The sequence below is a fragment of the Hemitrygon akajei genome, chromosome 13 (assembly GCF_048418815.1).
Source record: "Hemitrygon akajei chromosome 13, sHemAka1.3, whole genome shotgun sequence".
NCBI lineage: Eukaryota > Metazoa > Chordata > Chondrichthyes > Myliobatiformes > Dasyatidae > Hemitrygon > Hemitrygon akajei.
The window spans coordinates 76637313-76781491 of NC_133136.1; the positions used below are offsets into that span (position 1 = coordinate 76637313).

Below are 144179 nucleotides of genomic sequence, written 5' to 3' on the forward strand. Positions count from 1 at the left end.
GGTTTCGTATTTCACTCGAACAGAGCTAAGGATCCTGCCCCACTCCAGAACCACTGCATTACATCTTCTGGAGTTAACATTAAATTGGATTATTAATAAATGAATACCTTGGCCTCTCAACTTGTAGAACTCTCAACTTAGATTCCAAAGACCCTAAATGGATGAGAAATCCACAGATTTACCAATCTTTTGCTGAAGACATTTGTCTTCATCACAGACTTTAATGACTTGGTCTGTGACTTCTGGTTCCAGACTTCCCCTGTAATGGGAACATTCTTCATGTACCTAGTCTGTCCAGCCCATATGATTTTTTATGTTGGTAGTTGGTTTATTATTGTCACATGTATCAGGCCATAACGAGAAGCTTTGATTGAAAGCCATCCAAACCGACCATTCCATATTTTAGTACATCAAAGTATACAAAAGCAAAATTAAAACAGAATGTGAATATAGTGTTGCAGTTACAGAGAAAATGCAGTGCAGATAGACAAATAGAGGATTCATCTTTATCATACAAGATATCTGTTCCAGTCCTATAAACTGTTAAGTCTGATATATTAATGAATATACATTCATTATGTATCATCATACGGAACATCCTGAGTCATGAAAGTGGTTAGAGCTCTTGCTTTCATCTGTGCTATTTTTGTGGCTTTCCATGTCTTTAGTCATGGAAAAGAATGAGGTGCTTCGTGATTCTTTCACCATTGCCCTACGAGGAAATTCCCGTATGTAATTCCAAAGTGTATTTCCTCAAGTACTATGATTACCACAGAACCAGTCGTACAAAAAAATAGCTCGCTTCATTCAGTCGCCATTGGGTTACGTAAATTGGAAAACAACAATAGGCAGTTATTTGGCACCTTCCAGGAGACGTCTTGAGTTATTTGCATGCATCTCTGATAAAAAGGTCATCGACCCCGAAAAGTTAACGCGAAACGTTCTCTGTCTGTACATGAAGCCTAACCAATATAGTGTTTACCTCATAAGTAACTTTGCTAACGTGAGGTAATATTAATGCAGACAGCACAGTTCAAAGCTTTTTTAAAAATCCTGCTATGACTCACTAAAGTTACGATGGGCAAAGTCAACCTGCGAGCAATTTGGCGACCTCCGACTGTGAGATCAAACTTGGCTCTGGGGCTAGTTCAAAGGTAAAGTGGAACTGCTACAAACGAGAAAACTAGAGAACATTTATTAAACAAAAAAAAACTACTGGTCGAGTGAAACGCTACCGCTGGTCGCCCTCTGACCGAGGAGCAGTGACTGGCACTCGGTACTGTGCCCAGAGTTGGCTGGGTGTCCTGGAAAAGGCTGAACATGGAGGCGGCCGGTCGGAAATGGGCTCTTCACTGACGAAGTTTTTTTTCCAACCATTGAGCTGAGTACGAAAACAAAAGGCCATCAGCCAACTGCTTGCACGACTCGTGCTACTCGGAGGGGCTGGGAAAACCAACTCCATTTCCCACCTCTCCCTCCTCCTCCTCTTGCACAGAGCCAGAACACCCCCACCCCCTGCGAGACGATACGACAAAGAGGCAAAGGAAAATCTGCACTGAGCGGGTGCGTTTCATTTGGGGGATTTACTCCTTTTTTAAAAAAACAAAATCAGTTCCCTCTCGCTCGCAAAGTTTCCAGCGGAGCAGAGCCCGAACTCGGCGGGCGAGGAGTGAAAGTTTCTTGGCCTCAGGTCCTGCAAGCGCCCCTGCAGGTGGGTCGTCGGGCCGGTGTGAGGTGCAAGCGAGGCCGTGGTGTGAATGATCGGGATTCCTTTGTGTGCCAGCGGGTTCGGCGCTGCTGCTGCTGCTGCTGCTGGTTCCGCGCACCATCGCCCGGCTCGGCCGGCCGGGGGCTCGCTGCTGGGTGGTGCTCGATCCCGCGGACACAAAGGGATGTGGACTGACTCGGGGTGGCCGTCGGCATTGAGGAAGGACTCGAGCCCACCGACGATGCTTTCAAGGGGCATTCCGGGCGCATGAGGAGGGCTGTGTAGCCGTGCTTTGTGTGCAGCCTCTAGCAGAGTGTTTCGGGGTTTTGGATGGAGAATCGCCGTGCACCGCAGGCCTTGGTGGCTGGCCTTTCTGCTCGCTTCCCCTGAACGATATCGAACACACGAACAAGCCCGACGAAAGTTTTGCTGCCTTCTGCTGAGATTTGCGACGTTTGGAAAACTATTTATTAAGACAGACATTGAAAGAAAATGAAATCTCGTACCGCAGACGTGGAGTTGTCAGGGGTAGTGTTACTGCTGGTGATCGGTGTTTGCAATGCCCTGCCGAGCGGTTGTAAACGTTTGAATGAGCGTCCGAAAATCGCGTCGAAACTCTCCTCAGCCGCATTCCCGGCGGCCTCTTCAATGGCTGGGACAGGCGACAAAGTTGTTTGTACCAATTTGGAACTGACAGAGGTTTTCCCACTAGACACCCTCCCCAATAAGACAGTTACTTTGTAAGTATGGCTTTTTCCCAAGTTACCAAATAACATAAATCAGCCACAACAATTTGTATTGAAAAAGCTTGAAATTGTGGCGAAATTGACATAACGTCGCCTTATGACGTGTTTCTGAGCATTTAATTCTAATATTTAGTAGGCCATTTAATTGTCAAAGCGTTATTGCTATTTAATGGAATCATAGTGACTTAGTTTCCCGCAAAAAAAATGTTAGGCAGAAGCTCGAGCCTTTATATAATGCATAAACATAGTCGAAAAACTGAATGATACTGGTGGTAATTAGTTAGGGGCGATGAGAAAGAATGCTTCTCATCGTCTAATCCTAATAAGGGCAGTCTGTAATAGAAGGCTGTGGTTTAATGTACCACTTGAGGAGACGGAGGCCAGACATCAAAGGTGACATTTAAATGAGGAAGTATTGATGTGACTTTCAACTGAAGTTCTTCCCAGATCACTGTGAAAGATCTCACACCCATGATGGGCCATGCGAATGTTTATGGGTGTAGGATCTTTCTCTGTTATCTTACTCAGAATTTATTTCTCAGCTCGCACTTTGCACAGATGACGAGCTCCTGTCGACGGTGCAAGTTTCTTGAACCCAAATTGTCTGCCGTTTTCGACATTTCGAATGTACTTGAGTGGGTAATGATGTTAGGAGGAGGTGCTATGTGCATAATCTTTCAGTTTTAAAAGACTGCTCAACACTCTACTGAACAAAATCTGGAGGAAAATCCATCAAAATGATGAAACACTTGAATGGTAGAGTTTGCACTTTTTAATATAGTGTTCTTCAGCAGCACTTTTATAAACCTACTCAAAAGGTACTCGGTCATTTCCTGTAAGGGGGGGGGGGGGGATGGATGTCTAATCAACCAATGCATTATAATGGAATTAGTTAGGCTTTACAGAAAATAATTTGCTGTGTTATGGGAGAATAGAATTGATGAGGTTGCATTACTAAAAGCTGGCTGGCGTAGATCCAGTAGAGTAAATGACAGTCCTACATAGATTACCAGTTTCATGAATTCCTATGACCACCTGATAAATGAAAGCCCCTTCACCATCATTTAATCATTTATAATATGTGCCAGATAAGCTTTGAGGGATTGTGATTTATTGTTTGGTAGAATGTCTGTAAAAATGAAGATTGGTTCTGTAATCTAGGAAAGCACAAACCTTTGTACTAAAATATTCACTTTTAAATGCTGCTGCTCAACTAAGCACCTGCACCTACTTTTTGGTTTAAAGGGACTGCACAATCCAAAAGATGTGCCTAAATGGTAAGGAGCAACCCTGTACCATTCAGCTCCTAGTGTTATTTCTACTCCGTTTCTGGTTTATCTGCACAGTGAACTTTATTTTTCAGATTTATTTCTGAATGAACTTTGTTCTCCACATGAATGACTTGCTAATTGCTCATGGCTGTAGGCTTTACAACATAATCTAGAGTAGTAGCTACACTTGGACTGAAATTTTGACTTTGCTGTATACATTTGTGAAATCTGAAGCTGACACATCAATTTAATATCTGTGATCTGTTTGCCCATGATGTCCTTTTTCTGCTGCACATTATTTATCATTGGCATGAAGCTGGAATTACTTTGCAATCATGTTGTATATTTAGCATGAATGCAGCCTAGAGTATTAACTGAAATGTATAATGTGGGGTATGAAGACTTTTCATGATAAATGAAATTTCTCTCTTGATTTTAATTGGTAAAATTCTACTTGACCAAGTCAGACAGTACTTTAACCATTCCAGATTTCATTAACACCAATGTGGTAATTTTAGTATAAAAAGATGGGTGAATTTTAATATAAAATATCTTACACATATCTTACAAATGTAAGTAGCTTTATTGCAGGCTATGTGAGGAGATCAAAACTCATTCCCTCCAGCAGCATAATTTGCGGCATCCAAGCATGACGATCTGATAAGCAAAGATTAGCCAATAACTGGAAATCTTTCATCACAAAGTATTTGATAAAATGCTTTTTATTAAATTGTAATTTTTTAACCTCATTCTGAAAATGCTGTTTTGGCCTTCATTTGGAGAATCACGGTGCTTCTGTGGCCTTGATGATTAGTCCTTGATGATTGGACTTTCTGCACATTTCTGAAAGGAAAGAAAATTTACTCACCTGAAGCTAGAGGATAACTGAACAGTGACACTTGCAGAGGTTTACAGTTATTCTGACTACCAGAAATAGAAGATATAATTACAATTTTACATTGGTTGTCATTCAATGTTATCATGGCTGATCATCCACAATCAGTACCCCATTCCTGCCTTCTCCCCATATCCCTTGACTCCGCTATCTTTAAGAGCTCTGTCTAACTCTTTCTTGAAAGCATCCAGAGAATTGGCCTCCACTGCCTTCTGAGGCAGAGCATTCCATAGAAGGATTAGATGTTTCTGGTGAGGCATTTGGTTTTGATACTGGTCCACTGGTACAAAATGAACAAATTTAGTAGGTGAAATGTCAGAATTTTGTGACTATTTATTTGGAGGGTCTTCATAGTGGAGACGTAATTCCCTCTTCGCATTGCTAATCGTCAAGGAGAAGGTACAGGAGCCTGAAGAGACACACTAAAGATTTCAGACAACTTCTCCTTCCCCCATCAGATTTCTGAATGCGCAATGAGCCCATGAACACTCCCTCAATATTTTTTCCTCTCTTTTTACACTATGTAGCTAGGGTGCCTTAGACTTTTGCACACTACTGTAAATTTGTCAATGTGGAGCAGAGAGCAAGTTTCTAAATCTGATGGATGTTGAGACTGGTCAGGGTGGAGTCATGCGGGAGTGTTGAGGGACAGGTGGCAGAGGGAGAGTGCCAGGGGTGGGGGGGGGGGGGGGGGTTGGATCGTGCGGGTGCAGACGCACCCAGCCCTCAGGCAAAGTCATTTGATTCCAAACAGTTGGTTAACTGATCATCACAGAATGCCTCTAGTGCTTCCTGCTCCCTCCCCCCTTTCACTCTCAGTCCACAATAGACCCACATCAGAATCAGGTTTATCATCACTTATGTCATGAAATTTGTTGTTTTTTGTGGTAGCAGTACAGTGAAATATGTAAAACAATTTGTAGCTTTACTGCTGCTGTAAAACAAATTTCACAGAATATGCCAGTGATATTCAACCTGATTCTGATTCAAGTCATTTTAGCAGCATTAGACTGTAACTAGTTCTCTAGTAAAATGACAACATTGCAGATATCTCATTGTTGGGCCTTTTACTGCAAAAGGCCACATTGTGTAATTTTCCCTATGCACCATTCGCATTCCTGGGCTCCCTGGGGTTGCTTGCCACCGTTATGGCTACTCCTGGAAGAGCAGGCGTTACTTTGGAAATCCCTGCATTTATTGGAAGTAATCATTCCTTTTCCAGTTTTGTCCTTCGTCTGAAATCTTAAGTGCATCCGACAATTTAGGTAGTGCCATAAGTGAATTCTGAAATCAGAACAAATGAAGTTGTTTGTGTTATTTGACCTTCTAGATGGAAGGAATTGCCATCAGCTTCAGGCCAAGTGAGAAATAATTATGTAAATTCAGAACAAAATAGTCACTTGGGTAATGTCCTTTCAGTAAATAGATCTATTTTACACTTGGGAAATTTTTGTGCCTTGGCTCGTTTAAGGTCAAAATATACTTTCTCTAGTCTGATCCCAGTACAATATTTTAGCCCTGTTACTTTATATATTCACATACAGGGATCTTGTTTCTGAGTGTGTAACTTTCCACTATTATTGTCTGCTTCAGTTTAGTTGAATAAGAACAATATGATCCATATAAAATTAGTTTGTAGTGTGCACAATTTAATCTGAATCGGATTCAAATCTTAATCTTAGATCTTGTCAAGTTACTTATTTCCATAATGTAAAACATTTTGTGTTGCCGTCCAATTATAGAAGAATGCCAAACCTAAACTGCTCAGTTTAACAAAACCGCTTTCTTGTTCATTCGTGTTTAATGTCTGTGCTGTGTGGTGAACTCATTAATCTGAAGAGCTGATTCTAATGCAAGACACAGTAAAGGCGGAATTTGGAACAAAAGCTTGCATGAAAATGTTTTCATATCTGTTATTGTGTGAAAACTACTCCTGAAGCTTGTTCATTTTCATAAGCCATAGACATTGCCTTTCATGTTGGACTAAAACTAAGGAAGGGGTTGCCAGGCAATAGTAAAGTGTTATTAGTCAATGGGAGCTGCTCCAGTTCAGTGGTGGCAAATGGAATCCCACATTACTGTGGTTGCTGCTCTGTGTTATTAATGACTGTTCTTAGGATATTGTTAACAGATGATAACCGACTGTGGGAAAGTGAGATCTACAGATAAAGATAGTATGCAAAGGCATTTAGATTTGAACAAATGTGTTGGATCAGGATAAAGACAAAGTTGTATATATTTGTTTGAAGTTGTATTGAAGGGATAATGTGGTATGATGTTGTCAAGTTAACTTGTAGGTTGGAGTGTGTGTACATGCTTTCAAATTGTACACAGTAGAAGGTAATCACTTATTTTACAAAGCTTTACTGAGCATATTTAGAAGAGTTTTCCTTTTAAGCTAACTTGTTTATAAAAATATACAAGGTTATTTGAAATGTAACTAAATATTTGAAGGTACTCAGAATTCATAATTTCTGAAATGGAATATTGGAAATTAAGAATGATCGAAGGGCGACAAAAGATACAGATATAGGTGTGCAGCTGAAATGGCAAATTACAATATACTCATTTGGCTAAAGGAGTACGCTTGTAGAATTTTTCATGATGCATTTATTTTGAAATACCTGCTTTATAACTTTATTACCCAATATCCTCAATTAAGTTAGTGAAATTTATATTTGGTTTCAGGGATTGGGACTTTTTATAGCTACACTAATCTTTTATCAATATTTAAAAGATCATCCTGGTTTATTGTCCAAGTAACCTGAGGCTGCAAAGGCTCCATATAAGTAGAATTCAACCTATGTCCTTTCCCGTCTCTTTCGAAAATTTTCTTTCTTTCTTTCTTTGTTCACTCATTCCCCTTCCTTCCCCTCTTTCTCATTATTGCTAGCAAGCTGTTGTCAATATAACCATAAACTGTATTTTCTCTTAAGTGCAATTTTTAGAGTGCTGTGCCTACCCACATGTAAGGGACGGGAACAAAGCATACAGACAGGAGAGACATTATTCTCTGTCATGTCTGTGCCTGCTTGTTGTTCGACCAAACTAGAATGATATCCACTGTCCTGATCTTCCCTCAGACCCACCTGGCTTCCTTTGTTTACTTTTCAATTAAAAGGAAAAATGAGATCATGTCTGCCTCCATTCATTATGGTATAATTTTTATTTTTTTTCCCTTGACTTCCCTTCCTGAATTTATCATTGGTCTCTCATCGTTTTTTATTTAGGGATACAGTGCAGAACAGGCCCTTCTGGCCCAATCCACCTGTTTAACACTAGCCTAATCAGAGGACAATTTACAATGACCAATGGTATGTCTATGGGAGGAAATTGGAACACCTGGAGGAAAACCGTGCAGTAACGTACAAACTCCTTGCAGATAGTGCCAGAATTGAACCCCGATTGCCCCAAGTTGTAATAGGGTTGTGCTAACTGTTAGGCTGTCATTATCTCTTCAGTGACAAGAAAAATCAGTTAAAAGCTCTTGTTGCTCTATGCCTTTGTTTAGACTTATTTATTTATTGAGTAGAATAGGCCCTTCTGGCCCCATGAGCGACACCGTCCAGCAAACCCCTAATTTACAATGAGCAGACAACCTATCAACTGGTAGGTCTTTGGACTGTGGGAAGAAACCAGAGCACCTGGAGGTAACTCACGGACAGAACATACAAACTCCTTACAGGCGCAGTGGGAATTGAACCCTGGCCGCCTGTACTGTAAACCATTGTGCTAACCACTACGCTACAGTGCCACTTATTTCCCTATATGTGTGTGTGTGTGTATAATATATAGACAGAAATATTGTTCATGAATATTTTAGTGTTTCTTTGCTTTAAGTGCTACCTAGCTTTCGTTAAAGTAAAAATTCAATAGTACCATGTTTTCCTGCTGCTCTTTGTCAGTTTCATGGAAAAATTTGTATCACTTGCATTGGGTTATCTATCGTGGGGTTAGTCCTTGCACAAGAACAGAAAATTCATTTGTTTGATTGAAAAAAAGTCCTGTGAGAAATCAGATTAGGTAATCAGTATGCTTTTAGTATTTGTGTTTAGTTAAGTGAGTTAGTTTGTAGATTTTTTTGGGCTTTTTTTAGTTTCAGCACCATTCAGATACTATTACCACTTTCTCAGGTCTGACACCCTGCTAAACTGGGAACGTGGCTTAGCAATATATCAAAGTATTCTTTTAGCCATTTCACTGAAGCTTCCGTGTGAGGTGTTGTTGCAGTTTTGACCAACTAGTTGATGATAGAAGAAAGATAAGTGCACACTTAGGCTACGTCCACACTAGACCGGATAATTTTGAAAACACTGGTTTCACGTAAAAACGATAGGTGTCCACACTATGTATTTTTATATCTCTGTCCAAATTAAAATGGATATTTCAGTGAATCTCCTCCTACTGGGCATGTGCAGGACACATCTACCGAAAACAAGCGACATGTTTGGTGTCTAATCTTGCTGTGAAAGTGCGCATTTGTGCAGTTACAGACTATAAAAACTTAAACGATGGACAGCTGTTGGCTGTCGCACAGGAGGACTTAAGAGTAAAAAAACCCCCAAATACTGGAGTGTATGGAGCCAACCAACAGGGAGTTCACGGACAGTATGACCCGGCTGACGACGAACATTGAAAAACTGACGTCACAATCTGTTCTGGCAATTCATGACAGTGTTTTTAGATTTCTGCGGTAACCCCATCCACACTGCTCCGGCCAAGCGGCATTTTCAAAATTACACACCCTGGAGAGCGTTTCTGAAAATCAGCGGTTTCGGGGGATGAAAACGCCGTTTTAGTGTGGATGGAGGGTAAAAACGAAGAGAAAAAGCTTTGGTTACGGATTTATCTGGTGTAGTGTGGACGTAGCCTCACTGTTTGGATTAGTAACGAGCCCCTTGACCTGTTTTCTGTCTACAATGAGGTGCAAAATAAGTATGGCTTGGAAATAGCCTTGTAATTCACTGTGTCCTTTGCACTGCATTTCAAACTACAGTTGACCCTCCTTATCTGTGGGGGATTGGTTCTGAGACCCTCCCCCCCCCCCCCCGCGGATACCAAAAAACGCGGATGCTCAAGTCCTTTATTTAACCTGTCTCAATGCGGTGGTCTTTAGAACCCAGCGGAACCCAGGACTTTATTTAACATGTCTCAGTGCGGTGGACATTAGGACCCGGCGGTGCAGCTCTGAATCCGCAGTGTTTCTGTTCACAAAGATAATCATGATCGCAATTGAAAATAAACTGGAAGTAATAAAGCGATCGGAAAGAGGTGAAACGCTTCGGTCATTGGAAAAGCGTTAGGCTACAGTTGGTCAACGATCGGAACAACTTTAATGGAGCATGTGAAGGCCCTGCCCCGATGAAAGCTACAATTATTACTAAGCAATGCAGTGGTTTAATTATTGAAATACATATTGTTTCTTAAGTGTTTTATAGGCATAGAAAGGTAAAATATGTACTATATACTAAGAAAAACATTTGACTAACTGACGCTAAGTAATTCCAGATGTACCTGTTCCGACTTAAAGATTGACTCAGGAACAGAACTCGTTCATAACTCGGGGTCTGCCTGTACTTTTATGTCATTTCTAGATTACTTATACAGTCGGCCCTCCTTATCCGTGGGGGTTGGTTCTGGGACCCCTCGCAGATACCAAAATTTGCGGATGCTCAAGTCCCTTATTCAACCTCTCAATCCGGTGAACCTTAGGACCCAGCAGAACCCCAGACCTTATTTAACCTGTCTCAGTGCGGTGGACATTAGGACCCGGTGCCAGAGCTCTGAATGCGCAGTGTTTCTGTTCACGAAAATAATCACAATCACGATTGAAAATAAAGTGGAAATAATAAAGCGATTGGAAAGAGGTGAAACGCCATTGGTCATTGGAAAAGCGTTAGGCTACGTCGGTCAATGATCGGAACAATTTTAAAGGATAAAGTGAGAAAGGCTCTGCCCTGATGAAAGCTACAATTATTACTAAGCAACGCAGTGGTTTAATTATTGGGTTTTGGGGTTTTGAGTTTTTGATCCTCCACATCAATCCGGCACAGTGGAGAGTGCGCTCGGGAGCGATCTGTCCCAAGTCCCGAGAACTTCAGTTCCTGAGCCCGGCGCTGAAACATATGTTCTTAAGCATTTTATATGCATAGAAAGGTAAAATATGTACTATATACTAAGACAAACGTTTGACTAACTGACGCTAAATAATACCGGATGTACCTGTTCTGACTTACTTAGTAAGAGAACTTCCAATTTATTTCGATCCCGATGCACGATAACCCACGCACATCCTCCCGTATACTTTAAATCATCTCTAGATATAACACCTAATACAATGTAAATGTCATGTAAAATGGTTGTTATACTGCATTGTTTAGGGAATAATTACACGAAAAAAAAGTTTGTATGTGCTCTGGAACAACTGCTGGAAGAGCACTTCCGGGTTTTTGCGATTCGCGGTTGGTTGAATCCGCGCACGTGGAATCCGTGGATAAGGAGGGCCGACTGTACTCTATTAAACACAAAACTGTTATTGACGTTGTGTTGCATCAGCTGGAATTCTTCATTTGTCCTCAACATGACTGACATTTGCAAGGCTGCATCCGTTCCTTATCTGTTGTTTTTGTATGTGGGTAGTGATTGTGCACCTACTTGTACCGCTACTCCAAATTTGTTATTGGATAAATAATTTTGGCTTTTATTGCCAATTTAAAAAAAAATGCAATGAAGGATTTCTGAATTGGATTGTTGTCTGGCTTGAACTGTGAATCTAATGACATCTTTATTCCAGTCAGGTTCAGTTATAGAGATCTCTTTTGAGGGTGATGATTTCGAACCTTGTATAGTTCAAGAGGACAAACTTTTGAATACAGTATGTCCTTATTTACAATTTCTGGCATATGCATTTCTCATTATTGTTAATATACACTCAATGGCCACTTTATTAGGTGCAGGAGTGGAAGCCGGTGTGGCCTTCTACTGCTGCAGCCATCCACTTCACGGTTCGACACGTACATTCACATGTTCCTCTGCACACCGTTGTTGTAAGGCGTTATTATTTGAGTTACTGTCACTTAAACGGAATGGCCATTCTCCTCGGATCTCATTAGCGAGCTGTTTTTGCCCACAGAATTGCTGCTGACTGGATTTTTTTTTTTGTTTATTGCACCATTCTCTGCAAACTTGAGAGAAAGTTGAGTGTGACAATCGCAGGAAATCAGCAGTTTCTAATTTACTTAAACAACCCCATGTAGCACCGAGAGTCATTCCACCTTCAAAGTCACATTTCTTCCCCATTCTGATGTTCGGTCTGAACAACAATTGAACCTCTTGACCATGTCTGCATTGATTTGCTGCCGCATGATTGGCTGATTAGATATTTGCATTGATGAGTAGGTGTACCTAATTAAGTGGCCACTGAGTGTGCATTTGCTATGTTTTCTTTTTGCAGATTACCCAAGTGTTTTTTTAAATGGTTGTGGTATGCTTCCCTAAATGGCATTTAAAATCCAATTAAAACATTTTCTTCTATCTTCAAATGTAGAATGTTCAGCCTGTTCCTTTTGGTAAATCAAAGTGGTATTTATGATTGACCCATCCATTTTGAAGTGTTCGCTAATTTTCCCTGATAATTCAGAAGAAATGCCTTAAATAAATGCTTAGATAACTTGGCTATGGTCACTATTTCTTCCTGATAAAGGTTATAGCTATACTGCTGCTCAATCCTGTGGCAAAGATGTAAAAACAACATTACAATCTGACAAGAAGACCCCTCTCTATCTCCTATATTTTTACAGCTTTGTCTTTATCTCATGCAGGCACAATGGGTCAGATTGTCCCGTTGCCTGTGGATATTCTCACCCTTGCACTGATCTGATAGCCACACTTAAAATTTGTAACTGCATGGTTCCAATTGAGTCCAGACAAATGGACAAACCACAAGGTAACTCGGTCTTCGGCAGTGGGGATGCATCACTGGCCTCCCAGTGCACACAACACCTTCACCCCTACTACCTCCTTGGAATGCCCTGATGGTATTTTTTTTTTTGCAACTCATGACTTTCAAAGCATTTGTACCATTTTTGCATGTTTGTGATAAAAGAAATTCAAGAGTAATTGAAATAGGTTTTAGCAATAACTTCACTCACCTCAACACTGAACTGATCCCTCAACTTCTGGACTCGTTTTCAAGGACTCTACAATTCATTCTCAGTATTATTTATTTATTTTTGTTATTTTTATCATATTTGCACAGTTTGTTGGTCTTTACATGCAGTTTTTCATTGATTCTATTGTGTTTCTTTGTTCTACTGGGAATGCCTGCAAGCAAATGAATCCCATGGTAACACATAAGTACTTTTTCAAAGTAATTTTTTATTTAAAATGTCTAGCCATGAGTGAGGTGCAGGTGGACTGGGCGATATGGAATTTAATGCAGACAAGTGAGTTTGCACTTTGGCAGGGCAAACCAGGGTAGGACCTACACAGTGAATGGTAGGGCATTGAGGTAAGCAGTAGAATAAAGGGATCTAGGAATAGAGAGCCATGACTCTGTGAAAGTGATGTTACAAGTTCATAGTCATAAGGAGAGCATTTAGCATATTGACCTTCATATATCAGAGCATTGAATACAGGAGCTGGGATATTGAAGTTGTACAAGATGTTGGTGAGGTCTAATTTGGAGTATTGTGTGCAGTTCTAGTTAGGTACGTACTGGAAAGATATCAATAAACTTGAAAGAATGCAGAGAAAATTTGCAAGGTTGTTGCTTGGACTTGAGGACCTGATTGACATGGAAAGGTAAGGGTTACGACTTTTATTCCTTTGAGTGTAAGAGAATGGGGGGAGATCTTATTGAGCTATACAAAATTATGAGAGGTATAGATAGGGCAAATGCAAGCAGGCTTTTTCCACTGAGGTTGGGTGAGACTAGAACTAGCAATCAGAATCAGTTTTATTATCACCAGCATACGTCATGAAATTTGTTAACTTAGCGGTAGCAGAACAGACATGATGCCTGAAAGATGTGCACCAGTCTAATTGTGGCCATTCGACTAGTCCTGATTTATTTACTCCCATCACTGGCAACTTTGCCCTTGGGTGGCAAAGACATTTCTCTAAAAAGTTGTTCTCTTGGTATCTCATTCTAGCTAAAATTCTTTCCAATCTTTGATTCTTAAAACTTAATTCATTGACCAAGCTTGCGACTGGTCATTCATTTTTTGGGCTATGGGCATTGTTGGTAATGCCAGCATTTATTGGCCTTTCTTTGAGAAGATGATGGCAAGTCATCTTGAAATATTTTGGGTGAAGGTATTTCTACTGTGCTGTTGAGTGACTTTGAAGGAATGGCACTATACTTTCAAATTGGAATGATATGTAATTTGAAAGGAAAAACAATGGAATCACTAATGTAATGTGTTTTATGATACAGTAGCCTAGGATTTTTTGCCCCTTGCATCTAGGATATTATACACTGAACTTGGCTTGCTCCATGACCCCACCCCTTTGTAACAATATTGTGAAGGCTCAGTATTTTATGCAGATACGTAATGTTTTCAACATTTATGTTTTAATCCTGATTTCCACCATATGCAGTTATTTCTGAATTTCCACTTCTATTTGTTTGTAGAAATGATCCCTATCTTGACTTGAAAAGTCAAGCTCTTGACTCCAACCAAGTGTTGTTAGGCTCCTGACAATTAGGAATGGTTTCTCCCTGTCTATCCTTTGAGATTCCCTAATATCTCAAACTTCAAATGATACTGCTATAAGGTTTACCATGTAATCCAGCATAAATTACACATTTGCATTAGACAGAAGGCAGTTAGAGCTGTTATTCATATAGATTCTGCAGATGCAGGAAATCCAGAGTAGCACAAAATTCTAGAAGAATTTAGCAGGCCAGGCACCATCTATGGAAAGGAATGAAGTATCCTGATGAGAGGTCTCATCCGAAAAGTCAGTTCTTTATTCCTTTCCATAGATGCTTCCTGACCTGCTGAGTTCCTCCAACATTTTGTTTGTTAACTCGCACATTTTTTTTAAATAGCTTGTTCAATTATGTATCCCTGTACTGAAAATCATCTTTGCTATATTTTGATTTAAATATATATATTAGAAATATGTAGAACTAAGAAAATTAGTGTAGAATTTCTGACAATCAGTGAAGTTAGATAACGAGAGGAATCCCTTTTGCATTTTATGGCAATTTTTATTCTCTAAATCTTATTGAACATTGTGAATTAACTATAATAGATGATTATTGACCATGGGGTCACATGGCAAGTTGTGTAAACTCTATAATTTTTTAATGTGTATCTATTGTTCGAATGGAGTATTTGAGTAGGACCACTCCATGAGGAAAAAAAAATTGAGGTTTATAATTCTTCACTTTTATTAAATCTGGGTACATTGATAAGCAGTTAAATGAATGAAGAGATGATTATTTTGGATTAAATCTTGCTGGTGACTGATGGTAATTCCATGCTGTAACCTGCATAACTGAAGGTAAGTTCTGAGATCTGCAAGCGTATCTACCATGAGATTCCCCACAATTGCAGGAGAATTTGCTCACAGATAGCTATATATTATCTGATATAACAGAAATTTCATTGGAGAGTTTGCAGTTGCAAGAGAGAAAAGGAAGAATAAGGCAACTGCATTTTCTTTCATCGTATTTGCAACAAGATTTTAAAAATTTATTTTAAATCAAATGGTTAACATTTTTCTGTTTTGTATATAAAGTGGATGCTGGTTAATTGGGTCATTTGTTAATCAGGCAGCAGCTTCTTTGGGGCAACTCTTAAATAATCAGGAAAATAGCTGGGATTTATTTGGATCACTATGCCGCACAATTGGGACAGGAGACTGGCTGAAATGTTTCTAACTAGTGTCAGCCATGTGCTTTAGGCACTACGTCGTGCTTAAAGTGAACAGTTTTTATATAGCGTCAGTTGCATGTGTTCGTGTTTTAATTAAAAAGTGATTTTTGTCACTGATAGTTGATGAGAAATTAGCAGTAAGACAGTTCAGATCTATACTGCTCTCTGTGGTTTCAAGCATTCAGACTTGGAGATGTCAGAAACAGCTGGGAATGAAAATGAAATGATTTTGCTACTTCAGCCAGTTAGGAATTACGAAGAATTTGAAAATATTGACAATCATTTTGAATATTACAACAAAAATGAAGATTTGGAGGGATGCAATGTCAGAAGCATTATTTCAGGCAGTTCATTGTCTGCACCAGGTGAATACTCTGATTTTGTGCATTTGCAGTCAGTCAAAAGAACATGGAAATGTACACTGGATTAATTCCATGAAACTTTTCGTCTAAATGGGGCAGCCGCTTAAGTTGGCCAAAATGTACTGTCCCAGTTAATGACAATCTACTCTTACTTTAATACCTTACAATGTCAAGGAGACAGCTAAGACATAAAACACTGAATATTTCTCCCCTGTCCTATTTATTTACAAGTTTAGGTCTCTGTTTTGTTTCTATTTATATCAGCTATTTCCATGCCACTTTTGTTTTGATTAAACATTTAGTGCCATGTTGTACAATTTTGGAAATAGGACCCACAGTTATTGATTAAGAATATATTTTAATATGTGCCCTTTATTTCTAAAAAGACTATACACGTTTAAATTTTAATGTGGTTGCTGAAAATGTTGATCTTTGTGGCAGTTTAATGTTCTAAAACACACTATTACTTGAAAGATTATCTTGATTTGAATCATTGTAGCACTCCTGAAAAAGAAGCTCCAATTAAAAGATGATAATTTTTTCTTTTTTCAGTGCCTTACTGTCTGTAGCCAGAAAAAGTATACCTAGTAAGTTACAGTTTCGGGTAACAAGCCTACTTCATCACCCTCTTGCTGCTAAAATTGTGAATCAGTGTGTGGGAAAGCATTATCCTGTTTTGATCATCCAAATAACCTCTATTGGCAGTGTTCCGGAAGCTACTCTGTCAGCATTTGTGTTTTATTGTTTACATTTATTTTCTTTGTGCACTTGGCTGACATGAAATCAATCGTGAAATTTTCAACCATCTTTAATATAAATTCTGAATGTGAATAATTGGTAGGCTGCAAAATGTTTTGGATTACAAGACAAAAAATAATGATCACCCTTAGTTTGATTTTATGTCTTGAACAGTTTTTAAAATTAATTAGCAAGGTTAGACACTATCTCTTTCATTATAAACTTGACATATGGCCAGACTAAACTGTTGAACATGTAAAATCTTTAGTGCAATTAAATCCATTAAAATGGTTTTGAAAATAAAAGGCCATGATTATACTGTTGCAATAAATAGCATGCTTTTTTTGTTGAACGTGAGCTTATTAAACCATGGAAATGCAAGAGGCTGCAGATGTTGGAATTTGGAGCAGCAAACAAGATACTAAAGGAACTCAGTGGGCTGAACAGTACCTGTGGAGGAAAATGGACAGTCTGCATTTCAGGTTGAGATGCTTTATATTGACTGTTCCATAGTTAGTCGTATATCACCGAAACGGCTGGCTCCAGAGTCTGCATCAACTGTTGAGCATCCATTTACATCAATCCTATACTAATCACGTTTTAATCTGCCTCCATTCTTGTCATTTGCCCCCACCCCTATGGATTCTATCACTCAGAGGCTATTTACAATAGCCGGTTAATCCATCAACCTTTGACATGTCAATGATGATTAGGCTGCTTTGTCTTTAGTTTGATGGGAGGAGCATCCATTCAGGAAGTGGGGAATATTTATTTGATCATACTCTGGATTTGTGTCTTGTAGTTGATAGGTATTGGGCTGTCAGGAGGTGAGTCAGTTGTTGCTGGGTACCCAACTTGACCTAGTTTTGGCGCAACAACATGTGTATAGCTGGTTATGCCATTGAACAGCAGCTAGACTGTCTTTTTCTGGATGGCTATTGTCTGGCTCTTTAAAATGTCATTAGACACCTGACACTGCCTGTACTTGAATGTTATCTGGTCGTGCTATATCCAGGCACGTACTGCTGAATCTGTTTAGGAGTACCATGTAGGAATGGAACACAATCCAACTTTTGGTGTACTTCTTCACTTTTGACTTTATGATGGTAGATCATCTGAAGATGATTGGGGCTAGGACGTTGCCCTGAAGAGCTCCAACCAGGAAGTTCTGGGTCGGGGGTAATTGACCTCTGTTGTCAGGTATGCATCTGAATGTTTGATTATTTTTTTCCCTTGATGGCCATTGGCTAATTTTACCAGTAAACCTGCTCAAATGCAGGCTTAATGTTGTAAGTAGTTTGCTTCGTAACACCTCTGGAATTCAGCACTTTGGTCCATTTTAGATTATTAATTATTTAGCATCCACAAAGAATCTGCGGTTTTCATGACTGAGCCATTGCCTTATTCTTTGTAGTCCTGGTGTTAATTACTTTAATGAAGTTCATTCCAGAAGGGAGGTGGCATTCATTCTGAGCATTAGATTGATCTAGTGTTGGTAGGACGCATGGACGTCGGGCAGTTTGCTGTCCTGAAAGGGAAGTTTGTATTCAACCAGCTTCTAGGAAGAGGTCTAACGTGTTGCTTGCTTACTGATTTGCTCACTTGCAGACCTTGACAGGTGACTTACAATCTGAGTCCAAGTCTGATACTGCCTCATGCACCTTCTGCCTGCTGTACGGTTAATTCTGAATCTACGCAGACAAGTGTCCCTGGATCCCTTGCCTTTTGACTTGAATCAGTTTACCATAGGGAAACTTGTGAAACATCATATTAAAACCCATACAGATCACACCACTTCTCTACCTTTTGTCAATTTGTTTTCCTTCCTGGCCACCTTCTAGCTCTCGAGAAGCTAAGAATCATTGCTTCCTAATCCTTAAAACCTTCCTGAACCTCCATGGGGCAATTGATCTACAACCACATGTGAGTATTTCTAAGCAACCTTCATATTTCTGTGATACATCTGTTTCCAATTTATGCCTAGTATCATCATAATTTGCCTTCCTCCAGTTAACTATTTTTTCATACAGTCTGCTCCTGTCCTTGCCCCAGGCCATGGTAAATGTCATGGAGTTGTGGTCACTGTCCCCAAGTGCTCAACCCTCACTGCACCCCCCCCCCCAAAAAAAATCTGTCACGTGACCGGGAAGTCATTTACGTTTGAGTTTTGTTCCTGAGTCCGTCTTTAAGTCGGATTTGTGCATAAGTCGGAACAAGTACATCCGGTATTATTTAGCATCAGTTAGTCAAACGTTTGTCTTAGTATATAGTATATATTTTACCTTTCTATGCATATAAAACACTTAAGAAATGTATGTATTCCAATAATTAAACCACTGTGTTGCTTAGTAATAATTGTAGCTTTCATTGGGGCAGGGCCTTTCACATGCTCCTTTATTCTCACTTTATCCGTTATCCTTTAAAATTGTTTTGATCGTTGACCGACTGTAGCCTAACACATTTCCAATGATCGACTGCATTTCACCTCTTTCCAAACGCTTTATTATTTCCACTTTATTTTCAATTGCGATCGCTTCCCGTCAATGGAACAGAAACACTATGGGCGGTGGGTCCCGAGCTGTGCCGGCTCCCGAGGTCCGCTGGGTCCTAAGGACCACAGCACTGAATTCCCCGGGTCCTAAACTGCACTGCACTGAGACAGGTTAAATGGGACAAATTGGGGGTTGTGCTGGGTTTGGGTATTTGATCCTCCATAATATTCCGAGTGGGAATTTAAACTGGAGGTGGCAGTGTTTTTTTACGAGGTCGAGTTGCGAGCTCGACATCAACCCGGCACGGATGGTACGGGAGTCACTGGATCAACATCAACCCGGCACAGGAGCGGTCTGTCACTAAATCGAACTCGGGAACCTCCGTACTCTAGCCCGGTGCTGATCTGACTGCGCCACCAGCCGACCAGAACGGGGGGGTGGGGCGGGGTCAGGGTGAATCTTAATAAGAAAAATTTAAGCCAAATACAAAGTTAAACACTCAACGCAGTGTCAATGGCAACGACTTAAAATGGCGGACAGCATCGCGATCTGACTTAAAATGGCGGTCAGCATTCTCCTTCCTTGGTTTGTAAGAACGAGTTGTCCGTAAGTACGAGTTGTCCGTAAGTCGGACGTTTTGTAACTCGGGGACTACCTGTACTAGATCCAGAGACAGGGAGGGAGGTACAGGAGGTGGGGGTGACATTGCTAATTGGGGTAGTATCACAGCTGCAGAAAGTGACGACATCCGAAGGGACTGTCTACTGAGTCAGTGTGGGTAGAAGTCAGAAACACGAAGGTATCAATCACCATATTGGGAGTATTCTATAGACCTCCCAATAACAACAGAAGCACTGGGAGGCAGATTTTGGAAAGGTGCAAAAATAAGTTATTATCTGATGTGACTCAAACTTCCCTGATATAAATTGGTACCTCTTGAGTGCAAAAGGTTTGGATGTGGCAAAATTTGTCGTGTGTCCAGAAAGATACCTAACACTGTATGTAGACAGGCTGACGGGAGGAGATGCCTTACTGAATCTTATACTATTAATTATTCATATTCCCGATACTTCTCACATTAGAGACATTTCAACCATGCAATTGTCTGCCTGTCCTTTCTCAGTCTCTCTGCATGTTGCATCTACCTTTATAACAAATGCCCAAGGGTTTCTTGATACACTGGATGAACTGGACTGCTGATTGGGAGAATGCAAAAAGTGGGGACTGGATTTTGTGATAAACTATTCGTGGTGCTTGGACATAATGGTCTTGTTGTACTCTTGTTTCCCCTGTCCTGGAACATCTAACGATTACATGTCGACTGTTCTACTTACCAAGAGAGTTCTCTTCTGTGATCCTGACCGCCATTTGCATTCTGCCAAAGGACGATGTTAAGCAAGTGCTTGAGGTACTAGTGCAGCAAACAGTGAACAAGAAACAGCATAACCTGACACCTTTCAAATCATTGCCTGGGACTTCAGCCAGGCTTGCTTGAAGAAATCTCTACCTAATTATCATCAACATGTTGGAGTTGATTGTTAAGGATGTGCCTTCAAGTACCTTGAAACCACATGATTAAAATAGGCTGTAGTCAGCATGTCCTCCTTGAGGGAAAATCTTGCCTGACAAATCTGTTGGAATTCTTTGAAGGATTAACAAGCAGGATAGATAAAGGAGAATTGGTTGACGTTATGTATTTGGATTTTCAGAAGGCCTTTGACAAGGTGCCACACATGAGGCTGCTTAACAAGCTCTGAGCCCTCAGTATTACAGGGAAGATATTAGCATGGATAAAGCAGTGGCTGATTGGCGGGAGGCAAAGAGTGGGGATAAAGGGAGCCTTTTCTGATCGGTTGCTGGTGACTAGTGGTGTTCCACAGGCGTCTGTGTTGGGACCTAATGTTTTCACGTTATATGTTAATGATTTGGATGATGGAATTGATGGCTTTGTTGCAAAATTTACAGATGATATGAAAAGGGATGGAGGGGCAGGTAGTTTGAGTAGGTAGAGAGGACCTAGACAAATTAGGAAAATTGGCAAAGAAATGGCAGAGGAATACAGTGTCGGGAAGTGTATGGTCATGCACTTTGGTAGAAGAAATGGTTGGCTATTTTCTAAGTGGAGAGAAAATACAAAAAAGTGATGCACAAAGGGACTTGGGAATGCTTGTGCAGGATTCTCTAAAGGTTAATTTACAGGTTGAGTCTGATGTGAGGAAGACAAACAATGTTAGCATTCATTTCAAGAGGGCTAGAATATAAAAGCAAGGATGTAGTGTTGAGGCTTTATAAAGCAATGGTGAGTCCTCACTTGGAGTATTGCAAGCACTGTTGGGCCCCTTACCTTAGAAAGGATGTGCTGAAAACTGGAGAGCATTCAAAGGAGGTTCATGAAAATGTTTCTAGGTGTGAACGGCTTGTCGTATGAAGAATGTTTGATGCCTCTGGGCCTATATTCACTGGAATTTAGAAGAATGAGGGGTGGCCTCATTGAAACCTATCAAATGGTGAAAGGCTTTGGCAGAGTGGATGTGGAGAAGTTGTTTCCTATGATGGGAGAGTCTAAGACTGGAGGACACAGCCTCAGAACAGAGGGGCATCCTTTTAGAATGGAGATGAGCAATTTCTTTAGCCAGAGTGTGATGAATCTGTGGAATTCTTTGCTACAGGCACCTGTGGAGGGCAAATCTTTATGTATATCTGAGGCAAAGATTGCTGGATTCTTGATTGGTCAGGGCTTGAAAGGATATAGGGAAAAGGCAGGAGATTGGAGTTGAGAGGAAAAATAGATTAGCCATGTTGAAATGCCGGATCAGACTTGATGGGCCAAATGGCCTAATTCTGCTTCCATGTCTTATGGTCTTATGTCAAATGCAGCAGCAGGCATCCCAACACTCTTACTAATCCCAAGACCTTATTTCAGGAAGTCTGACCATATGGCTGTTGTCTTCCCTGCATACAGGCAGAGGCTAAAGAGCAAGACTCCTGAGATGAGGACACTCGAGAGGTGGTCGGGGTGAGGCAAAGAAGCGGCTATAGGATTGCTATGAGCTGATTGACTGGCCATGTTCAAGGACTCATCAGATTTTCTGAACGACTACGTATCAGTTGTCAGGACTTCATGAAAACAGTCCTGGACGAGTGTATTCCCAAAAAAAAATCATTCGGTCTTCCCCGACCAGAAGCCCGGGATGAACCATGAAATCAGCAATCTGCTAAGGGCCAGATCAGAGGCATTCAGGTCTGGTGATCCAAGTAAAATACAAGATGTCTAGTTAGTTTCCTGAAACCCATCTCAAGTGCAAAGTGGCAATTCCGGACCAAACTTGAATCACTGAAAGATCCTCAACAGCTGTGGCAGGGCTTGAGTGGTATTATTTCCTACCAAGGGAAACCAAGTGAATAGGTGATGACAAGGTTTTCTTCCCAGATGACTTCAATGCCTTTTATGCTTGCTTTGACCATCAAAACATGGAGACACCTTCATGAGCAGCCACAGTTCCCCCCACCCCCCCATGACCCTGTGATCTCGCCCTCTGAGAGTAATATGAAAGCATCCTTCAGGAGCATGAACACATGGAATGTATTGATTTGAATTGACTTTATATCTTACATCTTTCACAGACATGGGTAAAAATCTTTGTTATGTCTCTGTCTAAATGTGCAAATTATAGTAATTTGTAATGCTATATACAGTAAGATGTACAACAGAATGGTCAATATAGCGGCCCAGATGGGTACCTGACAGATACTAAAGACCTGTTGTGAATCACTGGTCGAAGGGTTCACTTAAGTCTTTAAACTCTTGCTTCGGCAGTCTGAGGTGCCCACCTACTTCAAGCAGGCTTCAATTATACCGGTGCCTAAGAAAAATGTGGTTGCCTGTCTCAGTGACTATCGTCCAGTAGCACTTAGATACACTATGGTGAGGTGCTTTGAAGTGCTTTCCTGCCTGAGAAGCGACTTGGATTCACACCAGTTTACATACCATCACAATAGGTCAACAGCAGATGCCATTTCATTGGCTCTTTGCTCAACCATGGAACATCTGGACAGTGAAGATCCGTACATCAGGATGCTCTTCATTGACTGCAGCTCAACATTCAATACTATCACCCCCACAAAACTATTCAATAAGCTCCAAGTCCGAGGCCTTCTACCTTTGTATAATTTGATCTTGTTTCCTCACTGACCGACATTAGTCAGTTCATATTGGCAACAGCATCTCTCCTCAATCACCATCAGCACAGGTGCACCACAAGGCTGTGTGTTTAATCTCCTGTTCTACTTGCTGTATACCTATGACTGAGGCTAAGCACAGTTTCAATGTCATATACAAGTTTGCTGACAATACCACTACTTCTTCTTGCTCCCTTGACTCCTGGTGAAGTTGTCGGGGTGCCTTCATGATAAGCTTTGCACCAGTCTGTTCCATCTGTCATGTGTGCCAGGGTTTGGGTCACTGCAAATGTTTTCCATGTCAATTCTTTAAAGTTTTCTGTCCATCTTTTCCTCTGTCTGCCTCTCCTTTTCCTCTCCACAGTTCCTCGTAGAATGGTCTTTGCAAGGCCACTGGATCTTGTTACGTGGCCATACCATTTCGGCTTTCTTTTCACAATTGTGAGAGGTTCTTCATGGGGGCCAGTGTGGTGCTGGATGGTCTTGCGGACCTGCTCGTTTGTGAAGTGGTCCAAGTATGAGATGCCCAAGATGTTGCGATAGCATCTCATTTCCAATGCCTGTATCTTCCTCTGTAGCTCTGCTGTGAGAGTCCATGTCTCGCATGTGTACAGGAAGATAGACAATACCAATGCATGCGGGAGTCTGATCTTGTACTTCATGGTGATGTTGCTGTCCCTCCATATTGTCTTGAGTTTGGATCGTGCAGTCATTGTCTGTGTGGTTCTTGCCAGGACTTCAGGTCTTGATCCTTCATCACTGATGATTGCCCCCAGGTATTTGAACTGCTGCACTGTCTCAAGTTTCTGATCATGGACTGAGATGTCTGTTGTGATGGCACCGTTGGCATTTGCCTTGAGCTTGGTTTTCCCGGCACTTATTTCCATTCCAAACTTTGCAGGCTCTGTCAAGATGGCTGATCAGGTTGGCCAGTTCGTCCTCTTTTCCTGCAAGACCATCAATGTCGTCAGCAAATCTTAGGTTTGTGATGTTCCTCTCTCCGATGCTGACTGTGCCCACATGATCTTCAAGGGCAACACTCATGATCCATTCCAGGAAGACGTTGAAGAGAGTAGGGGAGAGGAGGAAGCCGTGATGGACTCCTACAGAGGTATGGAACCACTCCCCGATGGTGCCCTGAGCAAATACTGCACTGGCTGCCTTGGTGTAAAGCTGGTGGATTGTATGAATCAGCTTCTGCCCCATGTTGAATTTCTTCATGGTGGCCAGACTCTGGCAAACGCCTTCTTGAAGTCTATGAAGACGTGGTAGAACTCTCTCTGGTGCTGAAGGTGTTTCTCACAGAGGGTGCGGAGGTTGAAAATCTGCTCAGTGGTGATTCTGCCCTTCCAGAAGCCTGCTTGCTCCTCAGCAATGATGTCTTCAGCCTGAGGTCTCAGTCTGTTCAAGATGATTCTGAGCATGACCTTGCTTACATGGCTGATCGAACTGATGGTACGGTAATTCTGGCAACGTTGGAGATTGCCATTCATGGGAAGCACAATGATCAGCGACTGAGTCCAAGGTGTCGGCCATTCACCAATCAGCCAGATCTTATTGCAGATGGTGGTAAGCATGTCACAATACCACTGTCATTAGCCAAATCAAGTGTGACAAATCAGCTTAGAGGAGGGAGATTGAAAATCTGGCTGAGTGGTGCCACAACAGCAGCCCTCTCACTCAATGTCTATTGGACCAAGAAGCTGATTATTGACTACAGGAGGAGGGAACTGGAGGTTTCCTCATGGGGGATCAGAGGTGGAAAAGGTCAGCAATTATAACTTTGGTGTTATCATCTTGGATCTGTCCACCACTTAAGTGCCATTTCAAAGAAAACATGCCTTCACTTTCTTAGAAGTTTGTGTAGATTCGGCACGTTGTATAAAGCTTTGACAGACTCCTATAGATGTGTGGCCAAGAATGTATTGACTGGTTACATTATGGGCTAGTAGGGAAACATAAGTCTTTGATTGGAAAAGCCCACAAAAAAATAGTGGATACAGCCCAGTGGAGCTTAGGGAAAGCCCTCCCCACCATTGAACACATCTACATGGAAATCGGCATCCATCATCAAGGACCCCCTCACCCCCGGGCTATGCTCTCTTTTCACTGCTGCCATCAGGAACTAGGTACAGGAGCCTAAGGACCCACACCATCAAGTTCAGGAACAGTTAATATCCCTTAGCCATCAAGCTCTTGAACAAGAAGGGATAACATCACTCACCCCATCACTGAACTGTTCCCACAACTTATGGACTCACTTTCAAGGATTCTTCATCTCATGTCCTCTATTCATTGTTTGTTTGTTTGTTTATTTATTTACTTTTTGTGTTTGCAGTTGTTGTCTTTGCACATTGATTATCTATCCTTTGATTCTGTTGTGTTTTACTCTGAATGCCCACAAGCAAAAGAATCTCAGGGACGTATATGATGACATTTTTGTACTGTACTTGGTAATTTACTTTGAAATGTGCCATCACTCTGCTTTCCAAACCCCAGCCAACCTAGTTTAAACTTTGTATTAAATCTTCTAATTTCAAGTCACTCGCAACCCCTGTATTTCTTACCCACTTTCACCTGCTCACACACGTTCTCTCTTCTTCTATTCTTCTTTTCCATCTCTCTCCCTTTGCTATCTAGGCTCTTTCTCCCCTGCTTGGGTTGTCTTCTTTCTTCTCCCTTGACTCACCATTCCTAACCCCTTCCTTGCTTTGTTCCATCCCTCATCATTCCCTTATCTGGTTCTACCTACCACTTATGAGCCTCTGTCTCTACATTCTCCTGTGTCTCTTCCCCACCTGGCTCCCTGTGTCCATCATTTCATTCCCACCCCTGATCTGGTTCCACTTACCCAGCCTTCCTTTCTCAGTTTCTGGCTAATTTACCTCGTGCGGCAACAAGTTTTCTTTTGTTCCAGGTTCTAGCATCTTCAGTCTTGGCTTCAGCAAAAACAAATTACTTGGAGAATGTCAACCCCTGCCCACCATTCCCAACCCTTTAAATACCTGAAGTACTCAAATCTCTGGTTATTTTTAGATTGGTTAATCTCACGTTCCACTGTATGTGAACCAAATATAGCTTTCTGTTGAAAAGGATATGACCCTGGGATTTGTTTCCTTTAGAGACAGGACCGATGACAAGTTATTATGTACATGTGATTTGGAGTTGATAGGTAATAAAATGTTAGGAACAATTGGAAGGAAGCTTCTGTGCCCAACTATTAGGAGAACTGTGGTGCTGATACTGAAGAGACAATTTTTGCATTTCTGAGATATAGAGAGGAACTTAATTACAGTGATACGTATTGAACAGAAAATTTACATGCATATAGAGCATGTGCACACATAGGCATATTGAATGTCTGATTTTATTTTTAAGTTGTCTGGTATTTCAATGATAACTTGGTATTCAAAACACAATTTTTTTAGACAAACTAGTAAATCTGCATGGAAATTGTTACTTAATTGAACTGTAATATACTCATTAAAATTGATGGAGCATCTCAAATCTTGAATTGAAGGTGAAAGACTGTAGGTTAAGTTTCTAAATCAGAATCAAGTTTAATATCACCGGCATATATCATGACATTTGTCGTCTTTGCAGCAGAAGTACATGCAATAAATAATAACAGAGAAAAATCAGTATGGTTTAATGCTCACCAAACATTGTTAAATGTACCTTTATGTGAAATATTTGTTAATTTTCATTGTTTAAAGGTTTTTATGCTTGGTTTTATGCCACAGCAGTTTTTTTTTCTGTTGAATAATATGACTTTTCTCTCAGATTTGGATATTTGCTACAGAAATGTAGGTTTTCAGGCAAGTACGTACTTGCATTATAGATCAGAAAAATATTTTAAGAGTGCATTGAACTAACGCGGTTGTGTTCCACTCCCGGGAAAAAATAACAATTGTAAGGTGAGGCAGTTTGTTTAGTTTTTAAAAATTACTGAATATTCTAATTACTCACACCGTACCTCCAGGGTAACAATTGATAGCTTCCTGTGTAATTATGTGCTACTGAAATTTGTACACCATAATTAACTGGTGGAAAGCCTCTAGCTGTGAGTGTGTAAATCCTAGTAATGTGCACCTGCAGGGGATATCTGCAGCTGTGAGCCTGGGGATTGAACTCGGTGTAATGACCTGCAAACTGCACAATTAAAATTACTTTTTCTTTGATTTAGAAATGCTGCAGGGTGGTCCTGATTGCTCTTTTATAGATCCCCTTTTAGCAGAACTCAGTCACAATTTCGTATTGAATTCAATGAAAGGAAGTAACATGTATCACTGTGTCTGCCTTCTCTTTCCTAGGACAGTAATTATGATTAACTGCCTATAATATGAGTCTATCTCAAGCTTTGGCAAGATATTTCTCACCTAATCAATGTCCCAGATGTTGGTGCCATATTAGATTATAATATTGCTGTTGTTTAGTTCTAATTCTGCAACATTAACAGTGCTTCATTTCATCAGCAGAAACTTTCATCAATACTTGTTGTTACATTGGAATTGTCAAATCTGGTTGTATTTTTCCTCCAGACACTTGAGGTAATTCAAAACACTGCCTCAAGTCCATTCCCCCATGATTTACTGCTTTGTCTAATTCCCAATTTAAGTAAATCACATTTCACCAAGGCTTGGTTTTAAATGCAAAGTTTAAAAAAAAATCATTATGCTTGAATGTATTGAATTTTGTTGTTCATATCTCTCCCAAGATCTCAAAGCCATAGATTGGAAAACTGACGGCAAATAGTAGTGTTTCTCCCCACCTTCAAGCTGTGTTTCAGGATTAGAAGCACAGCATCATCTTTGAGAAGATTGGCCCCGAGGCACTTAGATTCTCAGCCTTGTAATAGGACCCAAATATAGCTGAATGCCTAAGTGGTTCTTGATGACTACCTATTAACATAGCTGAATAAGTTAATAATATAACTATATCTAATTGTAGGCATATTCTCAATTGCTCTTTTAGCTGAAGATGACAAAACTCTGAATGTGATTTTTTTTTCATTTCTCCAAGTTATTTACCTTCACACTTATGGTATTTTGGTTTTAATCGGCTATTGATCTGACTTTTTAGACACTTTTTACTTTGTTTACATTATGACCTCTCTGAACATGATGGACTTTCCAAACTGAATTGGAACTGTCCACATTACAGTTAAACATAAATGATTCAATGGACTTATTGCCATTATTTAGTTGTCTTATTCAAATAAGAGTTAAGATTTTGTGGGGAAATGTGTAATTGAAAGGCTGAATGTCACGTGTTAGACAGCTACAGTCCCTGCTCTTAACAAGTGGCATCAGAGGAAGTAATCGTGATTATTAAAAATACTATCCGGAGAGGCATGGATGGCCAAACAAAACAAGGTAGATGAGATGTATTCCAAAGGCAATATTGACTTACAACAAACAAAGTGGAACTGCCTGGCAAAAGTCCAAACAACATTTCTATGTCAAAGCAATTAAAATATTATGCAACAGTTTTTTAAAAATAATTTTTCTAATTTAATATTTTGCAATATTTCTGACCACCAGAGTCTTTGACTTTTAATTCACTTTTGGACATCTGTTTCCTGAATGGGCCTTTCTCAGTCTGTTTTCTTATTATTTTTCATGTAGAATCTGAACTAGCAAATGATTTGTAATAGATGAAGTATCTTGTCAAATTATTCTTTTATGATGAATATTAATTAAGTGGAATACTTTTTATTTAAAAAAAAATTCTTGATCACCTTCCTCAGGCAGGAAATGAAATATGTTATACATCCACAACTAGAGAGGTTTCTCTGAAATGGCATGTTGGTCTAAAGAACATCTCTCAAATTGCTTGTTTACAGTTGGTTCACAAGCAAAATGTGTGAGTGAACTGTTGAGTGACATTTTCAAATCCTTAGGAGGGTGGAAGATCAGAATTTTTGAGAAAACTAGGTTGCATTGTACAATGAGGCAGAGACAGTTTAGCAATCTATTTTTAATTCTGCACATTTTGCAACGATGCTGAACAAGTATATATCAGATTACCAGATATGTGAAATCTCACTGCAGAATCATGTTCCAGCAAAATGTATAAATAATATCATCATTCACTTGCACCACTGATGGAATGATGTTTGAATGCACCAATGCATATGCATATTTTAAGGTGTCAAGAGATGCAGATTGATGGTGTTATTTTCTATCTGTTCTTGATTACCTGTTTAATGTTTTCCCACTTCTAGTACTTTTTTCCCCTTCCATTAGTTCCTTGTGTTTTCAAGTTCACCAGATTTTCCCCTCCCTCTTCCCTGTATTAGAGAGAAAGATTAATGAATTATGAGTGCTTAAAATAGGATTATAATTGGGCCTCTGATCATACATTTGAGATTATAGCAGGTGTTTAGCTCAAAGTTTAAGTGGGACTACACTGACAAATCCCAGGGATTGGTAATCTACATCCCAGAGTATGAAAGAAATTGGTCTTAGAAATAATGGATATCTTTCAAAATGTTTATATTCTGGTGCCCTTACTACAGATTATATGGCAGCAAATGTAACCTCTCCATTTATAAACAGAAGAAAAGGAAAAGAAAATGACAAAGCGTAGACCAGTATTTTAACATCAGTAATGGGAGAAAAATCAAATGCATTATAAGAGATGCATGGGTTTATGAAGAGGAGATGTGTGTGTATGAAGTTTGTGGGAGTGTATGCTGTTTAGAACTGCTAAGGCGTACGTTCTGATTGAGTAAAGATGGATTGGCTATCAGTTTAGGCTGTAAACAAGGTTGCCTCATTAATGAGTGAATGGGAGCAGTCAGAAGGTGAGAATACAGATAAAAGAATGTAGGAGTTTTGAAGTGCAGAGCAGGAGGACAAGCCCAGCAGGTCCAGGTTGGACGTGTCCCCCATTCCCAGAATTTTTTAAATTGAAAACAAACTGAGCTAATATTGTATAACTCACACAGATTGAGGAATCAGTGGTTGAATTCATTATTGAGTCCAAAGGGTGCAACCTGTCCAGAAGGAAGATGAGCTGTTTCTCAAGTTTGCATTGGGCCTGGTATGAGAATATAGGAGGATACAGACCGATAGGTCATTGGGATTAGGATGAGGAACTCGAGTGACAGACAACAGGAATATCAGGGTCACCCTGTGGTCTGAATGTATATTTTCTTTAAAGTGATCATCCAACCTGCAATTGGTTTCCCCATGGTCACACCCTTGTGTTGATGTATTTAATTTTCTCATTCAGTTTTAGTTCCCATATTACAATGGGACAGATTCAGCTTGAAATTCTGTCTAACATCTTGTGTGAGTACAAACAAATTAATTGTTTTCACTTAGCGACAGCCATTTTGGTCTGAAAACTTATTATTGTGAATGTTTATTTATTGAGATGCATTATGGAACAGGCCTTTCCATCCGTTCGAGCTGAGCACTCAGCAATCTCTCCCGATTTAATGCTAGCCTTATCATGGTGCAATTTGCCATGACCAATTAACCTGCCAACTGGTACGTGTGAATGTACGCATGAATCTTTCATTGGTTTGCTTTTTAATGTTTATTTTAAATCTGTCTGAACAAAATTTTCTGCCTTTGTTTGTTTTTATGTATTATTATAGATGTCAATCTGTTGCCATCAGGTTCTGGAAAACATTTTCAAAGGAACATTTTAAGTTATTCCTGTGATAAAGATTTATCTCTAGACATTTCATCCTGTATCAAAATGGTATTTTGTCTTGGCCCTTATGCAATTGGAAGCAAAGCAACTGAAAATACATTTGAAATACAATCAGTTGTTACTAGAGTGGCTAGGCAACCTAAAATACAAACCTTTGACAGGTACAGAATTGAACAATACCCACGAACCTTATCAACAGTGCAGAATTTCATGAATAAACATGGCTATGTCATAATGTGATTTTCTTTTGTTAAAATAATTAAATCTGGAATAATAGTTGATACATTTAATAGCAAAACATTTATTAAATTTGACCTTTATCTCTCAGAATTAGGAAGAAATCTCTTTGAACAAACATCTTATATTAATAGAAAGAATAATAGGAATAGCAGAGATGTGTTTCAACTGTAAAGGTCTAGTAGAATTGATTTATTACTGATTTGAGCACGGAATTCCCCAGGAAGATAGTGATTGAGTGCAAGAGGTATACATTTTCCTGTTTATCTGTTGTCTTTTTTGTGTATTACCGTAGATTCCGGACTACAGAGCGCACCTGATTAAAAGCCGCTGGCTCTAATTTTAGAAATAAAATCAATTTTTTAATTGTACAGGCCGCATCGGATTTTAGGCCGCACCGAATTTCCGGCGGACCGGATTTTCGGCGCACTGGATTTCCGGCGGACCGGATTTTCGGCGCACTGGATTTCCGGCGGACCGGATTTTCGGCGCACCGGATTTTCGGCCGCTTGTAATATGAGATATTTACACAGAAAGATATTACACGTGTTGGGCTTCAAATTCTGCCCTGTGTTCGTTTTGGAAGAGAGACAACCAACACCGGATTACAGTGCAGCGTGGCTTTATTGCAGAACGCGTTTTGCCTTCCCCTTACATTCTGCTCTTATTTATACTCCTTTTTCCCCCAAACCAAACCCTCACTACACATATTTGGTAAGGCTAAACTTTGTTATACCTACCGGTATTTGGTAACATCGGACACTTGTGTCCTTATTGGCCCGATACCATTCACACACGAGTTTTACTGTTTTTTTGTTTACTGAATCGCTAGCAGTTTCGGTGCAGCGGAATCCTCAGTTTCGCTCCCTCCCTCCCTTGTACTGCTGTCTAATATCACGTGAGCCATTCCTGACCTGAAGCGGCAGTCCCAAATTAAATCTCCACCGTCTCACCATCGATTCATGTATGCCAAGATTACGCGCAGCAGCTCGATTTCCTTGTTCAACCGCCAGATTGATTGCCTTTAACTTAAAAGCTGCATCATATGCTTTTCTTCGAGTGTTTTCCATGTTGATGAGGGTGAGTACAAATGGCTGATTTACAATAATTTGTGAAGTGCGCTTGATTTATCGTACAATTTCATTGGACCTCTGTGAACTACTCATCAATTTTATTGGTCTACTGTTACGAGGCAAAATGTTTTGGCGGCATGGGAAAAAACCTTCTATTAGCCGCACCTTATTATAAGCCGCTATGTTCAATGCTGTTCAAAGCATGGGAAAAAAGTAGCGGCTTATAATCCGACATCTACGGTATTTTCTGTCACTTCATTTCAAAAGTAACTTATTTTTCACAGCTCAGCTCTTTGCCTTGTACCTAATTTGGCAAGTGATGACTGTTGTGCTAGAACTTTTAGAGATAGAGCTCCCTCCACAATTTCCCCTATAAATTTTTTTTAGGGGAAATTGGATCTGAAGTTTCACCAAGGACATTCAGAGTACACATTTGGGTTGATGAAATGTACTGAGATTAGTTTGGGGGCTTTTTGTCTTGATACAAAGCTGGAAGGCTGCCACTAACAACTGCTGAGTTCTTTTGCCAGGCTTTATCAGATGAATGACTGCAACCTAACCTCATCTTTATATAGATGGCACCAATATCATGGAATAGGTATTCTAATTTACTGCTCTTTCTTTCCCTCTTCAACTCTGCTGAGTTCCAGAGCATTATGTGTAATGTATATTTGATGCTCTTGGGATGTTCCATTGGGGAACTCTTCTGTCTAACACTAAGATTGCTGATGGTGGGTTGAAATTGCATAAAAATTTCTATATCTGGGTGAATTTTCCAGCCGTCACCAAGCAAGGTATAAAAGCAAACTAAATGAAACATTATTTTAAAGTGGACTGTGATTTATGAAGTAAAGATAGTTGGAAATACTGAGCAGGTCAGATAGGATGGCGGGGGGGGGGGGGGAGTAAAACCAATTATTGTTTTGGGTTGATTGTCTTTCAGCAGAATAACAAAAAAATTGAAGTCGCAGAGGAAGGGAATGTCCATGATGGGGTGGAGATCGAGAGACTGTTGAGATGTCTGGTGGTGGTGCCAGCTCAGAGAGGGTGGAGGATTGTTAACCACAGCTGCTCTGTCTGGAAGAGATGAAGACAGAGGGGAAAGAAGGCAAAGGAAGGAAATATTGGATCTGAAAACAGTGCAGTTGCTGGAAATCTGTAATGCAAAGGAATGCTGCAAATTCACAGTAGGTAGGACATAGCTAGAGAAGGGGAGAGAGTTAACATTACAGGTTGCCGTAGATTCCGGATTATAAGCCGCTACTTTTTTCCCACATTTTGAACAGCTTTGAACTCTGCGGCCTTTAATCCAGAGCGGCTAATACATGGTGTTTTTTCATGCCGCCTCGTAAACATTTTGCCTCGTAACAGTAGACCAATAAAATTGATGAGTAGTTCACAGAGGTCCAATGAAATTGTACGATAAATCAAGCGCACTTTCACAATTAAATTATTGTAAATCAGTCATTTGTACTCACCCTCATCAACATGGAAAACACTCGAAGAAAAGCATTGTGCTGCCTTTATGGCAGTTACTTAGTTTATAATATTTTCGCTTAGTAATTCATTTGTTAGTTAAAGTTAGAAGTGTTTTAACTATATTTGTTTTCTGTACTACATCCCGGGATGCTATGACGTCACACCCGGTTTCGCCGCGTCTTGTGGGAAACGGGAAGGTGGGGGCATTACGCGAGCTCATCAGACCCGAGCACATCAGACCCGATCGCGTTACGCGAGCTCATCAGACCCGAGCACATCAGACCCGAGCACATCAGACCCGATCGCGTTACGCGAGCTCATCAGACCCGAGCTCATCAGACCCGAGCACATCAGACCCGATCGCGTTACGCGAGCTCATCAGACCCGAGCACATCAGACCCGAGCGAAAACGCTGCTTTTAAGTTAAAGGTGATCAATAACTTTTCCTGGTAGGCTGCAGTATATATATTTTTACCAGTCGCTAGGAGATATTGGAATGTTGTTCGTGCTGTTCAGTAAAAAAGTATATGCAACGTAATTTGTGTTACCGATACGTATGTATATTTAAAAGTAGCCGTATTACAGGCACGGTTCGAAAAAAAGCATTTGCAATATATATTTGTTTGTTACCATATGGATTTAATTAAAAGTTAAAAAATCCTCACGTGTAATATCTTTCTGTGTAAATATCTCATATTACAACGTGAGACACCTGCGGCCGAAAATCCGGTGCGGCCTAAAATCCGGTGCGGCCTGTACAAGTAAAAAATTGATTTTATTTCTAAAATTAGAGCCAGCGGCTTTTAATCAGGTGCGCTCTGTAGTCCGGAATCTATGGTAATTGCTTTTCACCAGAACAGGCCATTTCTAGGATAGGCTGTCTCTCTTCAGTGCTTCAAGTCCAGATACACCATAGTCGTTTTGCAAGAACATTGTTTGATCAGTTGAAGAATCCCCTGACCGGCTATGTAGAGGAGCGCATTGAGGACATCACTTTTATTAAACATATCACTTTGAGAGCAAATCAGAAGCCAGGCCTGATGGCAGGCATGCTTGGGAGATCAGGGGATAAGACAGCTCTCGGGTCAGCAAGAAGTGCAGCAAAGCGCACCAACAGGAAGGCAGAAAGGGCTTATTCACAGAGAATGTACAGCCATTTCTGTGACATCAGATGTGAGGCACATATGGCAGGGTATTCAGATCATAACAGACTGCAAGTCCACCCTATGCACATCGTTCCCTCTAAGGTGCGCACGTGTGCACACGCACACACCTTTTGCCACTAGTGCACAAAGGTATTTAAACTGCACAAAAGGTTGTCGCCCTCTGCTTCGTTAGCATGTTAAGTATATTTCACAATCGTACGCAATCGCCCTTTTCCAGTTTCTGATGGAGACGTGTTGACAACATGGAGTTAGCGATGATTCATCACAGATTTTGGAACTGGCTTATTTATACTGTTTTTACTGATTCACTATGTCGAATTCCAAAGAAGCAAAGGGTGTGAAGTGCAAAGAATTGCTGGTTCATTTAAAGCAGAACGGCTTACTGAAACAGTAAAAACTGCTACACTGAAAGCTCAAGGATCGTGCAGCCATGAGAAATATTTATGTACATTAAAGAAACTGGTATTATCTGCATGTATTGTCACGATACAAAAGTTGCTGGTCAATTTGCAAGTGAGAAGAAGTGGAGTGATATTTGGAAACGGTATTATAAAGTGTCATTTAGCAAGCAAGTCACATGGACAGTGTGCAAAAGCTTCAGTGAGAAATCCTTCATTACCTGTTACAGGCCTGCTACACGTGTTTTGCCAGAGTACAGATAAGCAAGAGCAAAAATGATCAAACCCAAAAGAGATCAAAGTTCTTATTGACAGTGTTTTGCTAGCTGTTAAAATGAATATGAATAGATTTTTGCACGCATTGGCCATTACAAATTAGAGGGAACATTGCCAGCCCATAAACACCAGCAATGCTTCTCTTCCTGATAGATAATGTCTTTTTCGCTTAGTTTGATGCACAGAACGATGTCCTAGCGCGGAAGGCCCTCCTTAGAATACCTGCTCCTCAGGGAGAATAGCTGGTTGTGGCTAACGTGAGGAAGTCAGGGCCGACCCACGTAAAGCTGCGGAGACTGATAATGTACCTGGTTGGGTGCTGAGGTACAGTGTAGCCTATTTAACAGAGGTTCTAACAGACAGCTTCAACATCTTTCTGGAACAGTCCATTGTCCCCTCAGGCTTTAAGGTGGCACTATCACCCTAGTGCCCAAAGGGATGACAGTAATCTGCCTCAATGACTACCATCCAGTGGCACTGACTTCGACAATAATGAAGTGTTTTGAGCTGCTGGTTATGGATCGCATTAAATTCTATCTTCCTACTCCAGTTTGCGCATTGTTCAAATTGGTCCACTGACGATGCCATAGCCCCTGCCCTCCACTCCGTCCTGTCCCACCTGGAGAATTGAGCCTGTATGGCAGGATGCTGTTTATCAACTTCAGCGTTTAACACGAACATCCCCTCAGAAGCTGGTGGCTAAACTGTCCTCGTTGGATCCTGGACTACTTGACGGAAAGGCCACAGTCAGTCCATGTTGCCAGAAACACCTCTAGCCCCATCACATGGAGCACTGGTGGCAACCCCCTCCCCCCGTGTGCTCAGCCCAGTGCTGTTCATGTACTGCTAGATCTAATTCAATTGAATCATTAAGTTTGCTGATAACACAACAACAGTTGGCCTCATTGAGAACAATGACAAGGGGGCACACAGAGAGGAGATAGAGCAGCCAATAGAACAGTGCGAGCACGACAACTTGAGTCTCAATATGGACAAGACCAAAGAGATGATAATGGACTTTTGGAGGGTGCAGGCTGGCGACTCCTCACTGCAGTACATGGCTCCTCTGTGGTGAGAGTTAGGAGCACCAAATTTCTGTGAGTGCACCTAATGGACTATCTCACCTGGTCAACACCACCTCTTTCAGCAGCATCCCCACTTGATGAAGAGATTGAGGCGAGTGAGGCTCCCCCTCCCCGCATTCCAACCAGCTTTTACAGGAGCGCCACCAAGAGTGTCCTAACCAGCTGCGTCACCACCTGGTATGGCAATTGAAGGCATCTGTCTATAAGTCCCTCCAAAGGATCATCGGGGTCTCTCTTCTATTCATCAGCAGCGCTGTGTATGCAAGGCCTTTAGTGTTGTCAAGGATCCCTCCCTTCCTCTGTACGGTAGGAGCAGGCACCCCTGATCAATCACATCATAGGTGCCACCTCTCTCCATGAGCAGCTCGTCCAAGGCCACCATCTGCATAGCCATCATCTCTACTGACACTGGTCCATGCATCTTGTATGCTTGATAGGTGTGGCCATTTTGTTGGCCAGCATCTCGGAAATGGGCCATGCTTGTCATTTCCTGGGAGAGCCTGGCTGTATCAGACATGGGAAAGGCTGTCATCTAGAACCTTTTTTGCTTCACGATGAGCCTCTTACTGTGCTGACCATTGTGGGCAGGGTGATTGTCCGGGCTATTAAGGCAGTGTAAGTATGGTACCACACATATCGGATAGAAGCAGCTATACCATCCCACAGAAACCAAAGGTGGGCCTGGGTGTGACATATCCAGTACGTACTGTTTAGTGTCCAGGGAGTTCCCATCTACACCATACCATTTGGTGTTAACACAGTCATCTCAGGATACTGCTCCCACTCACTCTTGCTGTGCCCCACTGACAGGTTAGGCCTGTGATCATTGTACTGCCTGCACCAACACTCCTTTCTCTTCCCTGTTGGCAGAGGGAGTATTTCTGGGACCTGGCAGGGGTTCCCAACCTAGGATCCATGGACCTCTTGCTTTAATGGTTTTGGTCCATGGCATTTTAAAAAAAAAATCTTGGGAGCCCCTAAGTTAGACCGATACTTAGGGAGGTACCAACCCTTAAAGCACTTGCTCCACTGGGGGTTACTGAGACTCAAGTTCTTTAAGGCCTTTCCCATATGATGGGGGTGAGGTTTGCTGAATGGATTACATCCCCCTATCTTCCTCCAAAACAGAATGGCAAAGTCAGAGAGGCTGAGCAAGTTCCTCTAAGAGTCCCGTTCTTCTTCGTTAAAGGCGATTTGTTATCAGTGGCACTCCTTCTGCAGTGCAGGATGGTGCCCTCATGCAGATCCAACAGTGCGAGGTGTTGGTGTGGTTTGCATACTCGTACGCCATCCATAGGATGTCATAGGATAGGATGGTTGTAGGATTTCACACCGAACACTGCTGCCGCATCCACCACTTTGCCATCCTGTGATGCAGGGAAAGACAAACTCCTTCCCTCCTGGTAGTTAGATGGTTGCCTGTTCCCCTGGTAATGCTACCCATCATGTCGTACCACCATCTCTCTACTTGCTGTGTGTTTTTGCTCCCAAACCTCCTCCAATTCCTCCTCCAGCTCCACCTCTTCCACCTTTTGGAGGAGATCGAGGACTCTCCCAGGCCTGCTGGCCGGGAGTTCAGATAGTTCACTGCTTGCTGCAGCGTACTCAGTCACCCCTGAAAGGTGAGGGCCAGTAACTTGATCTGCTGTTTCAACAGCCTGTTCATGTGCTCAATCAGCCCTGCCGTCTGTGAGTAGGAGATGTGGAACAGGTAGCCTAGCGGTTAGGACAATGCTGTTACAACTCGGGGCATCTGTGTTTGGAGTTCAATTCTAACATTGTCTGAACAGTACGTCCTCCCCGTGGAATGCATCGGTTTTCCCTGGGTCCTCCAGTTTCAAAGGCATGGCGGTTAGTGGGTTAATTGGTCATTGTAAATTGTCCCAAGATTAGGCTGGGTTAAGTTAGGAGTAAGTTGGGGGGTTGTTTCTCAGAGTGGCTTGTGTTCCATGCAGTAACTCTACATAAGTAATACCTGAGTCCACAGCCCACCCCTGTGCTTTGGGAGCCATTGCACGAGTACGGCAGGTGGGCCCACTTGTTCCCTCTGGAGGTCTGCCTGTGCCTTTTGCCAAGCCGTCAGCAAGGGTTGTACGGAATTCCTTCGTGGAGTCCTGCAGAGGGCAGAAGGAGCCCTCATCGGGCAAGAGCTTGGAGCATGACCCTTCTCCCTTAATGGCCTCATTGCCTCTCTTCTGCTGGCAGAGCGCTTACACATGGCACAGAGAATGGTAGTGGGAACCCACTTATCAGCTCACTTCGGACCCCCGCTCTGAGTAGCGCCATAAGCATTGCCTTGTGGCTCATGAGGGGCCCTTCACCACCACACTGCCTGGTTAACTTGAGCACCCGACCACAGGGACCATCCTTCACCTACTCAAAGCCCTCCAATACTCTGATGGTGATGTCTATCACTGATCCCAATAAGGACAGCACCACTCCATTTAAATGGGGGTCTGCTACTTTAACTATATACCCCACTGTGGTCGAGGTTAACCTATCACCCTCCAGTTGGTTGTCGCTCTTGTGATAGATTGCAGTGATCAAAGCCCACTGGCGAAGAGCTCTGGCTCCTCCCTGTACTGTGCTTCATTCCTCCCACTTGGAGAGAGGGATACCTGACCTTAAACGCTGCTATTACTCTGCCTCAGAGCGATTCATGTCCCCTGTGGGAATTGTTAATCGTGTGATGGGACAACAGCTGCCCTAGAGCATCCATCTCCTGCTTGGATAAACTCACTCCAGCACCCCTTGCATCCCTGATCCTCAGCAACTACATGGTCTCTCCTTGCTCTTGGGAAACTCTACTGAGAGCCCTGGTTCCCTCCCTTACTTTTCATTTTTGAGATATTCATCTTCTGTTCAATTACCAAACTCTGCTTTCTGCAACTATTGTGTGAAATCCGATACGCGGGTTCAGTGAGTGGGAGAAAAGATTCATTACTGGAAAGTAGGATAACCACTTACTTGCAGGACAAGACAGACAGTAAATATTCAGTAAACTTCTTATGTTGCATTTGGTTACATATATTTGAGCGCCCAAAGTGTCAGGACCGAACAGACACTAAATGTACACAGAGCGGCAAATAGTTAGCCGAAGTGTGCACCCAGGCTCTCTTTGCTGCAGCACACCTCCACTGTTTACTGTTTCCATGGCACCCTGATCTGTCTGTGTTGGTCCAGAGAGTGAAAAGAGAGCGTGTTATGCACATTGTCCATTATTTCATTTTGTTTCCCAATGTTGATGGGTGGGGGGGGGGGGGGGGAAGACAGGTTGGTGAAGATGGGGTGCTATTGTGCAGATGATCGCTCTGATACTACTTGTTTCAATCTCAAGCTGAAAATGGAAATTTTCCTTGGAACATTTGCAACTTTCTGTTCAGTTAACCTGCCACTATATGATGATAATGAGTTAGAAAACAGGAAGTTAGTAATAAAAAAAAAACAACTTTTAAAACCTTGTACAGTGGATTCCAGTTAATTGGGGCAGCCACTTATTTGGAACAACTCTTAAAGAACAAAGACTTACTGAGAAAATAGCCAAGATTTCCTTTGTTTATTTGGGACACTATGGCCCTTAATTAGGACAGGACACTGTTGCCGAACAGTTTCTGACTCTTGCTAGTTGTGTGTACTTGTGTGGTTCACTGTGCTTTGAGTGAACAGTTTTTAAGTAGCATCAGTTCCATGTATTTGAGTTCAAAAAGCAGTGGTTTTTGTTCTAAATTGAAAATTTACTGTATTCTCAAAATATTTATACACTATACAACTTTGAGATTAGTCATCTTGCAGGCAGCATCAAACAAAGAAACACCATAGAACCCTTTTAAAGAAAACCCCACAGAACAAGGACATTAAATGCCTGAAGAGAGGAACAAATTGCACAAACACAAAAACACACACAAAACGTGAAACCATAGAGTCCACAGCCACGAGCTGCCAAGGCGAGTGAAACCGGTCCATGAGCTAATGGCTGTGGTGGCAGCCACCGAGTCGGTCAGCTTTAATCACTGGCTGTTGGCAAGAAATGAGTAAGACAAATCAGAACTGATTTGCTCACTCTGGTTTCAAGCAATCAGGGTTAGAGATGTGAGAAACGGCTGGGAGTGAAAATTAAACTATTTCACTACTTTGGTGAAGAATTTGATGGTATTGAGTGTTGGAGTGAAGATGACGATCTGGAGGATGCAATCGCCAAAAGCATTGTCTGACGGCAGCCGATTATCTGTACCAAGAGTCGGTGCTGATTTTGTTCATTTGCAGTCAATCAAAAGTGTACACTGGATGAATTATTTCATTGGTAGCTATTGAGAACTAGTTTTTATTGTACTGTGGTGACAATGGTGGTGCTCTAATTTGTTCTGTGTTTCATTGAAATACCTCATTTGTTACTCAGAATTAATTTTTTGTACATCTTTTTAATCTATGAAACATTGGCTAATTGGGGCAGCTGCTTAAAATGTACTGGTCCTGATGTGTCCCAATTAACAGGAATCCACTGTATTTATAATCACTCGACATTGATTGGCCTTAACATTTTTTTCTGCTCTCCTACTATTTTGCACATTTTTGATTTTTCCCCCTCTTATGCTTCTGGATTCCCCCCTAAAATATTATCGTCATGTCTCCGACCTCATTGTTTTCAAAATAGAGATTGCTTTCTGCCGTTTGGTACTTGAATCCATTCCATCTATTCCCCTTTTCATTGGCATCTGCTTTCATCTGTGTGGTTAGACCACTGTAAAAATGAAAATTTTAAATGATTGTATAGTTTCCTTCTGGAACAGAAAGAGTAACAGTTTTGGAGTAACAAACTTGCATTTAGATACCCCTCCATGGATGCTGCCTACCCTGCTGAGTTTCTCCCAGCATTTTATATGTGTTGCTTTGGATCACAAACGTTATATTTTCAACATTATCAAAGTTAAATTTAGAAAAAAGAAATCCCAGAATAATCTTCCATTTTCAAGAAAGCGCTTGAATTTGGATATAGAAGCTGAATTGCTGCAAACAATATTGTGAAAGTCTTATGTATCATATTTCTCAAGTTTCCTTTTATTTCAGTAAAAGACTTGAATATAAATGTTCTCATTAGAGGGCATTCTATTTTATCTGGTGTAAAATGATCCTCTTAAAGATGAGATACTTCTCCATCACAGCTGTCACTGCCTGACAGTCATGGGACAGGGCAAGGGTAAGCTTCCTTTTTAGGTCCTCCTGCGTTAGTTAGTATCAGAGCTGAAATATGAGTATCAAAGCCAGGAACCAGGTCAAATTCTAGTCACAATTTCATTTCTGGTTTGGAGAGCTAAATGATCTTACAGCTGCCTTTTATAAGTGATTAACCAAGTCTATTTACAAGCAAAGTGGAGACAGCATTTTATCCTACTGATTCTTGGGTTTCACAGACACAGGCTCTCGACTAATAATCAGTTCCAAAGATACAAGCTAGAAATTTGTTTCCTACATTTTACTGGCTGCAGAGCGACTTGGTATGTCACCCTAACACTGCTTTTAAAAATAAAAGCAGAAAATGCTGGGAAAGTTCAGCACAGAGGGTGCTGGCCCTTTTTATGTTCACATTTCAGTGGAACTGTTGCTCTGTGAGTAAACAATATCTCTTGTGTTTCAGATGAGAGAGTTTGATAATGGTGCCTGATATGCATATTGGATACTGCAACTGCTGCAGACATTATTTGAATGGAGTTGCTTTCACTGGAACAATTTTCTAGTGCTGTGGAAAATCCTACATAAAATTTATGTTTCCACTTTGTGGCTGGGAATTTTAAAATAAACCTGACAATCCAGAATGCTCAAGATGTGGTGGTGTGAGACAGGCAGATAGATAATCTGAAATGTTGGATATTATTCCTATTAATATCCAAACTTTTTTTTTGGATTTTTCAACTGACCCCAATAAATTAAGAAGAAGAATGGGAACAGGGGCCCCAGTGAGCTGAAGGGAAGCATGGCAAACTGCACCTGGTGAGCCAGATGCCAAACCATCGAGATTTTTGAATAGTTGAATAGCACAATAAAACTCAGAAAAGAGTACTGTTTTGCTTTACTTGACTGTGCCGATCTTAAGTTCCCAGTACTTTTTTGTTTTCATTGTTGAGAGCTGTTGTTTAGACCATTATCACTTTTGCAATCTTTCATATCGTTTACTGGATTAGGTACTCAGTCTGAATTTAAAATATTAATTCAGATAGTGAAAATTGTACGAATGCCTTAGTTAACATTATGTCGAATTTTTCCTTCTCTGCCTCCATAAACCCTCTGAAATCATTGAGGGCTTCATCATTTTTTGCATCAAAAATCTCCAATGTTGCTCTGTCTTGTCCCGTTGATGGGTAACATATTTATATTTGAAAAGGACAGCAGATTCACCAATCAATTTTCTTGCCATGCAACACACACAAAATGTCAGAGGAACTCAGCAGACCAGCAGCGTCTAGGAGAAGAGTACAGTTGATGTTTTGGGCTGAAATCCTGAGGCAGGCCTGAGTCAATTTTCTCGTCATTTCTAGATTTTCCTCCTTTTCTAGCCCAAGAACAAGAAATGGCTTTCTACAATTTTCTCCTCGCTCTTTAGATACTTGATACAGAAGGAATATCAGAGAGAAGAAGTATTGGTACTGTTTTGTCATGTTATTAATCCAAATGTTGTAAATGCTATTTGACTACTGTTTGCTATCAGAGAGTTTCTCTAATAATTCACTCCACCATAGCCATTATATTGAATGATTCTTTTGCCCCCCCAAAAAAAGATATCTTCTTGGATCACATGGAACGTGAATGAAAGCTTGCCATTTAACTTTGGTTGCAGCACAAGTACTTGATACTTGAAACACACAATCATTGGCAGCATTGAGAGTAGAATTATAATTGGGAGAGCTGTTTTACAGGCTAATGAATCAAACATGTTCAGAATTGTACTATCAGAATCATGCTATTCAGTCAATGCCCTAGATTTCTGTATCATCATCCTTAGCTATGTCCTGTTCCATTGACTGGACGGGCCTGCCATAGGTGGAAGTGCATTGGAAAATGGCCAGAAGGGGATGAGTCTGCAATTAATTGCAAATCCCATGAAGTAGGATTGATGGAAAATAGATGCAGTAGTTCAATACAGGGCATAAGGTGCCCTGATTCACTAGCACCACTAATTTGTCTACCAACGTGGTCTGTAATCTCAAGGTAATCCATATCCTTCAATCATAGTGTTCAGTGTAGCATGAGCAACAATATTTAAGCTTCCAGACTGGTGAGATTACTTGATGGATGCTAAAGTGTAAAAGGAGCGTGGAAAGCATAGGTCAAAAGTAGCAATGTTCCACAATACTTGTGTTCCAATCCTATTTCTTCAAAGAATTAACAGTCTGGTTCAAATTACAGAAATATTCAATGTTGAGGCTTGACTTTAAGTAGCAGATACAATTATCTAGCCGTTCTGTGGCATGAATGACTCTTTCTATCTAGAGAATCAATTTAGCTCCCTTTGAAGTTCAGCACCACTGTTATAGATGAGTACCGACCTTGGGTATCAGCTGCCTAACTGAACCGACCTTCTAAATAGTGTGGCGATGAGAGCAGTCTGCGATATTCTGCGATGAATAATTCCATTCCTGTCTCCCAAAATTCTTTCCAAAAATCTATAAGAGATATTTCAGCAGTGTGATGAGATATTCTCCACTTGCTTGGCTGAATTCAACTTCAGAAACCCTCAAGAATGGAGATACAGCCATGACCATTTGAAATATTTACTTACCTCATCAGCAATGCATGTTTTCTTGAGATGCGCTTCAGCAGCTAGCCGATAGTACTTGACTGGCACCTCCCACAGCACAATGTCTACCAAGAAGAGAAATGACAAGTAATGCTTAGAGCACCATCTTGAATCAGAAACATAGTGGTGCATCTTCAAAGTCAGTGTATCCAAATCCTGAATACCTTGCATTTACCACATGGATTAATATTGATGGAAAATAACCAGAAATGGAGAGTGATTCAAGCAAAGGTGGTGCTGGCTTTTCTTGAGACAATAGTGGATGTAAATTGGGCAGGGCTGTAGTATAATGGGTCATGTAGGATAAGGAATCCATGTGGATTGAGTTTCTGGGAATCTGAGTAGGATATAGATATGAATGCAGAGATTCTACTTTGGTTCTTCTAGGAATGTAGTTATGGTAGTAATAGAAGCAATACCAGGGCTATAATTTACCTAATGACAAGGCAGAATATATATTGCTAACACTGTGCCAGGAGAATGAATGGACATCTGGGATAAGTGAACAAATGATGGCATTTGAAAATGGGCAAAATCAGATCAGAGAACAGGATAGAAACATTTTTGTAGTACTAATGTATATCTTTTAATTGCAGCACATTTAATCTAATTGTAGTATACTTTGGAGAAAATGTATTGATGGGGAAAAAATTGGATACCGCAACTGTATTGCCTTCTTGTCTGAATACAAATAAGGTTGAAAATTGCAGTGGGCTCTGTCTGATTGCATTGCAGCATGATAGCATCAGAAAATTGGAACAATGCCATTGCTGTCAGGAAGCCAGCAATTAATGGTGTGGTATTACCGCTATAGAGCATGTTTTCTATTATACATTACTACCAAGTGTGAGTGAATAAAATGTAGCACAGGAAATAAGGTTAAGTTGGACAGACAATGCATCACATGTAGCAAGATTCTTAACATTGGGTTATCACTGAAATCCACAATAATATGTAAAAACCAATAGTGGTTGTTCTTGCAGAGTATTTTAATTTTGGTTTTGTTTTTGACAGGATCCTCAGCAACAACAAATTAACTGAGCTGAAGAATAACTCATTTGCTGGACAAAGATATCTGGAGAGATTGTAAGTAGTAATCTTTAAAACATGTATTCAAAGTTCAAAGTACATTTGTTATCAAAGCATTATGCAACCTTTAGATTTGTTACAGGCAGTCACAAAACAAAGAAACCCAAAGGAACCTGTTTTTTTTAAAAAAAAGAGTGTGCAAGACACCCAAGGTGCCGGGGGGGGGGGGGGGGGGGGGGGGGGGAACCAAAAATGTGCATATTCTCAGACAGGCATGTGAATCGTCATTTCACAATAGTTTCTGAAACTAAATTTGCTTTCTTAAAAAAATACTCCAGCCTCTGCTGTCTTCCTTGATTTTTTTTTGAGAACTCCAAGCTACAAAGAAAAATTTGAATGCAGTTATTTAGTACTTGGCATGAAATGAATTTGCATCTAAAAATGCTTGAATGATTTAGTTGAGAGTAACTTTTGAAATTGCTGGTGCAGCACCAACTACAACAGATCGCAAAATATCAAGTGGTATACAGCATTGTGGATTAGCATTGCAGCCACCTGGAATTAGCAAAGTAGGATCACTACAATCAATTGAATTTATTACAAACTTTTCTCAGGTACAGGTACTGAATTTAACTAACGTTTCAATGGCAAACTCATCAGGGAGAAGAGTTTATTCATAATCGCTGGGAAAGCACTAGATCCTTTTTCATTAGACTTTATTTGGTACAATGCTTCTGTGTTGGGAATATCAGTTGTCAATTTAAAACAAACAAAAGCAGGTGTGAGAAATTATTCAAGAAGGTTTGTTTTCTTTTAAGTAAAAGACTTGACAGCTGGTAAATGTGAGCAAGGCCTTCCAGCTGTGACTTCATTTATAGACAACAGAACATCACCTGTGCCTTGAAATGTGTCTTTTGGTTGTCAGCATCCTCATCCTCAACAATCATACTTTTCCACCTCCTTCCACCAAGTTGTCTATTCACGCCATCAAATTTGTTTCCAACTCAGCTGTACTTGTTAAGTTTTTTTTGATGTCTCATCCTTTAAAGTTTTCTTTTCAAGTCTTCTGCTCTTCAAAGAACTCCAGATTTCATTGCCATGTTTGGTCTCCTTTTTCACCTTTTGGTTCAGTCGTGAGTAGGCGATGAAATGATGAGAACCATTTGTATAATATCATTCACTGTTTTGAGGTGTAGTGACAGGTTCACGAAACACGTGTTGTCAAAACTGAGAAAAATCGACATTTCCACAGTATTATTATAACCACACCAAATTTTTATTTTGCCTGCCATTCAGATTCCGTTTAAAAATTCTTATTTTTAACTGTATTTTAAATTAATATATGCAAGAAGTGGAAAGTGATCCTTGGGAAGTTATGAGCCTTAAGTGACGGTGATGAGAGAGCTTTCAAGTCAACCTAAATGTGGCATATAGAAACATAGAAAACCTACAGCACAATACAGGCCCTTTGGCCCACAATGCTGTGCCGAACGTGTACGTACCTTAGAAATTACCTAGGGTTACCCATAGCCCTCTATTTTTCTAAGCTTCATGTACCTATCCAGGAGTAACAATAGACCCTATCGATCTGCCTCCACCACCATTGGTAGCCCATTCCACGCACTCACTACTCTCTGTGTTTAAAAAAAACACAACACACACACACACACACACACACACACACACACACACACACACACACACACACACACACACACACACACACACACACACACACACACACACACACACACACACACACACACACACACACACACACACACACACACACACACACACACACACACACACCAATTACAACTTACCCCTGACATCTCCTCCGTACCTACTTCCAAGCACCTTAAAACTATGCCCTCTCGTGTTAACCATTTCAGCCTTGGGGAAAAAGCCTCTGACTATCCACACAATCAGTGCCTCTCATCATCTTGTACACCTATATCAGGCCACCTCTCATCCTCTGTCGCTCCCAAGGAGAAAAGGCCAAGTTCACGCAACCTATTCTCATAAGATATGTTCCCCAATCCAGGCAACATCCATGTAAATCTGCTCTGCACTCTTTCTATGGTTTCCACATCCTTCCTGTAGTGAGGTGACCAGAACTGAGCACAGTGCTCCCAAGTGGGGCCTGACCAGGGTCCTATATAGCTGTAACAATACCTTTCGGCTCTTTAACTCAATCCCATAGTTGATGAAGGCCTTTGCACCATATGTCTTCTTAACCGCAGAGTCAACCTGCGCAGCAGCTTTGAGTGTCCTATGGACTCAGACCCAATGATCCCTCTGATCCTCCACACTGCCAAGAGTCTTACCATTAATACTATATTCTGGCATCATATTTGACCTTCCAAAATGAACCACCTCACACTTATCTGAGTTGAACTCCATCTGTCACTTCTCAGCCCAGTTTTACATCCTTTCGATGTCCTGCTGTAACCTCTGACAGCCCTCCACACTATCCACAACACCCCAACCTTTGTGTCATCAGCAAACTTACTAACCCATCCCTCCACTTCCTCATTCAGGTCATTTATAAAAATTGCGAGGAGAAGGGGTCCCAGAACTGATCCCTGAGACACATTACTGGTCACCGACCTCCATGCAGAATATGACCCATGTACAACTAGTCTTTGCCTTCTGTGGGCAAGCCAATTCTGGATCCACAAAGCAATGTCCCCTTGGATCCCATGCCTCCTTACTTTCTCAATAAGCCAGGCAAGGGGTACCTAATCAAATGCATTGCTGAAATCCATATACATTATAGCTACTGCTCTACCTTATGCCTCTCCAAATGTTTATAAATACTGCCTTTCAATATCTTTTCCATCAATTTACCAACCATTGAAATAAGATTCAGTGGTCTATAATTTCCTGGGCAATCTCTACTCCCTTCCTTGAAGAAGGGAACAACATCTGCAACCCTCCAATCCTCCAGATCATCTCCTGTCCCCATTGATGATGCAAAGATCATTGCCAGAGTCTCAGCAATCTCCTCTCTCGCCTCCCACGGTTGCCTGGGGTACATCTCGGAGACTTATCCAACTTGATGCTTTCCAAAAGCTCCAGCACATCCTCTTCCTTAATGTCTATATGCTCCAGCTTTTCAGTCCGCGCTAAGTCATCCCTACGATCGCCGAGATCCTTTACAGTAGTGAATACTGAAGCATATAATTTGTCTTAATCCCCAATAATCTACGATTAGTGCAGATGGATTTTTTTATGTAGGTTGTAGTGAAGAAGTAAATCCAAACCACATTTGTTTGGTCAAAGTGAGTGCTCAGTTTCTCAATGACATTGACTCAATCTAGAAAAATTGCAGAAACATCATAATATTAAGCTTGGTTGGTTAAGTAGTGCACTGTTAGTGCATAGATTTAATGAATGCAGTTTATTCTAGACATGGTGGAAATGGATATGCAAGCTAATTAAATACTACAGTCGGCAAATTGACAAACTATTAGCAATCTCTAAACGTCTCAGCTGAGTGATCTGCAACAAATTGCTATATCTGCCGCTCACTGATCTGTCATGTGTTGGCTGTAACTTTGAGTATTTTGTTTCACCAGAATACACTGTGAATTGACTGGGGAAAAATACTTTGCTTTTTTTGTTTTATGAGAAACATTATGAAAGGACAAAAGGTCAGGCAGTTGAAGCAAGCATGGTAGAGTTGGTCCCTAGGAAAGGGATTGTCAGCTGTAGATTTGGTGGGCGACCAGCATTAACTTCAGATCTTTGTTTTATTCTCAGAAGGAAATGACAAAGTCAGAGAATCTCCACTGAAGTTCACCTCCTTGAGTTCTTGCACTTTTTCAATTACTAAGTGTGAAATGTTGGAAATTATTGATAAATTTCATGGTAGTTACTGCTGTAAGACTGGCTTTGGTTACATGAAGAGTGAGAAGTAGTACTGTAAACTGAGGAAATGTTTATGGAGATAGATAAAGAGCTTATTGATCTAAAATGTTAAATCTTTTAATCTCTAGTGCTACTGTCTACCCTCAGCATTTTTGTTTTCATTTTGGAAATACTGTTGCAATTCTAAAATTTCAAAATAAATGAATTAAAAATAAATTCAGAAATTTAATGATGTGGACTCTTAAGACATAAAAAATTCTTCCTATTAGAATGGTTGGAATGCTGTATTACATCACAAAGATTGAAAAAAGTAATGTAATAGAATATTGCAATTTTCTTTTTGCAGTCATTCTCCACATTACCAATAGCAGGAACTCCACATGTCTGAAAGATGAAGAACCTCTCCAAATTGAGTACCTGATTTTTTAAAATGTAATTGTATTGCCTACTTTAATGCATTTAAAGTCATAAAGCATTACAGCATGAAAACGAGCCCTTTGGGCCTCTAGTCTGTGCCAAATTATTCTATTATTCAGACTAATCCTATCAACCTGCACCTGGACCACAGCCCTCCATATCCCTCACATCCATGTACTTCTCCATTTTTTTCCTTAAATGTTGAAATTGAACCCGCATTCACCATTTACACTGGCAGCTCATTCCAGACTCTCACCACCCTCTCAATAAAGAAGCTTCCCCTGATGTTCCCCTTAATCATCTCACCTTTAACCCATAACCTCTACTTCTAATCTCACCCAATCTCAGAGAAAAAAGCCTGCTTGCATTTGCCCTCTCCATTCTCTTCATAATTTGCATACTTCTGCCAAATCTCCCCTCATTCTCCTACACTTCAAGAAATAAAGTCATCCCATTCATTGCATCCAGATTGAAGGGGAACCAGTATCCTGGCCGGGAGGTTCGCCAGTGCTATTTGGAAGGGTTTAAGGTAGTTTGCCAGGAAGATTGGAACCAGAACACCTGGTCAGAAAGTGTGGGGATGGAGAGTAAGATAGATTCAGGACTAGTGAAAATAGGAGGAGGAAAGTAATAGATATCATGGGACGAATAGTTTGAAGTGTATGCATTTTAATGCTGGGAGTATTATAAAGTTGATGAACTTCAAGCATGGATCAGTACATGAAACTATGATGATGTGGTCATTACAGAGACTTGGTTGAGAGAGGGGCAGGAATAGATGCTTTATGTCCCAGGGTTTTGATGTTTTAGAAAAGATAGGGAGAGGTGGGGGAGTTGCACTACTAAACAGGGACAATATCATAGCCTCACTCAGAGGGCACGTAATAGAGGGCTTGTCCACTGAGTTCATACGAGTAGAACTCAAAAATAGGAAGGGTGCAATTACTCTAATCCAATTATGCTACGGATCCCCCAGTTGCCACCAGGACTTTGAGGAACAGGTATGCAGGCAGATTAAAGAAAGGTATGAAAACAATAGTGTTGTTGTCATGGGGCACATCAACTTCCCTAATAAAAACTGGGACTTTGAGTGCAAAAGGTTTAAATGAGGCAGAATTTGTTAGGTGCATCCAGGGGTGTTTCTGAAATCAAAATGTAGATAGTCCAACAAGTTGAGGGGCTGTGCTGGACCTGGTGTTGGATAATAAGCCTGGCCAGGCGATCAGCTTTTCAGTTGGGGAGCAGATCAGGAACAGTGACTGAGCTCCTTAACGTTTAGGATTGCTGTTCGTCAGGATAAGTATTGACGTTGCGGGAGAGTATTAAATTGGAACAGGACAAATTAGGGGAGCATTAAGCAGGAACTAGAGAAGGTTAATTGGGAACAGTTATTTCTGGCCGTCCACATCTGACAATAAAGATCAACTGCAGGACAGGTATGTTCCAGTGAGGAGGAAAGGCAAGGATGGCGAGGTAAGAGACCCTTGGATGTCGAGAGAGGTGGTGAATTTAGTCAAGGCGGAAAAGGAAAAGTGTGTGAAGCTTTGAAAGCTGGAATCAAACAAAGACACTGAGGATTATAAAGAAGCCAGAAAAGAACTCAAAAGGGAATTAAAAAAGCCAGGAGGGGCTGTGAAAATCCTTGCCAAGTAGGATTAAAGAGAATCCCAAGGCATTCTATACAGACAGCGAGCAAGAGGATAATGAGGGAGAGGATAGGACCACTCAGATAAAGAGGGGAACATTTTTTGGATGTGGAGGAAATGGGTGAGGTCCTTAATAAGTAACTTACATCAGTATTTACCAAGGAAAAGAATGTGGATAGGGGATTAGTGCTGAGCGTATTGATAAAGCTGGAGTTTTTTGAGGTAGAGAAAGAGGTAGTGTTGAGCCTTTTAAAGAGCCTTAAGGTGGATCAGTCCCCAGGATCTGATGGGATATACTCCAGGTAATTGTGAATAGTAAGAGAACAGCTTGCTGGGGCCTTGATTAATATCTTTGTGTCCTCTCTGGCCACGGGTGAGGTTACAGAGGATTGGTTATTAGCTGATGTTGTTCCATCATTCAAGATGAGAACTAGGTATAATGCTGGAATCTATCGTACGGTGAGTCTCATGTCAGTGGTAGAGACTCTTAAGAGACATTAGAGAGGCACACGAATGTGAAGACAATGGAAAGATAGGCAGAAGAGATTAGTTTAATTGGCCATTTGATTACTAAGGGCTGTACTGTTTTATGTTCTATGTTAATCTTTCACTCTTGCTCAGATCCTGAAGTCCCAGCATTGTCCTTGTAAATTTTCTCTTCATTCTTTCAATGCTATGCACTCTACACCTTGTATTCCAAATTAGACCTAATCAACATCTCATACAACTTCAAAATAACATCCCAACTCTTGTACTCGTACTTCGATTTATGAAGGCCAATGTGACAAAGGCTCTCTTTACCACCCTTTCTACCTGTGTTATCATTTTCAAGGAATTACGGATCTGTATTCCCAGATACCTCTACCACTCTCCTCAGTGCCCTACCATTCACCATGTAAGTTCTACCCAGGTTTGCCCTCCTAATGTGCAACACCTTACACTTGCCTGCATTTATTGCATGTGTTTATATTTAAGCAGGCAGGGACTGGACAAGGGAAGGAAATACTTCCTTCCAAGATGGATTACTATCCAAGATGGTGGCGCGACGCAGCTTGCAGCGGCCACTCCAGAGCTGATTATCTGTTATTTGTGAAGGATAATAGGATGAAAAACGGACGTGGGAGCACGGAGGAACATCTGAAAATCTCCAGGAAGACCTTCTTTGTTGCTGCTGCTGCTGGGAGGTCCAGGTCTGTGCTGGGAAGAGCAGGCCCCCAGTCCTCGGGGTCGCGTTGCCGATGGCCGTTGGTGAGGCCGTCTTAATACGCTCGGCAGAGGATGGTGCTCGGAGAAGCTGTGCCAGAGGGTATGGTCGGAGGCTCGGAGGTTCAACGGACTCGGAGTCTGCTGCGGTCAGGTCGCTTTCAGTGTGCGCTGTGTCTGCGAGTCTGAGTCAGGCGGTGCCATGGAAGTCCATAGCGGAGGTATTCCCTTCTGCCGCCGGCACGGGATGACGAGTCAATCGGGGACCCTGAGGACTTGTGGAAACTGTGTGTTGGTTTCTTTCAAACTTGTAGTCTTTTAAAACCTTTGGACTATTTTTACAGCCCATGGTCTATTTTTTATCAATTATGCTATTGTTTGCACTGTTGTAACTATATGTTGTAAATTTGTGGTTTTGTGCAGGTCTTGTAGCTTTAGTTTTTGGTCTTGTTTTGTCTGGTGGATTTGGAGCTCCTTTCCGGGGAACGCGCTAAGATGGTAGCGCGATATTAATACGCAGCAGCCTCTCCGGACTCTGGATTGGGGATTGCCAAATGTTATGTGGATTTTCTGGTGTTGTCTGTTTTGTCATGTGTTTTTGTGATATCATTCTGGAGAAACGTTGTCTAATTTTTTAACTGCATTGCATTTGTGGTTTTTAAATGACAATAGTCTGAATCTGAAGTACTTGTAGGATCAGGATTAGACTTGAATTCTGTGAGGCAAGAGTGAGCCAAATGCGTTTGTGAGGATGATCCTCATTATGAATCTTGGAGGTAGAAATGGGCTGTGCAGGATTGAGGCTGGAGGATGTGGAGGGAAGATTTCCTAAGGAAATGAGGTTTGTGATGGTCTGGAAGACAATAACTTGATTGATTCTGAGAGTTGACATTCAGTGTCTGGGAGTTCAAAGTCAATGTTCTGTGAGTGATTCTGTCCACAAACATAGCTGTACCTTCCTGTTACAGCTAGTTTGAGGTTTCATTTCGGTCTCTAACTGCTGTTTTTTTTAAAGTAATTACGTTGGCAGGTTTAGTCTTTACTCAAGTGATCTGTCCTCTCCACAATCCCACTCTCCCCACCCCTCTCCACCGCAACTTAATCATACTTGTCATCTTTTCTAGTTCTGATTTTAAAAAGTCTGTGACTTAAAATGCTGACTCCTTCTCTCTCCTAGTTAACGCTGCTTGTCTGCTCAACGCTTCCAGGATTTTCTGTTATTGTCTAGGAAGGTATTGAATATTTTTTAAGGTGATCCCAGCCTGGCGCTGGGGTCACCTTAACAACCACAGTTCCTTTCTTTTGCAGGACAATTTGTTGGATTGTTTTCCCCTTGATCCATTTTACCTAGGTTCTTTAATCCTTGGTCAAACACTTTCTTGATGTCAGTGGAGCCCTTGTCAGCTCACCTCAGGAATTCTTGGTCCATGTTTGGTCTAAGGCCGGAATGGAGTGGTGCTGATGAAAATCAAGCTTGGGTTTGGTGAGCAGATTATTGGTGATTAAATGCTGCTCAATGGCATTGACAATGACAACTTTATTTTGCTGTTGTTTATTGGATTGAATTTATCTTGCTTTTTGTAAAGAGGACAAACTTCCACAGGGCTGGGTAGATGCCAGTGTTATAACGATGATACTGACTATGGAATTTGGAAGTGGTTTGTGTAGTAGATCATGAACACTTAAGTCCATACAAAATTATTAACTTTATTCCATTCTGGGTTGGTCAATGAGCTGGAATAAAAATACAGACAACCTGTATTAGATCAATTAAAACCTGAGGAGAAAGTACATATAAAAAGTATTCACTCCCTTTGAAAGTTTTCATGCTTTATTTTTTACAATGTTGAATCACTGTGGATTTAATTTGGATTTTTGACACAGATCAAATAAAAAGACTTGTGTCAAAGTGAAAGCAGATCTCTACAAAGTGATCTAAATTAATTACAAACATAAAACACAAAATAATTGATTGTGTAAGTATTCATCCCCTTTAATATGACACGCCAAGTCCTTACTGGTGCAGCCAAATGGTTTTATAAGTCAGATAATTAGTTAAATGGAGATCATCTGTGTGCAGCCACAGTGTTTTAATTGATTGTAGTAAAAATGCACCTGTAGCTGGAAGGTCCAACTGCTGGCGAGTCAGTATCCTGAGAAAAACTATACCAGGAAGACAAAAGAATGCTAGCAACTTTGCGAAAAGGTCGTTGAAAAGCACAAATCAGGAGATGGATACAAGAAAGTTTCCAAATTGATGAATATCCCTTAGAGTACTGTTAAGTCAATTATCAAGAAATGGAAAGAATATGGCTCAGCTGTAACTCTGCCTAGAGCAGGCCGTCCTCAAAAACTGGGTGACCGTGCAGGAAGTACGCCACCAGGAGATCTATTGTGTAACTCTGGGGGAGTTGAGAGCTTCAGTGGCTGAGATGGGAGAGACTGCGCAAACAACAATCGGGTGCTTCACCAGTCCATGGGAGAATGCAAAGAGAAAGCCACTGTTGCAAAATACTCACATGAAATCTCAGCTAGAGTTTGCCAGAAGGTATATGGGAGACTGCTGGAAGAAGGTTCTATGGTCTGATGAAACCAAAATTTAGCTTTCTGGCCATCAGAATAAACACTATGTTTGGTGTAAACCAGACATCACACGTCATCAGAAACACACCATCCCTACCGTGAAGCATGGTGGTGGCTGCATCATGCTGTGGGGATGCTTCACTGCAGCAGGCCCTGGAAGGCTTGTGAAGGTAGAGGGTAAAATGAATGTAGCAAAAGTCAGGGAAATCCTAGAGGAAAAAGTGATGCAGTCCGCAAGAAAGTTGGGAGAAGATTTATTTTCCGGCAAAACACTGACTCCAAGCAGAAAGCAGAAGCTACACAGGAATGGCTTAAAAAACAACAAAGTTAATGTCCTGGAGTGGCCAAGTCAGAGTCCAGAAATCAATACAATTGAGAATTTGTGGCTGGACTTGAAAAGGGCTGTTTAATTGCAATCTGTCAGAGTTTGAGCAGTTTTGTAAAGGAGAATGGGGAAAAATTGCAGTGTCCAGATGTGTAAAGCTGATAGAGACCTATCCACACAGAATCAAGGCTGTAATTGCTGCCAAAGGTGCATCTACTAAAAACTGACTCGAAGGTGGTGAATAATTATGCAATTATTTTGTGTGTTATATCTGTAGTTAATTTAAATCACTTTGTAGAGATCTGTTTTCACTTTGACACCGAAGTATTTTTCAGTTTATCAGTGTCGGATAAAAAGCCAAATTAAATCCACTGTGATTCAATGCTGTAAAACAATGAAACATGAAAACCTCTGGGAAGGGGGGGGGGGGGGATGCATTTTATAGGCGCTGTAGATTAATTAACATCTTGAGCATATGTCAGTTAAGAAGAAATAAGAGTTGGAAAGAAACTGAAATTAAAACTTCTGAGGAAAAGCCAGAGAATTACAGTATTGTGCAACTGGCAAGTTCAGAGCAACTCTGAACAAAGCAAGTGAATTGAATTGGTCTAGTAAAGGCAAATACATTAGGGACATGTAAGAGATCCTTAGATATGCATCTGAATGAATGACAAATGTGAAATTATGTGGGTGGGAAGGGTTAGATTTATTTTGGATTAGGTTAAAAAAGGTCAGTACCACGTTGTGGTGTGAGGGCTGGTACTGTACTGTACTGTTCCATTTTTGTCACGTGTACCAAGATACAGTAGAAAGCTTGTCTTGCATACTGTTCATGCAGATCAGATCAGTTCACAGTTTATTGAAGTGGAACAAGGGAAATAATGACAGAATTCAAAATAAAGCGCAGTGCAAGTAAACAATAATGTGCGCGGTCATCATGAGAAGATGGTGAGATTGTGTCCAGTTTATCGTAGCTGGGAACTACTCAATAGTCTGCCAGCAGTGGGCTAGAAGCTGTCCTTGAGCGTGGTGGTATGTGCCTTCAGGCTTTAGTATCTCCTGACCAGTGGAAGAGGAAAAGAAGAGGGAATGCCCAGGATGGGTGGGGTCTTTGTCTAAACTTCTCACTTGCACAGTAAAGCAGAGTCCATGGGGGGAAGACTGGTTTCCATAATATGCTGAGCTGTGTCCTGGAATTTCTTGCTGTCATGTGCTGAGCAGTTATATACTGTCGTCACTGAATATAAATTAACCAAAATACTCGGAAATCTGCAGATGCTGCAAATTTAAACAACACACACAAAATGCTGGTAGAACACAGAAGGCCAGGCAGCATCTATAAGGAGAAGCACTGTCGACGTTTTGGGCCAAGACCCTTCGTTAGTCCTGACAGTGCTTCTCCTCATAGATGCCGCCTGGCCTGCTGTGTTCTACTAGCATTTTGTGTGTGTTGTTAACCAAAATACTCACTACAGATGCTTCACTCATCTGGCTTGAGCACACACAGCCACAGTCACGCCCCCCCAAACGTAACACGTCTGTAGCAAGCAGAGATGTCTCACTTCAAAGGAGTTACTTGACTACAGCTGCCCCAATCTATCCTTGCCTGGACATTGTCTTTAACCCTTGCCTTGCCGCAACTTTCAGAATACCAAGCTATTATGCATCCAGGTGGGCTGTGCTGTGCTGCTTTTATTAAAACTGGTATGGGCCGACTGGGTCATGCCAAATTTCTTCAGCCTCCTGAGTAAGTAGAGGTGTTGTGAGCTTTCTCGGCGTGACAGCAAGGTAGTCTGATTAGGGCAGCTTCGGTGATGATTACTCCTAGAAACTTTGAGTGAATCTGCAGATGCTGGAAATAAATAAAAACACAAAATGCTGGCAGAACTCAGCAGGTCAGACAGCATCTATGGGAGGAGGTAGTGACGACGTTTCGGGCCAAAACCCTTCATCAAGTTTTGGCCCGAAACGTCGTCACTACCTCCTCCCATAAATGCTGTCTGGCCTGCTGAGTTCTGCCAGCATTTTGTGTTTTTATTCCTAGAAACTTGAAGCTTTCAACCTTAACAATGTTTGTTTAGACTAGAACATGCGCTCTGCCTCCCTTCCTGAAGTCACTGATAAGCTCTGTTGTTTTTCTGACATTGAGAGAAAGCTTTTTATTGCAACACCATGTTACTAAGCTCTCTGATTCCTTCCTGTACTCAGTCTCATTGTTACCTGAGATACAGTCCCACTATGCTGTTCTCATCTGCAAACTTGTAGGTGGAGTCGGAGCAGAATGTGTCCATGTAGTCCTGGGGGTACAGGGAATAGACTAGCACCAGTGTTTAAGATAAATCATGGCACACGTGTTGCTCTGTCCTTACTCATTGTGCTCTTTTGGTTAGGAAGTCGAGGATTCAGTTTGGGGGCGGGGGCGGGGTGTTGACTCTCATTGTCCAGAGTTTGGGATGGGCTTTCTTTGGAATTACAGTACTGTATTGAATGCAGAGCTGTAGTCAGTAAACAGTTGTTTGAGTGTAGGTGTGTTTTCTGAAAGAGATAGCATCCATCATAGACCTGTTTCATTGGTAGGCACATTGCAGTGGATCGAGGTTGTCTGGCAGGCTGGAGTTGCTGCATGCAATGACCTGTCTCTTGAAGCAGTTCATGACGGTAGATGTGAGCACTGTGTGGTAGTTGTTAAGGCAAATTTCTTTGATTTTTTTTTAGTTACCAGGATGCTAGTGGTCTTAAAGCAGAGAGAAGGTTAACTATATCTGCAAAGAACCCCATCAGCTGATCTGCACAGGATCCAAGGACCGTTTTCAGAAACTGGTTGCAAAATTGACATTGGTTAGGATCTCCCTTCATTAATATACATTTGTTTTAAATGACAAAACGCACTCTTTCAGGAATGGTTAGTATTCCACAGAGTGGCAATACTAATTTTTAATCTGAATCATAAATCATTTATAGTATTTCAAAAAACCAGTTTATGTGCATCAAACAACATCTTAAGAAAAATCTTCATACTTATTTCATATATTCTCAGTACGCATTTGCAGAGTGAGTCAAAAACTTACTTGCTCAGATGTAATCTAACTTCTCTTTTTTCCCCCTTCAAAATTTCAATGACAAATATAATTAATGTTTACATGGTAACATTAATTTTTAGAACTGGCTAAAATGGGAATTCTGCTCGTTGGGTTTCCTGTTAAATGAACCTGCGTTGTATTAAAGTTAATACTGTCTTTCAACACAAGATGAAGACCTTTGAAATTCTACTGTATGTGGTTAAAAAGCTAACATTTATCCAATACAAAATAGATATTCAGGACCAAAGAAGTATGAGAATATAAATAATAGTGCTTCAAACTGATAAATTTGTGATGTGAAATATTCATCAAAAAATTATTGGTCATTTTTAGTTTTTAAAAATTTATAGCATAATTTTTCAATGAGTAATAATCAAATCAGAGGGATCTATGGCTAAAGAGCCAAACACGATTGTTGTTTTTTTTTATTGAAGGTAGAATGAAATTACATTCCTCCAGCATTTTAATTTCCCATAGATAGATTGTGTAGTAGACTGTGTGAAACTGAAATAGCAGGCATCAATTTAAACATGGTTTCAATTTCAGTAATTTTGATTTTGAGTTTATATCATTGCTTGGAAGGAAACATTTTCATCTGTTAAATTTATTTATTCGTTGAGATATGAAATAGGCTCTTCTGGCCCTTTGAGTCGTGCAGCCCAACAATCCCCTGATTTAATGCTAGTCTCATCACTGGACAATTTACAATGACCAATTATTCTGCCAACCGGTACTACTGTGGGAGGAAACCGGAACACCCAGAGGAAACCCATGCGATCACAGCGGAAATGCCTTGCCAGTAGTGTATGTGTACTTTCTGCAAGTTAAGACTGCATTTAGCCGACTGGCAATATTTTGACTTGCTCAGTTGTAGTCTTTCACCTTCCTCATATTTCCATTTTTTATATACAGAATAAGTAAATTGTAAATTATGTTTCCAGGTTCTAGCTTCTATGAGGAACAAAGCTCTGCAGCTTCACCCTTGTCAAGCACAATGGAACCTTGCATCATTTGATTTGATCATCTTTCATTTTTCTAAACTATCGAACAAGCCTTCATAATCTTTCCTATAAAATAGATCCTTCAATCCAGGAATCAATCTTATGAACCAATGCAGAGTAGCCTCCAAAATAAAAAGCATTTTGAAAAGCACTTTATCTTGAATTACCAAATGGACTTGTTTCTCATTTTCTTGTAATTTTGATCATTAACTCAACTGAAAATATCCTTATGTTAGCAAACTTACCAGATCTCTTCATAAACTTAAAACTCTATTAAGCGATGTCTTGCCTGTTGAAATTTTTCTTTTAAGTAAATCTTTCTTTTCAAAAGGAAGTTATTAACCTTTCTCAAAGCCCAAACCAACAGTCTTTCCTGAACCTGGACATTCAACAAAAGTGTGCGCACACAAAGTTAAATTAGAATCATGGCAAAGAATAATGTTTTTGGGCCTTTTGAGTCCATGTCCTTTCTTTGAACAGAAGCCTAACCAAGCCACTCTCTCTTTCTTACCCCATAGTCATGTAATTAGATTCTCTCAAATACCCATCAGTTCTCTTCAGAAAAACTGGATTTTTTTCCTTTTATTCTTGTAGATTGGGCATTCTCAATTGAAATCCTCGCTAAGTTTTCTTCACATGCCCTTGTATCTCGCGGTTTCTGTCCTTTGGTATTTAACAAATTATTCACTGGGTACAGTTTATCTCTATTGTACCATGATGATCATGTACAGGTTTATGCTATTTACTACTGTCTATCTTTGTTTTGGGGAAAATGACCTCTGATTTTCAAGTCTAAACGTAGGAGAAATCCATACTCTCTCGAACTGTTCGGTTAATCTTTAGAAAGAATGTGAGACTCGTGTACTGGTATAAACTGTTACTGGTTATTTTCCAAATGAGTTATTATTATAAAAAGAGAACAATCACACAAACTACACTATATTAATTTCTTGCTTATTTTAATTCTTACTTTTTATTTAAAATTATGCTTTCTGAAGTTTTGCTATAGATTAGCTGGTCTTTATATTCATATCAGATTAGAAATCAACTGATTTACGAACATCTTCGATAATTCTAAAATGTATTCCTTGTGGCTTGTAAAGTTGTTCAATAATGAATAGTAGAGAACTGGGTTTAAGGGAAACAATTTAAACATGACTGCAGTTGTTTCTAATCGGCAATGACATATTACTGCTGATGCTCTGATGTTATTTCAGACGTGCTTTCCTTGAAAAAATAATGAAAACGAGCAGAAATATTACAATGTGTGACATGCTGATACTTATTCCACAGTTATTTATAAGGAACTCTATTTGTGAAAGCAGTGCTGTTCAAGACAAGCAAGAGATTTTCATTTCTGACTTTGCATCTTGATGTATTGTGCATCCCTGTTGTGCAAAATAAAAGCTATTCTCATCAAAGAATTTTACCTTGGTATTCAAGAGAAATGAGCAGTGCTTCAGCAGATGATTTGCTTTTAACTAAATTTATTGTTTGCCCATCTCCTAATGTGGGTGGTGTCTTGGCAATTGCAACTGTTCAGTTATTAAATAGTGTGACTTTCTGCGGTTTATAGCACCAAATCTGGTTTTGAGCAGAACCAGCTTGCCTTCTGCTAACAATAGTTTTTCAGTGTCATTTGCAAATTAATGGGATTATTTTTGTGTTGTTGCCTTTTTGAGGATCAAGTTGAATCAGTGTTCTTTTCCTGATATTTTGAAGGAAATAATTAGTGTGAAAGAGCCTTGAACCACAGATTTTGCCATTTTATTATTCACTCAATCTAATTGTGAGAAAAGCTAGAAATAGAAATGGATCAAAGCATTTGCATGTTGATGACGGTGGCCTAAACTCAAAGTCTTAACTGTGAATGAGCAATGAATAAATGACAAAAAGGGTGTGTGGCGGTTTGATGTTTATTTTTAGAAGCTTTCTGTATGATGCATGGCTCTGGGGTTGTACCCCCAATGGGTTTCTTTTTTTTCTCACCTTTCTTGCTTAGTAGGGTTTTTTTAATTCAGAAAGATTTTCAATCTTTAAGATAATTTTTTCGAGGCATTATAAGTGTTGTTACTTCGATGTACCTGTGTTATTTTTGAATAATAATAATAAAAAGATTTGAAAAGACAAAAAGGGTGTGTGATATGCTGATATTTCAAGATTGATATCTAGTTGAATGATTTGAAAAGATGTGTTGCAATAAATCTGAGCTCCAGAGTTTTTCATTATTTGACTAGTCTCTTGTGCTACACGCAGCGCTAAAATAACGACACGGAGTCGGTAAACTGCAATCAAAGAATATTTTATTCGAACTTCACAGCCTTGCTTTAAAGCCTCCCTCATCCCGCCGTCCCCGGGCGCGGATGGTCCAAGAGACACGTACTCACAAACCCCCGCAGGCTTTTTCCCTTTGTTGCGGACCTGGCCTTTGTGCCTGCGCGCTGGCTATTTGTGAGCCGGTTCGAGTGCGCTAGGAAGTGGGTCGTCACACTCTGTCCATATGATGATGTGATAGAATGTGGTTTCATATTGTATCTCATTCATAAGAAATAGAAGCAGGAGTAGGCTAATGAGCTCTTCATATTTTCACCTTCATTCAGTGAGATTCTGCCTGAGGTTTTATCTCTGTACTGATTTTCTGTGCTATCCATGAACTTCAATTCTCTGAATATCCAGAAATCTGTCTCAACTATACTCAACCAGTTGGCCTCCATAACATTTTTAAGTGAAGAATTGTAGCGATTCACAGATTTCTGAATGAAGAATTTTTTTTGGTAACTTTCATGAATTGCCGACTCTATTTTGTGAATCTCCAGCTGCAGCTAACATTGTTCTTGCATCTTCCTTGTCAAGTGATGTAAGAATTGCATGTGTCACAGGTCTAAAAAGAACATGATAAATTGAGTTTAAGCTCTACTCAAGAACCTGAACGGCTTATTTATTCCGATACTCTTGTTCAATGTCTGAGCCTCAAACAGAATTTCTGCAACCTTAGACTTACATTTTGTTCTTGAAATATTTCACCATAGGGAAGTTGTTGTGCAGATACTTTATTGTTGAGAGAGGTTCAATCTTACAGCGGAGATGTTCAAAGAAAACATCTTTCTGTTAAGTTAGATGTACAAGATTTCATTGCCACGAATCAAGGAAGGCAGGTATTTATTAGTGAGCGGCCAACAGTTTGTAAAAGTATTCAATTGCTGCTTGATTCACTTCACTTGGCTGGCTGGCATCCTGTGACATAATAATAGTAATTGCACTTCAAAATACCCGTGTATTACATATGATAACCTGAAACAGAGTTGAACATGTGCTGTTTAATTCTTTCATCTTTCCGCCATTTAAAGATAAATGGGGCAGGTTTTCAGATGACTGGATGCTTTATAATATTAGTTTATACATCCTTTAAGTTGGTCTTGTGGCCTCAGAGCAGCAATGCAGCTGCTTTTAGATTCAGTGTCTTAAGCTCGTACTTGTACCAGATAATTAGAGATTTAGCTATTTTAATTAAATTCAAATTTTAATGCTTTTAATTTATTTTTGATATCTGGCTAAGATCAGGCATGTTTATATTAATTGAGATTGTGTTTTTATGGAATAATATTTTAGACGCAAGAAAACAACATTTGACAATACAACAGATTAAAAAAAAAACATTGCTGTGACCTGTCCAACTAAACACAGGATGAAGCAGATTTTAATTACTATGCTTCACATATCTGGAATAACCTTCCAGATGATCTGAAGTCTGCCCCAACTTTAAACTCTCTTAAATCGAGGCTTAAAACTTTTCACTGTAACTTTTAATGAGAATCTCCTGCACTGTAACTTTTATTTTCTTTATTTTTGTGATTTTATTCTCTTTATACTGTCGGAAATTTGTTGATTTTTATATTTTGTTTTCTGTAAAGCACTTTGAACTGCCTTGTGTTTGAAAAGTGCTGTACAAATAAGCTTGCCATAACTTGCCTTGTAAAAATGGGAAGTCATGTTGTTCTTCTGTTGGATCTTATCAATCTTTGTTGATCTATTGGGATAGTCCTGTTTTGGAGAAACATGTATCATTCATACAAAGCAAATACTCATTTGAGATTTTGCTGTTGGATTGTATGAGGAGTGTGTATTTAGCTAACTTTGACAAACAAAAGGAGTAATGCGACAGCTAATAACAATATGGGTTTGTTTTAATAATCTGCCTTGAGAATAACTTCTGAATTTGATATTTCAGTTGTTTTGCAGCAAAATTTGGTGCGTGGAAGATGGAGAGAAAGTAAAAGTGAGGGAAGGGAAAGAGCAAAGCAATTGGAGGCAGGGAAATGAAAGAGGGAGTAGAGTCGTAGGGCACTATAGCACAGAGACCAACCCTCGGTCTGTCCAGTCGGTGCCAAGCTGTTAATTCTGTCTAGACCCATCGACTCACACTTGGTCCCCTTAGACCCTTCCATCCATGTACTTATCCAGAATAATTTTAAACTAAATTGCTTTGATAACAAAACCTTCTCATTTTTTTTGTATTACAAAATAGTACAGCTGGTAAATAGTACAATTTGGCTTGTCCTCTGTAATTTCTAGGCAAGATTTGAGAGTGAAAGGCCGGTAAGTTGTGTCTTGAGTCTCTTGTCTCCACATTCCAATACTTTTATCTGGGCTCTGGTATTTTCAGGCACTATCCTGTTTGAAGGTGTATACGATTTGCATGTCTCAACAAGCCAGAATGGAACACTTCTTTCATAAAGGAGTTTGTCTTTCTGTAATGCACTGCAACAAGACTATCAAAGATTGCTTTTCAGTGATATGTTCACGCTTGCATTGTAGTCCCCTACATAACGTACCTTTGAAGAATTTATCAGCGGAAGGACTGGCAGCTGTAAAAGGGTAGCAGAAATTCTTTGTGTGAGAGAGCATCAAATATGTTACGAGTTCATTTTTTGTTTAAATATGTACAAGATGAAGGCATTTATTTTACTTCTAACAAGTTCACGTAGGAGATAGTAGAAGATAATCAGTTTTGGAACTGTACTAATTGTTTACTATTTTGTGATCATTATTTCCTTTTTTTCCAATTATGAAGTCAAAACAAATTTTATCTGCGTTTTACTTGCACTTTTTAAAAAAAGTATGCACTTTTCCCCCTTATTCCTGCTGATTTGTGCTTTAAAATGTTACTAATACATCTTTAAGAAAAAATGGCCCAGGAAAGAATTTAAGTTGTTCATTACATTGCTATTTGCCAGCAGTAATGATAATTTAGTTGCACATCTAAGTCTAACTGAATACTCAAAATCTTATTAATTAGTACTTTTGAGTCCGTTGCTTGGTGTTGGCAAAGAAGCCATTATGAGAGATGTTTGCTCGTTGGTGACTTGTAAAAAATATCTAATTTTTGGAACCATAGGATAGAAAGAGTGAGAACTGCATTACGACTAATGAAGTATTTCAAATATTGTTTTTTTCTGTTGCAGAGATATGAGAAACAACCTTATCAGTAACATAGAATTAGCTGCCTTCTGGGGACTTTCAGCACTAAAAAGACTGTGAGTATTGATAAACGTGCATACAGGTATGAGGCATCCACTATGTGTATGGTATCATAGATTCAAAGATAAAAGTTCAAATCCCACTGTGGAATTGCAGCAATTTAGGAGCAAAATACAAATCCAGTTGCAGTCACAGTAACTATGAACTCACTGGATTTTCATGATCCTTCAAGTTCAAGGGAAGAAAATCTGCCTTCCCATCCTGATTGGCCTTTATGACTCCAGTTTTGTCAATTTTATTTCCTTAATTGCTCCCCAGTCTGCGGAAACCTGGGATGTTGGCCATAAATCCCAGCATTATCAACCAGGAACGTAAACCATGAGCACATTAGGAAAACTTGTGATTTCATGCTTGGGATTGGAATGGAAAAACATTTTTTGGAGCAATTTTCAGGTGCTGGAAAATCATTATCAATGGGAGGAACAAACTAGGCAATATCAGAAAGCTGATTCATTTATAAACCAACCCAAATTTTTTTTTTTAACTTTGTGGATTGGCAAATGGGTGTGATTGATAATTGAAGACTTGTCCCAAGTTCCCATATTACCTCCGATACTCTCCCAAGAAATTAAAGATGGAAATTCTACCCAAAATACTACTTCTCTTGTAATAATTGTGCATTTCATCTTTTATAGTGCCATTGAATATTAATGTTTTACATGTCTAGTATAGATTTTCCCAATAAAAACACAAAATGCTGGCAGAACTCAGCAGGCCAGACAGCATCTATGGGAGGAGGTAGTGACGACGTTTTGGGCCGAAACCCTTCGTCAGGAGATTTTCCCAAATAGTGATTCTTTGGATTGGTGAAGCTGAAACTCTCCATTTCCAAATTTGAAGGCTGAAATGACAAAAAAAAAAACCAGATCTGCAAGCCCCAGTAGTTTGTTTCTGGTCTTCAGTTGACAGAAAGTATCTTTAGATACTTCACAGTATAGACCTAAAGAAGTGATTTAAGTATTCAAATTAATTGTGATTCTGCAATCAGATTTGTTCATTTGATATGTATGACGTTGCCAATATATTAATTTTAAAACAGCTTTCTTTTATTTGCCACAAGTCTATTCATACCCTGTTTCAACGTTTATTTGGAAAAAATCACTGGTGGTGCAGGTTAAGACATTTTTTTAAATATAACTTTTCTGGCTGCCTTTCACAAGGCCTGCTCTGCCACTCTGTTTATTTGTTGCCTGCAGCCTGGCGCTGTTTCCTTTTCATGTACACTTGTTGAAACTGGTGGATTGCAAGACGGCGAGTACTGCTTACTTTTAAAATTTCTTGGCATTGTAAACTTCCTGGGATCTATCAACCAACAGATGTCTGAGCCAGTTTGTACAAAGATTTAAGAGCCAGTCTCCCTTTTATGCTGGGGGGGGGGGGAGGGTGGAAGAGTTTAAAGAAGTTGGGGAGTTCACCCTGCAGTAGTGATAAGAACATCCAAGTATCATTTGAAGAATGGTGTTTAAGCTCTTGTAAATGAATAAGGAGCTTTGAGTTTGTGCAGAGGAAGAAAATTCTGACACAAGTCCACAAGTTTCGCTCCCCACTCCCCCATTCCCCGTGCTCAACCAGCTAATTTTAGGTGAATTCAGAAGGTAGACCTTAGATGGCCCCAGTGACACGAACCTGAGAAGTTGTCAGGCAAAAATGGCACGATGCGCACGGATCAGACCATGTTTCTCCATGAGCTTCTCTGGTACCATTTGGTGGCTGGCATTTGAAATAAGAATGTAAAACTAGTGTTAAAATCTAGCATGACCTAAGCTCCTCATTTTAGTTGGGGGAAGATTTAGTTTGCTTCCGGTTTATTTTGTGAAACAATGTAGTCTGCGAGTTAGAGGGGATTTGGTTGCAGAACCTACAGAAGCAAATTGCTGTGCAACATGAAGTATGAATTACTTACAGAATGAGATGTCAGCTTTTTGGTTTCTATTTATAAGATAGAAGTATCAAAGTGGGGGGGGAATGAGGAGAAAAAGATGAATTGAGGAAGAGCTAAGATACACTCAATGGTCACTTTATTAGGTACACCTTCTCGCTAATGCAGTTATCTAATTAGCCAAACATGTCTAGCAACTCTATGCATAATAGCCTGCGCACATGGGTAAGAGGTTCAGTTGTTGTTCAGACCAAACATCATAATGGGGGAGAAATTTGATCCAAGTGACTGACTGTGGAATGATTGTTGGTGCTAGAAGGGGTGGTCTGATTATCTCAGAAACTGCTGATCACCTGGGATTTTCACGCATGACATGCCCAAGAATTTGCAGAGAACGGTGTGATAAAGGAATCAAAACATCCAGTGTGTGGCAGTTCTGTGGCTGAAAGCACCTTGTTAATGAGAGAGGTTAGAGCGGAATGGCCAGGCTGGTTCAAACTGACAGGAAGGCAACAGTAACTCAAATAATCACATGGTACAACAGTGGTGAGCAGAAGAGCATCTCTGAAAGCAGAACTTATCAAACCTTGATGTAGATGGGCCAGGACCAGAGGACCACACTGGGTTCCACTCCTCTACCTAATAAGTGGCACTGAGAGTATGTGAGATTATGTGGATATAGAAATAGGTTAATATGAAGTTACCGCCTGTCCTAAACCAATCATACTCACAGCTGTTGCAATGAAAAAGCCTGAACTTAGCTTTTGTAAATCACAATACGTTAACTTGCTGATAAGCTCAGCATCCGATCCAGGGGCTCGCAAAAATGCCTTTTAAGATAATGTTCAACCAAGATGTAGCTGAAAAGAATTACTGGAACACTGAAAAGAGACACATATCTACCTGTGAAAGCTCCCTAAAATTTGGGAGCATTATAAAGAATTAAAGCAAAAGTATTAAATTAATAATTTTATTCACTCATTTTTTAAATGTTAAGTAATGTTAAAGAAAATGAACATATTAAGTAAAAATAAATGTAAGTTGCCTCTTCATAATCATTCCCTACTACTCAGATGAAGAGAGCCACTGTTACTGCTTCACATTCAACCCCTTAGATCAACATATTGATCTCCACTATAGTGTCGGAGAATTCAGCCATTTTGAGTTCTGCCCTTGTTCTTGGCATGAATACTTTGCTTATTGACAAGGGCATAACCAGCAGGAGTTTTGTTGTAGAATAGCTCTCATTTCTCAAAGCTGCAGCTGAAGGTGAAACATTAAAACTGGGAGACAATAAACTTGCGGCCATCTGGCTAGCAGCCTGCCCACTCCGTGTTTGAAGATGCTTTGACATCTCTTAGATAAAACTAGATAAACCCAAATTAAAAACCAGGATAGTAAATTGCAGAATTTCTATTTTAAATATGGTGGGAGATCCAGTACCTAAAAGAGGTGGGCTGATGCAGTTACGACCCAGAAGGTCAGTACGCAAACAGACTTCATTGATGCGATGTCAGGATCAATGGCACCAGGCAATTGATCTTCACGAGAGCTTGGTTCAGAGATGCCAGAGCAGTGTTCGATAACGTTGTAGAGGTGACAGTTCAGCTGCTGTGGGGCTAGCTGGGCTTTATTTTTTTTTTTAAGAACTGGGTTTATACGGAATTCTGCATTACATTTGAAATAAATGGTCTACATTGTACTCCATTATGGTTGGTTCAAAATTATCAGGAGGACAGAAGAAACTGTTCAAGATGTTCTGAAAGCTGCTTTAACATGTTGTAGAATCTGCACAGACCTGCTAGAATTTCTAGTTCACGATTATTCACAATGGTGAAAGGGTATCTGTGATATCTCTGGGAACCTCTAATCTTTTCATTAAAAGCAATAGTAAGTTCAGTAAAAATAACAGGAATGGACCACCACTACTTACTTGTCTACTAACCCATCTCGTTAAGCAGCATTGTCCTGAGTTGAACAGAATCTGCAGATTCAGCTGCTCAGATCTAGAATAGAAACAAGAGATTTTTTTAATATCTACCTAATCAGTCAGACTTCTGTGTAACATGTCAGCCTAGATCTCCATCTTGTCAGTGTGTTTTGATATGGACATATCTGTTCATCTATATAGTGATTCTGCTGGGTACTTTTGGCATCTGGACAGTCATGAAACCTATGGCACAGGAGAGGAAAGATCTCTTGAAAAATAAAAGATAATCTTTGGTATCTGCCTTCATAAGATGAAACGTTGTTTAATAGGATGTAATAAAGGTTCTGCTATTGTATAAGTTAGTTGATTTGACCTGGGGGATTATATTTTTATTTTTCTTGCAGGGATTTATCTAACAACAGGATAAGCTGTCTCAATGGGGAAATGTTCAAAGGCTTGTCCAGTCTTATCCGATTGTAAGTTATTTTAAAAGTTATTTGTAAATTGCTCTTGTTTTGATGCTGCATTCAATATATTTTATGTCCTTAAAATCTTGCTTCCACTAAACTACCCCAGTACTGTTAGTCTCAGCTGCATATTATTTGAACTCTGCATTTTCAACACTCTCTCAAGTAAAGAAAGTTCTTTTGATATTCTTTGTGCCTTTCTTGGTGACTGTCATATTGATGTCTCTTAGTTTTTCCTTTCCACACAAGTATACCTAGCAAAGGATTCCCATTCATAAAAACTAATTTTGTTAGGGTGCCTCCTCGATATATCTAAAATAGAGCTGCTCAGTGCTTTTCCTCAGAAAGCAGACTTTGCAGAGTGCCGACTTAGGGAAGTTTCATTGAGATTGGGGTACCTCAGCACTTTCCTATGCTATTAAAATTCTCAGTTTCCAGTTATTACTGGTGGTCTTTCTTTAGAAATTGTAATAAGCCAAGTGATTAACGAGATGTTACTAGTGGACATTGGTGATGGGATGCGGGCAGCCTACAGAACTTACTACTATACTTCTTCTGAACTACTCTCACTGTCGTCTGCAGCCTATAATTTCATTTTAAGCAACATACTTTTGAACCATCTTAACAAACTAGCGATTTGGCAATCTTCTGAAGGAGCTGGTGGACTTGACTTTCAAATATGCTGGCATGACACCTTTAAGTGGACAAAGGTACATTGCCGTGGCATTAGAGGGGCAGGGGTTGGGGAGAATGAAATGCGGGGCAATGAAACTTCCTCCACTCAGCATCTTGTTAGCAAATGTTATGCTGCTGGAGAGTCAAGGTTGAGGACCCAAGAGCAAGATTGCTGTATCAGAGGGAAATGAGAAATTGCTGCATTCTGTGTTTCATGAAGATGAGGCTCACTGTGGATATGTCGGTAAGGCCCAAGGGATTTTTGATGCAAAGGATGGACCAGACTGCTGATGTGGAGAATGCAAAAGGTGGGGGTCTTGTTTCATGAAAAACTCTGAGATGTTTGGAGGCAGTGGACTTGTCACACTCTTGTTCCCTCAAGTTGGAACATCTAACAATCAAGTGCCAGCCATTCCACTTACCAAGTGAGTTCTCCTCAGTGATCCTGACCGCAGTTTGCTACCATCAAAGGCCACTTAGTCATATTCTTGAGATATTAAATACTGCCATCAGCAAACAAGAAATGAAACTAAGTGACATAGGTGGCAACAAGGCTTCACTCCCAGATGAGATCTATGCTCGCTTTGACTGTCAAAATACAGAGGAACCATCACAAACTCCCACAGCCCCCTTTGAACCTGTGATTTTAGTTTCAGAGGCCAGTGTAAGAGCATCCTTCAGGAGGATGAACCCACAGAAAGCTTCTGGCCCAGATGGGCTACCTGGCCAAGTACTAAAGACCTGTGATGTTCACTCATATCTTTAACCTCTCACTTCAGCAGTCTGAGGTACCCACTTCAAGCAGACTTCAGATATACTGGTGCTTAAGAAGAACACCTGGACAGTGAAGGTACATACATCAGGATGCTCTTCATTGACTACAGCACTGCATTCAGTGCCATCATTCCTCCAAGACCTTGGCCTCAATACTGGATCTTCACTTGTAGACGCCACTCAGTTCAGATTGGTAAAAACGTCTCCATGGTCTCCATCAGCACAGGTGCACCCAGGTTGTGTGCTTAGCCCCCTGCTCTACTTGCTTTATACTTGTGTCTGTGAGGCTAAGCAGAGCTTCAACACCACATTTAAATTTCCATACGCCACCACTGTTGTTGATTGAATCAAAGGTGGTGATGAATATGTGAGGGAGATTGAAGATCTGGCTGAGTGGTTCCACAACAACAACGACCAAGGAACTGATTATTGAGTTCAGGAAGGGGAAACCGAAGATCCATGAACTACTCTTCATGGGGGGGATCAGAGACTGAGAAGGTCAGCAACTTTAAATTCTGCGGTGTTACCATTTCAGAAGATCTGTTCTGATCCAGCCTGTACTGCCGTTTCGAATAAAGTATGGCAGTACCTGTAGACTTCCTTAGAAGTTTGCGATGATTCAGCATGACATCTAAAACTTTGATAAACTTCTATAGATTTGTGGTGGAGACTGTTAGCTGGTTGCATCGCAGCCTGGTATGGAAACACCAATCCCCTTGTATGAAAAATCCTACAAAAAGTATCGGATACAGCCCAGTCCATCATGGGCAAAGCCCTCCTCGCCATTGAACACATCTACACGGAGTGCTGCTGCAGGAAAGCAGCATCCATCGTCAAGGACCTCCACCACCCAAGTCATGTTCTCTTCTCACTGCTGCCATGAGGAAGGAGGTACAGGAGGCTCAGGACCCTCACCACCAGTTCAGGAACATTTGCTACCTCTCAACCATCAGGCTGTTGAACCAGAGGGGATGACTTCACTCACCCCAACACTGAACTGTTCCCACAACCTATGAGCTCACTTTAAAGGATTCTTCATCTCATGTTCTTGATATTACTGCTCATTTATTTATTGTTATTATTATATTTATTTTGTATTTGCACAGTTGTCTTTTGTACACTAACTGTTTGTCACTCCTGTTGGGTGTGGTCTTTCACTGATTCAATTTTGGTTCTTGGATTTACATGTCCGCAAGAAATTGAACCTCAAGGTTGTATATGGTGACATATGCGTACTTTGATAATAAATTTACTTTGAATTTTGGTTTTGGAATTCATTTGTTCTGCATATATTATTCAAGTTTATAAATGTATTGTTTTAATTTGTTGCTGTTTTATATGGTGTTGACCATTCCTCACAATTTTAGTCATTTAAAAATTATTATAAGTGGTGATATTAAGGTTACTGACTTCATTTTTCAGAAATATTTCAGGAAATCTGTTTTCTACACTGTCAGACGGGATATTTAAGAATCTGCAGTTGCTGAAATACGTGTAAGTTGGCTGCATAAGATGATTTGTTTCTTGGCAGTTCTTTACAAAGTTGTGTCCTGTTAACATTCTACTTATTACTATATGAAAACATTAAATTCTGATGTAACAAGAAACACATGGTTTCAACTTTGGTTGATTGCATTAAACAAAATGTTTTTCTCCAGGATAATTCATTGAAGACCCATGTATGTATTTTGGATTGCAGATTTTAAAAAAAGTTCTCACAACTGAGAACTTTGACTATATAGTTTGACTATAACTAGTCAAAACTAGTGTTTTTGACTAGTTATAACTAAAATTGTTTAATTCTGTACGATTGATATACCAAATTACTAATTAATTGCCTCTTTGCTTTACAACCAACCTCAAATCAACTGTACATTTGTTTTTTAAGTGTTATATTTATCTCCTAATAGTAAACACAGAACATAGATCAGTACTGTATAGGCCCTTCAGCCCACAATGTTGTGCTGATCCTTTAATGTACTCCAAGAATAATCTAACCCATCCTTCCCACGTAGCCCCTCATGTTTCTTTCATCCATGTGCCTATGTAAGAGTCTCGTAAATGTCTCTTAAACACCCCTGGCTGCGGTTCCTCAGACCTACCACTCTGTGTTTCTGCTGTTCCTAGCTTTTTAAGGCTTTTTCTTTCTCCGTTAATGACATCGAGCTCTGTGCCACACAATAACTATGATGCAGTAGGGAGGCGAGTAAACTATTCCCATGCTACTCTATCTTCACTATCAACTGCCTAGTTGTATGAAGCATCCTCCTTAATTAAATAAAGCATCAAGATTCTGAGAATATGCTTACTTTAGAAGCAAAACACTAGTCAATAGTTCATGGAAAGAGGCCACCATTGAGTACTGCAATATGAATCATTGTACACGGCTCTTGCAATTGTTTGTATCAAAAAATCTAAACATGGATTTGCTGCCAGATCGCCCACGTAGGTAGTGTGGACTATAAGTTTCATGATTTCATTAAAATCACTGGTATGTAAAATATTCCTACATGATTTTTATATTGTTTGAACATCTTGTATTGTCACAACTTCCATGTTAGTATATAGTGATTTAAATATTTTTCAATTACTCTACGCATAACGCAGTGGAATTTTAGTGTCCTTATATCATTCTTACAGAACTGTATAAAATCATTATGTTCAGACTATGAAATTGTGAACTTTTAATTTTACCATAAGGAAATTTGATAAAAGTTGACCAAAACTCCAATACTGTGGATCAATCCTTCATAGATTTTGTGTGTTAAAGGATAACATTGATCTTGGATAACTTAAAAAAAGTTAACTGGGTGAATTGAGGGTGAGGCACTTGTAAGCTAATATCTATTTGAAATCTTTGCATTTAATTTTCAATTTTATCATTGTCAGAGAATTTCAGACTGACTATCTTTTGTGTGATTGCAACTTGTTATGGATGATTCAATGGATAAAGACCAAAAATATAACTGTAAGAGAAACTAAATGTGCCTTCCCAAAGTCTCTGCAAAGGCAGCTTGTCATGAGTGTTAAGAAAGAACTTTTGACTTGTGGTAAGTGTCCCTATTTTCTCTTTATATTTACACTGTTAACAAATTAACAAATTTTACGACAGGTGCTGGCGGTATTGACTTTAATTCTGTAATACTAATATATTTGCCTTGACTTTATAACAATGGAGAAGAAATTTTGCTGTACAGAACTAGAAGCAATTGCTCATTAAATTATTACCAATAATATTTCTTTCTGTTGGTTGTGTGTCCATTGATTAAATGTTTATCTCTGAAACTTGGACACCTTTGAGATGATTATGGAATTTGTTATTAAGGAGATAATAACAGAATATTTAGAAAATCATCCATATTGACTCTGACACCAGATAATGAAAAGGTATTAGAGTTCTTTATACTGTAATGATATGGATGGATAAAGTGGAACCTGTTGATGTCATGTATTGGGATTTCCCTAAGCATTTAATAAAGGGCCACATAATGCCATTGTACAAGTTAAGAGCTCATGATGTTGGAGGATGAATATTAGCAGAAATAGGGGACTGGCTAGCTAAATGCAATATAAACAGGATCAATTGTTCATTTTTAAGTTGGCAAGGTTTACTTATCATGGTTCCCTTTGGTTCCATTCTGATGCATCAATATTCACAATCAGTTTTGCTGTCTTAGAGGGAGAGACTGGTGTATTGAAGTTGCATGCCATCTTGTACAATGTCTCCCATCCACTCCATAATGTACTGGTTAAGCACAGGAGTACATTCAGCCAGAGACTCATTCCACCGAGATGCAACACTGAGCATCATAGAAAGTCATTCCTGCCTGTGGCCATCAAATTTTATAACTCCTTCCTTGGAGTGTCAGACACCTTGGGCCAATAGGCTGGTCCTGGACTTATTTCCACTTGGAATAATTTACTTATTTAATTATTTATGGTTTTATATTGCTATATTTCTACACTATTCTTGGTTGGTGCGACTGTAATGAAACCCAGTTTCCCTCGGGATCAATAAAGTATGTCTGTCTGTCTGTCTGTCTGTCTGAAGCCAAAATCAAAAACAAATAAAAACTGATGCTAGAAATCTGACAAAAAAATACCTGGTAGGTTAGTGTTAGCATTTCAAGTCAGTACGCTGGAACGGAACCTCAAATATTAAGCAAAACGCACAAAATGCTGGAGGAACTCAGCAGGCCAGACAGCATCTATGGAAAGAAGTACAGTTGGTGTTTCGGGCCGAGGCCCTTCGGCAGGGTTTGAATGCTATCACCTCCTCCAAAGTGAAGCCATGTGTCTTGGCTCAAACACTTGACTGTAGTTTTTTTTTTCATAGGTGCTGCTTGGCCTACTGAGTTCCTCCAGTGTTTTGTGTGTGTTACTTGGATTTCCAGTGTCTGCAGATTTTCTGTTGTTTGTGGTTCCCAAATATTAACTCTTGTTTCTCCCACTACAGTTGCCTCCTAATCTGATAAGTATTTGTAGCATTTTCTGTGTGTGCCTGATTTACTAATAGCACATAAGTAGTAGTCTTCAAAAGGATACAGACAGATTAAGTAAATAAATTTAAAAAAAATTGGCAGATGGTGCAAGGAAATGTGAAGTTATTCCCTTCGGTAGGAGTAATAAAGCAGAATATTATTTAAGTATGGATGAAGAAGAATGCACATAAGGTACATACATTTAGTATGCAGCAGCAGCAAGTGTTAAGAAAGGCAAATAAGATACGGATTTTCATTGCGAAGAGAGTAGAGCAAAAAAAAATCTTGCTACAACTGCCACATTGTTAAGTGAGGCTGCCCATCAGATGCTAACTACAGTACTTGAGGATATATTTGCATGATAAAAGTTGAGAGAAAGCCCACTAGGTTGACTTCTGTACAGAAGGCCTTGCATTCTGAGAGAAAAATAAAATATTCGGTATGTGCTCATTAGACTTTTGAAGCATGAAAAGTGGTCTTATTAAAGCCTATGGAATTCTGAGGGATCTTGACAGTGTAGCTACCAAGAGGATATCTCCAGAAGTAACGTTAATGGTTTTGGGATATAAAGGGATGCCTGTTTCATAAGGAGCTGAGGAGGGATTTCTTCTGTACAAGAATAGTGAATGTTTGAGATTCTGTGTTTCGATGAGCTGAGAAGGCTGAAACACAGATGGTATTTAATACTAAAATAATTTTTGAGCTACATGGTGGCCGAGACGACAAGTGACTGACCAAGATTAGATCAGACATGATCTTGCTGAATGTTATCGCAAGCTTGAGGTCCCATAAAGCATATGTTCTTATTTTTTGAGCAGTATTAGGAAAATTAAATTTACTGGACATGTTCATAGTTAAATATTTTTGAGAAATATATCCTATTTTAAATGATAGGTAAATAAAGCAGCCTTTTAATATAGACAAACTATAATATTCTCTGTTCATTTAAATGTCAGTATTGCTAGTTGTCGGGTTGCATTTTGTTTGGAAGGGAAGGATGTCCTGTCTGCCACAGGACTGCAAAAAATATGAAGGACAAGTGATTCACATTTCTAGAATGAGTTAGCAAATGATCTGTTGTCGTGGGAGTATTTGTGAGGAAAATTCCTCAGCACTGAGTTGTGGAATATGATATCTAACCACCCAACAATTTAAACAAGGCATCTTCAAAGGATTTTGACAGTGATGTCAGCAATGGGTGCTGATACATTAGATGCCAATGATTCATGATACTAGAAATATTTAAAACTACCCTGTTTTTCTAAAAAAAAAAGTAATTCTACATTCTAATGGTCTAGCCTGGCATCTGGCCTTGCCTATTACTAAACTGCCTATTTTGTGTCCTTACCTTTATGGTCTCTGCTCTCCGTATACATTAACAGAATGTCCTAACTCTGAAAGATGAATACAGGATGCTTCATAACTCTTCTCGATTCACCAGGAGAAAGCCTAAGTTAACTCATTTTGTGTCCTAGATGCTCAAAAAGTTGAATAAAGTAACCATATAACAATTACAGCACAGAAACAGGCCATCTCGGCCCTTCTAGTCCATGCTGAACACTTACTTTCACCTAATCCCACTGACCTGCACTCAGCCCATAACCCTCCAATCCTTTCCTGTCCATATACTTATCCAATTTTGCTTTAAATGACAATACCAAACCTGCGCTCTACCACTTCTACTGGAAGCTCATTCCACACAGCTACCACTCTCTGAGTAAAGAAATACCCCCTCATGTTACCCTTAAACTTTTGCCCCCTGTCTCAACTCATGTCCTCTTGTTTGAATCTCCCCTACTCTCAATGGAAAAAGCCAATCCATGTCAACTCTATCTATCCCCCTCATAATTTTAAATACCTCTATCAAGTCCCCCCTCAACCTTCTATGCTCCAAAGAATAAAGACCTAACTTGTTCAGCCTTTCCCTGTAACTTAGGTGCTGAAACCCAGGTAACATTCTAGTAAATATTCTCTGTAACAATGGAAGTTGTACATTTAAAGGGAAAAGTAAGTAAAGTTTTGGGCTTAGCAGAGATTCATGGGTTCTGCCTTGGCTTTCTGAACTGGCGGGAAGGCAACAGCCGTTTATTAATCTTTATGGTATATTTCTTATACCATATATACTGGCTGGTGGTGCAGTGACATCGGTGCCGGACTCCGGAGCGAAGGTTCCCGAGTTTGAATCCAGTCGGGCTGCTCCCGGTCATGCTTTCCATCTGTGCCGGGTTGAGTGTCCAGCTGGCAAAAAAAAACCACTGCGCTGTGAGAGGGACGTTGGGGGACCACTCACAGAATCTTTCATCCAAGACAGCCACTTGAAAAAAGAAGTGGTCACCGAGGCTTTTGGCAGAGTATGGCACACACAAAAAAAATTTCTTAGTGGACGAAGACAAAATTTAAGCACTTCTAGTAAGAAGTACACGTTATATAATCTCTGACAGATTGTAAGTTATATTGAACAAAAGAATATTCTTGAAGGTAAATTTTAAAACATTTCTCAGGAGAAGCACGGCTTCAGAGTAAATTCAGTCGAAATGTTAAGACACACTGTACTCTGCATCACATAGAAAGCAGCAGTTCATGTTTTTGTTCAAGAGAAGTCCTCTGCTTGGAGGGAAATACAGAAAGTAGCTTAACAGCTGAGACTGTTTGACATTAATGTATCGCTCACTTCTCACTTTTGCTCTCCCATCCCTGTGCACACAAAAGTTGAAAATTGAATTGGTGACTGATTCCAATCAACACTTCTAACTTTTGTTTAACAAAAATACAGAAAAGAGCATGTAAAAGAGTGGCATATTGTGTAATTTAGGGTGGCAAACGGTACAGCTGCTGCCCCACAGCTCAATCCAGTCTGCGTGGAGTTCCCTGTGACCATGTGAGTTTCCTGCCACATGCCAGTGACACTGATAATTAGTCACTGTAAATTGAATAGTGGTGAGTGATCGGAGTGGTGAAAGCTGAGTCATTAATCTTTCTGTATTTGTGTGAATAACACTAATTTGCCAGAATCAAGAATTCTTAGGGATATGTTTCTGCAGCTATCAATGAAATGAGTTTGTTTCTTTTAAGCTAGAGGTAATATATAATCTTTTCAAATTGGTGATGTTGCAGCATGCAGGATGCAGTGTTTTAACTCGGTATTTTCAAATTTCAATGCTTCTAACTTGAATGATAGATCGGACAGATATGTTGTTGGAGCATTTCATATATTTTAGAAATGTGTTTTTACAGTAAAAATCCAATAATCTGAGAGACTCAGGAGCTTGGTGCTGGTCTAACAGAATTTCCAGACTATTGGATTCTACACTGTTTATACCTCATCACACCTTTAATTCATTTTCTTTGGGTGTTGCATGTTATTATAAAAAGTTGTCTAATGAACCCAGTGAGGTGAAAGGTGAGACGAGCAGTACCATGTGAGCTAGATACCAAATTATTGACATTTCTGATTGATAGATTATTTGAGTTCTACTGTAATTTGATGCTGTAACCTGAGTGTGTAGTTGTGGAATCATTTTACCTTTGTGTTGCAGATGCCCCTCTTGAGTTGCCATCCTTTCAGCTGAGTCCTTCCCATCGTCAGGTGGTGTTTGAGGGAGACAGTCTTCCTTTCCAGTGTATTGCTTCTTACATTGACCAAGACATGCAAGTGCTCTGGTATCAGAATGGAAAAATAGTGGAAACTAACGAGTCCCAAGGAATTTATGTTGAAAAAAATATGGTTCATAATTGTTCCTTTATTGCAAGGTAGTACAGCAACTTGCAGATTTTATTTATTGGAATTAAAAGTAAGAATGTGTCCTGTTGCATAGTTTTCATAACGTCTTCCTGTAATCTAAATAAAACGGTTTTGTAAAGTACTCAGTTTCTGTATTAAACATAGATATTTTGATTTTGTGCAGACCAGTTGGCATATTTGAAATGTCTTATCTTTCTAAAAATATTTCAGAGTAACTATCTCAAAAAAATGTACTAAACCTATGATAGAAATTTGGGAATTTTAAATTTAATTAGATTAATCAAGAATAAAAATTCACTTAAATCCAAGCCAATTGAGGACAATTTGGGCAATAAATAGAGGCTTTGCTGGTGGTGCCACATTCCGCAAAGGAATTTTTAAAAACATTTTCTTAGAAAACGTAGTCAAAACAAACTAACTTCATAATTGCGGGAGATACATTCTTAAGAGAAAACCTGCAAATACTATTTCATATCTCCATATATTTTTAATGAAGGTGGCAATTTTATGCTTGAATGGCAGAATTTAAGTGCATAACACCTGATTATCAGAAACGTGTATATTTTGGTTTAGAATCTAAACATTTTGACCTGCCAAGTTTATGTTTTACAATTATATTTGCCAGTTTAAAGTATGTGAAAGCATGTGACAGCTTTGAAAGCATAAAAACATTGCAAAGATGTGGCTTTTCATTGAATATTATATGCTTGCAATTAATATATATATGTATACTGTTTCTGAATGCAGTACACTAACTATTTCAAATACCCAAATGGATTCCTCTGGCAACTGGGAATGTCATGTCCAAACTAAACGTGGAAACAGCAGTAAACAAGTTGATGTAGTTGTCTTGGAAAGCTCGGCTAAGTATTGCCCTCCAGAGATGGTGATGAATAATAAAGGAGATTTCAGGTAAACTTCCATTAAGATCAGAGTCAGGTATATTATCACCGGCATGTGACATGAAATTTGTTAACTTAGCAGCAGCAGTTCAATGCAATACATAATCTAGCAGAAATAATAATAATGATAAATAAAATAAAGATAATGATAGCAATAAATAAACAAGTGAATCAATTATGTAGATTGAATAGATATTAAAAAAGTGAAAACACAGAAGTACTGTATATTTTTTAAAAAGTGAGGGAGTGTCCAAAGATTCAGTGTCCATTTAGGAATCTGATGGCGGAGGGGAAGAGGCTGTTCCTGAATCGCTGAGTGTGTGCCTTCAGGCTTCTGTACCTCCTACCTGATGGTAACAGTGAGAAAAGGGCATTTCCTGGGTGCTGGAGGTCCTTAATAATGGATGCTGCCTTTCTGAGACACTGCGCCCTGAAGATGTCCTGGGTACTTTGTAGGCTAGTACTCAAGATGGAGCTGACTAGATTTACAACCACCTGCAACTTCTTTTGGTCCTGGGCAGTAGCCCCTCCATACCAGTCAGTGATGCAGCTCTTTATGGTACATCTATAGAACTTTTTGAGTGTATTTGTTGCCGTGCCAAATCCCTTCAAACTCCTAATAAAGTATATCCGCTGTTTTGCCTTTTTTTATAACTACATTGATATGTTGGGACCAGGTTAGATCCTCAGAGATCTTGACACCCAGGAATTTGAAGCTGCTCATTCTCGTCACTTCTGATCCGTCTGAGGATTGGCATATTTTCCTTCGTCTTACCCTTCCTGAAGTCCACAATCAGTTCTTTCGTCTTACCGATGTTGAGTGCCAGCTTGTTGCTGAGGCAACTCCACTAGTTGGCATATCTCACTCCTGTACGCCCTCTCGTCACCATCTGAGATTTTACCAATAATGGTTGTATTGTCAGGAAATTTATAGATGGTGTTTGAGCTATGCCTAGCCACACAGTCATAGGTATATAGAGAGTAGAGCAGTGGGCTAAATACACACCCCTGAGATGCGCCAGTGTTGATCATCAGCGAGGAGGATTTGTTTTCTTCAATCCACACAGATTGTGGTCTTCCGGTTAGGAAGTCGCGGATCCAGTTGCAGAGGAAGGTACAGAGGCCCAGGTTCTGCAACTTCTCAGACAGGATTGTGGGAATGACGGTATTAAATGCTGAGCTATAGTCGATGAACTGCTTCCTGATGTAGGTGTTTGTGTTGTCCGGGAGGTCTAAGGCCGTGTGGAGAGCCAATGAGATTGCATCTGCCATTGACCTATTGTGCCGATAGGCAAATTGCAATGGGTCCAGGTCCTTGCTGAGGCAGGAGTTCAGTCTAGTCATGACCAACCTCTCAAAGCATTTCATCACTGCCGATGTGAGTGCTACTGGGTGATAGTCATTAGGGCAGCCCACATTATTATTCTTAGCCACTGGTATAAATGTTGCCTTTTTGAAGCAAGTGGGAACTTCCACCCGTAGCAGTGAGAGGTTGAAAATGTCCTTGAGTACTCCGTTAGTTGGTTGGCACAGGTTTTCAGAGCCTTACCAGGTACTCCGTCGGGACCTTCCACCTTGCGAGCGTTCACTCTCTTTAAAGACAGTGTAACATCGGCCTCTGAGATGGAGATCACAGGATCATCAGGTGCAGCAGAGATCTTCACAGCTGTAGTGGTGTTCTCCCTTTGAAAGCATGCATAGAATGCGTTGAGTTCATCTGGTAGTGAAGCATCACTGCCATTCATGCTATTGGGTTTTGCTTTGTAGGAAGTAATGTCTTGCAGACCCTGCCAGAGTTGCCGTGCATCTGATATCACCTCCAACCTAGTTCAAAATGGTCTCTTTTCCTTTGAAATAGCCCTCGGCAAATCATACCTGGTTTTCTGGTACAAGCCTGGGTCACCAGACTTGAATGCCACAGATCTAGCCTTCAGCAGATGACGTATCTCCTGGTTCATCCATGGCAGGTTTCATCTTTCTGATGATATCTTTCTATAAATAGAATTTATATATATATAAAAGATGTTGAGAATTTGGAGCTAGCTGATATTTGGAAAATTTATTTTGTGCTATTTTGGTTAAGTCAAAGATTAGTTTTCTTCTGGGCACCCTAGTTGTCAATAATTAAGTTTCCATGGAATAAGATGAACTAATTGTAACAGCATAATCTTCTTTGGTGCAAACCATTTTCTTTCAGTGTGCAATTTTATCGATACATGGAGGTAGGAATTCTGTATTACTTTTAAGAGCTCTCCCCCTAAATTGGTTGCTATGTACAAAGAAATGAACTGGGCTGCAATCTCTAATTTTGGTTTGATACACTATGCTTAAACAAAAATAATAATTAATTTTAACATCAATGAAATCCACTGAAATATGGAGTGCAATAAAATGTACTCTGTGATCTAAGGTAGTTGGATAAAGCTAACAATAGAAATAATGTTCATAAATAGTCAACTACTACTTACTACTACTTTTTAAAAAAACAAGTTATAATTTTGAACCTTCATGTGTCCAGAGCTCGAAGTTAAAGAGCAGTAGGCTTGGGCTATGAATAGCACAAGGTTGAAGTTTGAGAATTTGCCTTAACTGCATGGAGAAGGTTCAAGTTGGAGTGAGGGAGATGGTGAAGCCTGAATCAGTGGAACATGAGAGATAATTTTCAATTGAGTTAATGGATTGATGGCCAGCACAGGTGAATGAGTATGGTAGTAAAGGGTAAAGAGAGTGGGAGTTTGGATGTACAGTTACAAGAAAAGTAATGTGAACCCTTTGCAATTAGCTGGTTTTCTGCATTAATTACCCATAAAATGTGGTCTGATCTTATCCAAGTTACAATAATAGGCAAACACAATCTGCCTAAACTAACAACACACAAGCAATGTACCACTCATCAATATTGAGTACACTATTTAAACAATCACAGTCTACGTTCAAAAAATACGTGAGCCTCTACAAAAGCTATTTGGAGTCACGTGTTCCAATCAATGAGATGAGATTGGAGGTAGTGGTTGTAGATGTGCCTTGCTGTATATATAAAAAAAAGACACACAAAGTCAGGTTACTGACAGAGCCTGCTCTTGTCCAGAAAGATCTGTGTATGTGTAGCGTGCTTCGATCAAAACAACTTTCAGAGGTCCTTTAAAAGAATAATTGTAGAGACGCACGAAGATGGAAAAAGCTACAAAAGCATTTCTAAAGACCTAAGTGTTCATCAGTCCACAGTAAGAGAAATTGTCTACAAATGGAGAAAACTCAGTATTGTTGCTACTCTCCCTAGGAGTGGGTGTCTTGCAAAGATCACACCAAGAGCACAACGTGCAGTACTGAAGGAGGTGAAAAAGAACCCTAGGGTAACAGCAAAAGACCTGTAGAAATCTCTAAAACTTGCTAAAGTCTCTGTTCCTGTGTCCACTGCAAGAACAACACTGAACAGGCATGGTGGAAGAAGCATCATGGTTCATAGAAGGACACCATGGAGAAAACCATTGCTCTCCAAAAAAAGGCATTGCTGCACGTCTCAAGTTTGCAGAAGACCACCTGGATGTTCTACAGTGCCTCTTGAAACAGAAGTTGAACTTATGGACAGAAATGCACATAGCCTGGTTTGGAGGAAAAAGGGCACCAACACCAAAACCTCATCCCAACTGTGAAGCATGGTGGAAGGAGCATCAGGGTTTGGGGTTCCTCTGACGTCTTGGGGCCTGGACAGCTTGTAATCGTCCAGGGAATAATGAATTCAAGATTGTATCAAGGCAATTTACAGGAGAATGTCAGGGTAGCAGTCTATCACTTGAAGCTTAATAGAAATTGGATGATGCAACAAGCCAATGATCCGAAACACAAGAGTAAATCAACAACAGAATGGTTTAAAAAGAGGAAAGTGCATGTTTTTGAATGGCTAAGTCAGAGTCCAGACCTTAACTCAATTGAAATGCTGTGGCATGACATGAAGAAGACTGCTCTTGCAGGTATCCCAAAAAAATTGATAAACTGAAACAGTTTTGTATGGAGGAATGGTCTAAAATTACTCTTCACCGTTGTGTAAGTATGATTAGCAGCTACAGGAGATGTTTGGTGGAGGTTATTGTTGCTTATAGGAGGTTCTACCAATTATTAAATACCAGTGTTCATATACTTTTTCTAGCGTGGATTGTGGTTAAACAATATGTTCAATAAAGACATAAAAGTACAATTGTTTGTGTGTTATTACCGGTAGTTTAGGCAGATTGTGTTAGTATATTGTGACTTGAATGAAGAGCAGACCTCATTTTATGAATAATATATGTAGAAAACCAGGTAATTGCAAAGGGTTCACAAACTTTTTCTTCCAACTGTAGGCCGATGAAGCATTGGATGAGTCAATTTCATGGAAAGCCTTTATTGAGTAGGTTGCCAATGTTACAAACTGATATATTTGTAATTCAATGTCTGTAGTGAGATGCTGAAGATGTTCTATAGGTCAGTTGTGGAGAGCACCCTCTTCTTTGTGGTGGCGTGTTGGGGAGGCAGCATTAAGAAGAGGGACGCCTCACGTCTTAATAAGCTGGTAAGGAAGGCGGGCTCTGTCGTGGGCAAAGTACTGGAGAGTTTAACATCGGTAGCTGAGCGAAGGGCGCTGAGTAGGCTACGGTCAATTATGGAAAACTCTGAACATCCTCTACATAGCACCATCCAGAGACAGAGAAGCAGTTTCAGCGACAGGTTACTATCGATGCAATGCTCCTCAGACAGGATGAAGAGGTCAATACTCCCCAATGCCATTAGGCTTTACAATTCTACTGCCAGGACTTAAGAACTTTTTAAAAGCTATTATTAATGCTTTTTGAGATAGTGATTTAGATGCATATCATATTTTTTACTGAGTTAAGTATTGTATGTAATTAGTTTTGCTACAACAAGTGTATGGGACATTGGAAAAAAAGTTGAATTTCCCCATGGGGATGAATAAAGTATCTATCTATATCTTCGAAATCAGAAGCAATGTAATAGAAAACTTCTAAAAATAATCACTTGTGTTCTGACGGAGGGTCTCGGCCCAAAACGTCGACCGTGCTTCTCCTTATAGATGCTGCCTGCCCACTGTGTTCCAGCAGCATTTTGTGTGTGTTGCTTGAATTTCCATCATCTGCAGATTTCCTTGTACTTGTGTATTTAAATATTCTTGGTACATAGTCCTACAAATCCTGTTCAGTATTTTGTTTGGGACTGGTTAGGATAACTCGCCAATGTAGATGGAACTTTGGGGAACATTGGGCTGCTTTTTAAAAAAGAAAAGGGCAAGAACCAGTAAAGGGGAAAAGAACTAAATCCAAATTCCCAACCAGACTCTTTAAGATTCTGCTGTTGTTACCATACTTCATGTATTTTGTAAGGTACTGTCTGCGGTTTTGATTATAGTACTCTGCACATGACACCATTGCCAATCTGCAACTCTCTCTTCAGCTGGTACATTCCAATAATCCATATTATCTCCTAGGGCATTCTTTGTACTATTTAAACTTGGAAATGTTAGAAATCTTACCCTTTTGCAAATAGTCTTTAGAATATTGTGCATTCTTTTGCCCCTCAGCTATTTTGTGCTGTTTCCTTCAATCTTTGGTATGCATCTTTTTGGATGACTTTTGTTTTAATAGCAGGTTCCCCTCCCCCTCCCAAAAAAAGAAATCTAGCAAGTGATTTTGTGTGATAGCTTTTGGACTGATTTCAGGGGCATGGATGAAAAATTCCTCTGTTGCATTAATTTTGGTTGGGGGCAGGGCTAATGTAATCTGTTTACATTTGGTGAGCTCCACAATACTTGGAAATTATGACAGTTTTTTTCAATAGTTGGCGAAAACAGAACACTAGCATAAAAGTGCAAAATTAATTTTGTATTTTCCCAGCTACAGGTACCAGTATGTCTTTTTTCAGTTCTAAAATATGCCATGGTTTATTCCCACGACATAAGAGAAGTACTTATCTATTTTTTCCACCTGTAGAGCTTTCAGCAAGCCTGCAGCACTGTCGCAGACCTTCTATCTAATAGTTGAATGTGTTCATTTACTGGGTGTTAAGGTTATGCTATATTTCTGATTAAAACCCAATGGATAGATTGAATGAAGGAATATTCTGTGTTCAGGTGGCCTCGTACACTGGCTGGCATCACTGCCTACCTGCTCTGTACCCGTTACTCTGCAAGCACTGGGATCTACCCTGGTGGCTCTCAGGATGAGAAAGCTTGGCGCAAATGTGACCGAGGAGGCTTTTGGTCTGATGACAACTACTCTCGATGTCAGTATGCAAATGATGTTACACGGGTTCTTTACATGTTTAACCAGGTACAAAATATCATTATAATTGTTGGATGTTAAACTTGTAAATTGACTTTAGTAAGTATAATAAAATGATACTTATGTTAACAATAGTCATATTTTTGTTGGTGAAGACCCGTTTTATCTTTGCAGAGCTTATTTATTCTGTTATTTCAACTCCACAGGTGCTCTTCTTAGCTTCAAAGATTGCCAGCTTGGTTATCACACTGAAGCTTGAACCCACAATCCAGACTAAAAAATCTGTATTACAACAATAGAATTTTTAATTTCTGTATCCCTTTAACATGTCCATATATTCCAAACAGCTTCACAAAAGCCTCATTAACTGAATTTTTACAGTAAATGACAAAAGGAAGTTAAGGAGAAAATGACCAAAAACTGTTTTCATTTCTGAGTAATGAAATTCTATGAAATGAATTTTATAGAATGAATTCATAGAAATTCATTTCTATGAATGAAATTCTGGTAATGAGCAAATTACAGAGTTTAGAACATTGTCAGCAAAAAGCATGAGAGTTATTGGATTAATATTGTTTGGGGATGAGCAAAAATCCAGAATTGGAGGTCTGCTGGGAGACATGTAAGCAATTAACCTAACTCTGAAGGTGTTGAAGATTTGAGAACAAGGGTGAAAATCAAAATATCTAGGGTTTATTTAACCTGGAGTAAGCATAGATTAGCAAGTATAGGTGACTGGTATTTGCAAGGACTAGCAGAAAAGGGATGCTGGCTCTTGAGAGTAAAATTTGTTTGTCCACAAGTTTACAGAGAGTAGAGGAAGGGAGGCTGGTTCGTTGTATTAGCAAGTCTGAATAGAAATTTCAACACCAAATGAATAGGTATATGTAAACAGCTGAACCTGTTGCTGAGTGAACATAAGATAAGGAGCATATTTTAGGGTTAGACCTGATATTGAGGTTGCAAATGGGCTGATTTATTTTTTCGATAGGTGGAAGAGATAGGGATGAAATCAGTGGCTAGGGAATAAAGTTTGTGAAGGAGACTTGGAGCAAGTCTTTGATTTTTCTAACGTTTAATAGGTGGGCTTTGTATTTGTTCTTCAGCTAAGTTGTTAGATGTTTCAGATGGAAAAGTTGGAAGAGGTGTTGGTAAGATTGACTTGGATATCACCTGAACACTTGGAAATCAATACTGTTTTTGGATAATTTTTTATTAGGGAAAGGGTATTTAGATGTACATTCAAATTTGCATGCAAGAGTAAAGGATGTTGTGATTGATGCCAAAAATATGGATGTTCTGCCTTTTGGATGATACATACTTCTACATCTGGTATTCAGAGAATATATGCTAGGATGTTGTCGGGTCTGGAAGACCAGAGTTATAGGGAAAGGTTGAGATGGTTAGGACTTTTTTTTTGGAACATAGGAGAATGATGGAAGATTTGATAGAGGTATACAAAATTGGGAGGTATAGATGGGGTAAATGCAAGCAGGCTTTTTGCACTGACACTGCTCGAGACTAGAACTAGAAGTCGTGGGTTAAGGGTGAAATTAGAATGGGAACCTGGAAGGGTGCGGGGTGGGGGGGGGGTGGAAACAGCTTCACTGGGAAGGTGGTGCAAGTTTGGAGCTACCAGCAGAAGTTTTGGATGTGGATTTGATTGCAACATTTAAGAGAAGTTTGGATAAGGCAGAGTAACAAATTTGGCAAGGACTAGCTGGGCAGAAGGGCTTGTTTCTGTGCTCAATGGTTCTGTATGTGCAGCCCTTGGGTTGCTTTTCAGAATAGCAAATTGCTGAAGCAATATCAATAAAAATGCATTTAATGGATGTCTGCAAGATTGGCAGTTCCAACATTTGAAGTATTTTTCAATGCCTGATTCACAGCATGTCTCTCTTTCCTTCTACAAGATTGTAGAAGAAAAATAAGGAGTTTCATTGCAAGGTCTTTGCAAATACTTCATCCATGCTGGTCCAGGTGTTACAAAAAGATATTTGGGTTGGCATTTTACAGCTGAATTTACCTTTTTATTTTAACTAGATGCCTTTGAACCTTACAAATGCTGTAGCAACAGCACAGCAACTCCTGGCTTATACAATGGAAGCAGCAAACTTTTCAGATAAGATGGATGTCATTTTTGTGGCTGAAATGATCGAAAAGTTTGGTAGGTTTGCAGAGAAATACAAGGAGGTGAGTTTTGCTTATGGCTTGATTGTAATACTTAACTATAAATATTTAAACAGGTTAAAATTATGCACCTGAAACTAGAAATAGCGATGCTTGATTTTGTTTTCTGTGAGATTTGTAATCGTCAAATTCTCAGACAATTGTATCTCCATTTTATTATCCACATGTGTTGAGAATTTTATTTCAGAAAAATTATGTTTTAACTAGGCAATAAAGGGTAGTATCTGCAAGAGGACAAATTACATATGGTGGGAATGATTAATTAGGCTTGTATGAGTGGCCTTACTTTACGTGGTGCAGCTATCCCGCGGCTCCAGTGAGCAAGTTTGACCTGACATCTTGTGTTCTCCCTATGAAATTTGCCTAGATGCTTTGGCTTCCTTCTATGTCCCAGGGTTATTCAGTTTCTCGACTACTGTAAATTGCCTTTCACATGGGCAGCTTTTTGGAGAATTGGGAGAGAGGGAAAGATAAATGAAAAACTAGAAAGAAAACCAGCAGTGAAATAAATGGGTGAATAGAATTGCAATGAGATTAGACAATTAAACTAGAGTTCTTTTTCGATTCAGTGGGATTGTGATTGCTCTCACAGCTGCCATTTTCTCATGGGCCAAATCGTTTCCTTCAGTGTAAAGAGGAACTGTGCACTGAAAGTAGTATTTGTACTGCACAGTGGAAACATAGTTTAAATAACTTTATTTCTTTCACCCAGTATAAACTTCTTGCAATTTTTGTTGATGATCATTGATTTGATGCAAGCTTTTTATGAATCATTCTTACTGTAGAATTCTCTTAAAATGTTATGCTTTGAGAAAGAAATGTATCTGGGTTTTTTGAATGTAGCCTTAATTATTACTGAGCAACTTCTCTAAATGCTCTACTTTTTGTTCAGTTGCAATTTTTTTGTAAATTTCTAATATTTTAAACAAATAACTACTTCAACCTCAATTTATAGTACATACAATTCCCAATTTTTATTTCTGCATTTGCAAAATGTTTAAAGGGTTACACAGATTATGCTTAATTTATGGTTTACTGTTGTCAAAATTATTTGATTGACTATTCATTCAGTTGGATGATGGAATGGATTCTGATTAATTGGGCCAGCCACTTATTTATGACAACAAACAAATCGAGAAAATAGCAAGGATTCCCTTCATTTATTTACGACAGATGCTATGCTGCTTAATTGGGACAGGAGACAGTTACCAAACAGTTTCTAACTAACACCAATCATGTGCATGCTGTGTTGCTGCTAGGCACTACACTGTGCTTACAGTGAACAGTTTTTAAATGCCATTACTTGCATGTGTTTGTGTTCAAAAAGCAGTACTCTTTCTCACTGATAGTTAACAAGAAATAAGCAGTAAGACAGGTCAGAAGTATTACTCTCTGCGGTTTCAAGCATTCAGGCCTGGCAAAGCCAGAGATGGCCAGGAGTGAAAATTTAAATTATTTCTCAACTTTAACAAGTTGGGAATTATGATGAATTTGAAGGTGTGGGTAATCATCTTGAATATTACAATGAAGATGAAGAGTTGTAATGTCGGAAGCATTGTTTCAAGGCAGTCTGTTATCTGCATGGGGTGGCTGCACTGATTTTGTTTATTTACAATTAATCAAAAGAACATGGATTAATTCCTCCAATAACTATTAGGAACTAATACAGTTTTATAGTACTATAGTAGTTCTGCTGGTGTTCTAATTTGTTCTGTATTTCATCTGAACACAGTTTGTTCTCGCAGTAGTTTGTCGTTTTTATACCTTTTTAACTATTTTCCATGAAACTTCCGGTAATTGAGACAGCTGCTTAATTGGGCCAAAATGTACTGGTCCTAATGTGTCCCAATTAACTGGGATCCACAGTATTTCTATTCCTTAATGCTACAGATCAGTTATGTGAACTGATGCAAGACAATTGCAAACTCCCCACTGTGAAAGCACAATTGAATAGTTAGTAAGGAAGGAAATGATGTTTGCATATGTATGTTAATAACATGTAATACTTAAATTAATATCAAATAAACACCTTTGCTAATCCAGCAAACTGGCAATGGTTTTGGAGCTTTGAGATTAATATTGCTTAAAGCTTTTTAAATAAATGATTTACCTTTAGTTGTACACACGAGGTACTGTGGATGCTGGAAACCTAGGGCAATGAGAGGAGCTCAGCAGGTCAGGCAGCAACAATGGATAGGAATAAACAGTCAGCATTCCGGCCCAAGATGAAGGGTATCTCCCCGAAACGTCTGACCTGCTGAGCCCTTCCAGTACAATGTCTTTGGTTTGTATTTTTTTGACAAACAAAACCAATGGTACATTAGAAGAAAAACCTATAAAGGCATTTTAAAGATTATAATTCATTTCCTGGCACTGGAACTATTATAAAAGCACAGGATATGTATTGACATCCAATTTGTCAAAGAAAATGCAGCCATACAGTGGGTATTTTATTTTCAGTTATTTTAAACAAATGTTTGTGTTTTGCTGAAAGTTGTCAGTTTTGACCTAAATATGGTTTTAGTACTTTGTACTGTACAACTTGTTGGTGAGGTTTTTTTTCTATATAAGGGTTACATTTGAAAAAGAATTCTTATTTCTTTTAGCTTGGAGACGTCATGGTGGATATTGCCAGTAACATCATGTTAGCAGATGAACACGTCCTCTGGATGGCCCAATGGGAGGCAAAAGCCTGCACTCGAATTGTTCAGTGCTTACAACGGATCGCTACTTACAGGCTTGCCAGTGGAGCTCAAGTTTATTCTACAGTAAGAATGGGGTCTTCAGAATATTCTGTAGATATTGCGTATGGTGCAGATGGGAATCAAATCGGCTAAGCTGATGCTTCCCTTTTGTCTGAGTTGCAACCAACTTTTGCTAAATCATGCAACACACACAAAACGCTGGTGGAACGCAGCAGGCCAGGCAGCATCTATAAGAAGAAGTACAGTTGACGTTTCCGGCATCTGCAAATTTTCTGCTGTTTGCTAAATCATGTAATTTTATTATTAAAGAATAAAGCATACCCTCTCTGCATTTTTTTCTATCATCACTTTTCCACAGCAGGTGAAAATGTTAATTATTCTATTAATGTTTTACATAATGTGTTTTCTAATTCCACCCCCCCCCCCCCCCTTTGTCCAGTATTCTCCAAACATTGCAATGGAAGCTTCTGTGGTGAAAGCCAATGGCTTTGCTGGAATGACTTGCACTGTGTTCCAGAAGGTTGCTATGGCAGATCGAACAGGGCTTACTGACTTTGGGCGCAGAGATCCTGATGGCAACCTAGATAAACAGTTCAGTTTTAAGTGCAGTCCTGGCAATATTAGCAACACACTTTCTAGTTTTGTAATCAAGGTAAGCAGTCAATCAGGGCTATAGGATGTGTGTACACTGACATTTTATATTGTGTTTAATATTAAATTTGCTCTATTAACGATATTGTCACTTGTATAAAAATCGGTTTTGTAAAGAAAGGTAATTATGCACTTAAGAGTTATTTTTGGAAACAGTGTCCCTGGAGATGGGCAAAATAATCAGCTGTCTTTATTGAATTGCCAGTAATTACTGGCAAAATATATCTGTGTTATCTTTTTAACACCACTTAATGTTTTAACCTTTCTGCTTATTATTTTTATTAAAATACTACAGTTGGCTCAAGGAGCATTGGAGAGATCTGAGTGGGTGGGTTGGACAGCTGGGTATTGAAGCTTTTTAGAAGATCACCTATGGAACACTGAATAATTGAGTAAAATGCTTCACTATAATTCACACTTAAATTGGGGCTAATTGTAACTATTATTAATTTCACTGAGATGGAATAGATGCTTGTTAAGGTAAATTACAATTAATGGTTTGGGCTGTTCTTCAGAGGAAATTGTCAAAAATAAAACTGGCAGCCCACAGCCTAGAATTGCTTAGTTTTGATCATAACAAAAAAAAATGCATTGGTTAGTACAAACATTGCTTCTTGTTTTTTTTTGTAAATGTTTATTTAAAAGTGAACACATGCAATTTGAAAGAATGGATCAATTATCAAAGTCACTTAACCAACTATTAAAGCATTTATATAGACAGGAAATGCCATCTTTTTCCCAGCAGAAAACCCTTGAACTGAAAGTAAGTCATTGGTAACATGTTCCAAGTAACTAATGTTAGGGTGATAGCAAGCATGGCAGCTTGTTGAGCTATGATTTGTAACGAAGGTTATGTACCACTAGTTTAGGGGACTGTGTAGTATAATAGTGAATATTCAATCCTCTATCTCAAGAGGATTGGTGATTTATCTTTTAAATTACTTGGAGTACAAAGTAGAGGGCCATACTTGTAAATGTACTGCAATATTTACAGTTAAGTGGAAATTCAATATGTGCATACAAAAGATGATAAACCCTGCCCCAGTGGTGTGGTAGATTTTTAATAACCAATGTTATTGAAGCATATGGAGCCAGTGTAGGTGCATAAGGTAACATTATCTCGATGTGATGAGTTTTAATGCATTGGCACTTCTGAAGTAACCATCCAAAGCCTTTCTGCAATTGTTATTAAGCAGTACTGACTACAATGAAATGTAATAACTGCAGATGAAAATTGTTCTTTTTCTATATTGTTGTGGTGCCTTGTGAGCACCCAGCTCTAATTGTGAATATAAAATTGGGAAAAAATGCAGTTTGCGAAAGAATATCTAAGGCATGCAATACTTTGGTCTGTCTACAGACAGTTCATCCTCACTATTGCAGAGAACTTGAATGCCTGATGAACCTGGGAGTGGAGCAGTTAGATATCATTCAAGGGTTCACTACAATTAGAAATGAAATGTCTTGACAGTTTAGGTTGAAATATATTTATTGCTAACCATGGTGTAAGAGACTGAATTGAAATACATCTTTAAAATGCTTCAAAACTGGGGGTAACAGTAGCTCCACTGGAAATTTGCAGTAATAATGTGAAACTTAGCAACATGATGTGAGTTACAATGATCAAAGCAGTCTTTAATAAGGTGACATCAATCTATGTAAGAGACTATACTTGTATGAAATTAGTATTTCTCAAAATCAATATACATCAAAGCTTTGAGAAATGGGCTAGAAGTTTGAAAAGCTTAAAACCTCAAACTGTGGCAGTTACAATGTGCAGTTCATCAGTCTGTTGAAAAATGCTGTAGTTAGTACTAACTAATGATAATTGCCGGGAGATCTTGAGTGCCTATTTCAGTTATGTCAATGGTTAAAAGCTGCTCTTCAGCTTCAAACAACTGTACTGGCTAACCAGAAATTTAATATGTTGTGAATTAGCTAAATTCTGTGTCTGGTTTTTCTCTGTCTCTTTAGTTACTATAGAAGATTGGCCCAAATTTTCTAGGTTATTCCTGAACAGTTTAAGTTTATACTACATGAATTCTGTATTCGTGGCAGTCAAAGTTTATATCTTGGCCCGAAAAAATTGTGTATTGTTCGCTATATATTTGCAAAACAAAAAATATGCCACAGAGCCAGTTGAACAGAAGTACTTACTTTTGTGTGGCAGATTGATTTTGGATAACTGATTGTACTGAGTGGCTGAATATTTCCTTAAAATATGTGATCCCACTTCATTGTACTTAGTAGGGCTTAATTGGCTGTAAACAATTTTGGATTGTGTAAAGGATGTGAATTATGCAATGTAAATCCAAGTGTTTTTTGTTTTCGTTAAGCAATATTGGCAGAATCAATACTCGTCACTCAGGCAGAATGTAAAGTAAAAAAGGTTTATAAAAATCATTGTATTTGTTGCTACTCCATTTGACAAATGACTAATGATACAAACGTTCTAAAACTGTTTATTTAAATACCCCATAGAATACTATTGCAGAGGCATCTATTCAATTACCACCATCCTTGTTTTCCCAAAATCCTGTACTAAGCCAAACGGAAGATGCAGTCTACAAATTGCAGCTTATTGCTTTTCGGAATGGTAAACTTTTTCCAAGCACGGGGAATTCTACAAATTTGGCAGATGATGGAAAGAGACGGACTGTGGCCTCTCCAGTCATCTATACTAAGATAGGTAGGGAATTACCCAGTTTTCATTTCTCATTTCTCTTTTCAGTAAATACTTTAGAGCAGTAATTAAGAGAATGAGTAAGCGATGGATGGGGAGATATGTTTATCACCTTGCACTATTGGTGCTTATATTTTTAAAAAATTATTCTTGGAGTGATTTTGTAATTATGATTTTAAAATGAAAAGTTTGCAATCACAAAATGGTAAATGGTAAACGGAACCCAACGCTTTTCCAAACATAATTGATTTTCATCTGATTGATTCTGGTTGTCTTGCTCAAGCAATTTTAATTTATAGACTTGATAGGAGAAAACAGGGCAACTGTTTATAAGCAGATATGTATATTAAGTAATTCATAATTCTTTTTAGAAACTGGTTTATAAGACATAGGAGCAAATTAGGCCATTCAGCCCATCGAGTCTGCTCCAGTTTTGATATGTTCTTATGATATTCCACATAACTAATTGCAGATAAGAGGCTTGATGCCAATATTTATTAAAAGCTTATTTTAAACTATTGAGTGAGGAGAAAAAGAAATCATTACTTTTGAACTTCACCTTCAGTAAGTAGTCTTTTATGTGTAATTCCTCCTCTTCAACTCTTCAGTAAATCCTTCCCATTCAAAACAGTCACACACACAAAATGTCTGTTAAATCAGCTTTGAATTTTGTTGATTTTTATTAACTGGATGGAACTCAGTTGTAGAATTTTGATTATAGTGATCTTGAATCCAAAAGGAAAAGATCATTCTAGTACAATGTTTATATCCCAGATTACACAATCCTGTTGATGACATTTCCAGCACTGAGGAAGAGTGACATTAGTAAACCCAAAAGTGCTAAAAGTTAGTGAAGCTTTTTGTTATCCATATTTACCCTTCAGTTAGTTATACATGGATCTGTAATATTTCTTTGCTTTCTTTTAAAAGATGACAACAATCTGTATTCTCTCAGTCAACCTATCACTATTACATTGCGTCGTATTGCACATGGGGTGGATGCAGTTGCTGCGTACTGGGACTTCAACCTTCTGAATGGTTATGGAGGATGGATTTCTGATGGCTGCCAGATTGTCACATCAGATGAGAATGTCACCACCATGCAGTGTTACACTTTGAACAACTATGCAGTGCTGATGGTAAAAACTTGATATTCTACGTAACTCATTGTCGATAGAGGCCTGATGGCAATGACTTCAAAACTGTAGAACTCTGAGTGGCCTACCTTCCCTCCTAACACAAGCAGCAAGTTCAGTGTTTTTTTTTAATCACTAGGCAGAAATTGGCACTTACAGAATTCATAAGTCTCTAGTCAAACCCTTGAGATATGGAATAGCATTTGTTCTCATAGAATGTATGTGCAAACTGAAATAAATAAACTTTTTTTTTTAACTCATTTCTTGACACATGCACTGGGCTTCACATAAAGAAGGTACAGCACATTCTCTAGGAATGCACACTTCCCCCACCCCTACTGTAATGTTGGGGTTGCCTTCCCTTGTCTGCTGTGCTACTCTGGGTAAACTTAAAAGTGACCTGATTAATCTTAGGTTTTGCGTGGTCTTCTAGTTCCACTTTTAAAACAAAACTTTTGCATGAAAGACATGTGATTATGCAGCTCTCACGCTGCCATTATATTTGGCAGCCTGCATTTGCTACACTGTCATTTTCATCATCAAGCCTGAAAGCAGAGAAACAAATTCTAACCATCTATGCTTATGAATTATAAATATTACTATCAAATTTTTTTCCAAATGAAAATCGAAAATGGACTGTATTTTATCAATAAACTTTGAAACTATTACCTTTTGACCATTCTTCCCCTGAAAATTATATTTATTCTTGATAACATTAGAAAAATTTTCGTGAGTGTGAGAATGTGAACAGATGGAAGCTTGGAGGAATAGTGGCATTGTTGGTGTAGGAACGTTGCAACGTTAATTATGGAATATTAAAGGCTATTCAAATCACCAAGTCTGTATACGTTGCTCCATTTAAGCTTCTGGGTCTAATCAAATTTAATTTACTTTTATTCAAGAAATTATGTAATTTTCGTTGTTTGAAATCAATTCCATGTTACTCTTTCTAGCTGCAGACCTGCTGTCAATGGGCTCGTAATTATCTTGCAGCTGCCTAAGGGGCTCTGCTGCTTATTTTAGAGAGTGTAACTGCTTTATTTGTGGCAACATTTTTGCTGTTAGTTGTCTCCTCTTATCTAATGAATATGTGTATTTCTATTTTTAATCCTGAATGTTGTTGTCCCATCAGGATCTGACTGGTGCTGATTTCCTACTGCAGACTGTTGAGTTTTTGCATCCAGTAATATATGTTGCGGGAACAGTATTACTCACTTGCTTGGTTATAATCATTATAAGTTACATATATTACCACAGGTAATGCCTTCTCTAACGTTTAATGATGTATAGTGATTGTTGCAAATGATCAAAGTAAATGCAAATGATATCACATGAACAAAAGTCATTCAATCTTAATTCAAAATTGCTTGCAGCATATTTTGAAAAAGGCAGTCTTTAAAATATGTGTTTAGAAATGTAGGAATTTCTAGTTTTCACTCAATAATATGTTGAAGTAATTCAGATTTAGCATGGAAATGAAAGTGGAAAAAGGCAAATCAATATAACTCAGTGAGGGTCTCACCTCAGAAAAGCTCTGTGGCCCTATCAATTTTCCTCACCAGAAAGTATTTTGACTCCTGCTTGTATCTGGAAATAAAGTGTATGAGAAGTTGGTGCTAAACATATTTCAGAAGACCCTGGTGATTGAAAGATGAGTCAGCTCTTGAATTCAAGAGCATGCCCCGTGTAAACAAAAAGTTTGCATTTGGCATATTATTAATCAGTATATGTTTAGTTTGGGCACAAGTACAAATTAAAACGTCATGCCAGATTTTTGCTTCGTATATTAGTTGCTGTACATTAACCATATTGGGGTTGGGCATAGCTATTTGGTGATTAAACCCTAATGTTGAAAGAACTGCAGATTTCACTGCTGTTTCCATATGCTGAATACAGTTTTCTGCTGAGAGTTGGAAAAACAGAATCCAGCAAATAATTGTGTGATTATATAAAGTGTGCTGCATACCTCAATGCTTGGTGGGCTGCTGGAAGATTGTTCAGATAGGTGCAAGGGGAAGGTTCTGGTACTGGAGGATAATAAAGAGAATTGCAGAGGGTTAATGGTATTGGTTGCATCTGAATCCTCTATTTCCCACTGGCTGATTATGAAAATATAGAAGTCATTAAATACTGGCTCATGGATAGATAGATAGATAGATACTTTATTCATCCCCATGGGGAAATTCAACTTTTTTCCAATGTCCCATACACTTGTTGTAGCAAAACTAATTACATACAATACTTAACTCAGTAAAAAATATGATATGCATCTAAATCACTATCTCAAAAAGCATTAATAATAGCTTTTAAAAAGTTCTTAAGTCCTGGCAGTAGAATTGTAAAGCCTAATGGCATTGGGGAGTATTGACCTCTTCATCCTGTCTGAGGAGCATTGCATCGATAGTAACCTGTCGCTGAAACTGCTTCTCTGTCTCTGGATGGTGCTATGTAGAGGATGTTCAGAGTTATCCATAATTGACCGTAGCCTACTCAGTGCCCTTCGCTCAGCTACCGATGTTAAACTCTCCAGTACTTTGCCCACGACAGAGCCCGCCTTCCTTACCAGCTTATTAAGACGTGAGGCGTCCCTCTTCTTAATGCTTCCTCCCCAACACGCCACCACAAAGAAGAGGGCGCTCTCCACAACTGACCTATAGAACATCTTCAGCATCTCACTACAGACATTGAATGACGCCAACCTTCTTAGGAAGTACAGTCGACTCTGTGCCTTCCTGCACAAGGCATCTGTGTTGGCAGTCCAGTCTAGCTTCTCGTCTAACTGTACTCCCAGATACTTGTATCATATATCCTATCAAATCTATCCGCCAAAAAAAAATCTATTCGTAGAGTCAGGCATCCTCTTCTTTGGAGTATATTTCCATAATGTGTATGAAAGCAAAGGAAAAATTCTTCAAACATTTTGATTTCTAGAATGGTAACTATTTTCCATTTGATTTTTTTCCCTGTTAGTTGCTGCCTGAGCATAGAACCATAGACACAGAACATTACAGCACAGAAACAGGCCTTTTGGCCCTTCTTGGCTGTGCCAAACCATTTTTCTGCCTAGTCCCACTGACCTGCACCTGAACCATATCCCTCCATACTCCTCTCATCCACGTACCTGTCCAAGTTTTTCTTAAATGTTAAAAGTGAGCCCGCATTTCCCACTTCATCTGGCAGCTCATTCCACACTCCCACCACTCTCCGTGAGAAGAAGTCCCCTCCCCAATGTTCCCTTTAAAACTTTTCCCCCTTCACCCTTAACCCATGTCCTCTTTTTTTTCTCCCCAAGCCTCAGTGGAAAAAGCCTGCTTGTATTCACTCTATCTATACCCATCATAATTTTACATACCTCTATCAAATCTCTCCTCATTCTTCTACGCTCCTGGGAATAAAGTCCTAACCTATTCAACCTTTTTCTGTAACTCAATTTCTCAAGTCCTGGCAACATCCTTGTAACCCTTCTCTGCACTCTTTCAACCTTATTAATATCCGTCCTGTAATTCGGTGACCAAAACTGTACACAATACTCCAAATTCGGCCTCACCAATGCCTTATACAAACTCACCGTAACATTCCAACTCTTATACTCAATACTTTGGTTTATAAAGGCCAATATACCAAAAGCTCTCTTTACGACCCTACCTACCTGTGATGCCACTTTTAGGGAATTTTATATCTGTATTCCCAGATCCCTCTGTTCTACTGCACTCCTCAGTGCCCTACCATTTACCTTGTATGTTCTACCTTGGTTTGTCCTTCCAAAGTGCAATACCTCACGCTTGTCTGTATTAAACTCCTATATGCCATTTTTCAGCACATTTTTCTAGCTGGTCCAACTGCCCCTGCAAGCTTTGAAAATGTTCCTCACTGTCCACTACACCTCCAATCTTTATATCTTCAGCAAATTTGCTGATCCATTTTACCACATTATCATCCAGATCATTGATATAGATGACAAATAACAATGGACCCAGCACTGATCCCTGTGGCACACCACTAGTCACAGGCCTCCACTCAGAGAAGCAATCCTCCACTACCACTCTGTGGCTTCTCCCATTGAGCCAATGTCTAATCCAATTTACAACCTCACCATGTATACCTAGCGACTGAATCTTCCTAACTAACCTCCCATGTGGGACCTTGTCAAAGGCCTTACTGAAGTCCATGTAGACAACATCCACTGCCTTCCCTTCATCCATTTTCCTGGTAACCTCCTCAAAAAACTCTTAATAGATTTGTTAAACATGATCTACCATGGACAAAGCCATGTTGAGTCTCCCTAATAAGTCTCTGTCTATCTAAATACTTGTAGTACTCTTAGTACTCCTTCCAATAATTCACCTACTACCAACATCAAATTTACTGGCCTATAATTTCCCAGATTACTTTTAGAGCCTTTTTTAAACAACAGAACAACATGAGCTATCCTCCAATCCTCCGGCACCTCACCCATAGATACCGACATTTTAAATATATCTACCAGGGCCGCTGCAATTTCAACACTAATCTCCTTCAAGGTCCAAGGGAATACCCTGTCAGGTCCTGGGGATTTATCTATTCTGATTTTGCTTCAAGATAGCAAGCACCTCCTCCTCTTCAATCTGTATAGGTTCCATGACCTCACTACTTGTTTACCTTATTTCCATTGACTCCATGCCAGTTTCCTTAGTAAATACAGACGCAAAAAAACCCATTTAAGATCTCCCCCATTTCTTTTGGTTCCATACATAGCCAACCACTCTGATCTTCAAGAGGACCAATTTTATCCCTTACTATCCTTTTGCTCTTAATATAGCTGTAGAAGCTCTTTGGATTATCCTTCACCTTGACTGCCAAAGCTACCTCATGTCTTTAACCGTATGGGAGTCCCAATCAATATGTGGAAAATAAAATCCCCTACTATCACAACTTTGTTTCCTGCAGTTGTCTGCTGTCTCTCTGCAGATCAGCTCCTCCAATTCTCGCTGACTATTGGGTGGTCTATAATACAACCCCATTAATGTGGTCATACCTTTCCTGTTTCTCAGCTCCACCCATATGGCTTTGGTAGACAAGCCCTCTAATCTTTCCTGCCTGAGCACTGCTGTAACATTTTCCAGACTAGCAATGTCAACCTCCCCCCCCCCCCCCCCCCCACCATCCCACCATCCTTCATCCCTCTGCCTCTATCACATCTGAAACATCGGAACCCTGGAACATTAAGCTGCCAGTCCTGCCCCTCCTGTAGCCAAGTTTCACTAATGGCTATAATGTTGTAATTCCATCTGTCAATCCAGGCCCTCAGCTCGTCAGCCTTCCCCACAATACTCCTCGCATTGAAATAGACACACCTCAGAAGATTATTACCACCACACACAACCCTTCTATTTGTGACCTTGCATGAACCTTTAACATCATTTATTTTCACCCCCGTTCCCCTATCTGCGCTGGCACTCTGGTTCCCATCCCCCTGCAAATCTAGTTTAAACCCTCCCCAATAGCACTAACAAACCTCCTTGCAAGGATATTGGTCTCCTTGTAGTTCAGGTGTAACCCGTCTCTCTTGTACAGGTCCCACCTGCCCCAGAAGAGGTCCCAATGATCCAAAAATCGGAAACCCTGCCCCATACACCAGTTCCTCAGCCACATATTCATCCGCCAGAGCATCCTATTCTTACCCTCACTGGTACGTGGCACAGGTAGCAATCCTGAGATTACCACCCTTGAGGTCCTGCTTTTTAACTTCCTACCAAGCTCTCTATACTCACTCTTCAGGACCTCCTCATTCTTTCTTCCTACGTCATTGGTACCAATGTGTACCACGACATCTGGCTGATCACCCTCCCATTTCAGAATGCTGTGAACGTGATCAGAGACATCCCTAACCCTGGCACCCGGGAGGCAACAAACCATCCTGGAGTCTCTGTCACGACCACAGAACCTCCTGTCTGTACCTCTAACTATCGAGTCCCCTATCACTACCGCTCTCCTTCTTCCACCTTCCCTTCTGCAAGAGATCCAGCTGCTGAAGCTTGTCACAGGTAAGTCATCCCCCCCCAACAGTATTCAAATCAGTATACTTGTTGAGGGGAATGGCCACAGGGCAGCCCTGCTCTGCCTGCCCTTTCTCCTTCCCTCGCCTGACCGTAACCCGATTACCTGTGCGCTGCTCCTTTGGCGTAACTACCTCCCTGAAACAACTATCTATAAACTCCTCATTCTCCCAAATGATCCGGAGGTCATCCAGCTCCTGCTCCAGTTCCCTAACGCGGTTTGTTAGGAGCTGCAGCTGGATGCACTTCTTGCAGGTGTCGTTGTCAGGGAGACCGGAAGTCTCCTTGACCTCCCACATCGTGCAAGGGGAGCATTCCAACATCCTGCCTGGCATTCTCTCTAAACAAACAAAACAAAACTTACCGGAACTTACCCTCACCTCTACCTGTTCACGCCGAAGCCCATTGAGCCAAAGCCATCCCACTCTGCTCCCTCTCACTCCGCTGCCCGCTATATATGGTGGTCTTTTTTTTTTAACCTTTGGCGCTCTACGTCAGGAGCCTGAGCAGTCTAGCCTTTTTTCCCCGAGCAGTGTAAAAGAAAATGACTTCTCTCTGAGATTCGTTTACTCCTTCACTCTCAGCCTCTTGCTTCAATTAAAAAAGACCGCTGAAAATTCCTCTCCTTTTTTAAACCTTTGGCACTCTATGTCACATGCCTGCGCAGTCTTAAAATGAGCTTCTGACTTGCTGATTCTTGGCATTAGTTGAACTGTATGTTTGCTAAAGACCAAACTGCAAGAATCAGACATTTGTAGCTAGAAGTTTGGAATACAGTACAATTCAGGAGAAAAGCCAGGATGTGCTTAGTTAGATCCCATGTTGTTGAATGTAATTTCAGGGCTAATAGTCACTACTTGGTGTAGAATTCTTGGGCATTCATTTCTGAATGGGAACTTAGGAGCTAGGTTTTACCAGTTGCCTGCCATTAATTGCAGTCTGAAGTTGATGGCATATTATTGGTAGTGAGCTGATTTTCTTAAAAAAAAGCTGATTTTGATCTAAATGGAAGTTATTGTTCAAGTTCTAACAATCCATTGTAATAGAGAAATCCAATTGCAAACTCAAATTTATACATGATTAGCACTTTAACCATTGGGTAACTATATTGTAATTCTTCTGTACATATATCCACAAACTTAATTACTATGTTAGTTACTTTTTAAAAAAAATAAAGGGTGCTGCTCATATGCTAAATGAAGTTTGATTCCAAAGATAGCAAAAAATTATTCAGTACTACATCCCAAATGCAGATTGTGCATGTCATTGAGCAGGGCATTCGCCAGCTGAATATTGCAGCTGGTGAATCTGTAGAATTCTCTGCCCGATGCGGTGGCCTCCACTGCTTCAGTAAATGTATTTAAGACGAGGTTGGATGGATTTTTGTATAGTAGGGGATTTAAGGGTTATGGGGAAAGGCAGGTAGGTGGAGGTGTGTCCATGGCCAGATCAGCCATGATCTTATTGAATGGTGGAGCAGGCTCGATGGGCCAAATGGCCGACTCCTGCTCCTATTTCTTATGTTGAATGTAGGTGGCTCCACAGTACTGACACATGTGCAAGCAATGTAGATGAGAAAGGGAATAAAAGATGAATATTAGAGTTTACTTAAGGTTATTTGAGAACAGTCCTGATAAACTTATTCTGTTGTGGCAGTGTGATCCGGATCAGCAGAAAGAGTTGGCATATGCTGGTTAACTTCTGCTTTCACGTTTTCCTTACGTGTGTCGTGTTTGTAATTGGCATCTATCAGACCAGAAATATTAGTGTTTGCCAGGCGGTAAGTAGAAATATTTTCATACTTCATAGTTGTTCCATAATGACAGGATTTTTTTTTACCAGTAATGTATTGCAATAGGACAATATTTTCAATAACATCAATTGAAAATTGGTGAAATAAAACCCAACAAATTAGTATTAAATATCTCTGGAAATTAGTTGATTGGAGGTTCAGATAAGAGACAGTGATCAAATGTATTTTGAAATAATGGCAGAATGTTATCGTCACAGTTCTTTGAAGATGGTGAAGGTAATTTTCTCATTCGATTGAGGGAGGCCATGCTGCCAGGTTGAAAATATTCAGGGACTTGATATGGAGTGTCGTTTTAAGGGTATTCTAAAAATGTGAGAAGAACATCATGCATATTAAACAAGTTGTATTTCAAAATATATCTCTGTACACCTCTATTATTGAAATGTTCCCAAGGTTCATGCAATTTTTCTGACCACACAAATCATAAGTTGATTAATTTTGTGGTATGTATTTACTCTGTCAGAAACAATGGAAACAGAAAAAGGTTCTCATCGGGGAAGGAGGGTTTGTGATTTTAAAGATCAGTTGTACAAGAAGCAAATTGGCATGCTTGCAAATTTTCATTAGTGTATTGACACCAATATTTTAATTACCATTACAGAATCACAACATTTGACCTTCAGTAATGCTACTTGTTGATTATTTTTGTGTAAAACACGGCAAATATATGTCCTTCCTTGGGACTAAAATAGGGTGAGACATTATCTTTTCAGAAAGTCACCTCTTCAATTTATTTAGTGTCCAAAATTAGTAATTATTACCCAAGTATAAGTGTGTCAGCAATAGTTCTGGGAACTATTCCTGTCTTATTTAAAAAAAAATTACTGGATATCCATGCTGGGTCTACCTATTGATTTTGATTTTAATTTTGTCTGCCCTGTGTGTTTACTTTGGAATGGCTCTGATTCTAAATGGGAAGGGGAACCTGATCTTGCGTTGGGAGAGTGAATTTCCATTGAAGTAGCATTATGTGATGAGAATGGAGGAGAAGTGTCCGTTGCTGGGAATGCAGTGTGCTTATATACTGCAGGCTCCTTAAATACTAGAGTTTCTTGATTTAATATGGGAAGAAGTTATTTCAGGTTAGGGAACTGGGAGTTATGGTTGTGATGTAATGTAAAAGCTCAATGCGGAAAAATGGATTGGTTTTTCCGTGATGGGTTAACCCGTAGGCACAAAGTTTGTTGTGTGTGCTTAGTATGTTTCACTCTGTAATATGTTTTATAATGTAATCATGAAACATAAACCCATTTTCATAACAAGGCTTCCCACAGCTTTTTGACTGGCGTCCAGATTATATATTTCTATATTTCCTCATGTGTTAAATCTTTAAAAAAATATAGGTTGGGATAATTCTACACTATTCTACTCTTGCCACCATCTTGTGGGTTGGTGTCACAGCACGAAATATTTTCAAACAGTTGACAAGGAAAGCAAAGAGAAGTCAGGATCCTGATGAACCCCCTCCCCCACCTCGGCCGATGCTAAGGTAGGCAAAGGGTTTCTTCACGTTACATAATTCTTAACTTGCACTGTTTTTGGTACAGAAAACAGATAAAGCTACATTATCTTAAGGTATCACAGTGTCAAAATAATGGGTCAGCCAATTAGGATTGAGATGAGAACAATGTTTTTTTACACCCAGTGAGTGGTGAATCTTCGCCTCAACTCGAGTGTTCTGGAGACTTGGTCACTAAATATATTTAAGACGAGGAATAGGTTTTTGAATATGAAGAGTTATCCAAAAATGGGTGTTCTTGCAGGAAAGTGGCACTTAGTTAAAAGATGATTTATTTTATTCAATGGTGAATGAAGACTCAAGGGACTGATTGCCTCTTGTATTACTTGAGTTAAGTGTTAATCATACAGATCTTTTGAAGCTGTTCCATTATTTTAAATGTGAGTTGTTTTTTTAAAGTTGCTTTCACTGAAGAAGGTAGCCACAAGTGCAAGAACTTCATAGAATTTGGAATGCACATTGATCTTGCCTTAGCGTTGAGTTATGAATCTTTCAAGTAGAATCATTGAGGAAAAAATCATGCAGAAACTGTTTAATTTGACACCACTTATTTACATACTAATCTATTTAAGAAATGATATAAACTTGTAGCAGAACCAAAACTTACAAAAAATTTTGGGGTTTAGAAAGCATCGCTTAGAATGTGTAATTCACCATGATAAGGAAATGGGTGAGAAAAATGATTAGGGGGAAGTTAAAACATAAGAGATGGACAGATAAATGGAATGTTATGTTGAAAGAGACAAGGATATCTGAGAAGAGGTTCAGCATAATGTGTTGTGACAAATAGTGTGTTTAGTACAGAAACAGGATATGTATTTCTGTTAACGCTAATCAATCAAAACATTGTGCCTTGCTTCCAAACATAAATTCAGTATTTTGCAAAGTAACAAGTCACGTACCTATTAAAACAGCAGGTTGTATTAAATCTAAATTAATATGTAGCCTTTTTCACCCAGAAGCTAAAGGAAATCTCACCAGCTGCCAAGCAAGAAATAACAAATTGCCTTTGTGTTGAAATTGAATTTAATTAAGATGAAACAAATATGCATGTTGCATCTCTGGTTAGTTAATCTAAATCTCATAAATAGTTATATCTGTTAGATGTGCAGTTGTTTCATACTTACCCTGATGAGCATTTCTTTAAAGGTTCTATCTAATTGGAGGAGGAATTCCTATCATCGTGTGCGGTATCACAGCAGCAGCTAACATTAAAAATTACGGAAGTAAAGTGAATGTACCGTAGTAAGTAATGTTTACATTTTATCTTCTTATTTATTGTCGAGTGAACTTCCATTGGAATTGAGACGAGCTGGGAAAAGAAATTGTCTGAAATTGTAATATTGAAATATGTCTAATCCTATAAACAGCTTATTGAATTTTGTTATCTGTTCTCAGTTTAATGAATTACAAGTTAATGCAATATCTTTTTATTTGAAGAAAGTTTAGAGACTAGGTGTTTTGGAGCATTTGCATGTACTAGAAATTACAGTTAAACCATTCTGTTGAGCATGCAAAAACTACATATTTTTATTCTATTTTCATGAAATAGCTTTGTAACGGTATATTGTAGGTCTAGAAAAATTAATGTTTTCTCATAAGGCTGAAAATTAATCAGTAAATCAGAGTTTGTGGACTTGGCCTAAAGTATTAACATAAATCCTAATTGGTTCCAAAGGGAAGCAAATATGTTACACTATCCATTTCAATGACATTGAATTGAATCATTGTGAATGTAGAGCATTTTGAGTGCCAGTGTGGGCTCAAGCTGATGTATTGAGTGGAAATTGTCTCCTTTGTTTTGGTATTATTATTAAAAATATCTACAAATTCAGCATTGATTTTGTAGTGTTCCCACTGCAATAAATTTAATGTTGTAGGCCTAAGCAATGAAACCATTGTCTTTATAGCTGCTTTATAATGGATCAGTGGGTGTTGAGAGAATCACAGAATTGTATCTAAATATTTATTAAACGCAACTTAGATATTTATTTACAACGAAAATTAATTGAAATAAGCAAAGAAAAAGCAAGAGGTGTATTTTTTGGTATCACATTTCGAAAGACACTAGTAACATCTGTTTTTATATTGTATGCCTATTTTGGTGTAGTGAAATTACCTAGTTTAATACAGAGCAATGGTCTCTGCTCTTCCCTCAGTACCTACTGAACAGCTTGACTACTAGCAATCTGTCAATTTTAACCTCTGGTCAACTTCCCGCATTAGGCGGGTGTGTCAGCACTGCACTAGCTGCCGCAGAACAACAAATTTCACGACATTTGTCGAAGATAATAAACCTGGAATGGCGCATAGCAATCATAATTCCTAATTAATAATGCTCGTTGATGGAAAAAGAATCCCAAAGCTGTCCCTAGCTTCAGAAAACTAAAGACTAAATCAAAGGTTACCCAAGTTCAGCATAACTTGGCCAAGGACTGAAAATTAAAAAAATGCTCTCCAGAAACTGAAAAGCTGAAATAAAAACAGTAAATGCTGGAAGTTGGGTAGCCCGTGTAAAGCAAAACAGGACTGATTTCAAGTCAAAGACCCTTCATCAGTTCTAATCCCTGCTCGCGGGGTAAAAAAGCCCATGGTGGCACTGGCAATGTTCTGTGGGCAGCTCACAAAACTGAGCTACTCTACTTCCCTTGGATTATGTTCACTGCAATCCGCACCCTGTAGTTTTCCTTCCGGAGATCTTGAATCATCTGATAGGCCTGGCATTTTTGCAGTCTCCTATAGGGTTTGGCGAGCTGGACTGAAGAACAGCAGGGATCAACAATGGTTAGTATATAGTGATGAGGAGGTGGACAGGAGTGAGGTTGGCTGGTTGAGTGATACTGCAGCACCAACATAGTACTCAATGTCACTAAGACCAAGGAATTATTGTGGACTTTAGGAAGTAGAAAGTAGGAGAATATACTACATCGAGTGTCAGCAGTGGAAAAGGTGAGCACCTGAGTGTCAATGTCTCTGAAGATCTATTCTGGGCCCAACATATTGATGCAATTACGAAGAAGGCACACGAGCAGCTATATTTCAGAGGGGTTTGAGGTAGATCGGCATTTCACCAGCAAATTTCTACAGGTGACTGGAGAGCATTCTGCCAGGTTGTATCACCAGCTAGGAGGGAAGTCCAATGCAAAAGATCGGAAAAAGGCTGCAGAGGGTTGTAAGCTCCACCGGTTCCATCATGGGCACTCACCTCCCCACCATCCAGGGCATATTCAAAAGGTGGTGCCTCAAGAAGGTAGCATTCATTGTTTAAGGACCCTCACCATCTAGGACATGCCCTCTTCCTATTACTACCATCAGGGAGGAGGTGCAGGAGCCTGTTGACGTCCACTCGACGGTTTAGGACCAGCTTCTTCCCCTCTGAAATCGGATGTCTGAATGGTGCATGAACATTACCTCACTCTTTTTGAACTACTCTACTTATTTTTTTTATTGTTACAGAGTTTTTTTGTGTATTGCACTGTACTGCTGCTCCAAAACAACGATTTCACAACGTATTTCAGTGATTCTAAACCTGTGATTCTGAATTGAGTGATGGAAGATTGGCAGTTAGGCAAGTAGAGATATCAGATATTTTTAGAATGATGGAGCATCAAATCCAGAGATAATAGTGTATGTTTTAATTATTTTAGTGATGTGCTCTGGTGAGGACGCCACAGTAGAAATTAAGAGGAGGGGATACTGGGCATACAATGCAGGCCTACATTTTTCTTGCTGCAAGCTGCGTAGAATGTGTTACACAAATTTCTTTAGAAAGAAAAGTTGCATCATCTAGTGGTAATACAAGTGAACTGCAGCAGTCGAATTGACTTCATAAAAATAATCTTTAAACAAGGGTACATTTTCATTTGACTGGCATTGTGGATTTATCACACACTGTTTAAATTGTGGATAAATGAAACTGAACTTAAAATTTAAATGTTCTTTATAAAAATGTACCTGATAAGTTATCCTTCTTTACTCTTATCAATCAATAAGTGGATGAATTTTAATGTTCTGATGTTTGTGCAAGGGATAGCAAGTGCTAACAACAATCTTATCCGATTCAAAAATAAAATAACTGCCTTCCTTTACCTTCATTCTAACATGCATATCGTAAAGATAAGAGGTTCATTGTCACTGTGATTGCCTCTGTTCCTAAGTTGAAAAGTGTCACGTGCGTAATTATGTATCGCAATGTGAACGTTTTCCTTTAGAGTGAGCACAGTAGGATGGCTTGGAAATGTATTTGATGATGAGAAATATTAAATAATTTACTTTTGAATACAAAGAACCAGAGCCCACTGTCCCATCTTGGATGATCTATTCCACCTCTTCAATTGTACCTTTTGAGACATTTGGACCTATTGAGAAAAATTGTTTAATCTGTAATCCTCTCACTGTAGGCTCGTAATGAGTTAGCTATTACTGTGAACTCAACCTAACAGCAACATAACTCTACTATACATGGAAATTAATGATGAGAAGGCCACTTGTAACATGTCTAGGGTAAATACGATTCGGGTAAATACAAATGTTAAAGTTTGAATCTTCCTTTCAGAGAAAGTGAGGCTGACACATCCATGCAAATTTACCATTTGCCAGGGAGCAATAATTTAGCTCACATCAGTATAAACTTAGATTCTATTGCATTGACAAAATATTTTAAACTATAACAAAATAGAGCCCATACATGTATTAGTTCACAGTGTGCACATAATCATTGGAGCTCATTGTTGCCTAGTCAATTGGTTGGTTTCACTTCGTTTACTCACGAAACCGAACATATCTGCCTGATAACACAGTCCAAGCAAAACATAAATAAATATTTCCTGCAGCACCCAAGGACAAGGCATCGAACATTCTCCAAGGTCGCGTGATAACTAGCTAATTAAAAGTGATCTGTACATTCTCTGTGAGAACATTGTCTGCATGAGGATTTTCTGACAGCACTGTCTGCCCTTCCAAATGGGTTCTGTGAGCGTTTTACCTGTTCTTCACTCATGTTTGTTGTCTGTCTCCATTCTTTCATCTTTCTCCTTGTCCTTCTTCCAAAACTCCAGAAAATGGCTACCCCTGATCCCTCTAGAATGTTTCAGGGCATCATATTGTCCAAAATGTTAACAAGACAAATCTTACTGGCTAATTCAACAAGCCTCACTTATCAATCAACTGAATGACTCAATTGCATAATATAATTAAAGGAACACATTGTATTTTAACAAAATCTGCATAACTATATTAATAAAATAAAGCATGGTCTTAAACCAGGGTATTACACATCGAAAGTATCATTGACAAAGGATCTAGTGTTTTCATGACGTAGATGACGCATAACTTCTTTTCGGGCTTCCAGCTAGGTCTAAGTGTCAATTTTAACCAAGGTTTTGATGACAAACTCCACCATCTTCATCAGGAATGATGCTTGGGCATGTCTTGTTGGGTGAAAGAATATACTCAACTCCTGTTGTCTGTCCCTCCTGATTGGTTGGTCCTCAACCAATCAGGATTCCGCTGTTGTACTCATAATCGTATTGGAATATGATTTTAAACAAGGTGGGACAGTGGAAACCTGATTGAGGACTAACCAACCAGGAGGGACAGACAACAGGAGTTGAGTATATATATTTACTGGACTAGACATGCCCAGGCATCATCCCTGATGAAGATGACTGAGTTTGTCATCAAAACGTCAGTTAAAATCAGCACCTGGACCAGGGTGGAAGCCTGAGAGGAGTTTTTGCCGTATCAGAGACCTCAAAGTGCCGAAATTTGTCCTTGTGGTATGCAACAAAATAAAATTTGTTAGCTATGAAAACTTTTAGGTGTGTTTTAGAATTTTTTTTTTAAATTTTATTTAATTGCATTTTTAAATGATTACAAGTGTAGAAAAAAAAAGTATGTATCCCTTCCCCCCTCCCCTTAACCCCTCCCCCCTAACTTCCCTATATAAAAAAAATTAAGAAAGAAAAAAAAAGAAAGAAAGAGTGCCTGGTTGTTGGAAGGTCTCCACATGCTCCATGGAGTTCTTAATAACTTTAGTATATATATTTATTTCTTTCCCCAAGTAACCAACTGTTTCATCTTCAGAGCACCTATATATTTAATCCTGTCTTTTGTAAATAAGGGCCCCAAATTTTCAAAAATGTTTCATATTTATCTCTTAAATTATAAGTAATTTTTTCTAATGGAATAGAGCCATAGATTTCTTTTTTCCAACAATCTATACTTACATATGTATCTGATTTCCAAGTAATTGCAATAGCCTTTTTGGCTACAGCCAGTGCAATTTTTATGAATTCTTTCTGATATTTATTTAGTTTGAGTTTCGGTTTTGTCCCTTCAATATCACCTAGTAAAAGTAATATTGGATTATGAGGAAGTTGTATTCCCGTAATTTGTTCCAATAAAAGTCTTAAATTTGTCCAAAAAGGTTGAATTTTAGAACAAGACCACGTAGAATGTAAAAATGTACCAGTTTCTTGGTTACATCGGAAACACTGATCAGATAACCTTGGATTTAATTTATTTATTTTTTGTGGTGTAATATATAATTGATGTAAAAAGTTATATTGCACTAATCTTAACCGAACATTTATTGTATTTGTCATACTATCAAGACATAGTCTTGACCAATTTGTTTCTTCAATTTTAATATTCAAATCACTTTCGGTGTGTTTTAGAATTGAATAACTGTAATTTGCCCTGAGTTTGAATTTTTTTTTGGAATACACTATCTTGGGAATTAATTCAAATGGTTTTGCTTTTGTATCCATTTGCTCAGTGCTTCTATTCTAACAGGATTATATTTCACCCTTTTTGCCTTTCAGCTGCTGGATGGCTTGGGAGCCCAGCTTGGGAGCATTTTATGGACCTGTTGGGTTTATCATCTTCGTAAACTGCATTTATTTTCTCAGCATATTTGTGCAGCTTAAGCAGCACCCTGAACGGAAATACGAACTAAAGGAATCAGCTGAGGAGCAGCAGCATTTGGCGAATGCAGACCACGGAGAATCGAATATCAATGATTCAACCTCAACATCACAAGCAAACTGTTCTGTGGTTTCATCCTCGGCACTGGAGAATGAACACACTTTTCAAGCACAGTTGTTGGGTACATGTTTGTCATTGTTTATGTACATTGCCCTGTGGGTATCTGGTGCATTGGCAGTATCCCAGTACTACCCTATGGACCTTATATTTAGCTGTCTGTTTGGGGCCACAGCTTTGAGCCTGGCTGCATTTCTCATACTTCATCATTGTATTGGCAGAGAAGATGTCCGTCAGTGTTGGATGACCACTTGCTGTCCAGGGAGGAGTACTTATTCCATTCAAATTAATGTCCCACCTACAGATTCCAATCATGCTAATGGTGAAACTCCAAAACTTACCAACAGTAGCACAGAATCCTCCTGCACAAATAAGACTGCTTCCAGCAATAACAAACTACCCCAAGGATGTAAGCTAACTAATCTTCACATTGCTGCAGTACAGAACCAGCATGCCCCTTTGGCAAGTAACTTATCGACGCAGATGGATAACAGCCTTACAGAGCATTCGATGGACAATGATCTGAAAATGCATGTGACTCCCGTGGAAGTTCCGTTCCGTTCTAACGGACAAGTGAACAGGCATCATAAAAACCGGACTAGGGCCCATCAAGCTCATCGGCACAGCAGGCTGACAGTGTTAAGAGAATATGCGTATGATGTGCCTACAAGTGTGGAAGGGAGTGTATATAATATCCAGCCAAGGAGTAGACACAGTAACCATGAAAGTCATCATGGGATTAGGAAGTCTCGCTCTACTTTTAGAGACCGTCATCAAAGCCGCAATCAACCTGATGGTAGTGATATTTGTTACACGCTGCCACAGTGCAATCAAGGTACAGTAAAGAACGGAGTTAGTAGTAGTAGAGAAAGCAAGCAAAAACCAATAGTGACTGAACATGAGAACAATAAATCTTATGGCCTTAATCTGGCCAGTCAAAACGGACTGCTGAAAGGCAGTGGTCAAGATGTTCCCTTGCTAAGTGCAGACAGCACTGGAAATGTCAGAACTGGATTTTGGAGAAATGAGACTACCGTGTAGTTTGCGAAAACTCCTTAATTTTATTAAAGCAAATAAAACTGTGACATGCATTCCTTTCCAATTAAAATTATTGTAAAAGTTTACAGAATTGTTTTGCATTGTGTATTGAAACTGAAGGTACTGTCTTACATCTAATATGTGAAGCTATAAGTTTCTTGTATCTAATTTTATATCTTTTTAAGAGACCCAAGGTAGCCAGTTTTGTGGAGTCACACTGAAAACAGTTTCACAGTTTCTATTTTTGTAGCATTTAGTCCTGTTTTGTTACACATGACTGGATGTTCTTATACATAAATTTGCATGAGAAATAGAGCTCAAAAGCATTGGGCATTACATGCTTCTCAGCATGTAATTTTCTAAGTAATAAAAGGTTTGCCTTGTGACACGATTATAAGAGTCTGAGTGTTTTAGAAAATCAAGCGGATTAAGCAATTTTATGCTTGCTTTCAATTTGTAATGTAAAATTTTAACAAATATATTTCCTATGTACTTGACAGATGCTATTTTATCTCATTGATTTTTGTGGGTGGCTAGATACATGACCTTAGTTCTGAGGAAACGACCAGAAAACTGCTAAAGTAGCACCGTAATAGCTAAACTGAGCTGGTTTGATAAAATTAGAAATGGAAAGAGTTAGTGAAAGTTTTGCTGCTCATTATGATTCACTGATCACAATTCACTGCTCACTTCTGATGGGATCAGAATTTACATTGATCGTGATGTTTGTTTATGGCGTGAGTAAATTGCAGCAGGCTCTGGACTGTAGAACAATGTCCCATCATAAATATGCATATTCCAAAGAGGGATATGATGTGACTGTCTCAGGAGCTATTAAACCAGTTTTCAACACATTTGTTTTTCTAGCACTCTTTAAGAATAGATCAGATCAATAATCCAATTGCTGATTTGCAAGAGAATCCCAGATCTTTCCATTGCATAAAAATAAGTGATTTACAACTGAGTTTGAACAGGTTTCAAAATTAAATAATCTTCAAATCTCAGTGCATGAAACTTTACTGTAGTGTGGTTTTACATTGACAATCACTCAATAATTTTGATCTTGTTATTTACTATGAATGGTTTGCAGGACTAATTCAGCTAGTGCCCTTCATAGTGAGCAGCTTGCACTGCAGGGAATGCCTATCATTTGAAAGGCAAAGTATTTATGAAAGATGTAGGAAGGCACTTCAAGCATTTAAGTTTCCTCACTCAAGGCCTCAGTTTGTTTGCGTACATTGGTCACACCAAAGAGATTTAGAGTCACTTGAGCTTCAAAGAGATGGTAGCTTTGATTTTTGCAAGAGATGTCAAGGTTTTAAAACTAAAGCCCCTTGATGCAGTTAGTTATCATTCTCATATTGCGATAAGGACTCAGCCTCCCATCTCTCCCAGACAAAGCGGCAAGACCAAACCTTCTCACTCTTGTTAATGTGGAACTTTTCAAATGTGTCTGCATTCCCATCCATCCAGTTGTAGCCTGAAATCATTGTCGTGGTTTCTCACCCTGCTCTGACACAATCACCAAAAGTGTTTCCCATGAAGTTAATCCAGTTTCTCATCCATGTATTGTTTCTCAGTGTTTATCTGAAAGCAATACCAGCTTCCACTTACAGTCCTTTCTCTTGACACTTTATTGATAATCTGTCACTTTGCTTGTCCAATGTACATAACTGCAAGAGCTGAAATTTCCTCTAATTAAAAATCATGATTAATGAACCATTGTTCATTCTTGATAACCCAAATTTGCTAGCATTTAATTCTGTGATGCTCCCTGCCAACTGTCTAGAATTGTACAAAACTGTCTGCAACCCTAATGCCATATTTGACCCAGCTTCTGACTATATAAGTCATCACATAGATCACTTATTTCCAATAGCATTCCCTAAACCTGTGCACTAACCTCTGCTCATCTGTTGCTGAACACTCACGTCTGTCTTTATTGCCTTGTATAGTATTCCAGCATTTCTCTAGACATCCTCCCATTCTCTTCCATGAACTCCAATTTGGCCATATCCTAGCACTTGCTAAATCTGTTACAGCTGAAGTTACTGATTAAGCTAAATTTGCTCCTTTGATTTACTGTAATTAGGGTCATGCTATTTTAGATGGCTTGCTGAATATGGTAAAGATCTAACAATTATACTGCATGTGCAACTGAGCTTTTGAAGGTCTCGTATTTTTGGAAAAATTTACTCCATTTTCATTCAATTGATAGAAGGTAATTGGGGAAATATATCAATCAGTGATTTTTGGTCAAATATTTCCCCTGCCCCAACAGCATATCCTGATGTTTTATATGCAGCAGAGCACATTTCTTTCTCGTGTTCAAGCTGCCTCATTACCAGCCATCCTCACAGCAGCACTGTCCCCAGTGCGTCAAAGCCATCCATTGCATACCATCCATCACCCATTATACTTCTTTATCAAGGGGTCTGTGGAGTGAAGTATTTAACTGTTTCTCATTCCATAGATGCTGCATGACCTTCTCTGTGTTCTCATCAGTATTCCTCAGTTTTGTTTGAATTCAGACTTTGTATCATGATCCTCAGCTTTCAGTAGAACTAAAATCTGGAGTAGTTTATTCCATCCTTCTGCCTCTTATGCGGATGACAGTGTTGTTATAATTTTTTTTAGTATCCGGCTCTTTTTTTTCTAACCAAGGAATGAGAATCTAAAATTAGATGGCATAGGTTTAAGGTGAGAGAAGAGAAGTTTAAAAAGGGTCCTGCAGGCATGTTCATGCAGAGTGTGGAGCCTATATGGAACAAGTTGCTAGGGGAAGTGTTTGAGGCAGATACACTATCAATGTTTAAAAGACACATGGATAGGAAAGGTTTGGAGGAAGATGGGTCAAACATGGAGAAATGGGTAGCATGTTGGGCCAAAGATCCTGTGTAGGGTCCAACAGCATGAAATTGGGCCCTTCTGTGTAACTGGTCCATGCCAACCAAAATGCCAATAAAAGCTAGTCCCATTTGTCCATAGTGTTTTTAACCTTTCCTATCCATGTACCTGTACAAGACCTTTTAAAGTTTGTTACTGTATCTGCCTCAACCACTTCCTCTGGCCACGCATTCCATATATGTACCACCCACTATGTAAAGAAAAAGGTTGCACCCTCAAGTTCCTATCAAATTTTCATCCTCTGACTTTGAATCTATGCTCTCTAGTGCTTGAATCAACAACGTTGGGGGAGAAAGGCTGACTGTGTGCACCATACCTATGCCCTCATGATTTTATACACCTCAGCCTGAGAAAAGAGTTCCTAACCTGACCAATCACTCCCTAGACCTCCGTCCCTCGAGCACTCTTCCCATTTTAATAACATCAAAGCAATGATGTAATGCTGAGGCTTTTTAAGATACTGGTCAGACCCCACTTGGAGTATTAGCTGTTTTGAGCCCCATATCTAAGAAAGGATATGCAGGCATTTGAGGGAGGTCTGGAAGAAGCATACGAGAATAATCCTGGTAGTGAAAGGTCTAACATATAAGAAGTGTTTGATGGCTCTAGGCTTGCACTCACTGAAGTTTAGAAGAACAAGGGGGCCTCTCATTGAAACCTACCAAATATTGAAAGGCCTAGATTGAGTGGATGTGGAGAGGTTGTATCCAATAATGGGAGAATCTAGGACCAGATGGCACAGCCTTAGAAGCATGCCCCTTTGGAACAGAGATGTGGAGGGACTTCCTTAGCAAGAGGTGGTGAATCTGTGGACTTCAGTGCCACAAGTGGCTATGGAGGCCAATTCATCGCATATATTTGAAGTGGGGGTTGATAGGTTCTTGACTAGCAAGGGTGTCAAATGTTACAGAGAGAAGGCAGGAGAATGGGGCTGAGAGGGAAAACGAATCAGCCATGATTGAATGGTAGAGCAGACTTAGCGGACTGAATGATCTAATTCTGCTCCTCTGTCTTATGGCCTTGTCTTTCACCATACTCTTAAGTATGGCTTCGCCAACATCGCATAAAACTGCAATGTAATCACCAACTTTATACTCAGTGACTGTCCTGGTGAAGGCAAACACGCCAAAAGCCATCTTCATCATCCTGTCTACTTGTAACTCCACTTCCAGAGAACCATGTATCTGAACTCAAAAGTCCCTCTGTTCTACAAGGCCCTACCATTCATTGTGAAAGGCCTATATTGATTTGACTAAAACGTACACTTTGTGTTTATCTGAAGTGAACTCAATTTGCTACTGCTTGGCTCTCATTCCATTGATCAAGTTTCTACTGTAGATCTTGATGACCTTTAGAGTCATGGAGTTTGTTTGAATAACTAATAAAAGGTAATGTTTTCTTTCACTTTAAAGCAGGTGAAATGTAATATCAACATGCGTTTTCAACAACAGTTCTTGGCTTTGTATCATTAAGACTACATCATTATGATGAGCAGTGTGCTCAACATCTTAAACTGGAAGTTCCTATCCATTGTCTAATGTTACAGATGCACTGACCAAAGGTTTCTGAGTACCAAGCCCATCGCTGAGCAGCCTTTCTCTGAGAATTGAAGTTGATGTGAAATGAAAATTGCCTTGATTTTCATCATTTTTGTGACTGACAGCAAAGCTTTCAGCTGCCTCAGCTTTAGTGCTGAGTTTTCCTTCCTAACTGACCTTTCCATATTTTTCATCACCTTTATGCAACATCTTAAAAGCCTATCTTAGTCCTCACAGCTCTTTCACGAGCTTGTCATCAAATGTTCTTTGGGAATGTTCCTATGAAATATTCGAGTTCCCCATGGGGATGAATAAAGTATCTATCTATCTATCTAACTTTGTTGAGGAAGTTTGGTGCTGTGGATAGTATAGAATGTTGTCGTAATTTATAATGAGACATTGATGGGATGAGAGCTAGGCTGAGAAGTGGCAGATGGAATTCAACCTGGAAAAGCTGGAAGTGATGCATTTTGGAAGGTTGAACTTGATAGCAGAGTAAAAGATTAATGGCAGGATTCTTAATGATGTAGAGGAACATAGGGTCTTGGGGTCCAAGTGCATTGGTCCCTCAAGGTTACCATGCATGTCAGTAGGGTGGTTAAGAACCTGTATGGTGTGTTGGCCTTCATTAGTCAGGGTATTGAGCTCAAAAGGTATGAGGTAATACTGCCTCTCTATAAAACTCTGGTTAGGCCATACTTCATATGCAGTTCTGGTTGCCTCATTATAGAAAGAATGTGGAAGCTTTAGAGAGGGTGCAGAGGAGATTTACCAGGATGCTCCCTGGATTAAAGAATATCTTTTGAGGACAGGCTGAGCAAGTAAGGACTTTTCTCTTTGAAGTGAAGGAGAATGAAAGGCAACATGATAGAGGAACAGTATGTAAGATAAAGTGATCTACTTGCACCTCTTTGCTAGGGCAGCAATTGGTAATATGGGCAGACATACTTTTAAGGTGAGTGGAGAAAAGTGTAGGGGGTAATGTCAAGAGATAGGTTGATTTTTACACAGAGTGGTAAGTGCATGCACTGCACTGCTGGGGCTGGTGGTAGAGGCTGATATATTAGAGAAATTTTAGTGACTCTTAGATAACCACCTTGATAAAAAGAGAAACTGGGCTACGTGGGAGAGAAGGATTAAATTGTTCTTGGAGTAAATTAAAATTTTGCATGTTGTGGGCTGAAGGCCTATACTGAGTTGTTCAATGTAAAAGTGAAAGAATGATAGATACTAACACTCTGAACTGAAACAAATAGCATCAGAAGGGAGAAATACAGTTAACAGTTTAGGTCCGTGTCCAAGATCAAAGATGTGAAATTTAATCTGTTTTTCTCTCTCCTTGGAGAGAAAACTGTTGAGAGTTTCTAACTTTTGAGTATTTTCATGACTCTAACAGATGAAAGGGGATAGAATCAGCTGTACAACATAAAACCAGTCCTCTTGCCCACCATATCCTTGTCAAACTTTTTGCCCGAATACACTAATACCATTTGTCTGTGAGGTCCATATCCACTTCTGCCTTGATTATTCAAGTGTCTAAATCCTGTTAAAATGTAATGAATATACCGGATTCCACCAAATTCACTCACTGGCTGCAGGTTCCTGTGAAAAAGTATTCTTCTCAAAGCCCCTTTAGAATTCCTTTCTTAAACATACAGCATTTTGACAACCCTACCATGCCATACTTTGTCTTGAAATTAGTACAGAAATATAAGCTCATTTAGCACTTTAATGAGTATTACTGATGAGTGTATGAATAGACTTCCAGATGCTGTGTTTCTGAGGTTCCTTTTGATTGTTTTAAAAGTGTAAATTGGACTACACACAGTAGCCACTTTATTTGGCAATTCCTATATCTAATAAAGTTGCCACTGACTATATGTTTGTGGTCTTCTGCTACTGTAGCCCATCCACTTCAAATTTTGATACCTTATGCATTCAGAGATACTGTTCTGCACACTGCTGTTATAATGTGTGGTTATCTGAGCTACTGTCTCACACACACACACACACATATCCCCTCTCCCCCTCCCCCTCTCCCCCCTTAATAAACAAATGTTCATTTCTCACAAATTCCAATGTAGAATCAATTAATTTAATTTTGTAGCTCATCATGTGGTTAGATAAAAATATACATAATTTCAAATGAGATTCAAAGTCAACTTGAATCCTTTATCAAGGTACCTACACTAAGCATATGAGGGGTGATTGATAAGTTCGAGGCCTAAGAAGGAGTCAATTTTAGAAAACCTAGCACATTTATTTTTCAACATAGTCCCCTCCTACATTTACACACTTAGTTCAGCGGTCGTGGAGCATATGGATCTTGGACCTCCAGAAAGTGTCCACAGCAGAGGTGATTGATAAGTTTGTGGCCTAAGGTAGAAGGAAATGAGTTATTAACTTCAAACTTCTTGCATAATCACTCAGAGTTGAACTGCATGTGCATGTAACGAGAGCTGTATAACTCTTCTGGAGAATTGCTACAATTTCAGGAGGGATACTGAAGAGAAGGGAAAATAAATAAAACATTTAGAAGAGTTTGTTTAAAAAGTTGTATTCTTAGCAACAACATGGGTTCTGCATCATTAAATAAGAAAATGTATGGATTATGCTTCAGATTTCATGTGCAGAAATCAATGTCAATTTTTCTAAAACAGAGAATTTACTACTACTTGAAGTTTTGTAAATGAGGGATTAGTGGATGATTTTATGCTCCAACTTAAACTGTATTTTCAAAGAAATTATCATGAATATACACTGGCATGCAAAAGTTTGGGCACCAGTGGTCAAGATTTATGTTACAGTGAATAGTTAAGTGAGTAGAAGATGAACTGATCTCCAAAAGTCATAAAGTTAAAGATGAAACATTCTTTTCACCATTTTAAGCAAGGTTAGTGTATTATTTTTGTTTTGTACAATTTTAGAGTGAGGAAAAAGAGGAAAAAAAGGAAAGGAGCACCATGCAAAAGTTTGGGCACCCCAAGAGATTTGAGCTCTCAGATAACTTTTATCAAGGTCTCAGACCGTAATTAACTTGTTAGGGCTATGACTTGTTCACAGGCCAGGTGATGCAAATTTCAAAGCTTTATAAATACCCTGACTCCTCAAACTTTGTCCCAACAATCAGCAGCCATGGGCTCCTCTAAGCAGCTGCCCAGCACTCTGAAAATTAAAATAAACGATGCCCACAAAGCAGGAGAAGGCTATAAGAAGATAGCAAAATGTTTCCAGGTAGCTATTTCCTCAAGTTCATAATGTAATTAAAAAATGGCAGTGAACAGGAACGGTGAAGGTCAAGTTGAGGTCTGGAAGACCAAGAAAGCTTTCCAAAAGAAGTGCTCGTAGGATTGCTGGAAAGGCAAATCAAAATCCCCGTTTGACTGCAAAAGACCTTCGGGAAGATTTAGCAGACTCTGGAGTGGTGGTGCACTGTTCTACTGTGCAGCAACACCTGCACAAATATGACCTTCATGGAAGAGTCATCAGAAGAAAACCTTTCCTGCATCCTCACCACAAAATTCAGTGTCAGAAGTTTGCAAAGGAACATCTAAACACGCCTGACGCATTTTGGAAACAAGTCCTGTGGACTGATGAAATTAAAATTGAACTTACTGGCCGCAATGAGCAAAGGTATGTTTGGAGAAAAAGGGTGCAGAATTTCATGAAAAGAACACCTCTCCAATTGCTAAGCACAGGGATGGATCGATCATGCTTTGGGCTTGTGTTGCAGCCAGTGGCATGGGGAACATTTCACTGGTAGAGGGAAGAATGAATTCAATTAAATACCAGCACATTCTGGAAGCAAACATCACACCATCTGTACAAAAGCTGAAGATGAAAAGAGGATGGCTTCTACAACAGGATAATGATCCTAAACACACCTCAAAATCCACAATGGGCTACCTCAAGAGGTGCAAGCTGAAGGTTTTGCCATGGCCCTCATAGTCCTCCGACCTAAACATCATTGAAAATCTGTGGATGGACCTCAAAAGAGCAGTGCATGCAAGACGGCCCAAGAATCTCACAGAACCAGAAGAAGCCTTTTGCAAGGAAGAATGGGCGAGACTCCCCAAAACAAGAATTGAAAGACTCTTAGCTGGCTACAGAAAGCACTTACAAGCTGTGATACTTGCCAAAGGGGTGTTACTAAGTACTGACCATACAGGGTGCCTGAACTTTTGCTTCAGGCCCTTTTCCCTTTTTGTTATTTTGAAACTGTAAAAGATGGAAATAAAAAATGTAATCTTGCTTAAAATATTAAAGAAATGTGTCATCTTTAACTTTATGCCTTTTGGAAATCAGGTCATTTTTTACTCGATTAGCTATTCACAGTAACAGAAATTTTGACCGGGGTGCCCAAACTCTTGCATGCCACAGTATTGTTATCATTGAATAACAACAACTAAGTACAAATGCCAATGCCAAGAGTACTAGATTTACTGGCTGTTATGAGGTGGGGAAGATGTGGAATGACATCAAATCTGTCAGTTGAATTGCACTTAAATGTTGGAAATCAGACAAGCCAGCAATACCGAGAAATAGTGATTGATGTTTTGTATCCAGTAATCCTTGATGAAACTCATTATCCCAGTCAGTTTGACTATGGAATTTAAAAAAAACAATTACCTTCTTTAATCTGAAGGAAATTCTGTTATATAATAATGAAACTCATTAATCCTATTCTTTTTGAGAGAATATACTGATTGCTCATCTATTATTGGACAGGAAATTCAAAACAAGTGGAGTCTTGTCCCTTATCTGCATTAAGAGATTTATGCAGAGTTTACTTTTACAGCAGCAGAATGTGAGACTCGGTACTTGTGACCTAACATTTGAAACACTGAATTGTAGAGAGACTAGCAAAAGGTAGGTGAAATAAAACAAACACATACCTGACACAAACAAGAGAAAATCTGCAGATGCTGGGAATCCAAGCAACACACACAAAATGCTGGAGGGACTCAGCAGGCCAGGCAGCATCTATGAAAAAGAGCACTTCAGGTAATGCCCCCCCCCCCTTCACCATTCCCCATCTCCTTTTTCCTCTCTCACCTTCTTGCCTGCCCATCACCCCCCACTGGTGCTCCTCCCACCCTTTGCTTTCTTCCAGGGCCTTCTGTTTTCTTTCTATCTCTCTCCTCTTCTCCAGCCCTGCCTGTATCTCTTTCGCCAATTAACTTCCCAGCACTTTACTTCATCCCTCCTGTTTCACCTTATGTTTCTCTCTCCCCTTCCCCCCCCCCCCACTTTTTTAATCTCCTCCTAAGCTTTTTTTTTCTCTCCAGTCCTGCCGAAGAGACTTGGCCTGAAGCATCAACGGTACTCTTTTCCATAGGTGCTGCCTGGCCTGCTGAGTCCCTCCGGTGTTTTGTGTGTGAAATAGATACCCCTTTGATTGTTTGCTGCTGCCATATGTGTCACCACTGTCCAATAGCAAGCATGCCAATCTCATCTAGGAGTGTCATCCCAGTGACGCACTTCACATTATTTAGCATTCACTGGGACATGGGAAAGGTCATAATGAAGGCCTAATACATGTTAATGTTTATAGTGAATAAAGTGGATCCTTGAGAAAGGAAGACATTTCAGATGACTCTGTGTGGAATGTCTCATCATCGAAGCAAATATGATGGAAATGGAGGAAGTGAGAGAATGGAATGGAAGCATTACAGGAGGAAGGGTGGGGGGAACTGTAATCGAGATAGCTGTGGATTGTAATAGATGGAGAAAGGGAGAATTAGAAAGGAAAGAGGAGTCAGAGATGGAACTTGAAAAAGTTAGAAGTAGCTACAAAAAGACAAGTTTTTCAAAGGTCTATGCTAGTACAGAAAATAAAACCAGCAGGACCGCAGCTGATGATGTGCCAGAAAGAGTTGAGTGAGTGAGCCCAAGCCGAATTAAAACAAAGACTGTTCTGCGTTTCCAAAAATAGACTGGCGTAGCTTGAGGCCACATGAATGATCATAGCTACATCTTTGTTCTGAAGAAAATAAGCGAAGTTGAAGGAGGAGTTGCTTAATGAGAGGACAAGTTCAATCAAGTGACCAACCAAACTCAAATTAATTTTACACCTTCAATATGCATTTAAAGTCAGAGCTATGGTTTATTAATATTGATGTTGTTTATTTATTAAATTAATTTAAGTACTCAGGTTGTTGGGAACAGTATATTTTCCATGTGTGAGGTAATGCACTTTGATTTGTCAAATTGCATTAGGACATATAGGGTAGTGAAAAAGGCTCATGGTTTACAAGCCTTCAAACACAGAGGCATTGAGTATAAGAGCTGGCACATGATGTTGCAGTTGTGCAAAACATTCATTACAGTGCACTGTGTGTAGTTATGGTTGCTACAGGAATGATGCGATAGCAAAGAGCGTAGAAGACATTCACCAGGATGTTGCTTGGAATGGATGCTTGTAAGAACATGTTGGTTAGGTTGCATTCATTCTCACTGGAAGATAGGAGACTCGGGGCTTATTCTGTGGAGGTCTCGAGAATTATAAAGGGGAGAGACAGACAGAATCTTTCTTTCCCATGGCTGAAAAGTCTAGAACTAGAAAACATAGGAGGGAAATTGGAAGGGAGAAATTTAAAGGAGAACTAAGGAGTGAGTTTTCACACAGAGGTCGGTGTTTATCTGGAACAAGCTGTCTGAGATGATAAAAATACAGTAGGCACAATTGCAAAGTATTTGGAAAAGCAGATAAATAGAAAGGGCACAGAGGAATACGGTTCTATTGCATGCAAATGGATTAGCATAGAAAGACACTGCAGTTAGCATGGTGGTTAGTACAATGCTTTACAGTTCTAGCCATCTGGGCTCAATTCCCGCCACTGCCTGTAAGGAGTTTGTACGTTCTCCCTGAGACCGTGTGGATTTCCTCCAGGTGCTCTGGTTTCCTTCACAGACCAGAGACGTAGTGTTTGGTAGGTTAACTGGTCGTTCTAAATTGTCCTGTGATTAAATCAGGGACTTGCTGGGTGGCATGGCTGGGAGGAACAGAAGGGTCTCTATATCAACAAATTTTTAAAAAATTAAAAGGGGCCAGTTTCTATGTTGCATGTTCTACAATTCTCAAGTTAAATCCCCAAATATATTTGGCCCTGCTGGTTTGGCACACATTAGATTTGTGTTGTCACCGGTTTATGCTGGTACCCGTATTTGATTTGGAGAGTACAGCTGGTTGTTTCAATCGCGAATCATTAAAGATCTACGGAAATGAACACCTTTTGAAAGAACACACTGTCAGGCTTTCGAGCTACATTGAAGAATTATGCTGAAAAAATCACATTGGATTGTTATTACCTTTGTGGTCTGATATAATTTGTTTATATAAAGACAAATGTGGTTAGATACTGCTGGGATCTCAGAAGCATATAATTAGAGCAAGGCGTATAAATGAGGAAATGATTATCCAAAGGAATGAACTAGTACTTATGCATTTGCAAACAAAGGATGCACATTTAGCACATTTAAGTGTGTTTTCAGTTATGGCACACAGAAACCACAGCATTTCTTTTCATGTATTCAAATGTCAAGACCTTAATTTTATTCACTGTTCAAAGATATATATTAACAACTTTTGTCATGGAAATGAGAGATTTTGTGATATACTGAGACCCATTAAGGCTCATGGGAACATTTACTTTGTCAATTAGAATTTATTGTACTCTGCAGTTTGTGGTTCTATTCCCAAGATTGCCCCAGCAGTTCTGTCAACATTGGTCAATTATACCAGCAGTTTGCAACCAGGAACAGGGTAAAGCATTGCAAGGCACTTCATGTGGCTGTCACCAAATGAATAAAAAACCTGACTGATTCAAACAATAACTAAAAGTTTGGTAGAAAAGGGACTTAGAGAGAAAAATGGAAAGAGATTTAAGGAGATATCTTCAGTGTGTAGGTATGAGAGGTCAGTATCAGGACTGTATAGTTTCTAGAGATGGTACAAAATCTTTCAGGGAGGGAGTTTGTGTGCCTCACTGCAGATCAAAAATAGAAATAAAAAAGCAGTGAGGTAGTGTTCGAGGGTTCAAAGTCCATTCAGAAATCGATGTCAGAGGGAAAGAAACTGTTCCTGAACCCTTGAATGTGTGCTTTCAGACTTCTGTACCTCCTCCCTGGTGGTAGCAATGAGAACAAGGCATGACCTGGGTGATGGAGATTCTTAATAATGGATGCTGCCTTTTTGAGGCATCACTCCTTGAAAGTGTCCTGGATACTATGAAGGCTAGTGCCAATTATGGAGCTGACTAAGTTTACAACTCTGCAGCTTATTTTGATCCTGTGCAGTAGCTCCCCAGCCCCATAGGAAACAGCGAATCAGTCAGTTAGAATGTTCTCCGGGGTGCATCTATAGAAATTTGTGAGTATCTTTGCTAATGTACCAAATCTCAAGCTCTGTGAAATATAGCTGCTGTTGTGCATTATTTTGTAGCTGCATAGATATATTGGGTCCAGGATAGATCCTCAGAGATATTGACACCCAGGATCTTGAAGTTGCTCACTCTTTCCATTTCTGATCCCTTTATGAGGACTGGTGTGTCTTCCTTTGTCTTGCCCTTTCTGAAGTCCGCAATCAGTTCTTTGGTTTTACTGACGCTGAGTGCAAGGTTTTTGCTGCAACACTATTCAACTAGATAACATATCTCACTCCTGTATGCCTTCTTGTCACCATCTGAAATTCTACCAACATTGGTTGTATCGTCAGCAAATTTATAGATGACATTTGAGTTGTGCCTAGCCACCCAGTGATGGGTGTAGAGAAAGTAGAGCAATGGGCTAAGCACACATCCCTGAGGTGTGCCAGTGTTAATTGTTGGCCAAGTAGAGGTGTTGTTTCCGATCCACACAGATTGCGATCTTCTGGTTAGGAAGTCTAGGATCCAGTTGCAAAAGAAGGTACAGAGGCCTAGGTTCTGGAATTTTTTGATCACAATTGTACGAATGATTGTGTTAAATGCTGAGCTGTAGTCAATGAACAGTATCCTGACATTGGTATTTGCATTGTCCAGATGATCCAAGCCGTGTGAAGTACCAGTGAGATCACATCTGCAGTAGACTTATTGTGGCAAGAGGCAAATTGCAGTGGATCCAGGCCCTTGCTGAGACAGGAGTTAATTCCAGCCATAACCAACCTCTCAAAGCACTTCATCACCATAGATGTGAGAGCTATTGGATGACAGTCATCGAGGCAGCTCACCCTGCTCTTCTTGGACACTGGTATAATCGTTGCCCTTTTGAAGCAGGTGGCGTTTTCCGACTGTAGCCATGAGAATTGACAATGTCTTTAAACACACGCCGGTTGGTTGGCACAGGTTTTCAGAGCCCTACCAGGGCCTATCGCCTTGCAAGGGTTCACCCACTTGGAATTCAGCCTGATATCAGCCTCTGAGACAGGGATCACAGGGTCACCAGGTAATGCAGGAATCCTCATAGTTGTGGTTTTATTCTCCCTTTCCAAGTGAACATAAAAGGCATTGAGCTCATCTGGGAGTGGAGCATCACTGCCATTCCTGATGTTAGGTTATGCTTTGAGGGAGGAAATTGTCCGCAAACCCTGCCAGAGCTGGTGTGCATCTTAATCCACCTCCAATGTCATACGGAGTTGTACCTTTGCTCTTGATATAGCCCTCCGCAAGTCATACTTGGTTTTCTTGTACAGGTCTAGATCACCCGACCTGACTGCCACAGATCTAGCCCTCAGCAGACTACAAACCTCCTGACACATCTATGGCATTTGATTTGAGTACGTACAGTATGTTCTCATAGGCACACACTCATCCACACAGGCTTTAATGAACTCAGTGACAACTGTGGCACCACATTCAGACTCAAAGATGAATCCCTGAATACAGTCCGGTCCACTGATTCAAAGCAGTTCTGTAGGGGTCCTGTGCGACCGTTGTCCATACCTTCTTGATCCTCACTCCTGGTGCTGCAGTCTTCAGACTCTGACTGATTTTTATAGCCACGAAGTTTCTATTACTGGTTCAGTTATGCCTTGGACCAATGGGTGGCACAGTGGTCCAGCAGTTAGCACTGCTGGCTCAGCTCCAGCAAACATCCTCAGATGCTGCCTGCATCAACTTTGAACATCCTTCCTCTACCTGCATGCGTTTCTGCAGGGCACGTTGGCTTCCTCCTATGTCCCAAAAGTTAACTGGCGACTAAAAGTTACCTATTGGGTGGGCAAGTTGCAAAAAGAATCCAAATGGAGTTGCAGGTTATGCGAAAGGAAGTTTCAACATTATAGGGAAAGAAGAGGAAAAGGGACAAAAAGAAATCCCTTCCCTCCTACATCCATAATACTTCTCATGCTCTCGATCTCCTCACGAACTTTCATTTCCCTGGCCCTGACTGCCTCATTCTCACCAAAGTCCCTATATACTTCTATCCCCCAGCAAGAAGGCTTTAAAGCTCTCTGCTTCTTTCTCAATAAAATAACCAACCAGCTCTCCTCCACCACCACCATTCCTCAAATGCAGAACTGGTTCTCCTTCAGCTCCTCCCACTTTCTCCAGACTCGAGGGATAGCCATGGTCATCTGCGTGGGCCCCAGCTATGCCTGCCTTTTTTTAGCCACATAGACCTGTCCGTGCGCCAAGCCTTGCCCGGTAATACACGCCAACTCTTCTGCTACATTGACAACTGCATTGGTGCAGCCTCATGCACCCATGTTGAGCTTGTAATTTTCATCGATTTTGTCTCCAACATCCACGCTGCCCCTTCTGTTCACTTGGTCCATTTCTCCATCTCTGGAGACAAACAGTCTAATAACAATCTTTTATAAACTTGCCAATCTGCACAGCCATCTTAACTATACTGCCTCTCACCCTGTCTGCTGTGAAACGACCGCTTCCTTTTCTCTGCTGCATCTGTTCCCAGGATGACGCTTTCCTTTACAGAATATCAGCGATGTTGTCCTTCATCCACCTTGATGCTGCCCTCAGCCGTGTCTCTTTCATTTCCCGGACATCTGCGCTCACTCTATCTTCCCACCACCTTAACGGTGATGGAGTTCCTTTTGTCCTTACCTACCACTCCATGAACCTTCTGCAAGCAATACATCATTTTCTGCAACTTGTGCCATCTCCAAAGGGATTCTGCCACTAAAGGGATTCTTCTCCTCCCCCCAACTCTCCCCTTTCCACAGGGATTGCTCCCTCTGTGATTCCCTTGTCCATTCATCCCTCCCCACTAACCTGCCTCTCAGTACTCATCCCAGCAAGCGGCCAAAGTGCTACATCTGAGCATTCACCTCTTCCCTCACCTTTATTCAGGGCCAGGAGAGGCATCACTTCACCTGCAAATCTGCTGGAGTCACTTATTATATCTTGTGCTCCCAATGCAACCTCCTCTATATTGGGAAGACCCATCATAAATTGGGAACCTACTTCAGTGAGGATCTCTGCTCTATTTGCTAACAGCAGAATATCCCGGTGGGCCAACATTTAAATTCTGATTTCCCATTCCCATTCTGACATGTCGGTCTATGGCTTCCTCTTGTGCAATGGTGAGGTCACTCTCAGGGTGAATGAAAAACACATCGTGTCCCGTCTGGGTAGCCTCCAACCTGATGGCACGAATGTTGATTTTACCTTCTAGTAAAAAAAGTTCCCTCCTCCTCTTTTCTTCTTCTATTTCCTACTCTAGCCTCCTGCTTGTTTTCACCTGCCTCTCATGTCCCCCTGGAGCCCGTCCTTCTTCCCTTTCTCCTGTGGTCCACTCTCTTCTCCTATCAGATTCCTTCCTCTCCAGCCCTTCACATTTTCCGCCCACCTGGCTTTGCCTATCACATTGTAGCTATCTTTTTTACCTCTGCCCCCACCCATTTTTTTATTCTGGCATCTTTAGAAACATGGAAGTAGAAATATAGAAAACCTACAGCACAATACAGGCCTTTCGGCCCACAAAGTTGTGCCGAACATGTCCCTACCTTAGAAATTACTAGGCTTACCTATAGCCCTCTATTTTTCTAAGCTTCCATGTACCTATCCAAAAGTCTCTTAAAAGACCCTATCATATCTGCCTTCATCACCGTTGCCGGCAGCCCATCCCACGCACTCACCACTCTCTGCGTAAAAAATCTTACCCCTAACATCTCCTCTGTACCTACTCCCCAGCACCTTAGAACTGTATCCTCTTGTGGCAACCATTTCAGCCCTGGGAAAAAACCTTTGACTATCCACATGATCAATGCTTCTCATCATCTTATACGCCACTATCAGGTCACCTCTCATCCTCCGTCGCTCCAAGGAGAAAAGGCCGAGTTCACTCAACCTATTTTCTTAAGGCATGCTCCCCAATCTAGGCAACATCCTTGTAAACCTCCCCTGCTCCCTTTCTATGGTTTCCACATCCTTCCTGTAGTGAGGTGACCAGAACTGAGCACAGTTCTCCAAGTGGGGTCTGACCAGGGTTCTATATGGCTGCAACATTATCTCTCAGCTCCTAAATAATTCCACGATTGATGAAGGCCAATACACCGTACGCCTTCTTAACCACAGTGTCAACCTGTGCAGCTGCTTTGAGCGTCCGATGAACTCAGACCCCGAGATCCCTCTGATCTTCCACACTGCCAAGAGTCTTACTATTAATACTATATTCTGCCATCATATTTGACCTACCAAAATGAACCACTTCACACTTATCTGGATTGAACTCCATCTGCCACTTCTCAGCCCAGTTTTGCATCCTATCAATGTTCCGCTGAAACCTTTGACAGCCCTCCACACTATCCACATCACCTCCAGCCTTTGTGTCATCAGCAAACTTACTAACCCATCCCTCCACTTCCTCATCCAGGTCATATATAAAAATCATGAAGAGTGATTTTCCAGCCCTGAAGAAGGGTCTCAGCCTGAAATGTCGACTGTTTGTTTATTTCCATAGATGCTGCCTGACTTGCTGAGCTCCTCTGGCATTTTGTGTGTGTTGCTTTGGATTCCAGCATCTGCACAATTTCTTGTGTTTAAAAAGAATTCTCTGCTGGAAGCTGGCATGGTCTCAGTGCCTCCTTTTATATGAAGTAATGGTGAACCCCATGGGTCAAAGTTCAGCAAGGGTAATACCCCTGAACATTTTAAAGGAAAGTAGTTGGAATTTCTCATTCAGATTGTGGTGGCTTCGCACCTGAGAACACTAACTTTATTTGCCACTTATCAGCCTTTGCCTTAATCAGCTTAGTCTTGCTGCCCACAGTCACAGAGTGCTTCCTTAAGGAATTACAATTGGAATTGGAATTGAGCAACAATGAATCATCATTGATCATTCCCACTTCAAGCCACGTGGAGTGAAAGTCTGTGATGAAGCAGTGACAATCATTCAATTTTGATTTATCACCCCAAGAAGCTCTTCTGTAATATATCCTCTTGAGTGGCACTTCACTGAAGGTGTTCTGAAAATCTAAATTTACTAAGGCCACAGGTTTTCCCCTCTTCTAATCTGGCTAATCTTTACTTTAAAATATTGATTCACATATTATGGATATTTCTATTTACTGTTTATTCATAACTGGTGAAGAATCATTGACCTGATTTTCTCACCACAGATGTGGCCCAACTTGCATGGTATTTCTAGTACTCTGTTATTTCATTTTTACAGCAAGTGCAGATTTCTTGATGTTAAATAGCTGTTTATCTAATTGGTGTTTGTGAGAACACGTGTGCAATTTATTGTGAGCATTTCTAACAATCAAAACAATGCAATGGTCCAAACATTTCACCTGTGATTTCCCTGCCACATTTCAATAATGTACAAAACAGCCTCTGGGGTTAAAAACATCACTTGCTTCTAAATCTAAGGAACTAAAGTCTGTACACCATAGCAATTCACATCTCCCTGTTGATGACAGATCATCAAGCTGAAACATTAATTGTCCTTCTTTCTCAATGCTATCTGACCATTCTTTCAGTTTTTATCACACCTTTCTCCAATTATTCCTTTGCTGTCTCCTCAACAATTACAAATTGAGCTGCTAAACAACTGTTCCCTTGCTGTAATGCATGATACACACACAGACCTGAGAATACTAACCACTTTTTATTGATTTTCAATCCCAATTTGCTTGCATTCACATTCTTAAGATCCATCCCCATGACAGGAATTTAAACATTCCAGCTTTGGAAAGATATTGGTTCAATTCCAAGGAATAACAGGACAAGCATGCACCTACGGTAGGTCAGTAAATTCATACAAACTATTTTTCAGGTGCTCATGTTTGAAATGAGGATATTTTGTTATTTGACACTGGTCCCTCCCTTCCCATTGACTGTCCTTTCCTGCTAGATTTAAACAACGTTTTAGGAGTTAAAGCCTTTGTTACAAAACCATTTTTAGCATTTTGTTTTGAGCTGAACTCAGTGAGTTAAAAACACCCAACCAATGGAGTGGAGGGCCAATTATAAAGTACAAAAGCATGCCAGCAAAAAATATTGGGAACAGATAGTTATATCTGAAAAGATAAGTTGGTGGCATCATCTTGGTACACCAATAACGTACTGAGGTAAGGCAAAGGGTAGGGAGCTGATTTGTACCCGTGGATCTGCATTTTATTTATGATCGGGAGGCTGAATGCCTCTGATTCAGCCCCCGAGTGGCCAAGCATCATGGGTCTCATGATACACAGAAGATTCAGTGTGGCAATGAAAGCAGTGGGGGTATGATGACTTTCTTTTCTTGTATTTTTAGTAGGAGGCACTTCTATTCGTCCCTGCATCCTGTATTCTCTTGCATCAAACCTGCCGATGCAAATTCATACCATCTATCCATCTTTGAGGGACAAGACACTGCATGAAACTGCATTCCAGAATCTATCTCCTTCAGAATCAATGCTTATAGTTCAGGACTCAAGCCTTCCCTCAGAATGAATCACACCTCCTCCTTTGGATTCAATTAACAGACATAATTGAACTTGCAATCTATTCCACAGTTTCCATGCTTAACTAAAATAAAATCCCATTACACAAACCTGTAAAGCAGAGAGCAAAAAACAAAAACCTGTCGAGTTAACCCTAAATCTCTTAAAATTTAATTCATTTTGTAGGTTTCCACCCCAATTTCCAACTTACATCTCCCCAGCCTGTATTATCTATTCTGATAAGTATTCAGTCAATGTAAAATGGTATTAAACTGTAGCATCATAATACTTCCCTTACAAGAAAGAATTCCTGTTAGTACAAACCCCCACCTTTGGATTTTACTTCTGCCCATCTCAATTGTGCACAGCAGGGATTTGACAGACAGACAGGCAGACATACTTTATTGATCCCGAGGGAAATTGGGTTTTGTTACAGTCGCACCAACCAAGAATAGTGTAGAGATACAGCAATATAAAACCATAAATAATAAAATAATAATAATAATAATAAGTAAATTATGACAAGTGGAAATAAGTCCAGGACCAGCCTATTAGCTCAGGGTGTCTGACACTCCAAGGGAGGAGTTGTAAAGTTTGATGGCTACAGGTAGGAATGACTTTCTATGATGCTCAGTGTTGCATCTCGGTGGAATGAGCCTCTGGCTGAATGTACTCCTGTGCCTAACCAGTACATTATGGAGTGGATGCGAGACATTGTCTAAGATGACATGCAACTTGGCATGCAACTTGGGTGCAAGTTTGAAATTTTAACCCCTTACTCAATCAAGTCGATGCTTCTGTTGTATATAGAGCCTCAGTTTTGTGTATTATATTACATTTTGTTATCTGAATATCATGGATTTAATTTTAATTTTCAGTGGCATGTATATTCTAGGAATCATAAATCAATTAACCACAAGAGATTCTGCAGATGCTGGAAATCCAGAGTAACACACACAAAATGCTGGAGCGACTCAGCCAGGAGCCCTTTATGGAAAGGAATAAAGAGTCAATGTTTCGGGCTGAGAACCTTCATCAGGATTGGAAAGGAAGAGAGAAGAAGCCGGAATAAGAAGGTGGGGGGAGGAGATGGAGAACAAGTTAGAAGGTGTTAGGTGAAACCAGGTGAAGAGGAGGGGGAGATGAAGTAAGAAGCTGGGAGTTAATGAGTGAAAAAGATCAAGGGCTGAAGGAGAAGGAATCTGATAGGAGAGTAGAGTGTACCATGAGAGACAGGGAAGGAGGAGGGGCACCAGATGGAGCTGATAAGCAGGTGAGGTGAAGGGAAGGGGTACAAGGGAAGTCAGAATGGGGAATGGAAAAAGAGAGGAGGGTGAGATATTACTGGAGGTCAGATAAATTGATATTCATACCATCAGGTTGGAGGCTACCTAGAAGAAATATGAGGAGTTCTCCTCCAAACGGAGAGTGGCCTCAACACGGCAGTAGAGGAAACCATGGACAGATGTGTCAGATTGGGAATGGGAAGTTGGCCACTGGGAAATCCTGCTTCTTGTGGAGGGAGTGCAGGTGCTCAGCCAAGTGGTCCTCCAGTCGATATTGAGTCTCACCAACATCGATGGGCCACATCAGGAGCACCAAATATTGGAGACTATCCTGGCAGACTCAGAGATGAAGTGTTGCCTCATATGGAAGGACTGTTTAGGACCTTGAATGGTGATGAGGGAGGAGGTGAATGGATAGATTTACCACTTCTGTTTGCAAGGATAAATGCTAAAGATGGTGGGGTGGGGCATCAGTGAGGTGGAGGAATGCACAAGGGAAACATGGACAACAAAATGTTCCCTACAGTAGTGAAGAGTGGGGGGAGAGGAGGTGAAGATATGCTTGGCGATAGATCATGTTGAAGAGGAGAAGGATGCTGTGCTGAATGTGGATGCTCATGTGGTGGCAAATAAGGACAAGAGGAACTCTATCTCTGTTAAGCTGGCGGGAGAATGGGGGTGAGGGTGGATGTTCAGGAAATGAGTGAGGCCAGCTTCAATAGTAGAGGATGGGAAACCCCATTCTTTGAAGGAGGAGCCGGCTGGTGGCATCAGCGCTGGACTTTGGAGCGAAGGCTCCTGAGTTCGAATCCAGCCGGCTCCAAAAACCTGGAGAGGGATGGGCTCCGTCAGGTTTCAGATGCCCAAGACACGCCGTACAATGAGCAATCACCAAAATGATCGGTGCAAAAAGCTTGTCATGACGGCACCCCGACGACTCCACCAGGAGTTGAGGGCGCGCACGTGCACACACACGTCTCTGATATCCTCAACGGGGATACTTTATCCTGGGAATGGATGCAGCAGAGATATGGGAACTGAGAAATTGGAATGGCATTTTAACAAGTGACAAGGTGGGAAGAAGTATAGTCAAGACATGTGTGAGAGTTTATAACAGATATCAGTAGATAGTATGTCTCTAGAGATGGAGACAGAGATCAAGAAAGGGGAGAGTGATGTCAGAAATATACCAAATAATAATATGTATAGGCAGACATTGTTTCAAGAAATACATGTATTGCTGGTGATTAGCATTTTTTAAATGTAAACAAGAGTCCAATTAAAATGGATAAAGTAACGTGAATAATGTTAAGGATTAAAATTTATGACTGAAAGAAAATTGAAGGGCTATCTTGCTGTAAGATTTTATTCTGCTATTGCTACTTTTAACAAGTCCCTTTGCCCATTGTCTCAGATTCATCAGTGAGGGAAGTAACTCTACAGTATTAAATTACCAAATCTTAAAGTTTAAATGCTAGTGAGAAAGAAATAATAACACAGCACATTTAAAGAGAGCAAAAAAGCCAAGAGAAACTTAGTTTATCCAGACATGGTGAATCTGTTTAATTTATTCAAAAGCTGTCTTCTGTGAAGCTTTTGTTCATTACTGGAACAAAAATATAGGACAACCAGCTTGACGTTGTTTCAGATTTATAGTTTAATGTGTAATCTGAACATTACAGTATGTCTAATTGGTTAATACCATCTGTAACAGCTTTTTAAAAAAGATTCCACTGTGAACTTATATTGCGTGGTCAAAATGTTGACATGCTATCTGCTAAATTGATGGATTGAGTATGTAAATTGGGAGTTCTATTAATAAGCTGATTCATCATGAATACAGCAGTGGCAATGAATCTTACTAACTTTGTCATAGTGAAGTAAGATAGAAAAGCCTATGTTTGCGTTATCAGCTATCAATCAATACTGTCCAGAATGTAGTCCAATTTATTTCACATGATCATCCATCAGCAGGAATAGTCTATTGTCTTTGTGTTTGGCAAAATAATGGGAAATAATCTGATAAATCTATACATCCACGAAGGTCCCTTATTTATTGATAGCAAAGGTAAGCAAAGATCCACCAACCTTAGATTTAAATTATAAATTAAATACACATTATCTATAATGTTTTTTGTGGATCTTTTCTGCAATTCTTTTGTTTGAATAAGTATTTCTTAGTATCTTTTCTGAATGGCCTGCTTTTGTTTTTTTAAGGTAATGGTTCTTGCTTAGTTTCAGCAATCAGTGGGGTATATTTGCCTAATCAATTCCTTTCAATTAACTGGACTGGCCAAATCTTATCTTTCTATATTCCAAGAAACAAAGTTATAGCTTATGTCATCTCTCTTCATATTTTATATTTGGAGCCCTAATAATAATCCGGTAATTCAATTCTGCATTGTTTTATAAGAAAGAAAGAAATGCATCCAGTGTAACATTTTATAAGTTTTTTTAAATTTTATTTTTATTTGGATAAGGTATTTCACAAGTATTACACAAACTTTTTTATATATAAAACCTTTTCCATTTTATATATATATATATACCTTCACAAGTACACACTGAGATGATATTAAAAGAAAAATAATTAGGCACTTAAATACCGGTACATATTTATGTGCAATTGTAATTCCATACTATTAAACTAAATAATAATAATAGTTGTTAAAAATAGTAATAATAGTGGTTGAATAATAATTTCCATGTATCTCTTGTCCATTTCTTTCTTGTCCAAAATGATGTGTGTAACCCTATGAAACTTCCATCGTAGGTGTTTGTATCTTAACATGTTCATGTTTGCTCCTACCCATAAACATACTTATCCAATTCCTGTGTACTTATTTACTTCAATTTATCTTTTTTCCCCCAAATCTTTTTCTTTACTTGTGTTGATTCCACGTTTTCCAGAAATGAAACTGTGAACATTCAAACCAAGGGAGCTTGCGTTAACACTATTACTGTGTTGATGAGGAAAGCAGTATGAACCATTAGGAGAGTCATCTAAAGTCTGCTTGCATTGGGGTTATAAATTCAATCCATTTATTCCAAATTTGATACAATTTTTCTTCTTGAATTCTCAGGGAATAAGTCACCTTTTCCATTTTAAATATTTCCAAAATAAATTCATGCCAATCTTCTAAAGTAGGTGATACTGGATTTAGCCACTTTCTGGTGATTGATTTCTTACTTGCCGCTAACAGGGCCTGCAGCAATTTTATATCTTTCTTCTGTTCTGAAAAGAATACATGCCCCAAGTAGAGAGTCACAAAGTTCAGAGGTATCTGTATCTTAAATATCTTAACTAATATTCCGTGAATACCTTTCCAATATAAACTTAATTTAGGACAATCCCAAAAAATATGGAAATGATTTGACTTCTTGAAGCCACACCTTCTCCAACACGCCACGTTTGTGTCTTTATACTTTTCCTGGTATGGGGTCTTGAAGTATCTTATATTTTTCCAGTAATGTTCTCTCCAAACCAAAAAGTTAGTTGAAGACCACTGAAAGCTGCATATTTTCCCCTAAACCTCCTCTGAAAGTACCAACCCCGCTTCTTTCTCCCTCTTCTCTTTAATATACAATGTGTTTTCACTTTTAGCATGAGAGAGGGCATTTTATAATCGAGAAATTGGTTTACTTGGTATTGAGCTGTAAGCCGAATTCAAAATCTTGAAAAATTCTAATTCTGCTGTTGATAAGTCTGTACATCTACAATTCTGGTTAAAGTTGTGTCATACTTGAAGGTACCTAAAAAAAAGTCAATGTGTTCTTGGCCACGCTTGTCCTGCAGGGATTGAAAACTTTGTAATGCACTTTTATGTGTGAATGAGAGGTAGGTTGTAAGACCTTTCTTTATCCATAGTTCAAATCTTTTATCTCCTCTGCTGGGAAAGAATTCGGTATCATAAGCTCACCATCTAAAAAGTTGTAACATGTTGTAAATTCCACATAAATTAGTCACCTTCTGCCATACTTTTAATGTGAGATTTACCCAGCTGTTTTTAATCTTTTCCAATTGGGCCAACAATCCTTTGTCCACAATTGAGGCCTGTAGAGGAAAACTGTCAATCAATCCAAATTCTATTTCCTTCCATCTAGCCTTGTGTTCCCCATTACACCAATATAACAGAGCGGTTATCTATGAAGCTTAAAAATAATTTCTCAAGCAAGGAAGTACTATACCTCCTCCTTCCTTTCCTAACTGTAAGGTGTTAAATCGGATTCTAGGTTTCTTTCATTGCCAGATAAAGCGAGAAATTCATTTGTCCCATTCCATAAATTGATTATCGTCTACCTCCACAGGTAAAGTCTGGAAAAAAATAAAGTAATGGAGGGAGAATATTCATTTTTATGGTATTTATCCTTGAATTTAAACTTAAAAAGGGGATAAGATTCCATCGATGTATATCTGCTTTTATCTCTGAAACTAATAGCCCATAATTTACCTGTGACAACGTTGAAAGATCTTTTGGCAGGGTTATTCCTAAATATTTTATTGATTTAGCTTGCATTTTATAAGTTTTTAACTTTATTAACAGATTGGTAAATGATTTTGCCAAAGGAAAAGAAACATTTGATCTAACAGGTGCTTTTACAGAGACAGAGAAAAGGAAATCAAATATTCCAGGATCCCTGCATTTGCAAAATAAAAGCTTAATAGAAATAATGGGGCTTTACTGGGAATGGGCCTGCAAAGATGAACAGAAATTAAAACAATGATGGAACAAAACACAAACTGGACACAAAATGGCTGGTTGGAGTTGTTTACAGGCACTGAACAACAGCAACTCAACTGGAAAGAGAATTTATACAGTAAGAAAAACTTGTAGGAATTGTAATGCAGCGGTTTTGGGGGACCTACACCAACCAATAACATGGAAAAGGCACATTCCCTAATATAAATAGGAGAATAATTTCATAGAAAATATTCAGGAGAATTTTGCGACCAGAACATCATGAGATTCAGCTATTTTGATCTCAGATGCATAATAAAATGGGATAAATAGAAATCTTGTCGTAAGCCATCTTTGGGGAAAAGTGATCACAATATGACAGAATTTCATAATGTGCATTTCGAGAATGACATAATCAGCTGGAAACTAGCAATTTAAATTTAAAGTCAATTGTATTGATAAATGGGATCCATTTGCTAAAATAAGTTGTGAAATTATATTAAAAGGCTTGCCAGAAGTATGTACAACTGATGTGTTAATTAGATTAAATACATAGAACATGTATTCCCACACCTTACCTTAAAGCCATGTCCTCTTGTATTGAGCAGTGGTGCCCTGGGGAAGAGGTGTTGGCTGTCCACTCTATCTATTCCTCTTAATATCTTGTACACCTCTATCATGTCTCCTCTCATCCTCCTTCTCTCCAAAGAGTAAAGCCCTAGCTCCCTTAATCTCTGATCATAATGCATACTCTCTAAACCAGGCAGCATCCTGGTAAATCTCCTCTATACCCTTTCCAATGCTTCCACATCCTTCCTATAGTGAGGCAACCAGAATTGGACACAGTACTCCAGGTGTGGCTTAACCAGAGTTTTATAGAACTGCATCATTACCTTGTGACTCTTAAACTCTCCCCCTTGACTTTCACACCCCATAAGCTTTCTTAACTACCCTCTCTACCTGTGAGGCAACTTTCAGGGATCTGTGGACATGTACACCCAGATCCCTCTGCTCCTCCACACTACCAAGTATCCTGCCACTTATTTTGTACTCTGCCTTGGAGTTAGTCCTTCCAAAGTGTACCACCTCACACTTTTCCGGGTTGAACTCCATCTGCCACTTCTCAGCCCACTTCTGCATCCTATCAATGTCTCTCTGCAATCTTTGACAATTCTCTACTCTATCCACAATGCCACCAACCTTTGTGGTGTCTGCAAACTTGCCAACCCATCCTTCTACCCCCACATCCAGGTCGTTAATAAAAATCACTAAAAGTAGAGGTCCCAGAACAGATCTTTGTGGGACACCACTAGTCACAACCCTCCAATCTGAATGTACTCCCTCCACCACAACCCTCTGCCTTCTGCAGGCAAGCCAATTCTGAATCCACCTGGCCAAACTTCCCTGGATCCCATGCCTTCTGACTTTGTGAATAAGCCTACTGTGTGGAACCTTGTCAAATGCCTTACTAAAATCCATGTAGATTGCATCCACTGCACTACCCTCATCTATATGCCTGGTCACCTCCTCAAAGAACTCTATCAGGCTTGTTAGACATGATCTGCCCTTCACAAAGCCATGCTGACTGTCCCTGATCAGACCATGATTCTCTAAATGCCCATAGATCCTATCTCTAAGAATCTTTTCCAACAGCTTTCTCACCACAGACATAAAGCTCACTGGTCTATAATTATCTGGATTGTCCCTACTACCTTTTTTGAACAAGGGGACAACATTCGCCTCCCTCCAATCCTCCGGTACAATTTCCATGGACAACGAGGACATAAAGATCCTAGCCAGAGGCTCAGCAATCTCTTCCCTCACCTCGTGGAGCAGCCTGGGGAATATTCCGTCAGGCCCCGGGGACTTATCTGTCCTAATGTATTTTAACAACTCCAAGACCTCCTTTCCCTTAATATCAACATGCTCTAGAACATCAACCTCACTCATATTGTCCCCACTGTCATCAAATTCCCTCTCATTGGTGAATACTGAAGAGAAGTATTAATTGAGGACCTCGCTCACTTCCACAGCCTCCAGGCACATCTTCCCACTTTTATCTCTAATCGGTCCTACCTTCACTCCTGTCATCCTTTTGTTCTTCATATAATTGAAGAATGCCTTGAGGTTTTCCTTTACCCTACTTGCCAAGGCCTTCTCATGCCCCCTTCTTGCTCTTCTCAGCCCCTTCTTAAGCTCCTTTCTTGCTACCCTATATTCCTCGATAGATCCATCTGATCCTTGCTTCCTAAACCTCATTGATGCTGCCTTCTTCCACCTGACTAGATTTTCCACCTCACTTGTTCCTTCACTCTACCATTCTTTATCTTCCTCACCAGGACAAATTTATCCCTAACATCCTGCAAGAGATCCTTAAACATCGACCGCATGTCCATAGTACATTTCCCTGCAAAAACATCATCCCAATTCACACCCGCAAGTTCCAGCCTTATAGCCTCATAATTTGCCCTTCCCCATTTAAAAATTTTCCTGTCCTCTCTGATTCTATCCTTTTCTATGATAATGCTAAAGGTCAGGGAGCGATGATCACTGTCCCCCAGATGCTCACCCACTGACAGATCTGTGACCTGAACCGGTTTGTTACCTAATACTAGATCTAGTATGGCATTCCCCCTATTCGGCCTGTCAACATACTGTGACAGGAATCTGTCCTGGACACACTGAATAAACTCTGCCCCATCTAAACCCTTGGAACTAATCAGGTGCCAATCAATATTAGGGAGGTTTAAGTCACCCATGATAACAACCCTGTTATTTTTGCACCTTTCCAAAATCTGCCTCCCAATCTGCTCCTCGGTATCTCTGCTGCTACCAGGGGCCTATAGAATACCCCCAGTAGAGTAACTGCTCCCTTCTTATTCCTGATTTCCACCCATACTGACTCAAAAGAGGATCCTGCTACATTACCCACCCTTTCTGCAGCTGTAATAGTATCCCTGACCAGTAATGCCAGTCCTCCTTCCCTCCACCCCCCCCCCCCCCACCATTCCTTTTAAAGCACTGAAATATGGGAATATTGAGAATCCATTCCTGTCCTGGTGCCAGCCAAGTCTCTGTAATGGCCACTACATCATAATTCCATGTATGTATCCAAGCTCTCAGTTCATCACCTTTGTTCCTGATGCTTCTTGCATTGAAGTACACACACTTTAGCCCTTCTACCTTACTACCTTTACACCCTTTATTCTGCTTCTCTTTCCTCAAAGCCTCTTTATATGTTAGATCTGGCTTTACTCCATGCACTTCTTCTACTGCTCTATCGCTCCAGGTCCCATCCCCCTTGCAAATTAGTTTAAACCCTCCCGAACCATGCTAGCAAACCTACCAGCAAGGATATTGCTCCCCCTCGAGTCCAGGTGCAACCCATCCAATCGGTACAGGTCCCACCTTCTCCAGAAGAGATCCCAATGATCCAAAAATCTAAAACCCTGCCCCCTGCACCAACTCCTCAGCCACGCATTCAACTGCCATCTCCTCCAATTCTTACCATCACTATCATGTAGTACTGGCAGCAATCCTGAGAACGCCACCCTTGAGGTCCTGTTCTTCAGCCTTCTGCCTAGTTCCCGAAACTCACACTTCAGGACCTCATCCCTCTTCCTGCCTATGTCGTTGGTCCCAACATGTATCACGACTTCTGGTTGCTTTCCCTCTCGTACCAGGATGTCATGCATCCGGTCAGAGACATTCCAGACCCTGGCACCCGGGAGGCAACAAACCATGCAGGTGTCCTTCTGACATCCACAAAATCTCCTGTCTGCTCCCCTGACTGTAGAGTCTCCAATGACGACAGCTCTCCTCTTCTCCGTCCCAGCCTTCTGCACCACAGGGTCAGACTCAGTGCCAGAGCCCATGCCATCGTGGCTCACACCTGGTCAGTCGTCCCTGCCAACAGTATCCAGGACAGTATACTTATTATTCAGGGGAATGGCTACAGGGGTGCTCTGCACTACCTGTCTACTCACCTTCGCTTTCCCCCCCTCGGACTGTCACCCAATGACCTGCTTCCGGCAGCCTAGGTGTGACTACCTCCCTGTAGCTCTCATCTAATGACTGCCTCATTCTCCCTTATGAGTCGAAGGTCATCCAGCTGCTGCTCCAGATTCCTCACACGGTCTTCCAGATCGCCCAGCCACAAGCACTTCTGGCAGATGTGACACTGCGGGAGAGGGGAGTTCCCCCAAGACTGCCACATCTCACAGGAGAGGCACATCACCGTCTCAGGAGGCATTGTAAAGCCTAACTGGGAGCAAGCTCGTCCTCTGCCTCTTCTCATCAAAGTCTCTCCAGTCAAAGCCTCAAAGCTCCACTCCTTCACTGGCCCACTCACTCACTGGCTGCTTTCCACTCATTCAATTAATGCACAAAATTAAATACATTAAATTAATGCATGTTTTGAAATGAAAAATAACATTATGCCTTTGCAAATCCCCACAACATCTAGCATCCCTGCAATCTCTTGGAGGATGACATCAGAATATGCTTCATGTGTGTGAACCCTCATTTGGTGTCTGGCCACAATGATGTACCTGGGAGAGTACTGAAAACCTGTGCTGGAGTGTTCAAGCACACCTTGAGCCTCTCGCTGTTGCAGTTGTGGGTTCCCACATGTTTCAAAAGAGTATCAATCATACTCTTGCCCAAGGAAAGCAGAGTCAGCTGCTTCAATAACTATCACTCAGTAGTACTCATGTCATACAGTGATGAAGTGTTTTGAGAGAGGTTGGTCATGGCTAGAATTAACTCCTGCCTGAACAAGGACCTGGACCCACTACAATTTACCTACTGCCACTAGAAGTCTACAGTGGACTCAATCTCATTGGCTCTCCACTTAGCTTTGGAGCATTTAGCAGCTGTTTATCGAGTATAACTTTGTGAACAACACATTCATCCCCTCAGTACTAATCAATAAGCTTCAAAACTTGGGTCCCTGTATTTCCCTCTGCAACTGGATCCTCAGCTTTCTTATTGAGAGACCATTGTCAATGCAGATTGGTAGTAAAATCTCCTCCTTGCTGACAATCAACATAGGGGCAGCTCAAGGATGCATGCTTAGCTCATTCCCTCTACAGACTTTACACTCATGAATATGTGGCTAGGCTCAGCTCAAATGCCATCCGTAAATTTGCCAATGATACCACTGCCGGCAGAATTTCAGATGCAAATGTGGAGGTGTACAAGGGTGAGATAAATAATAGAGTGAGATAGATTAGGTTGAGTGGTGTTGCAACAATAACCTTACACTCAACACAGGCAACACCAAGGAATCGATTGTGGATTTCAGGAAGGGGAAATCAAACGATCACATACCAGTACTCAATGAAGGTTTAGTGGTAGAAAGTGTGAACCGCTTCAAGTTCATGGGCATCAGCAGTTCAGAGAATCTGTCCTGGGCCCAATGCATTGATGCATTTACAAAAAAGGCATACCAGAGGCCTTACTTCATGAGGAGTTTCAGGAGATTTGGTATGTCACCAAAGACTCTTGCAAATTCCTACCGATGTACAGTGGTGAGAATTCTCACTAATTGCATCACCGTCTAGTATGGAGGCCCAATGCGTGGGATTGAAAGAGGCTGCATGGGGCTGTAGACTCATCCAATTCCCATACGGGCACAGCTCTCCCCACCATTGAGGACAACTTCAAGAGATGATGTCTCAGGAAGGTGGGGTCTATCATTAAAGACCTCCACCATCCAGGAAAAGCCCTCTTCATGTTATTACCGTTGGGGAGCACGTCACACACCTGAAGACACATACTCAGTGGTCAGGAACAGCTTCTTCCCCTCCACCATCAGATT

At 39.9% G+C, this 144179-nt stretch overlaps 1 protein-coding gene across 1 annotated transcript; it reads left to right on the forward strand.

Annotated features, from left to right (window-relative positions):
* The first annotated feature begins 791 nt into the window (after positions 1–791).
* On the forward strand, positions 792–113583 carry adgra3 (adhesion G protein-coupled receptor A3). Its single transcript, XM_073064908.1, has 19 exons — positions 792–2448; positions 45463–45534; positions 65071–65142; positions 69360–69431; positions 72294–72365; positions 73761–73921; positions 78889–79102; positions 79842–80006; positions 86118–86316; positions 88312–88461; positions 91065–91226; positions 91603–91815; positions 94296–94503; positions 95428–95636; positions 96766–96890; positions 103325–103448; positions 104825–104970; positions 106150–106245; positions 111825–113583. Exons 1-19 carry the CDS (start codon positions 2201–2203, stop codon positions 113083–113085), a joined length of 3969 nt encoding a protein of 1322 aa, XP_072921009.1. The 5' UTR covers positions 792–2200; the 3' UTR covers positions 113086–113583.
* The last annotated feature ends 30596 nt before the right edge of the window (positions 113584–144179 follow it).

Excerpts from the sequence above, each read along its gene's own strand:
- adgra3 (XM_073064908.1), top strand. The coding sequence starts at position 2,201 with ATGAAATCTCGTACCGCAGACGTGGAGTTGTCAGGGGTAGTGTTACTG. Across the intron at positions 79,103-79,841 it reads AATTGTTCCTTTATTGCAAG|TACACTAACTATTTCAAATA; the intron begins GTAGTACAGCAA and ends TTCTGAATGCAG. Across the intron at positions 86,317-88,311 it reads TTCTTTACATGTTTAACCAG|ATGCCTTTGAACCTTACAAA; the intron begins GTACAAAATATC and ends TATTTTAACTAG.